Source organism: Adiantum capillus-veneris, chromosome 24 (assembly GCF_014529385.1).
Source record: "Adiantum capillus-veneris isolate H3 chromosome 24, ASM1452938v2, whole genome shotgun sequence".
Classification (NCBI taxonomy): domain Eukaryota; kingdom Viridiplantae; phylum Streptophyta; class Polypodiopsida; order Polypodiales; family Pteridaceae; genus Adiantum; species Adiantum capillus-veneris.
The window spans coordinates 7750568-7894746 of NC_140954.1; the positions used below are offsets into that span (position 1 = coordinate 7750568).

The 144179-nt window shown below is 42.5% G+C and overlaps 1 protein-coding gene and 1 long non-coding RNA gene across 11 annotated transcripts; both read left to right on the forward strand.

The window, feature by feature from the left end:
- The first annotated feature begins 21310 nt into the window (after nt 1–21310).
- LOC147425897 (cyclin-L1-1-like) lies at nt 21311–61679 on the forward strand. Of its 2 annotated transcripts, none has more exons than XM_086497905.1 (8): nt 21311–21659; nt 22289–22370; nt 22447–22587; nt 22699–22868; nt 22948–23215; nt 23288–23729; nt 61079–61117; nt 61206–61679. In XM_086497905.1, exons 1-8 carry the CDS (start codon nt 21508–21510, stop codon nt 61274–61276), a joined length of 1365 nt encoding a protein of 454 aa, XP_086354031.1. In that variant the 5' UTR covers nt 21311–21507; the 3' UTR covers nt 61277–61679. The 2 variants fall into 2 exon arrangements, with proteins under 2 accessions (XP_086354031.1, XP_086354030.1); XM_086497904.1 differs by having other exon boundaries at nt 61210–61679.
- On the forward strand, nt 61370–112180 carry LOC147425898 (uncharacterized). 9 transcript variants are annotated; one of them, XR_015186098.1, is made up of 5 exons: nt 61370–61509; nt 61782–61912; nt 62070–62098; nt 62279–62350; nt 77608–112180. It is a non-coding gene; the product is annotated as an uncharacterized LOC147425898 (long non-coding RNA). The 9 variants fall into 9 exon arrangements; XR_015186101.1 differs by having other exon boundaries at nt 111111–112180; XR_015186105.1 differs by having other exon boundaries at nt 111580–112180.
- The last annotated feature ends 31999 nt before the right edge of the window (nt 112181–144179 follow it).

Below are 144179 nucleotides of genomic sequence, written 5' to 3' on the forward strand. Positions count from 1 at the left end.
TGCAGAACAGAGTAAGTTACTATGAGCAAGAGGAGCAGTACTTAAGGGTGAGCTCGTGATTTTAAGCTCACTTAGTTTCCATTTCAATATTTCCTAACAACAACTTAATATTTGAGCATAGCAAGGGCCTCCTTTACGATAGACCATTGTTAAGTAAGACATCAAGTAATAGTAAATATTTAGCTTTACATCTACTTCTTCTCTAAGCGAGTGGGTAAGTAGGATATACCAACACTAAACGTGGAATTTTGAAGTTTCAAACCACTCTGCCATGGAATTGAACAAAGTGGCTGGACCATCTCAGGTACCATAACATTTAGTTTATGCTTAAACTTCCTCTCTAAGGTTGGAGTAATGACTAAACTCGGTAAATGGGCATGCATGGTAACTATTAGTACAAGGGTACCATGTTAGATGCATAGATTAGCTAGGATGAATGTAGTTTTCAAGAAAATCTGGCGAAGATTAACCTGTCTCAAGAAGGATTAATAGACTCATCCTTGTTAGATTTTTCCGTCTTTTACAACATTCTCCTCTTTTAGTATAGGTTAGGGTAACATGGATGACAACTAGAGTCACCCTAGTTATTTGTAATGCTGTTTGAAAACTAATTTATTGATTGTTTTCTTACTATGGATGCACGTAAGGGTACTCTCTCTCTGGTTTTGCTAAAGGAAGGGCGTGCTGTCACTTTTCCCTTTTCTCTAGCAGAACCCCAAAGAAACTAAGATATGGCTTGCACATTAGAAAGATGGCCTCCCTTCCAAATTTACTTACCCTTTTTATTTGATGGCTTTAGACGGCCTTGGTATCTGATGGACTTGACCTTTCAACCCAGCCTCTCTCACCAGCCTCCTTTCTTGTGATAAAAATGATAGTGCTCTGAATTGAGGCAATTTTGCACTTTGATTATCTTGGATGGCATGTATGCACTAACGATTTGAATATTGTTTCTGACAAGGAGATTAAAGAATTGCTCAGTTGGTGGTTGAACCATATCCCTACCCAACCACTGAATACACACTTGGCTTTTGCCACACTACTTGATTGCTTGGTTGACATAGCCAGTGTCCTAACATTGGATAGTCTAACCCTTAACAAATTGTCTGATGGTTTGTTTTCACACTTTCAGAAGTGCATTGGAATGATTGTCCAGCTTGGTTGAGTAATGAGATTTCATGACTCTCACCCTTTGTTTCACAAATGCTTTTTAACTTGAAACAGAACTGGTTCATTGTCGGATTAGACCAAGCACCACACATCCCTACTATCATTTGCAAACAGCTTGAAAAAAATGCTACTATGGGACAACTCGATGGAAAAGAAATTATTGTGACAGACATGACCACCAATGAGGTAATTGGATTTCTTCAAGGAGCACTACCATGCTTTGAAATAGAGGTAAACAATAACAAAACTCCTATCCCCTTTCCAACTTACAAAAGTCACAAGCACAAGTTTAGATGGATTTCTGATGCATCTAAATGTATCATGTTGCAAGCTACAACTATCATCACATCTTGCTTGAATTGCAGGATGTGACAATTTTCTAGTCTTCTTGGTGGGTCGTTTGGATTGAAACAAAGCTTGGTGAGCCGTGGTGCAAAGTTTGAAGTAGTTATTTTTGCACATGTGAATTTCTAGGGCCAAAAGAATGTAATGCATTATTTAGGGCTTTCTTTTGGTGAATTGGCCTATTTTTAGTCAGAAAGCCTTTGTAATGATCTTCATACCATTTGTAATTTTAGTGACTTGTTGTGATGAATGATGAGCCATGACCTAGCAAAGCTTTGATATCAACTCGGGTCTTTTGGTAAATCTACAAGGATCGTGATCATTGCAGAACTCCCTTTGCACATTTTATTGTACCAGCCTGTAGGTGCTATTAAGTAAACATCTATGTGAAATTTACCGTGCAAATGGACATACCCACTGTGTGCAATAAACTTCTTCTCTAAGGTATGGGAGTAACGACTAAACTTTATAAATCAGCATCCACGGTAACTATCAGTACAAGGGTACCATGTTAGATGCATAGTTTAGCTAGCGTAAATTAGTTATCAAGGAAATCTAGCAAAGATTAACTTGTCTCAAGAAGGATTTTTCCACCTTTTACAACATTCTCCTCTTTTAGTATAGGCAAGGGTGACATGGATGACAACTAAAGTCACTCTAGTTACCTGTAATGCTGTTTGGAAACTAATTTAATGATTATTTTCTTATTGTGGATGCAGGTAAGGGTGCTCTCTCTCTAGCTTTGTTAAAGGAGGGACGTGCTGTCACTTTTCCCTATTCTCTAGAAGGACCCCAAAGAAACTAAGATCTGGCTTGCACATTAGAAAGATGGCCTCCCTTCCAAATTAACTTACCCTGTTTATTTGCTGCCTTCAAATGGCCTTGGTATTCATTGGACTTAACCTTTCAACCTAGCAAGAGAGAGAGAGAGAGAGAGAGAGAGAGAGAGAGAGAGAGAGAGAGAGAAAGAGAGAGAGAGAGAAAGAGATTGGACTTGAACCATATCCCCACCAAACCACTAAATCAACACTTGGTTTTTGCCGCACTACTTGATTGCTTGGCTGACATAGCCAATGTCCTAACATTGGATAGACTAACCCTTTACAAATTGTTGGATGATTGTTTTCACACTTTCAGAAGTGCATTGGAACGATTGTCCAGCTTTGTTGAGTGATGAGATTTCATGACTCTCACCCTCTGTTTCACAAATGCTTTTTAACTTGAAACAGGACTGGTTCATTGTCAGATTAGACAAAGCACCACACATCCCTACTATCATTTGCAAACAGCTTGGAAAAATTGCTACTCTCGGACAACTTGATGAAATAGAATTTATTGTGACAGACGTGACTGCCAATGAGGTAATTGGATTTCTTTAAGGAGCACTACAACACTTTGGACTAGAGGTAAATGGTAAAAAAAATTATATCCCCTTTCCAACTTTCAAAAGTCACAAGCACAAGTTTACATGGATTTATGATGCATCTAACTATATCGTGTTGCAAGCTACATCTATCATAACATCTTGCTCAAAACCTTTACAGGCCTGGAGCTATGGCAAACATTGACACTATCATCTGTTGAACCTCTAACAACTTGGTGTCAAAGTGGGTCACCACTTGGTGGTGCCCTCCCCACCCCCCCAACCAAGTGATTGACCCCCCTAGGGCAGGGTGGGCTTCTCTCTCTCTCTCTCTCTCTCTCTCTCTCTCTCTCTCTCTCTCTCTCTCTCTCTCTCTCTCTCTCTCTCTCTCTCTCTCTCTCTCTCTCTCTCTCTCTCTCTCTCTCTCTCTCTCTCTCTCTCTCTCTCTCTCTCTCTCTCTCTCTCTCTCTAGGCCTAGGGTTTTCTCTTTCTCTCCCTGCTGCTCCCCGCTCGCTCTAGGCCTAGGGTTTTCTCTCGCCCTACCCGCTGCTCCCTACCAAGCTACAAGGCAGCACTTGGTTGGGGGGGTTAATAAAAGTTGTATCTCAAGCCCTTCGTCTTCTCATCGCCATCAGTCATAGCTCAAGCTCGTCGTCAGCTCATTCCCCTTGCTCGATGTTGTTACACGCAGAGGCACTTTATTTGCCCATCACGACTCTCTATTGGCAAGTCTACTCAACGCGACTGAGGCAAGAGCGTGCAGTCGACAGAGAATTCGATAGTGAGGCTTTGTGACCCTAAGGGTGGAGTCACACATGACTGTGTGCTCCCACATTTCTCAAAGAGGAAGCATGTCTTCCCCCAGCACCCCACCAGCCCACATCCGCAAGAGCTTCCTTGCATTTCCAACCACACCAAAGAAAGACCCACTCGCCCATCAAGATGCGTGAATCACAACCCTGGAGACTCAGATCCAAGAACTCATTAAGGAGAACCAATCGCTTAAGCAATGCTTGCATTTGCTCAAAGAAACCAAGGAAAATGAGAGCCAAGCTCGACTCACAAAACCTCACGAAGATGAGGCCTCCCTCAATGAGACCGTTAAGGCTGTACAGAAGGAAATGCATGAGGTAACTCACAAAAAGTTTGACACAAAGATACAAGGGGCACTATAAGAAAGCCAACTACAAGCTTCTCTTGGCTTTAAGGTAAGGATCGAGGGGCTCAACCCCACATGGTGCACCACACTCGACGAAGTCGTCATCAAGCTCAATGATATTCTCCACCCAATTCACATCCCATTGTCTCTTAGTAGAAGCTTGATGTAATGTTTTGTTTTTGGTCCCATAGGTCATATCTGACCTCCGTGGACGATAATTCAATCTATTATATCTCTCTACCTTCACAAGGAAAACTTTCATAACTTGTACTCTCTCTCTCTCTCTCTCTCTCTCTCTCTATATATATATATATATATATATATATATATATATTTGTTTATTTATTTCTCTCTCTCTCTTTCTCTCTCTCTCTCTCTCTCTCTCTCAGAGTTATGGAATGAGTTTCTGTAGTAGCATTTTTTAAGTGAACAGGTTCAAGAAAGTTGACTCTCATCTCTTATTTTATATACAGTGTCTTTCGACACTCGCAAGGGTTCTTCTTCTTCAACAAGGTCCACAATTATTGTGGAAAATAATCCAAAATCTCCTAAGTGTGGAGATAGCAACACAACCACTCAACCAATGACATCGAAAACCATGATCATGGCGTACTTGGTATCATTGCAAGAGATTGTAAACAAACAAGGTGAAGACTTAGGAGCACTTGTAATGAATAATGGCACACTAAGGGTTCTTTTGGTTGACAATGAGAATCTCAAGAGGACAATTGAAATGCAAACAACACGTTTGATTAAACACTCACAAGAACTTTACACTTAGCATGGTAACAAGCATCGCAAGGCATACCAGTTTAAAGAAGGTGATTATGTTATGCTTCGCATTGAAAAACGAAGGATCAAAAGTGTTGATACTAATGTTTTTGTTAAACTTGCTCCTTGTTTTTACGGTTCGTTCAATTATTTTTTTGTGATCAACGATGTTTCATTTCGTTTAGACTTACCTTCACATTGGCACATTCATAATGCTTTACACATTAGTGTTGTAAGACCGTTCAAAGGACCCCTACCTACACATCACATTTATGAGGATCCACCTTCACTTGTGGACTAAGAAAAACAACTCATACCTGCACAAATAGTTGATAACAAGACCACCACCACACACATTGGCATGGTTTATAACGACTCTTTTGACCTTCAAAGGCCACTCTAGAGAGGATGCCAAATGGATGCCTCAAATTTTTTTCCACAACTTTCCAGACCTTCTCCACACTTTCCATCACTCACGATCCAGTTGATTCTTTAGTGAGCAACTGAGGACTCTTATGACCCAAGGAAATCCCACATTGTTGTTGCAAGGGCGCTTTCCAAAAAAAAAAAAAAGGGGACTAGACAACGTGCAGTTGAACATGCCTTTATTACTGCTAAAAAAAAGGTGGTAACAGTATTGCAGCCACTTCTCATGGTTCTTCTGTGAGTGGAAAATCACATGTTCCTAATGCTTCTGCTGGTAGCAATTCTTCTGGAAATTCTGGTGATAAGGGCAAAAAGAAGACGCGTTGTCATTATTGTAAAGCTAATGATCACTTGATAAAGCATAGTCCTAAGTTGAAGGCCAAATAGGCAAAGAATAAAGAGGGTGGTTCCACTACAAATGCAGCTATTGTTGAGTCTTCTGTGAAAGGAGACTGTGTTGCTGATATTGATGCAGAATGGGCTTTTAGCGCAAAGTGCACTTACAATCCTGCTGTCCATGATGCATGCTTGTCAGTTGCTGCAGATTCACATGTGTAGGATTTTGACAATGGTGCTACAAAGCACATTACCTCACATTGTGATTTTGTTCACCTCTCTTGAGTCTATCCCTCATGGGAATTCAATTACTTGTGCCAACGATGCCTCTTATCCGGTTCAAGGAGTTGGAAAGATTGTGTTTATTTCTACAAATGACTATTCTTTCACACTTGTTGATGCACTTTATGTACCTGGGATCAAGAAGAATCTTTTGTTTATATGTGCACTTGCTAGGCTTGGTCTTGTAGTCAAATTTGTGATGAAATTGTTGCATCTGACATTTTATGCCGTGGGCATATAAGCTCACTTTGTATGACAAGTGTGGGCAGAATTTTGCAAATGCAGGTGTGCGTTCAAAGGCTATTTCTCAGATGCAAAACTTTGGCACAACATTTTGGTCATCTGAATTTTACCAGTTTACTGCGTTTGCAAAAATCTGATACGGTTGCTTCTTTGCCGCCTCTTGAAGCACATGTCAAACATGTTTGTAAAGGCTGTATTTTGGTTAAGATGCAGTGTTCAAAGTTTCCAAAGGATGGTTCAGTTAGGGCCACATGCAGGTTGCAGATTGTGCATAGTGATGTTTGTGGGCCCATGCAAACTCCGTCCTTGGGCAATTACCTTTACTTTGTGACTTTCATTGACGATTACTCTAGGCATGCATGGGTGTATCCGCTTAAAGCGAAGTCTAAAGTTTTTATGTGCTTCGAACAATTTTTGGCTATGGCTAAAAATGTCTTGAACTGTACTACGGACACCCTCTGTTCCAATCGAGAGGGGGAGTATATGTCTCATGAATTTAATGCATTTCTGGCTAGTCATGGGATAAAACACCAATGTACAATGCCTTATACGCCTCATCAAAATCGTGTTACTGAGAGGAAAAACATGTCACTTACGGAAATGGCACGATGTATGGTCAAAAGTCAAGCTTTTTCGCATTCGTTTTGGCTTGAGGCCATCATGTGTGCCACTTATGTACTTAACAGGTGTCCTACGAAAGCTTTGTAGTTTATTACTCCATACGAAGCATGGCATGATAGAAAGCCTTCTATTGAGCACATACATGTTTTTGGTTATTTGGCATATGCTTTGGTGCCACAAACACAATGCAAAAAATTGGATGATCCGCAAAGGTTACAGGTTGTATCATCCGCAAACAAAGTGTATCTTGGTCTCACAGGATGTTGTGTTTGTGGAAGATTCTATTCAGCCCTTGCTGTCATGTACTAGAGACAATATTCTCAACTCACAGGAAACTTATGACACTTTGTTGCCTCTTTTCAACAATGAAATTTGGAATGTAAATTCCATCGAGGCAAATGTTTTTGAAAATGTTACATATCAGCCTATTACTGATGCAGATGTACATGATGTACTTGATGAGGAAAGGGTTGAAAATGAGCATGCTAGTGGTATGCCAAAATGGTTGGTGCATACATTACATGATAGTAAATTGATGCACCTTTGTCTAGTCACACTCATTCAGGCTCTCGCCATGCATCTTATGCATCAAATTGTTATGCTTTGGTTGTGTATAGCTTACATGATGTTGAGGAACCTCTATCTTTTGATGAAGCATATAATTTAAAAAATTGGATGGCTTCCATTCATGCAATCAGAATATGATGCACTTATAGAAAATGACACATGAACTTTATGTGATTTTCCTCTTGGCAAAAAGGCCATTGGTACAAAGTGGGTTTACAAGTTGAAACGCAAGCCAAATGGTAAGATTGATCGCTATAAGGCTCAACTTGTTGCAAAGGGTTATGCACAGCAAAAAGGAATAGATTATGAAGAGACTTTTGCTCTCACTTGTCGTATGACTACTGTGCATTTTCTATGTGCATTGGCAGCTCATTTTGGTTGGGATGTACATCAATCAGACATTTTTACTGCTTTCTTGAATGGAGACATATTTGAGGAAGTTTATGTAATGCGACCTCGCAGATTTGTCCAAAAAGGAGAAGAGGATAAGGTGTGCAAAAGTAACAAAGCTTTGTATGGGTTGAAGCAATCTGCTCGTGCTTGGTATGAGAAGGCTAACACTCATTTGGTCAAACAAGGCTTTCTTAACAATCCAACAAAAAGCACATTGTATGTAAAGCATGAGGGTGATGTACTTCTCATTGTGGCTCTTTATGTGGATGATTTGCTAATCACTGGACCAAATGAGAGACATATTGCTAAATTTAAGGCTGATTTGAATGCTACTTTCAAGATGAAAGATTTGGGGATGTTGCATCATTACATGGGTATACAATTTAAGCAATGGTGGTATTGCCTTGTGTCAAAAAAGCTACCTAAAGACATTGCTATGTAAGTTTGGACTTGAGGATTGCAAACCTATTGCCACTCCTATGGAAATAGGTTTGAATTGAGTCTTCATGATGTTGGTGATCTTGTAGATGTCACTTTTTGCAAGCTGTTGTTGGATGCCTCATTTATGTATGCAACACGAGGCCGGATATTCAGTTTGCAGTCTCACATGTCAACAACTTTATGCATAGCCTAGGGTCTAAGCATTGGCAGGATGTCAAAAGGATTTTCTGCTACTTGAGTGGCACTTTACATCTTCGCTTGTTTTATCCCAAGGGGAGATCATTGCCGACAGACTTACATGCTTTTTTGGACTCAGATTGAACTGGTTGTTTTGACACACGAGTGTCCACAAGTGGTTTTTGTTTCATGCTTGGTAGCTCATGCATATCATGGTTGAGCAAGAAACAACCTACTGTCGCCACTTCTAGTTGTGAGGTTTAGTACAAGACAGTCTTCACAGCTATAGTTGAGTGTGTATGGCTCAAACGCCTTATGGCTGATTTGGGTGTTGGAAAGGACACTGCCAACACTATCTACACTGACAGTCAGAGCGCATTGGCAGTTGCGAGGAACCTAATTTTTCATGCTCACACAAAGCACATTGAGGTGCATTACCACTATGTCAGGGAGAGACTCTCAGCAGGAGAGATCTGCTTGGCTTATGTGTCAACATCAGACAACCTTGCAAATTTTTTCACAAATGCATTGTCTCATGAGAAGTTCAAAGCTTTCTGCAAAGATTTGGGCGTACTCCCCTTTATGGGCTGATCACGTCGTCAGGCCATTACACTCCCCTTTACTCTATGTGCCAACTCTTGTTCGCCGCATCACACCAGCGGGATTTGTTACCATATACATGTGGTAGTGATGTGTGAACACGCTTAGGATGGCTGAGGCATTTTTTCCCTCTTTAGGAGGTTTTTCCCCCTGTGCATTGTATATACGTCTATCATTCTAGGGCTATCTTTCTTTCCATTGCACACTAAGTAATACGCTCTTGATTGTGTGCCTTGAGCTTCCTTCATCTTCTCCAAGCTGTGTGTGTTTTTTGGCAACCCTAATTCCAACACCTTTCCTGTGTAGATGCCCTAAATTTTCCCTTCCTCTCTCATATACTATGTTTTCTTACTCTGTGTACTTCATGATCTTGTCTGCATCTCTTACAGTCCCTCTTACACTCTTTCCTTGTCAATCTATTCTTTGTGTACATGTCTGTGTGTGTGTTGTCATAATCTAGGTGTGTGAGTGTACTTGAATTTGGAAGAGAAGGTGACATGTTGATGGTGAAGTCTATGAGTAATTGTAGATTTGTCTAAGCAACCGGTCTCCCCAACTCCCAACATTCATCATGAAATAGAGATGGCAAACCGTGAAGAGCATCAACATATGACATTTCTCCCTTGAAGTAAATTCCTTTCCTTTAAAAGTTTGGGAACTCATTCTGTTGAAGAATCAAAGAAGTAGAAGGTAGCACACAGACAACACAAGCAAATTTTTCAACAGTTGTGAAGAGAGACAAGATGTTAAAGGACAAAAAAGTTCATGCCTACCTTTTTCTCCACTGTCTCCAAGGTTGCTTAAAATGTATGCCAAGTATGGTACGTCAAGTGTGGTGCTCATCTATCTTCTTGTTCAAAATGTTCTCTTAAGGAAATTGGGTGTTTATAATGTCCAGCAGAGGCACTAACACGAACTCTAGGTTGTTTTCAAAGAATACAAAAGTGGTCATGTGGTCAGGATATGCAAAGCAAATTGTGAGATCCTAGAATACTTGGTGATATCTTAATTACCAAGGGGGGAGAGAGAGAAAGAGAGAGAGAGAGAGAGAGAGAGAGAGAGAGAGAGAGAGAGAGAGAGAGTTCTAATTATTAATAATATACATTTACACATGAGATAAAAATACAAAGACCTTTGACTACAATTATAGTACCAAATAATGTATTCATTAGACACATATCTAAAAAATACATCCGCAGTTACATGCCAAAACTAAGTAAAATGGTCTTGTATAGCGAGTAGTTAAATGTACAACACTTCTTCTACCAAGGAGAGAGCACCCTTACTTGCATCCATAGTAAGAAAACAACCAAGAGGTTAGCTTTCAAACAACATTACAAATAATTGGGGTGACTCTAGTTGTCATCCATGTCACCTAGGCACTAGAAAGAAAAAGAAAAAAAATGTTGCTATAAAAACTTGTGATGTGTAAAAACTTTTGGTATTATTTCCCTCCTTGATCATGAGTTTCTCGACAAACCAAGTAAATTGAAACCCTTTGTTAAGTAAGAAAAACCAGCAAGCTATTTGGGCCAGTATTTTTGATGTAACTTCCATAATACCATAATAAAAAACACAGTGTACCAATGCCATCAGTAGCCCAAATTAGTCGGACCTAAGCAATTGCTGTCCCGAGAAATTTCCTCTTTTAGAAGTCATATACAAACCAAAAGGTTATGGTTTTAGAAGCGGTTTAATGTAAGAAGTGTTAGTCGAACACTGTATAAAAGTGTAATAGAAACCAGTAGTCAATAAGAAGCCTTGGAGAAACAGGCTATGCCCAACAATAGGCTATCAAAAGCCAATAAACCAATTGAGTCAGAAGTTTGAACAAGTACGTATATCAATTGTAGACAACATTCCCATCAAACCATTAGCTAGGTGAAATTCCAACCACTCAATCAAAGCCATTAGCAGTAGAGATAAAATGTTAGCACTTTGCATCCTAAGTAACCATGTAATGTTATATAAGGAAGAAAGAAATGTTATATAAATACCAACAATGCACCATGTGGAAAGCAGTCAAGTTTATCAAGAATGAGAGAGGCCATCATCCATCCTGAAGTGGTGAGTTACCCCCCCATCCCATAAATCTCAGGCCAAAGAAGTCATGTCTTGTTAGGATGTAACCATTGTCAAATGTAGCCCTACATGTTCCTTTTATTTCAAAAGGCATTAACATGTTAAGCTTTTAAAATGTGATCATACCCTGTGAACCAATCCTCCATAGGATGGATTTAAAAAAATACATGTTTGACATTCGCCGAAAGAGATTTAAAATACATGTTTGACATTCGCCAAAAACAATGACTGCACGTGATGAAAGCCATTCCAATATCCCAAGACCATTATCTTTATAGAATTGTTTCTTGTTTATGCAAGAAAAAACCATAGCTAGAGTTGAATTTGCTAATCTGCTAATCGAAATCTATCTTAATCACTTGATACAGGTAGTGACAACTGTAGAAATGGATCATAGTCAAGTACCTCATAAGACTCGGCTAGCACCTTCTTGTTGGGGGCCATTGCAAATATATTTGACTCAAAAATTACCCAAATAGAGAGCAAAGATTGATACAATGCAGAGACAACAAATGAAGAGCAAAAAACTGTAGTGCTAGATGAAAGCCAAGTGAACCTTGTGCTCATTTTTTTGTAGTGGTAGCCAGTTGATGTAGACCACAATTGTTAAACTCGTTCTATGGAGCTGGTCGCAGTGAACAGAATGTGGAGCCTGCCTTCATCTCAAGCCAAGCTAGAGCAAGAATCTTGTGGATCCCATACATGGGGTTACGTCAAATTAGCCAGCTGTTTGTCTTGCTGAAGCAGAACCCAAAGCAGAGCACATACGACATTATATGGCGCGATTACAGCAAGTGCCTCAGCACCCAAATGGAGTGCAATAACTATATGATGGTGGTGCCAGAATAATCAAGTGGAATAAAGAGATTACCACCCACCCCATTTAATAGGTGGTTCACATAGGTTGGATCTAGTTATATCAAAAAATATGCAGCTATAGGCCCTAAGGGGTACATATAACACAAGGTTTGAGGCATAGTTATAGTGGAAGAGAGAGAGAGAGAGAGAGAGGGAGAGAGAGAGAGAGAGAGAGAGAGAGAGAGAGAGAGAGAGAGAGAGAGAGAGAGAGAGAGAGAGAGAGAGAGAGAGAGAGAGAGAGAGAGAGAGAGAGAGAGAGAGAGAGGGAGAGAGAGAGAGAGGGAGAGAGAGAGAGAGAGAGGGGAGAGAGAGAGAGAGAGAGAGAGAGAGAGAGAGAGAGAGAGAGAGGGGGAGAGAGAGAGAGAGAGAGAGAGAGAGAGAGAGAGAGAGAGAGAGAGAGAGAGAGAGAGAGAGAGAGAGATGGATAGATTGTATTATCGTCCACGAAGGTCAGATATGACCCTTGGGCCAAAAACAAACATTACAAACAGTTACGACTAAGCAGAAGATGATGATGACGATACGTATCAGTTAAGGACTGAGGGTCCATTGGGAGGGTAAAAAGAAAGGGAAATGGGGAAATCAAAAACCGAGGGAGGGTCAGCTGTGGAGTGAGCTAATTTAGGGTTTCAAAATTCTTGGATGATGGCTTTACCACCTCGATAAATTGCGCATGGCTTTGATTTGGTTTGTGGTTAATTCTTCGGTGATCCAAAATGTTGTTCCCTCGAGGAGACGGGATTGACGTAGTAGCTTTTTTCGTTCTTCTTTGTCCTTGAAGGTGAGAATACAATGCTCGGGTGGCACATGATTGTGTGTGTCATTGATCCAGGAAATGGTTTCATGCTCGATGTTGACAGGCTGAAGAATGTCATTGAGTTTGGCGATTGCCTCTTCGAGAGTATCCTCACTTGTGCACCAAGGTGCGTGAAGTCCTCCAATCATGACCTTGAGACCAAGGGATTCTTGTAGTTTGCATTCTTGTAAAACTGCTTGTATCTTGGTGTCGATCTTCTCGTGTGTCGCTTCATGGGCTTCTCACTGCTTTGGTGGTTTCGGTAATCGACGCTTTAACACTTTGAGCTTTTGCAATTAGATCTTGGCTCTCTATCTTTGTCTCCTCTAGCTTAAGCAGGCATTGTTTGAGTTGAGCATTCTCAGCAATAAGTTCTTGAATCTGAGCTTCAAGAGTAGTAATCCTTGCTTCTTGACTAGTGGCGGGATCCTTCACGTGCAACTACCACCGCAAGGAAACTCTTGCATGTGCTGGTCATTGGTGTGCTGAAGGAGGCCATTTGATCTTTCAAATTTCTAGACTCTATTGTGTGAGCAGGCTCAACTATGGGAACCAATACTTTTCTCGACTCTGTTGTGAGAGCGGGTCTGATTATGGGAACAAAGCTTAAGCTTCGTTAATAGTGCTTAAAGGAGAATAAGCAAGCAAAGAGAGTGCAACCCGCCGAAATGGCTCTACAGCTCGGAGAAACGCCGCTTGGAACTCATGTAACTTGAGAACTCTGCAGCTCAAGAAGAGGATGCTACAGCTCACATTCAATTGGTTGTTGCTGGCGATGAAGACACACAGAGAACTACTGGCTTTTGCTAGCTGTGGCAGGACAGGCCGAGGCGAGTGGATCTTGAGACTGCTGGCGGGGATGGGACATGGCTGAGCTTAGGGATGCAGACCCCCCCCCCCCCCGAGGGCTGCCCCTCACCCTAGGGGAAGGCTTGTAGGCTTAGTCTTAGGTGGTGAGAGAGAGAGAGAGAGAGAGAGAGAGAGAGAGAGAGAGAGAGAGAGAGAGAGAGAGAGAGAGAGAGAGAGAGACACCCTTACCTAGGGGAAGGTCTACCACTTGGTGGGGTCATCACCAAGTGCTGAGACCTTCCTTACACCTAGTGTGCTAATGCATACTATTCAAAAGTTCAATGATGATCTTCTTTTTGGCCGAGCAGAGAAGCCAAGAGTTTTTTGTGAGAAAGAGCTTAATAGTACCTTGCAACTCCTTCAAGGCAAACCATTGACTTTGTATTTCTTAATCCGGTGACACATTGCCTTAAAGGCAATGAAAGAGTCCGAGGATGAATACATAATGAGATACACCATGCCAAGGCAAGTTTTTAGTGCTATCTTATACGGTTGATTACTCTTCCTTTTAATATACTCGATTTGGCCAAGGTTCATAATGTCTCTCTTCCAAGAGAATTCAGTGACAAATCTCCCATTTAGTGGAGAGAGAAGTGAAAGTTCAAAGCTCAGAAAGGTTGTTTTGGTAACAACTCTCTTGTCACCGATATACATGCACTCCATGAAAGTGGGTTCAATCTTAAGACTATCAGGATATATTTGTGCTAAACAATCAACAAAGACAAGATTATTTAAACTAAACACATCATCCATATACCTGTAGGTATGCTGAAAAAGTGTTAGATAAATAGTGTTGCACAATGTTTCTAACTATTTAAGAATCCATCTATATTAAAAAAAAGCTAAGTAAAGATTGCACATGACTGGTGAACAGGAGAATCCCATAGGGATACCATGGATTTTTTAATAGCATTGATCGCCTAGCTGAACAAAGCAATTTTGAAGTAGTCATTAAATAAGATCAATTAGATTACAAAGATCATAATGGGTCGGTGGTCCTTTTTGTTTGTTTTTGACCCATCCAGGCCTGACTTTTGGCTAATGAAATGGCATGATATCCCATTCCATTCCTCCTTCCCAACACCCATTTTCTAATATGTTGGAGGACAAAGAAAATCCGAGAAGGCTCAAAGAGTGAGATGTTTTCGTAGCACTTAGTGATGATATCTACCGGAAACATGGAAAAAATGCATTGTGAAAGACTTATGAACACTTCAGTTGCGTTCTTTAAGAGCCAAAAGTTATTAACCTTAAGGCCAGTGAAAGCCTTCACCGTTGTGAATTTTTCATCACAAATAGTATTGAAGACAATGAGGATCATATTAAGGCAGGAAGTAATAACACTTGTGGCGTGTAACATAGTACAATTAGAGGCATCTGAAATCCACCTGAACTTGTGCTTGTGACTCTATAGGTCGGAAAAAGTATGGGAAGTTTAGAACTCTGAGTTTCTAGTCTAAAATAACCCAGTGAAGAGTCAAGGTATTGAATGACTTCCTCAAGGTTCATTTCCAAGAGCAAGAGTTATGGTCCCTTTATCCTGGTCTCAACTGCCACCTTGGCCAAGTGTTTGCATATGAAAGTGGGTATATGCGGGGCTTTGTCAAGCCCGACCACGAACCAATCTTGTTTTGGTTTATTTAGTAGGGAAGAAAGCATAGGAGAAATCCATGTTGTTTCCTGGCTTAACCATGTAGGTGGGATTGACCCAATGCATGTTTGGAAATGAGAGAAGAGTGAATCAAAAAGTCTAGCATGTTGTAGACTGTCTAGATCCATTAGCTTGGCTCTGTCAACCAAGCAATTAAGTAGTGCAGCATAAGCCAATTGTGGGTTTAGTGGTTGAAGTGGGATATGATTCAGACCCTTCCTGAGTAGGTCTTTGATTTCTTTCGAACTTATTAAAGAAAGATCAGTAGCGCATACCTGTTGTCCAAAATCCTTGAATTCGGTACATTAGTTTTTAAAGAGAGAGCACTTACAAGCTGGTTGCTTTATAAAAGTGAGAAATTCGGTTGAATATACCAAATTCTTCAAAGGAGGGTCAAAAGTCCAACCGAATGTTAGTTCATTCAACCTGTCAATATTACCAAACACTTGTTGAAAGGCATATTGAATCATATATTTTGGTGCAAAGAAATCAAAGATACGATTTGTGAAGTGGCAATGAACAACCTATTTCCTTTGCTTATCATCCTTGAACACAAACAACTTCCCAAAAGCAGTCCAATTGATCTAAAAAGCAATACAATCAAGAGTTAAACATTTTCTTGATAGGGAGAATGGAAATGGGTGCAACAAAGGCTTTATTCTGAAGCTCCAAAGCTGATGGTCAAGCTCGATTCCCTCAATGGCAATCGAAACATTTGGAGACCTTAGGAACCATATCGAGTAGAGAGGTCTCACTCGACAAGCTAAGTCCTTTTTGAAAGCTTTTTACTGCTTCCAAAGCTGCATCATCCCTACAAAAGAGTCCTTTTGGGGCCTTAGCAGGATCAAACAATTTACTGGTAGCAAAACAAGAGGTAAGGCCACATAGCTTCCTGATGAAGTTGGACATATCTGCTCCCTTGGCTGAAAACTGTAGCAGAGCTTATTTATGACTGATTTCTATAGCAAAAAGGTTGGAAGCCATCTTTTGAAGGTGAAGTAGTCCTTCCTTTGCATCAGCATCCAGATTGGCGAGGACAAGTACCCAGTCGTTGAATATTAACAGATTCGTGATAGAATGATGGGTATCTATAACCTTTGAGTATTGGTTTAGGAGTGAAATGGCCATGGGATCCCGGATGAGTCTAATCACGAGGAGGGATGCCGAGGAGAAGGGCAGGGTGGAAAGGTCAAGTTCAACAGAGATAGTGACAATCTAAAGCCAAAAATAAAATTATGAGAATATAAGAAAAATCTAAAAGAGGAGTTGGTAGGTATTCCATCTTAAAACAAACCAAGATAAAGGTCATAATGGTTGTGTGGGATACCCCCTATCCTAGAAGATATGGTTGCAAGCAGGGATATACATATTGTAGACTAGGTCCTGTTGTCCCAGGTCTAAACTGGACCATAGAGCACCCATGTGCTTATGGAGAGAGAGTTCTAATTATGAATGATATACATTAACACATGAGATAAAAATACAAAGACCTTCGACTACAATTATAGTACCAAATCATGTATTCATTAAAAAGATATCTAAAAAATACATCCGCAGTTACAGGCCCAAACTAAATAAAATGGTCATGTATAGTGAGGCAGTTAAATGTACATCACTTCTTCTTTTCAATTAGCAACCAAGGAGAGAGCACCCTTACCTGCATCCACAATAAGAAAACAACCAAGAGGTTAGATTTCAAACAACATTACCGGTAACTGGGGTGACTCTAGTTGTCATCCATGTCACCTAGGCACTAGAAAGATTAATTTAAAAAATGCTACTATAAAAAATTGTGATGGGTAAAAACTTTTGGTATTATTTCCCTCATTGATCATGAGTAGCTCGACAAACCAAGTAAGTTGAAACCCTTTGTTAAGTAAGAAAAACCAACAAGCTATTTGAGCCAGTATTTTGGATGCAACTTCCATAATACCATAACAAAAAACATTGTATACCAATGCCATTAGTAGCCCAAATTAGTCCGACCTAAGCAACATGTCCAATAAATTGCTGTCCTGAGCAATTGCCTCTTTTAGAAGTCATATACAAACCAAAAGGTTATGGTTTAGAAGCGGTCTAATGTAAGAAGTGTTAGTAGAACACTGTATAAAAGTGTAATAGAAACCAGTGGTCAATAAGAAGCCTTGGAGCAGTAGGCTATGCCCAACAGTAGGCTATCAAAAGCCAATAAACCCACTGAGCTAGAAGTTTGAACAAGTACGTATATCAATTGTAGACAACATTCCCATCAAACCATTAGCTAGGTGGAATTCCAACCACTCAATCAAAGCCATTAGCTGTAGAGATAAAATGTTAGCACTTTGCATCCTAAGTAACCATGTAATATTTTATAAGGAAGAAAGAAATGTTATATAAATACCAACAATGCACCATGTGAAAAGCAATCAAGTTTATCAAGAATCAGAGAGGCCAACATCCATCCTGAAGTGGTGAGTTACCCCCCCCATCCCATAAATCTCGGGCCAAAGAAGTCATGTCTTGTTAGGATGTAACCATTGTCAAATGTAGCCCTACATGTGCCTTTTATTCCGAAAAGGCATTAACATGTTAAGCTTTTAAAATGTGATCATACCCTGCGAACCAATCCTCCATAGGCTGGGTTTAAAAAAATACATGTTTGACATTCGATGAAAGAGATTTGAAATACATGTTTGACATTCGCCAAAAACAATGACTGCACGTGATGAAAGCCATTCCAATATCCCAAGAGCATTATCTTTATAGAATTGTTTCTTGTTTATGCAAGAAAAAACCATAGTTAGAGTTGAATTTGCTAATCTGCTAATCTAAATCTTACTTAATCACTTGATACACGTAATGACAACTGTAGAAATGGATCATAGTCAAGCACTAAATCTTACTTAATCACTTGATACACGTAATGACAACTGTAGAAATGGATCATAGTCAAGCACCTCAGAAAACTCGGCTAGCACCTTCTTGTTGGGGGCCATTGCAAATATATTTGACTCAAAAATGACCCAAATAGAGAGTAGAGCTTGATACAATGCAGAAACAACAAATGAAGAGCACAAAAATGTAGTGCTATATGAAAGCCAAGTGAACCTTGTGCTCACCTTTTGTAGTGGTAGCCAGTTGATGTAGACCACAATTATTAAACTCATTCTATGGAGTTGGTCGCAGTGAACCGAATGTGGAGCCTGCCTTCATCTCAAGCCGAGCCAGAGCAAGAATCTTGTGGATCCCATACATGGGGTTAAGTCAAATTAGCCATCTGTTTGTGTTGCTGTAGCATAACCCAAAGCAGAGCACATACGACATTATATGGCGCGATTACAGCAAGTGCCTCGACACCCAAATGGAGTGCAATAACTACATGATGGTGGTGCCAGAATAATCAAGTGGAATAAAGAGGTTACCACCCACCCCGTTTAATAAGTGGTTCACATAGGTTAGATCTAGTTATACCAAAAAATAGGGAGCTATAAGCCCTAAGGGGTACATATACCACAAGGTTTGGGGCATAGTTATAGTGAGAGAGAGAGAGAGAGAGAGAGAGAGAGAGAGAGAGAGAGAGAGAGAGAGAGAGAGAGAGAGAGAGACATCCTAGAGAGGGCTTGTAGTAAGATGTTAAAAAGTTTAGTGGATCAATTGGAAAGAGAGAGGAGCAATTAAGTAGATACTCAAGACGAGGGCAATATTTTGGGCAAACGGTTACAAGGCTTGAGTTTTGTAGCCACTCATACATCTCACCGCTTTGGATTTCCCCACTATTGATGATTTAAAGCTTCGTTTCCTTGCAGCCCATCTCAATGGGAGTCACCAATGCACTACGGCTTGCTATTATGTTATGTCATTCGCTTCTTTCTGCCCTTGTTGACCTACTCGCCTTGTTGTGACCCTTAAGGCTCTTGATAGACTCTTGTCCAAACAAAAACCCACTCTTTCATCCCTCGTGAGGCATGGCAATATATGATTTTGAGGGCATGCCATAAATCATCAACGATTCATGGGTCTTGCCTACATAGTGCAAATTCATTGAATGCCGCCAAGTGCGTTATTTCTTGGGACCCATTGGAACACATTGTGAAATACTGACTCTCCATGTGTAGGGCCAAAGTCACTTACACGTGTACACACACATATCCATTATTACCCATGGGACTTAAAAAGGCATTAAAAAACGTGTCTCCTCTCTCAAAGGGAGAGGGAGAATGGTTGTCACAACTCCCAAGGGGACCCAAAGGTCTACAAGTTGGAAATCTATATGGGAGTATGATGCGGTAACCTTAGGGAAAAGAAACTAAGGATGTGGGGAGAACTAAGGGGGCTAAGAGTCCTTCTGGATGATGGCCCATCCGCAATGGTATACTACCTACATTACCCTTGGAATGTACTCAAATCTAAATAAAACTAACTTTTGAAGATTTACCAATGAGGTATACTAAATATTCCCTCGTGGCATTCTCTACAAAGACAACGCAGTGTAGAGCAGAACCCACAGGCGTAACAAACAGGGTTTCACCTTTAGGTCGGCTTGGCAAACACGGGCAGAGGCAAAGCATATGCAAGCTTGGATAACTGCTGCAAAGGATGGGCAAGCACACATAGAGGGCTACCATGGGAGACTTGAGAGGGCATAGATCCACAAACATGGAGCTAAAGAGAACGCAGAGAGAGAGAGAGAGAGAGAGAGAGAGAGAGAGAGAGAGAGAGAGAGAGAGAGAGAGAGAGAGAGAGAGAGAGAGAGAGAGAGAGAGAGAGAGAGATGAAAAGGGAAAGAGAGAGGTGCGTTTCCACGTGCCTTGCCCCCCTCTTCTTCCCTTTTTCCATCCAGTGTAAACCCTCTTCCAATTCCAACTATTGCGACTTTTTTTTGAATTTCTTCCAGCCGATACTCCCTACTCACTCAAGTCTAAATAAAACTAAACTTTTGAAGATTCACCAATAACTTCTCCCTAGCGTCGCCTCTACTGGAATATAGGTGGGAGCTCCCATCGCCCGCATACATGATGCTTGCTTGGAAGCCGATAGGAGCTCCCATCGCACGCAAACGTGATGCTTGCAAAAAACCACACATGCACAAATTGTGTGTGTGTGTGTGTGTGTGTGTGTGTTTGAGAGAGAGAGAGAGAGAGAGAGAGAGAGAGAGAGAGAGAGAGAGAGAGAGAGAGAGAGAGAGAGAGAGAGAGAGAGAGAGAGAGAGAGAGAAGAAGAAGAAGAAGAAGAAGAAGCAATGCAAAGGGATGGGTACAAGACAACGGCATGTCAAAGATATACACGAAGAAGAAGAAGGCGAAGAAGCAATATGAAAGTTGACTTAGGCCAATCTCAAGTGGAGACACGGGGAGAGAATTAATGTTTTCCAAGGTGTACATAACCGAATTCAACTTATTGTTGTATTTTTTCATTTGAGATGAACTGGGGGGTCCTACTTCTTTTCTTCACTAAGGGTTTATTGGCACTACTTGCTTGCAAGTAGTGGTATAGGGGTGGAGCTTGTCCAATCTTGGTGCAGTTTGTGTCTCTAATTTTAGGGGTTTGTTTGTTTTTTTTTGGTCTATTTTTAAGGTTTTGCTTTTTAGTGTTGCTTGGTTATATTTAGGGCTTTGTGTTCTACTTGCTTGTCTTGTATATGAGAGAGAATGAGAGTGAGAGTGAGAGAGAGAGAGAGAGAGAGAGAGAGAGAGAGAGAGAGAGAGAGAGAGAGAGAGAGAGAGAGAGAGAGAGCATTCTTGCATACATGATCAAGGTATGTGCGCAACCCCTCCCCCTCCCTCCCCTGTCTGTGTTCTCTATCTTGCTCTCTTGGTGCTTGTAACAAGTGTAGCAAGTTCCTTAGCCTGTAGCCTTCAGGCTGTCTATTGACACATTACTGCTCTCTCTCTCTCTCTCTCTCTGTGCAAGTACCGCCGATAGTGATGGCCTTGTTTTTGACAACCAAAAATTGAAAATAAAGTCGTATGATGCCCATAATAAAAGAACCCATTGTAAACCAAAACATGTCTTAGGGGAGAAGGGAGAAAGGCATACAGATTTTTCACCCCAAGACATGTTTTTTGCCAAACAATGTGAAAAAGACCCAACATGATACGAGGCTTTTAAATCAAAGGACCCATTTAAAACCAAAATACAAACAAAACCCGTCTTTATTAAGTGAACCAAGCAAAGAGAAATACTGTGATAGCCTTTGCCAAAAAGAGCGTTATTGCCACCGAGGAACAGAAGAATTGGCCTATTCCTGATTACACACGCCGTAGCCCTAAGCGCAGAGGGAGCCTGCTTCACGCGTCGTATCCCGTGTATGCAGCCTTCCTCGTCTCCAATTATCATCAGTCATCGCTTTCCTCACGGCGTGTGCTCTGCGTGTTATCTTCTTCTTCGTCTTCTCTCTAATGATTTACACCGCCATCGACACCTTCTACTTGACGCAGGAGCAGCTTCAAAATTCCCCTTCTCGCAAGGATGGCATTGACGAGGAAACAGAATCTGTGCTTAGGCTTTATGGATGCGAGCTCATTCAGGAAGGCGGGATACTTCTCAAGCTGTATCCTTCTCAAATGTATTTTTCTACCCCTATCCTTGTTTTCTGCTATTCTTTTAGTGCGTCAGGAAACTGAGTACATCACTCTATTAGGGTTTCAGATAAAGGGGCGCAAGCGTTTCAGTTTAAAGGGCACAACCTGAGTGTGTTGATTAGTTGTATTGCTTGATTTTATCTGGGGAGTTCTCAGAAAGCTATGTTCATGTACTTTACCGTGCAGCACTTGGCATGTCTTGATTACGGTTTTGGACTTTGGGGATCACAGCAGCTAAGGTTTTTTGACTACTTTTGTAGCATTGCAGTCGGGTCAAGTGGTACATCATTACTGCATTTTTACAAGCCTTTGCAGCTTCATACAAATGGTGGCTCGATCTAGTCCTTTATGGAGTGGTCTGACTGAGAATTATGGAGTGGTCTGCCTGCTTGTGAGATTGCCATCCATTTAGTGGGACATCTTTTATCTTGTAACTTACATAATGCTGTAAGTTTTAGGAAATTATTCCTGGGGAGAGTTGTCGGCACGACCATTGGTGTTCAAATTATCTCAATGTGCCTCACTCAATTCTTCTGAAATAGATTTCATTTTTCCTTATGGTTTACAAAGATTGGCCCTTAACTTAACCTGAGCACAGACCTCAAGCAGTCATGGCGACGGGCCAGGTGCTTCTGCAGCGGTTTTTCTGCAAAAAGTCTTTCGCAAGGTTCAATGTGAAGGTTTGCTTCAGGTCTCTTTCCCTTGAAATCATAAGGTTTTGAGGGGTTGATCGTCTCACATTCCTCCTTTTTGTAGAGAGTGGCTGCGAGCTGCCTTTGGGTGGCAGCTAAACTCGAGGAAAGCCCTAAAAAGGCCCAACACGTTTTGAACGTGTTCAATAGAATCGAGTGCCGTCGTGAGAACAAGCCTCTCGAGCTCCTAGACCCTTTCTCTAAGGTTAGTCTTTTGCAGCTCATATCATCGGTGTTTGATATTTTCTTGAAAGTTCGAACTAGCGTATGTCTTGTCACACAATGGGACCTCATGGTGCTACCGATTTTTGTGCAGAGGTATGAAGAGTTGAAAGTTGATTTGGTAAGGACGGAGCGCCATCTTCTGAAAGAAATGGGTTTTATCTGTCACGTAGAACATCCACACAAGTTTATCATAAATTATTTACTGCAGCTTGAATCTCCACCAGAGTTGATGCAAGAAGCGTGGAATCTAGCTAATGACAGGTACCCTTATATAATTGGCTTCTCAAAAGTGTCGAACGTTTATGTAGGTCAAAGGGCCTGACCGTCTTTTCCACACCAGTTTGCGAACAACCCTTTCGGTGCGGTTCAAAAGTGAAGTAGTTGCCTGTGGTGTTGTCTATGCTGCTGCTAGGAGGTTCAGTGTTAGTTTACCTGAAAATCCTCCTTGGTGGAAGGTGTTTGATGCTGAGAAAGATGACATTGAGGAAGTATGCAGAGTTCTGGCTAACCTTTACAAAAAGCCGAAAGCTTCTTATGTCGAAGTCTCGAAGGATTCGAAATCTTTTGTGTTAACTAGTAGGGCTTGGGAACCTTCTGCAAGTGTGAAGGCAAGTCAGCTCATGGTTTTGTGGTGGTTCTGAATAAGAAGACTCTTCTTTATTTTACATGCTTTTTTGCAGGATTCACTCATCGCTGGTGTTATTGCAAATGGAACCAAACTGACCCAGGTGCCTCTACACAATGCAGAAGGACGTGAATCTATTGTTAAAGTAGCACTGGACAAGTTGAAGAGCACAGCTGTGCAGGATTTCCGGAGACCTCTTGATGAAGTGAGGGCCTCTTCTGCCAACGGAGAGCTTTCAGATGAGATCGCCAAGGGAATTGAAGAGCAGGATGAGGTTTCCCCAGACAGAAATAAAGAGGACTCTACAACAGAGATTAAGATGAAAGAAAAGGACAAAGACAGGTCAAAGTCTCGAGAAAAGGGTAGAGATAAAGATCGCCATAGGGATTATGAAAAAGTCAGAGATAGAGATCGAGGAAAGATTCGAGAGATGGAGTATGAGAGAGACAGGGATCGGAAAGACAGGGATCACCGCAAGGAAAAGACGAAGGAATCAGGTTTATTCATCTCTCAGGCTGAATGTAATGGTTGTTTTTCTAGCTTATGGTTTATAAAGAAACTGGAGCCTATCATGGATATTGTATGTTTTAAGGGTTCAAAACATGCCCTTGTATTGAAGAAGTTACACTTTTAGAAATTTACCTGGACAATTGAAGACAAGGAAGATAGCTAAACAAGCAAGGAGCTCAATTTCTTGGTAGCCCTTTGTGGTAGGCAAAGTGAATATAAGAGGCAAGCTTTAAGCAGATCATGCAGCCTAAGAGTCACCGTCATGACTCACAAGGAGGATAGTGCACAATAATATCAATTATGGCAGGATTCTTACGCTTCCGTTTCAAATCCTTACATTGGCACTTATGTGTAGTAGTGTTGGGATAAGCCTTAGGCTATGCCCAGCTTGTTAGAATAAGACGTCCACGGCGTGATAGTGTCAGACATCGGATAGTGATCAAGTGTGCGACTCCGAGAAAACCTCCTTTGGACCATGGTCTGCCACCTGATCTTGGATCTACCGCTACAGAATAGCCTCCGCACTAGGGCAGACCACTGCACGGGCAAGGGGCAGCACACCTGCAAGAGGCTAGAGAGATGTGAGCGATTGCTAGAGAGAAAATGTTGCAGAGAAAAAAGCCAGAGAGAGGGATTTACTGCGATATGGAAATATTAGAGAGAAGGAGAAAACGCTATAGAGAGTTAGTCTTCAAAACATTGGCAATCTGTGCTCTGCTAATAAATAATACAAGGGGGGCATAAAGGAACCCTTAGTAAAAAATCCCATGACCCAAAGGGGGTGCACATATAAAATGCCACGTTATCCTAAACAAGGACAATAAACTCGCCAGGGGGCCAAATCTAGTCCTTGGATGGACATTGGACACAAACTTGAAAAATTGTAGAAAATGGACTCTGACCTTGAGAACCCTAGGGGTAGGGGTCTTGCCTCATGCCAGTAAAGAATGTACCCATGAAGTTTCTATCTGGTCTTAATATTGTGTCCATCATCTATTGAGCTTGGAAGAAGCATTTGTGAGACTGAATGGCATGACAAGAAACTCATAAAGACCAAGTGTTGTCATGAAAGCAGTCTTGTGGACATCTTTTGGCCTAATGTGTATTTGATGGTACCCACTCTTTAAATCTATCGTGCTAAACAATGACGCTTCCTCAAGCCTATCAAGAATGTCATCCATCCTCGGTATGGGGAACTTGTTTTTGATGGTATTCTTCTTCAAAGCGTGCACATGCGCCATGAACCATCCTTCTTCTGCACTAGTAGTGGCAAACATAAAGGGGATGAATTGGGCTGAATCAGCCCCTTATCTAAAAGCTCATTGACCTGACTCATAATTTCTTTCTGTTGGGCTGCGCTAACCTTTTATGGTTGCCTATTCGGCGGATTGGAAACCGACACAAGATCTATGCTATGATTCTAAGGTCTCTTGGGAGGTAACTCTCCTCGCAAAGAGTCCAAAAAAACATCACTGAAACCACTAAAAAAAGTTAGCCTATCTTTATCTAGAGCAGACAAATTAGATACAACTTCATGTACTTTTTTTTGCAAAGATCAAGTACTAGTGTTGTCAGGTCCACATGAAACTTACGTACGAAATGAGGTTTCAAAGGTATGAAACGGGGTTTAAATATCTTTCGAAACGTAAGAAACACGGTATATAAAAAACTCAAAAATATATATCCTTTTTAATTAATCTAGTGAAATTTCCCATAAATATGGTTCAAAACACTCTACCTTTAGAGCAGAAAAAGTTACAAAGAATATGTTATGTATCCATTGGCAACTGCTAGTAATCTAGTAAAATTCAAGCAAACATGAGTTCACAGCTAGAGCATGCCACAAACTACAATCTCCACCATTTTCAAATAATAGTATGATGCAACATAGGAAAAAAGATGTCTAAGCTATCCGCCAATAAGCATTCAAATGCTTAAAATAAGAACGATGTGACTCTCCAGAACAATTGGGCACAAATTTCCACGATAAAAATTTCTTTCAAGTAAAGTAGAGTTAAGGTATATGAAACACGTTTCATATGAAAGAAATGTTTCAAAACGTTTCGTAAGTTTCATATGGGTAAGAAACGCGTTTCTGTGCAACAATGTCAAGTACGTAGAAAGATGATTCTTTATTACAGATGAAACAGCAGAAGTAGAAACAATTGGAACGGACTCGCCTTTAAGCTTTACATCAATGACATGAGTCTTTTCTTTCCTCTATGTACAAGGGTCGGGGGAAAGCAGGAAAAAATGTGTAGGGGGTATTGAAGCCTACATGGCCATGGAAACGAGCCTCAAGCCCAAAGCTAAACATGGCTAGGCACAACCCGACATGAGAAACCTACCTCACACTGGTGGGCATAGCCATTGAATAGCCCTCACTCCCTAGCACCTCTCCCTCGAAGAAACTGGGACTGACTGGACGAACCAAGAGAGATACCTGCCCTGGAAAGGAAGTCGGACCAAGAAGCTGGAGTGAGAAATCTGAAATTGTAGAGAGAGGGTTTTGTGGACGAGGATATCTGCTACAAAACTCTGAGGTCGAATAGTACCTGACCAGTATACTATCCAATCGTTACCCAAGCAAGTGTAACGCTGTTTGTTGAAAGTCAATCCAGCTTTATCAAGAATCTCCTCAAGCCAACCGACTCACAAGTTGCACAACCATCATCTGCAGAAGGTACTGTTGTTGGCCCCTCAAAGAGAATGCATCAAAATTGAGGGTAAAGGCATAAAATACTGGGATGTGGATCATTCCAACTCTAAAGTGCTCCACCCTCGAGGAAAGAGCGGGAAACATGCACCTCTGGTCATATACCTCATGCCAGAATCTCTAAGTTGCTACAGGAAGTCCAAGGAAAGGGACAATCGAGGCTACTAAGGAATTATATGTCCGATGACGAAGAACCAAAGAATTGTACCAACCATCATTCACAATGATGAACTGCAAACTGTATCAGAAGGAACTTCATCGAAAAAGAGAGTGAGACTATAATTGATCTTCAACTATCTTGAACACATCTCGAGGGAGTATCACCCCACTCTCAAAGTGAATCGGGAACAAACATCCAGCAGAAAAGAACACACATCCAGTAGAAAACGGCAAGATCAAGAGACCCTGTGTCCAAGCACTGCAAGAGAGGAACAAGGTGCTATAGAAAGCAACCAAATAGACTGTCAATCTTGTCTGCTGTACATGGAACCATAAGAACTGAAAGGAAGTAGTCTGCGCAAACTGACTCCCAAGCTGGCTCCACATCCCCCTCTGAAGGGAGAACACCAGAACCATGGATAATTGTCATAAGTTCATAACCCTCCCAACAATCTCTTCGTGTGTAACTTGTTTACACGAGGTAGATGAATCGGAAAGGAAAATAATATACTTGTGGAACCTGGAACCAAATCTAGGAGAACAGAGAAGAACATCTCCCTAGCTGCAAGGAATGCCATGGCTAATTGTAACTGGTTCCCAGTCTGAGAAAGACCATTATCCACATGTACAAAACAACATGCGAGTCTAAGGATACTGGAAATAGGCGTGTTTTGAATGGTACAGTCTCCAAGGTCAAATTGGAAGACGGGCATAGGAACCACTGCTTGGATGCACTGGGAAGAGCAACCGTCACACCACAACTCTGAAGACGAGGCAAGCATCGAAATGGCTAAAGAAGAACATCCGCCAAGATACTAATTGTATTGTGGAATAAAGCACACCATCCAAAACTCGCAAGAAATGGGCAAGGGAAACCAAGGACTGAAAGACATCGTGCATGGTACTCTAGTGAATGTAGTGAATGGAGCATCCGAAGTCTAATGAAGATAACAACCTGGAAGCCCCCTCTGAAAGAGAAGTATCCTCAAAAGTATCCTGTGAGGTACCAACTCTCTACCCCACATCGGAACAAAGCAAACACTATCACTGAAAGCTCAAGAGCTGAAGCCAAAGACTCCTCCAAGATAGAAGCCTCCTTTTTTGCTCAATCATGGGAAAGAGAATAAGTACTACCAGAGAGAAATCCGAGATAACGTGGAGTAAATCTGCTTGCTGAATAGAAAAACCTGAATCTCATTGAACTCGAGACTCAAAGAGAATCACACCATCGATAAACTCGGATGCTAAGCAGGAAGACCTGAAAGGTCGTCACCTGAGGATCTTGTTGCCAAAGAATCCGTCAGGGTCCAAAAAGAACCTAGCTGGTTAAGCAAACTCAGTGAGTTCAAACCAAATGTCCGCCACTTCTCTGCATTTGCCAAGATTAACCCTGTAGATATAATCCAATACAATCTGCCAAACTGCAGACAGACTCGGAAGAGCACATAAACTCCCACAATTGTAACTTGCTTCCTTAAAATCTTCAGCAAAACTGTCCTTTGTACTTGTGCTGAAGAGAACATATCCACAATTGAGCTGTGCAATCAATATCCAATACGCAATATGATGCCAATACTCAAAGGGAGAGTAAAAGAACCGGCTCGCGAAAGAAGCCCTCGAAGAATGCTGGGGCTGATCTGTAACATGCCAGAAAGCTGGGCCTAACACTGCAAGGAAAAAGTGACTGCTATACTAGCTAGTCGTGGCCAGTTGCTGTCACGGGGACGTGGCAGCTGTTAACTATGTCACGAGGACGTGGCAACTGCTAACTATGTCACGAGGACGCAACTGCTAACCTTAGTTGTTGGTTTCTTTCCAACGATTTTTGTTTTATTTTTGAGACCCTCTCTTTGAAGTAGCAAACGGTCGGACATTGTATGGCCAATGTTAACGGTAGTTTCAGCCGCAAACGGGAAGTGGTCGGCACTGGAATTCGTATAGTAAGAGGATGTCTAAGCTCAGAGCAAGATCATGTAGGTCCCCCCATCGCACTTAGCAAGTTGTGGGATACTAGGAAGTGAGCTCAATAAAGGCATAAAGTCAAGGTGGGACTACCAATAGAAAGTATACGATAGTTGGGCCACATTGCACTTTTGGATGCGGTCCCAATGAGTATAGATGGTCAGATGACCAGTGGGAGCCCAACGGAATCATTTCCTAAAATTTAGGGAATTGCTATTTTGGGCTGTGAAATGTGTTCGCATCATTACCTCCGGTATTACTAGGGTAACATTTTACAACTCTGCTGTGAAGTCAACTCAGCAACTAGTCGGGAGATTTTTGGGTGGCAAACCTGAAACGGGAAAATGCTTGTAAATGCGCCAATTGGCACATTTTTGTGAACTTGCCTCACAAAGGAAGAGGTAGCGCTGAATTATAAGCTAGGAGGCTTCATTTTTGAAGAATCGTCACAGGTTAAGAGCTACAGAGTGCTTCCTTTCCCTCCATGTACAATGTGGTGCCAGGAGTGATACCCTACAAGCTACACACTGCTCTCTCTCTCTCTCTCTCTCTCTCTCTCTCTCTCTCTCTCTCTCTCCCCCTTACGTGCAGTTATGTGATGCCCCACAAGAGGGATTTTCATTCGATTGATGTATAGTTGTGTGGGTTCATGCGCGATTGCCGAGGCAAGAGCCTCTTGCACAGGTACTGGATTAGCTAGTGGCTAATCCCCAGCAGGTACAAGTGAATTCGGAGAGGTTTCACATGAGAAATCTCGTCCGATTCGAAGGGCAAGTAGCCCTATAGGTGTGGGAGCTTGAGGTCTTGCTACAGATGCGATCGGCACGCGAAACGGAGCCCAAAACAGGGAATTACAGCCTGCTTTGTATTTTTGCAGGTTTAGGGTTTCAGCCCGAAACGGTCCCTAATACCCCCAGGAGGTTCAAGGATGCGAGGGGACCGCTGTAAAGGTGATCTGTCGCATTTCTGGGGCAGAAAACAGAGAATTCAGCGTGCTGCAGATTCTCGCCAGGTTTTTCAAAGTGTCCGTATTGCGCGGGGATACTGACTGTGAAGCGTCCTAGTACAGTTATGCTACTGAAATCGGGCCAGAACAGGTGTTTCTCGGCCTGGATTATGCGGGGCAGCTCGTAGGAGATCACACGTTTTATTCCCTCTGTTATAGAATAAAGAAATACCGAAAGGGGCGCGAATTTTGGGGCCTATAGGTTGTCTGCTCAGAGCATTCTAGCTTCCGAGCCGTGTGTGTGCTTAAGTGTTAATTCCTGCCACAGGTTTCCTTTCCACGTTCTCTCTGTGTGTGTCTAAAGTAAAGAATTTCGGGTGAAAGCTGCCCCACGGGCCGGTTACAAGGTTCCGTTGCGGGACATCAATCACTTTTTCCTCAAAGAGCGAGCCTCGGTTGTTTTGGGTGAAGACACAGAGCGCAGGAATGCGAGATTACACTATGGCCGACAAAGGGAAGGGCATTATGGAAGAGGGTTCCTCTTCAACGGACAGACAGGAAATCCCTATGGGTTTCGAGATTGGCGAGACCTCACGGCCACGTCAGTCTGTACCTCCTATTAATGTGAATGTCCCTTTAGTAGTACCGGGCTTTATGACTGGGCAACTTGAGGATGATACGTTCAGGTTCAGTTAGTTGCCACGGTGAATGTCTTTTTGCAGCTGGTGCAGAATCCATGGTTTATGGAGTTCTTGCAAGCGCCACCAGTGTAACAACAAAATAGGCAACCGACACTGCGTACGGAGCTTGTTGAGGCTCAAGTCCAAGTACTTCATGCGACTTAGCAGGAAACGGAACACTCGCATGTTGCGGAGTGGGGGGCTCCAAAACAGGTTCTTCCCGTGCTTGAACAGGTGGCTGCTCCACAGGTTATGCCAGTTCACCCGTCACATTGCAAAGCCCGCATGGTGTCTTGAATGGACAAGGAACTGGATACCAGGCTATGCAGCCAATTTTTCCACTACCCACGATATTTCAGGGGTGGATCAGTGTTCCAAAGTATGGCTGGTTATGCGCGTGGAAGTCAGCTGTACATGCCAGGAACAATGTTTGAGGGTATGCAAGGCATGATGCCAAACCCCATGTATGGTAGTATCGGCATGCAACAGGGTTTTCAGTGCAACCAGGGCCAGTTTGGGGTGCCACAGGGTTATTTTTGCATGGCTGGTTTTCCTGGACAGCAGCCAAATATCGCACCTGAAACCGGCCTGTTCAATCCAAAAAGGGCGGTAGACTTTACTTTAAACCTTGATTTAGCTTTCACCCATTTAATTTGTCGTCCACTTTACTTGTACTTTCAAGACACAACAAAGGGGAGAGCGATACAGGCTGCTAGAATGCACCTGTATGAGTAGACCGACACCAGATTGGCCCCTAACTTAGGCGCCCCTTTCGGTATTTCTTTATTGCTCAAAAGAGGGAATGAACGCTGTAGATCCCTACAAGCTGCCCCGCACACACTTGGCTGAATTTCAACTGTTCCGGCCCGATTTCGGCAACATAACTGTACTAGGACCCTTCACAGTCAGTATTCCCACGCATTGACTGACTTTCCTGACGCATACGGGCACTTTGCAAAACCTGGCGAGCATCTGCAGCACGCTGAATTCTCTGTTTTCAGCCCTGAAAATGCACCAGATCACCTGTATAGCGGTCCCCTCCCGTCCCCGAACCTCCTGGGGGTATTAGGGTCCGTTTAGGGCCAAAACCCTAAACCTGCAAAAATACACAGCAGGCTGTAATTTACTGTTTCGGGCTCCGTTTCGCGTGCCGGTCGCATCCTTAGCAAGTCCTCGAGCTCCCGCACCTGCAGGGCTACTTGCCCTTTGAATCGGACGAGATTTCAGTCGTGAAACCTCTCCGAATCACCTGTACCTGTGGGGGATTAGCCGCTAGCTAATCCAGTACCTGTGCAAGAGGCTCTTGCCTCGGCAATCGCGCATGAACCCACACAACTGTACATTGGTCAAATGAAAAGCCCACTAGAGGGGCATAACATACTGTCATAGAGGAGAGAGAGGGCAATGCGTAGCGTGCAGGGCATCACTCTTGGCACCGCACTGTACATAGGAGGGAAAGCAAGCACTCCATAGCTCTTAACCTGTGACAAAATCTGAAAATGAGCCTCTCCCAGCTTAAAATTCAGCGCCCCCTTCTCTTGCATGAGGAAAGTGCACAAGAAGGTGCCACTTGGCACATTTATAAGCATTTTCCCGTTTCGGGGTTGCCGCCTTAAAATCTCCCAACCGGTTGCCCAGTTGACTTCACGGTAGAGTAAGAAAATGTTCCCTTTGTCATTCCGGAGGTAATGACGCCAACACATTTTCAGGTCCCAAAATAGCAGTTCCCTAAATTTTAGGAGATACTGCCATTGTATCTTTCTAGGTCATCCGACCCTCTTTGTACACTGCGGCCACATCCAGAACTGAAATGTAGCCTCTGTAGCAAAGGATTCCACTTTGGCTAGTCAAGGATTTGTGCCATTGACAGAGCAGATAGAGAAGTATTGTTTTGGGCTGCTTAAAGGGCTTCGTGATTACTGTACCATGAACAGAGTGGCTACACTTAGCTTACGGAAGTTGCGAACACTGGTCTTGCCTTGTTGAAAGGAGAGGACAGTGGGTTTCCGAGCAACGAGAAAGGAGGGCAGCAAAAGAAAAATTCAGCGAAGAATTCCTTTGTGAAAACGGCTCCTGAAGCGTCACAGGGGTCAGAAAAGGCTACCAAGGACGAGGATTCAGCCCGGACTTCTGGAGCGCAGGCAAAGAAACACAAAAGGAAGCCTTTTGTGCGCAAGTCGCTCGAGGAAAAGAAGGTGCTAATGGCTGAAAACAAATGCTTTATATGCGAGCAGCCTGGTCACTTTGCTACCAATTGTCCACAAAGGAAAAGATTAGCCGACTCAGATGATAAAGAAGACCAGAAAGGCAAGAAGCCTAAACCCACGGTAGGTTTGGTGCCAGACATGGTGGGTGATAGGCCCAATACAGATGCCAATGAGTTATGCAGGACATGGGGTAAAGTTAGGGATCAAAAGACACTCATCTTCTTTGATCCAGGTGCCAAAGCCAACTTTATCTCACCAGAGTTAGCTATGAAGCTGGGCATCAGAGCTGAAGAGATGGGGTACACAACACAGGCAGGGTTGGCATGTTCTGACCACTTAGAGTGTGTTACTCCCATCATTGGAAAGTTGCGTCTGCATACGCAGTCGTATGTGGACAGAGAAGAGTTCTATATCATGCCGTTGGAAGGATGTGATGCCTTGTTGGGGATCCCGTGGATATTCCGAGTGCATGGAGCCTTGGATGCCTACAACAAAAAGATCACTGTACAACATAGGGGCAAAACTCACATCTTGGATGTAAAGCTTAAAGGAGAGTCACACAGGCAGGGTTGGCATGTCCTGACCACTTAGAGTGTGTTACTCCCATCATTGGAAAGTTGCGTCTGCATACGCAGTCGTATGTGGACAGAGAAGAGTTCTACATCATGCCGTTGGAAGGATGTGATGCCTTGTTGGGGATCCCGTGGATATTCCGAGTGCATGGAGCCTTGGATGCCTACAACAAAAAGATCACTGTACAACATAGGGGCAAAACTCACATCTTGGATGTAAAGCTTAAAGGAGAGTCAGTCCCTATTGTATCTGCTTCTGCTATCACTTCTATAATAAAGAATCATCTTTCTGTGTACTTGATTTTTGCACGTGATGTCTCAGATAGTGATCACTCAAATTTATCTGTGTTAGATAAAGAAAGGTCAGTATTTTTGCAAAAGTTTAGTGATTGTTTTTCTGATTCATTACCGTCGCAATTGCCGCCAGAGAGACCTGAGGACCATCGGATAGATTTGGTGCCAGGGTGTAGCCCACCAAATAGACCTCCCTACAAGGCCAATTAGTGCGGCGCAATAGAGAGAGATTATGGGCGAGGTTGAGGAGTTATTAGAGAAGGGGCCTGATTTAGCCTAGTTCTTCAGCCTTTTGCTCCCCAGTGCTCCTAGTGCAGAAGAAGGATGGCTCATGGCGCGCGCATGTGTATTGATTACCGTGCGTTGAATAAGAATACCATCAAGAATAGGTTTCCTATTCCCCGAATTGATGATATTCTCGACTGTTTAGAGGGTGTTGCAATTTTTAGCAGGATAGACCTTAAGAGTGGGTACCATCAGATCCGTATAAGGCTAGGGATGTGCACAAGACTGTGTTTAGAATGACATTTGGTCTTTATGAGTTTCTAGTGATGCCGTTTGGGCTAACAAATGCTCCTGCCACGGTCAAGAGAATGATGGACCGGATTTTCCGCTCGCATCAACAGTTTGTTGGGATGTTTTTCGATGACATGATAGTGTATTCGAAGAATTGCGCAGTCATAGGCTACTTGTCAATTCCAAGAAAAGTGGATTCTTCCTTGAAGAGATCCACTTTCTTGGCCATATAGTCTCAAAGGATGGTGCTAGAATGGATCCCGCAAAGGTCGAAGCCATTAAGACATGGCCAGACTTGAAGACTGTGCACAATGTCAGAAGCTTCTTGGGATTGTGTTCCTACTCTAGAAGGTTTATTAGAAATTTTGCAGAGATAGCATTGCCTCTTCACGCATTGCAAGAAAAAGAGGTCACTTTCAGATTGACCCAAAAAGAGATTTGAGCTTTTAGTCTCTTAAAGGAAAAGTCGACTTCAAAATTAGGAATTGTTTTGCCAAATCTCAGGAAGTCATTTGTGGTCCAGTGTGACTCGTGTGGCAGTAGCATCGGAGCAGTGCTAATGCAAGATATGCATGTGGAAGGCAAGAAGAATGTTGTGGCTGATGCGTTATGAAGGAAGCCACAAATTTCAGTTGTGTCAATTCCTTATCATCATGAGTTAGATGACACGAAGCAACAATATGCTACTGATGAAGAGTTTGCAAGGATGTATGAACAGTTGCAAGAGGGGCAACATCACGAGCACTACCTCCTCAGAGATGGTTTAATAATGATGCATGGCAAACTTTGTGTCACTAGGCCATTGCAATAAGGTCATGGAAGAGAGTCATGTCCCACCATATGCAGGGCATCGTGGTATTGATGCGATAGTTAAAGCGGTAGAGATATTCTTCTATTGGCCTACTTGAGGAGAGATCTGGATGCCTTTGTGCGAGCATGCATAATCTGCCAAAAGGACAAGTGTGACGGGCAAAAGGCACCAGGGTTGTTACCACCATTGCCGTTTCCAGATTAGCCATAGGAAAGCATTGCTATGGACTTTATCTTTGATCTTCCAAGAACGCCAACAGTTAATGATGGTATATGGACCATTATTTGCAGGTTCAACAAGCAAGCCCATTTTATCGCCGCTAGAAAGAAGATAAAATCTGATCAGATGGCACGCTTGTTTATGTACAATGTGTTTACATGGTATGCCACAATCGATTATCACTGATCGTGATCCTCGCATAACCAGTTTGTTCTGGAGAGGATTGTTTGAGAACATGGGCACTACGCTCAAGTTCTCGTCTTCGTTTCATCCACAAACTAATGGACAGTCAGAAGAGGGTAATTCTACTGTCTTAAATTTGTTGAAATGCTACGTGTCAGATAATAAGGGCAAGTGGGAACATTATTTGCCTATTATTGAGTATGCGTACAACAATACGGTGCATTCGTCCACAGGCAAGGCACCTTTTGAGGTTGTTGAAGGCGGCAAAAAAGTTCCTCCCATTTTGCATACAAAGGACAAGATCTTTGAGGCAGATCGATATGTTGAGACATGGATGAAATCTATAAGAAAGTTAAAGTTGCCTTGGAGAAGACTTAGGCAAAAGAGAAAAAGGCTGCTGATCGTCACTGTCGCGAATTGTTGCTATCACCTTGTGGTTGGGTACTGCTGAGGTTCGAAAAGGCAAGGTTAAAGAAGATGAAGGGCAAGGAACGGTTGTTTCCTAAGCTCAACATGTGTTACTATGGGCCTTTTCAAGTGCTTGACAAGATTAGCGATGTGGCTTACAGGCTAAAATTGCCTGATGTGTGGAAGATTCATAATGCGTTTCACATGAGTCTTCGAAGACCCTTCGCGGGTGATGTGCCAGAAGATATGCCAAATGAGGATCAGCCAGAAGTTGAGGAACTTGATGAGATCTTGGTACCTGAGCAAGTTTTGGCACATAAGGACAGAAAAGTTAAAGGACAGGTTGCAAGACGTTATTTGGTGAAGTTCAAGAACTATCGGCCTATGGATGCAAAGTGGATGGAAGAGCATGAACTGTTAGAGCTACCAAATGTATTGCAGCTTTACCTTGAAGCCTTTGGGTTACAACCTACTTATGTCCTAACCCAACGTGTGCAAAGGAGGGGTAATGATAGAGCTAAACATCAAATGTACATATGAATTCAGTGTAATAAATGGAAATGACAAAAGTATGAAGGTCTCATTAAGTCATTTGTATCTATGTGTTATGACCTTTCTTGCGGATACATGCGATGATAAAAGAGTGTTAATAGCACAAGATCTTCAGTGGCGTGTATTTATGGTGTACAATCGAGGACGTTTGCGATTTCAAGAGGGGGGTATGTCACGGGGACGTGGCAGCGTTTAACTATGTCACGAGGACGTGGGAACTGCTAACCTTAGTTGTTGGTTTCTTTGCAATGATTTTTGTTTTATTTTTGAGACCCTCTCTTTGAAGTAGCAAACGGTCAGACATTGTATGGCCAATGTGAACGGTAGTTTCACCCGCAGACGGGAAGTGGTCGGCATTGGAATTCGTATAGTAAGAGGATGTCTAGGCTCAGAGCAAGATCATGTAGGTCCCCCCGTCGCACTTAGCAAGTTGTTGGATACTAGGAAGTGAACTCAATAAAGGCATAAAGTCAAGGTAAGACTACCAACAAAAGGTATCCGAGAGTTGGACCACGTTGCACTTTTGGATGCGGTCCCAATGAGGATAGATGGTCAAATGACCAGTGGGAGCCCAACGGAATCATTTCCTAAAATTTAGGGAACTGCTATTTTGGGCCGTGAAATGTGTTCGCGTCATTACCTCCGGTATGACTAGGGGAGCATTTACAACTCTGTCGCGAAAAAAAGTGAGCAACCAATTTAGGTGGCAAACCGGAAACGGGAAAATGCATGTAAATGCTCCAAGTGGCACATTTTTGTGAACTTGCCTCACAAAGGAAGAGGTAGCGCTGAATTATAAGCTGGGAGGCTTCAGTTTTGAAGAACTGTCACAGGTTAAGAGCTACGGAGTGCTTCCTTTCCCTCTATGTATAGTGTGGTGCCATGAGTGATGCCCTACACGCTACACACTGCTCTCTCTCTCTCTCTCTCTCTCTCTCTCTCTCTCTCTCTCTCTCTCTCTCTCCCCCCTTGCGTGCAGTTATGTGATGCCCTACAAGAGGGCTTTTCATTCGACTGATGTACAGTTGTGTGGGTTCATGCGCGATTGCCGAGGCAAGAGCCTCTTGCACAGGTACTGGATTAGCTAGTGGCTAATCTCCGTAGGTACAGGTGAATTCTGAGAGGTTTCACGTGAGAAAATTCGTCCTATTCAAAGGGCAAGTAGCCCTACAGGTGCGGGAGCTTGAGGTGTTGCTACAGATGCGACCGGCACGCGAAACGGAGCCCAAAACAGGGAAGTACAGCCTGCTTTGTATGTTTACAGGTTTAGGGTTTCGGCCCTAAACAATCCCTAATACCCCAGGAGGTTCGGGGATGGGAGGGGACCGTTGTAGAGGTGATCTGGCGCATGCGTGCTGTAGATTCTTGCCAGGTTTTTCAAAGTGTCCGTATGCGTCAGGAAAGTCATCTATTGCGTGGGGATATTGACTGTGAAGTGTCCTAGTACAATTATACTCCGCCACTTTGTCCCAGATTACCTAGATTGAATAGTCATTGATTTCCCTTTTGATTTTAGGGATACTGTTTGGTTGATTGTATTCTGCTGTATGACTTTATGAAAGAAGTACTTTGAATTGGGAATTCTTGAAATGAATGTGATAAATGTGTGCTCTCTCATGTAAGTAGTGTTTGAGTGCATGTTTGAAAGACGAAATGATTGCAGCATTTCGGTCTTGTTTTTACGGAGAGATGAGATGGACATGATAGTAACAAGATTTAGTCAATCGAGACATTAGTGGAGATCCATGACAGATCTAGATGCGATTGCTAAATACGTTGCCAATTGATCACGATCCAAGATCTCGAGGGAAGTAGTGATGTGAATGTAATCTGAATGTTCAGTGACTGTCGTCTTTGTGCAAGTGCTGGATATGTGTCGTCTAGTGCGTCAGTGTCTACTGAATTGGTTTCTGGCTTATGTTTGATTTTGCAAGCGTAATCAAGGGCGATATTAATTTTTTCAGGGGGGGGTGGTATGCCACTAAGTGATGACATGGCATGTCCACTGTCACAAAGTGTTGACGTATCAAACCACTGAAGAACGGAGCCACTGTACAGATCACTGGCCGAGGGGCTAAACCCTAAGAAGCAGAAGCAGTAGAAGAAGATGACGTGGCTAGACTGTACGGAATTCCGCGTTTCACGTTGACTATTGACATGGCAAACTGTACGGATTTTCGTGATTTGCATTGATAGGTGCTGACGTGGCACTGTCCGGATTTTCGTAATTTTCCTTGGTAGCTTTTGGACAAGATTCTTTTGAGTTTAAGGCTTTTCATGTAAACTGCTTTTGGGCCTAGGGCCTTTAAATATGAGGCCATGGGCTCATTCTTTGGCATGCTTCTGGATGAAGGTGCAGAGGATGGAGTACCGGCTTGTACTCAATTATTGCAAAATAAAGAAAACCGAAAGGGACGCCAAGTTTTGGAGCCAATGCTTTTTGGGGTGGAACTTCGCCACTCCCCTTGTCGTCTATCTCTTTCCGTTGAGTTGTTATTTGAAGTGCTAAAAGTCATATGAGTGTGTTCTCTTCCATTGGTACGTGGTGCTCTTCTTGTGAGAGTGGTATCAGAGCTTCAGGCGTGTGCTTTTTTGAAAGCATACTGGTCCCACCAAAGAGCAGATAGAGCAAACCGGCGCTTCCAAAGTCTATCGGAATTGAATTTGAAGAATCTTCGTGTCGCGACCTCGGACTTATTAGCCACTCCCACCCTTACTTCATCGCGCATCTTACACGCTCTCCTTTTCAGCGCTCATGTCTTACACGGCATAAGCCATAAAGATCACTTGCAAGAGAAGGGTCCTTGATTTGTTTCGAGCTGTTGGCTTTCAAGAAATTTTTTCCTCGAAGCTATATGGTTTCTCACATCTTCCTACGGAGTGCAACTTATGGCAGAGTGCGGTATTCTGAAATGCTTCCCATGGAAACCCTAGCAGATTATAACTTGAATTTTTGGAGGTCTAGTGTGATTGCTATGTCTTGGGACTACCTTCGCTGCCAGAGGAACACTGTTTTTCCAAGAGATGATGGACCATGTTGTGGTCGGCTACGACCTTATGGAAGGAAACCTAACCTTAATTATTGGTGCAGGTTTCAGGATGGAAAGTTAGTCGAATTTTTGAGCTCGATTGAGGTCGAGATTGCTTTTTGTTTGGAACTTGTTTGGTGATTCTGTTTGGAATTTGTTTGAAATGGATGGTATCTGTGTTGAACGTGTCTTGTTACCAATTTGAATTGTTTGACTCTGGTTTTAATATTGGTTTCGTTGATTGGTGATTGTACTCTCGGGTGGAGAAGTAAGAAATAATGTTTCGGTATTGTTTGAACCTTGAAACGACGCAAGCCAATGTCTGGGTAGCGTTCCGTTGTATGTTTGAAAACCTCGAAACGACGCAGGCTGATGTTTGGGGAGCGTTCCGTTGTATGCTAGAAAACCTCCGAACGACGCATGCCGATGTTAGGGAGCGTTTGGTTGTATGCTTGAATCTCCAAGCGACTTAGACTGCGGTTTGGGGAGTGTTTGTTGTATAGTCCTGTGAGCTCATGGCCCGGACCTTTTTAGGTTATTTCCGGGGGGGGGGGGGATGACGAGGTAGTCGTTGAGTAGCTTCATACCCCTCAGTTGTTGCAAATTAAAGAAATATCGAAAGGGGCGCTGAGATTTGGGGCCAATGCTCTCTGGGGTGGAACTTCATTACTCCCCGTGTCCTCTATCTCTTTCCGTTCAATTGTTATTTGAAGTGCTAAAAGTCTGTTCAGTTTGTTCTTTTCCGTTGGCACGTGGTGCCTGTCTTGTGACATCCACTTGCGAACATGACTGATAAAATATAATAAGTTGTTACAACTTATCGGGTCTCGTCCAATGGGGCCCAGGGGACATAAGGGATCTAAAAAAAAGGCAAGGGTCTAAGTGCGTGGAGCTGTTCACGTGGCAGGTTGTACGACAATATGGGAATCACACTGATTGCTGACGTGGAAGCCTGTGTACGGAATTTCCGCGATTTGCGCCTTTGTTTGCGTAGCCAGCTTGTCACAAGCTTGGACTCCCCATTCGAGAATCCGACACGACACATGAGAAAATCTTCACAACTTTAAAACTTGAGTCGACACGGCCCAACCTAGTTTCGTGCCCAATGGTATTGGCCCCAAAATTTGGCGCCCCTTCCGGTATTTCTTTGTGTCACTAAGTGATGACGTGGCATTACCACCAGATAGAAGGAGGGCCAACTCTTGAACAAAAGGGGAGATAAACATTTACCATTTTAAAGAAGCCTATATGAAAGGCCTATTTAAAGATTTTAAAGCTTGCAAGTTGTACAACCTTATGGTACCCTTGCCAAGGGGGCTCATGAGGACATAGAGATGATTTAACGGGTTGATGACGTGGCAATGTACGGACGACTGCGAATCACATTGACAGTTGTACCGACGATCGTAAAACGCACTGACATGCTGACGTGGTAGGCCGTACGGATTTTCGCAATTTGTGCCGGTTGCTCTTGACAGTTTCTAGTGCTAGCTTTTGAGGGTTGGTGCTTTTGGGGGCTTTGCTTTTAGCATCCCTTGTAATGAATAAAAAGGGCCCAAGGGCCTCACTTCTCAGAGCATCTGGATGTAGAGTCTGCGAGCTGAGGACCCCTCGGGAGTTGTACTTTGCTCAAAGATTAATATGAAAAGAAATACTGAAAGGAGAGCCAATCTTTGGGGCCAATCTCTGTTGGCACGAAACTACACGGTGGACCGTGTCGACTCAATATTTTGTGAAGTATTTAAGCGAATCTCTCTTTTGTCGTGACTGAAGGTAGCCTTATTAGTCACTCCCACCCTTTATACATCACGCATCGGGCGCGTGCCCGTCTTCATCGGGCTGTCTTATAGGTCATAAGCCATCAAGAATTCCAAATTACCCATGGGCTCTTTCGGAGAATATGAGAGAGATAACACCTTTCGGTGGATAGGCAAAAGACAAGGTGAAATCTAGCTCGGGAACTGAAGAAAACAATGAAGATTTGGATAGATTCTTGGTGGAAAATTTTGCGAGAGCGGAGTACAAACGTCAATTGCAGGTTGACACTCCAGAGAGACGAGACTTGCGAAACATCTGAAGAATACTTGATTGATAAGATTTACTCGCGATGGTGCGAGGCCATTGCTTCTCCTCTTAGGTCGGGAGGAAAGTTGAAAGGACACGAGTGCAGAAAAGCGGAACCTGCGCTCGTAGGAAGAGCCGGACAGAAATCTTGAACGGAAGACGAACCTGAAGACCACTAGAAGCAGCAAAACCGCGAAACGCGTTTCGGCAAGGGTGAAACGTGAAACGCTTGAAACGCCTGAAACGTTTCGCACGCAGGTGAAACACCTCTACTGAAACGCCTAAAATTTTTGGGGGTTTTTAACATGTGCACACCTATTCTGTGTGTGTGTGTATATATATATATATATGTATATAAAATACTATATACAGCCTAAAAAGGCGTTTCAGTCATACGTTTCACCGAGGCTCCTCTCTTGGGTGAAACGTTTCGGGTGAAACGCCCCCGTTTCGGGGTGAAACGTGTCAGGTCTGAAACGTTTCGCGGTTACGCTGACTAGAAGATAAGCCAGAAAGTTACAGAGCAGTAGTTGAGTGCAGAAAAGGAAGGATGAAAGCAATACTGGTACCGCATTGTGTGGATAGCGACCCGAATCGGATGAATGAAAGCACAAAACTTTGCCGTGCATGAGGCAAAGTGAAAGATTAGGAAGCCCTCATTTTCTTCGATGGAGGAGCCAAGGCCAACTTCATTGGTAGCTCGACTTGGAATTATGCTCGACATTCTAAGGCCATAGGCGGAGGCAATTCCAGCAGCCTCCGGATGGAATGTTGCCATTATACCTATCATTGGCAAACTCCGTTCACATTGCCAGGGGTATTTAGGGCACGAGGACTTTTGTAAATACATGATAGCTTCTCAGAACTGATAGATTCCTTCAACTACATAAGGTGGCATCGAGTGAATGGTCTTAAAATCCTTGCCGAGAGGCCTAAATCCTAAGTGAAGAAGCTGAAGCAGCAGGAAAAGTTTTACTGACTTATAAAAACTTGCCGGGTGGCCTATTTTTGAAGAAGAGTTCTCATCAACTTATGGGACCCAGAAGATGGGACCCAAGTGACATAAAGGCATTAAAATAAGGTTGGACCCTCACACACACAAAAAGAAAAAAAGCGTAAAAACTGATGACGTGGCAGCTAGTACAGACGCCTGCGTTTTACGTTGACGACATGGCAGGCTTGTACGTATTTTTGAAATTTATGCTGACTTGTTGACGTAACAACCTCTACGGATTTCTTACTTTTGCGCTAATAGCTTTTGGACCAAATGCTTTTGAGTTTACTACTTTTATGTAACTGCTTTTGTGGCCAAGGGCTTTTAAATATGTGCATAGGGCTCAGTCTCTTGCACGCTTCGATGAGAAGGTGCAGAGCGTGAGAACCGACATTGTATCGAGTTCAAGTAATATAAAGAAATACCGAAAGAGGCGCCAAGGTTTGGGGCCAGTACTCTCTGGGGTAGAATTCCGCTACTCCGTGTTGCGTGTGCTCTCTCTCTTTCAGTTCACTTGTTATTGAAGTGCTAAAAGTCTGTTCACTCTGTTCTTTTCCATTGGACGTGGTGCCCGTCTTGTGGTAGTGGTATCAGGGCATCAAGCATGTGCTTTTCTGAAAGCATACGGGTCCTACAAAAGAGCAGACAGAGCAAACCGGCGCTTCCAAAGTCTACTGGAATTTTATTTCGAAGAATCTTTATGCTCTGACCTCGGACTTATTAGCCACTCCCACCCTTACTGCAGCCCGCATTGGGCGTGCTTTCGTCTTCACACTCTGTCTCTTACATGGCATAAGCCATAAAGATCACTTATAAGAAGGATCAAGGATTCATTTCAAGTTGTCGTTTTTCTCATAGGCAGTGCCATGCAGTGGTTGATGTTTATAGCTACCAAGCCATACACTCCAAGGACTTGGCAAGCTTTCAAGAAAAATTTTTGCCCGAAGTTACATGCCTTCAAACATCTTCCTTCTGACTGCAGCTTCTGGTAGAGTAGGGTATCCTGAAATGCTTGCCATGGAAACCTTAGCAGATTATAACTTGAAATTTCTCGACATCTCTCAGTAGGTGTCTCTTCTCAAGCTGGTAACCTTTGGAGGTCTAGTGTGATTGCTATGTCTTGGGACTACCATCACTGCCACATGAACATTGTTTGTCCAATAGCTTATGGACGATGGTGCGGTCGGCCACGACCTTATGGAAGGAATCTAACCCTAATTTTTGGTGCAGGTTTCCGGATGGAAAAGTCAGTCGACTTTTTGAACTCGGCTGATATCGAGATTGCTTTTTAAGCTTGAATTTTGAGAATCTGTTTGAGAACTTGTTTGGCGATCCTATTTGGATTTTGTTTGAAATGGATAGTATCTGTTTTGAACCTGTCTTGGTGCCGATTTGAACTGTTTGACTCTGGTTTGAATACTAGTTTCAATGCTTGGTGATTTACTCCCGGGTGGAGTAGTGAAAAATGATGTTTGAGAATGCTTGCACATACTCATGGCGCGGATCCTTGTGGTTATTTGCGGGGGGAGTATTGTATGCTTGAAAAAAGTACTATTGTTACTCCTGGCCCGAACCTGGATGGTTATGTTAGAGGAGTATTAAGAAGTCTGAGCAGTGGTTACTCTCAGCACCTCCAAACAACGCAGATTGTGGTTTGGGGGGCGTTTGGTTGTAAAAGGCCTCTATATCTCTCGGCTCGGACCTTTTTAGGTTATGCGGGAGGAGCGATGAGAGAGTTGTTGAATACCTCTCGGCCCGGACCTTTTTAGGTTATGTTGGAGGAGTGTTTATCGACGCCTTTATGTTTCTATGTCTTGTTACATGCGTATGTGAGCATTTGTGTTGCATTGTGATGTGCCAACCACTGAATATTCCTTATTGGATGAGATACTTCTAGGAAGTCAACTGCCCAAAATATCAAGACTCGAGAGTTCTGAGTTCTAATTTGGAATGAGACTCTTATTCAATGAGATTCTTTTGGAAAGCCAATGACCGAGGAAATTAAGAGCTCTGATTTGGGATGAGAAAACTGATTGTCCCTCGGAACTTTTTGAGCTAACTTGAGTTGTTTTGCAGAACTGCTGTAATCGGGAACGATTGCTTTCTTTCAAGAAGGGGGGATGTCACAAACTGCAGACGTGTCAAACCATTGAAGAACGGAGCCAACTTGTAGATTTCGGCCGAGGGGCCTAAACCCTAATTGAAGGAACTGAAGGAGCAGGAGAAGTTTTACCGACTTACAAAGTCTTGCTGAATGGCCTAGTTTTGAAGATGAGTTCTCGCCAACTTATGGGACCCTGTCCGATGGGGCCAAGTGACATAAAGTTACCAAATAAGGTTGGACCCTCACACACACAAAAAAAAGAGAGCGTAAAAACTGATGACAAAGTACAACACTCGCAGCGGTCCTCTGCTCTTAGTGTCACAAAATGATGACGTGGCAGTAGTGTCGGCTAGAGAGTACAAATAGAAGTGCGGACAGATGACGCGGCATGTACCTGCACAGACGCTTCTGAAATGCGCTGGCAAACCACTGACATGGCAGCTTGTATGGAATCTCGCTTTTTGCACTGACTGTTGACGTGGCAGCTTGTGTCACGAGGACGTGGCAATTGCTAACCTTAGTTGTTGGTTTCTTTCCAATGATTTTTGTTTAATGTCTGAGACCCTCTTTTTGAAGTTACAAATGGTCGGACATTGTATGGCCAATGCGAACGGTAGTTTCATCTGCAGACGGGAAGTTGGTCGGCACTGGACCTCGTAAAGGAAGAGGATGTCTAGGCTCAGTTCAAGATCCTGTAGGTCCCCCCGTCACACTTAACAAGTTGGTGGATACTAGGTAGTGAACTCAATAAAGGCATAAAGTCAAGGTGGGATCACCAACAGAAAGTATCCAACAGTGGCCACATTGCAAATTTGGATGCGGTCCCAATGAGGATAGATGGTCAGAAGACGAGTGGCAGCCCAATGTAAGCATCTCCTCAAAATTAGGGAATTGCTATTTTGGGTCGTGAATTACCTTCGGAATGACGAGGGGAACATTTTACAACTCTGTCGCGAAGTCAACTGATGCACCAGTTAAGAGATTTTTAAGCGGAAAAGCCAATGCGGAGAAATTGCATGTATGAGTGCCAAGTGGCACTTTTTGGCCAATTTACCAAGTTTGGGAGAACAGAACTCGTAATCGACTTTGTGCAGCAGTGTTGGAGGCTGATAATTTTGATTTTCAGCCATTTCTCTCCATTTTTGAGCTTCCCATGACTTATCTAGGACCAAGGAGCTCATTTTCAGCATTGAAAGGCATCAGATGCGTGTTTACAGAGCTGTTCTATTGCATTTTTAGCGATTCGTAGGTTTTGACAGCCATGAAAATCTTCCTCTTTTGCATCTATTTGTTCACAGATGCATTATAGGTAAAGCGCAGAAGAGGGGGCGCTCAATTTATGTTGGGGGGATGCTTCATTGAGAACCCTTCACACAGGTTAAAAGCTATGGAGTGCTTCCTTTCCACTCTATGTACAGTGTGGTGCTAGGAGTGATGACCTGCACACTACACACTGCTCTCTCTCTCTCTCTCACCTACGTGCAATTATGTGATGCCCCACAAGAGGGCTCTTCATTTGACTGATGTACAACTGTGTGGTTTCATGCTTTTGTGCTGAGGCAAGAGCCTCCTTGAGCAGGAACAGGGGTAGCTAACTGCTACTCCAAAGCAGGCACCGGTGAGGGTCTTAACCTCACCGTACAGGTGCGTTTCAGGATTGTGTATGCGCAGTAAATTGACTGTTTTTCCATAGGGATGCCAAAACCATTGGCAATCGTGCCCCATTGGCAGAGGACAGCTAGGGGACTGTTTGGGGCTGAAAAGAGGGCAAAAACCAGTAAATACAGTGTGCTGAATTTACTGCTTTTGGACAGGAATCAGAGGGTTTATGCCAGTGGAAGTGAGTTCCAGCAGGGAGATTGGTTTCGCGCAAGTTTTGGGGCTGTTCTGCTATCGAAATTTGGCCAAAACAATTGGTATCTAACTGGATACAGGTAAAGGATTCCCAAGACTCTACTTTGTAGTTTACCCTCTCAAATATAAAGAAATACCGAAAGGGGCGCCAATTTTGGGGCCTACAGGTTGTCGGCGTCTGCTCGGGGCATTCTAGCTTCCGAGCCGTGTGTGTATTGAAGTGCTAATTCCCGTCGCGGGTTCCCTTTGCAAAGTGCTCTGTGTGTGTGTCTAAAGTAAAGAATTTCGGGTGAAAGCCAAATCCTACCGCCCCACGGGCCGGTTTCAAGGTTTTATGTCACGAGGACGTGGCAATTGCTAACCTTAGTTGTTGGTTTCTTTCCAATGATTGAGACCCTCTTTTTAAGGTTGCTAATGGTCGGACATTGTATGGCCAATGTGAACGGTAGTTTCACCCGCAGACTGGAAGTGGGTCGGCACTGGACCTCGTAAAGTAAGAGGATGTCTAGGCTCATTTCAAGATCATGTTTGTCCCCCTATCGCACTTAACAAGTTGGTGGATACTAGGTAGTGAACTCAATAAAGGCATAAAGTCAAGGTGGGATCACCAACAGAAAGTATCCGACAGTTGGGCCACATTGCACTTTTGGATGCGGTCCCAATGAGGATAGATGGTCAGAAGACTAGTGGGAGCCCAATGGAAGCATCTCCTCAAAATTTGGGAACTGCTATTTTGGGTCGTGAAATGTATTCGCGTCATCGCCTTCGAAATGACAAGGGGAACATTTTACAACTCTGTTGCGAAGTCAACTGCTGCACCGGTTAAGAGATTTTTGAGCGGGAAGCCCAATGCGGGAAAATTGCATGTATGAGTGCCAAGTGGCACTTTTTGGCCAATTTACCAAGTTTGGGAGAAGTGAACTCGTAACTGACTTTGTGGAGCAGTTTTGGAGGCTGATAACTCTGATTATCAGCCATTTCTCTCCATTTTTTAGCTTTCCATGACTTCATCTAGGACCAAGGAGCTCATTTTTAGCATTGGAAGGCATCAGATGCGTATTAACAGGGTTGTTCTGCTGCGTTTTTAGCGATACGCAGGTTTTGACAGCCATTATAATCTTCTTCTTTTGCATCTATTTGTTCACAAATGCATTACAGGCAAAGCGCAGAAGAGGGGCTCAATTTATGTTGGGGGGATGCTTCATTGAGAACCATTCACAGGTTAAAAGCTATGGAGTGCTTCCTTTCCACTCTATGTACAGTGTGGTGCTAGGAGTGATGATTTGCACACTACACACTGCTCTCTCTCCTCCCTATGTGCAGTTATGTGATGCCCCACAAGAGGGCTTTTTATTTGACCGATGTACAGCTGTGTGATTTCATGCTTTTGTGCTGAGGCAAGAGCCTCCTTGAGCAGGAACAGGGGTAGCTAACTGCTACTCCAAAGCAGGCACCGGTGAGGGTCTTAACCTCACCGTACAGGTGCGTTTTCAGCATTGTGTATGCGCTGTAAATTGACTGTTTTTCAGCCATACGAATGCCAAAACCATTGGGAATCGTGGCCCACTGGCAGAGGACAGCTAGGGGACTGTTCGGCGCTGAAAACATGGCAAAAACAAGTAAATATTGTGTGCTGAATTTACTGCTTTTGGGCAGGAATCAGAGGGTTTATGCCAGTGGAAGTGAGTTCCAGCAGGGGAATTGGTTTCGCGCAAGTTTTGGGATTGTTCTCCTGCCGAAATTTGGCCAAAACATTTGGTATCTAACTGGATACAGGTAAAGGATTCCCAGGACTCTACTTTGTAATTTATCCTCTCAAATATAAAGAAATACCGAAAGGGGCGCCAATTTTGGGGCCTACAGGTTGTCGGCGTCTGCTCGGGGCATTCTAGCTTCCGAGCCGTGTGTGTATTGAAGTGTTAATTCCCGTCGCAGGTTCCCATTGCAAAGTGCTTTGTGTGTGTGCGTGTCTAAAGTAAAGGATTTCGGGTGAAAGCCAAAGTCTAACGCCCCACGGGCTGGTTTCAGCCAGTACGGATTTTCGCAATTTGCGCTGTGCTTTTGGCTGTCAGATTTTGGGAACATAAGCTTTTGGGACTCGTTGCTTTTGGGTTTAACTGGTTTTGGGGCTCTGCTTTTGGCATCCCTTGTAAGAATAAAAAGGGCCCTTGGGCCTCACTGTTTAGAACATCTGGACGCAGATTTTGAGAGCCGAGGACCCGTGGGAGTTGTACTATGATCAAGCATTAATATAAAAGAAGTACCGAAAGGGGCCCCAATCTGTGGGGCCATTCTCTCTTTGGGCATGGAACTACGCCGGGCCGTGTTGACCAAGTTGAACCGTGATTTTAAGGTTGTGAAGTATTTGTAGTGAATCTCTCTTGTGTCGCGACAGAATCTGGACACGGGGTGTCCAAGTTTAGACTCTGCATCCAGATGCTTTGCAGAGTGAGGTCCCTTGGGTCCCCTATATTCTTACAAGGGATGCCAAAAGCAATGCCCCAAAAGCAATCTAACTGAAAAGTAAAGTATGCCAGAAGCAACTAGCTCCAAAAGCTGCCAGAAAAAGCATTAGCCCAAAAAGCGGCATTCGGGACAATCTGCCACGGAAGCAGCTGTCAGTGCTAATGGCGGATTTCTGTATAGCCATGTTAGTAGTCTGTCAGTGCGATATGGGAAGATCTGTACTGCTGTCTATACATTTTCTGCCACGTCATTATCTATTCGACCGGAGAGTACTGCCACGTCATCATTTTGTGACATACCCCTCTTTTGAAAGAATTGTAATAGCCTTCGATTACGCCTACAAAATCAGACATAAGCCATAAACCAGTTCAGTAGACACTGACTCTAAGTATTGACGCACTAGACGACACAAATCCAACACTTGTACAAAGACGACGGTCACATTCAGATCATATTCAAATCACATCACATAGAATCTAGAACCGTGATTCTTGATGACATATTTAGCAATCGCATCTAGAACCGGTTACTGCATCGGACCTCAGTGATGTCGATTTAACCAATTCCATATCGCGATCACATCCATGGATTCTATTCTTATCTAGGAGCATGATTCCTTGCAACGTATATAGCAACCGCAGCTAGATCTATCCGAGATATCACTGATGTTGGATTGACTAATCCCATATTGCGATCATGCCCATAGATTTCTGAGGTTGAAATGCTGCAGCATTTGGTCAATCATTCCATCGAAACTCTAGCACTGTTGTGTGCAAGTAATCATTTTCGGGGATCCCATCCATCAATCACACACTGAGTTTATATTGAACAGAGTGGTTCAATCATTCAGTGCCAAGTGTGTGGCCATCTCATCCGGCTGGAACTTTTGATGTGCTCATGAGAGCTCCATTGAATCATTCGTGATTCAAAATTCATGATTCGTTATCAGGTTCATTTGAGAGCTGTCATTGCTCCAAAATCATCATCATCTTATTCTCAATCCTGTTGGCCGTTCACAAGTAGGAGGTTCTTCCCTAGAACATTAGTTTCATGCTTAAATAAAAACCATCTAGAAAAAGTCCTATTTCATTCATGAGACGAAATAGTGCTAGTTCATCCATAATTTTCTATCTAATATTTGTTTTGAAACGAGTATCTCGTCGTCCGAATGTACTTTCAGTCAGTCATCCTTATTCTTGTGCCTTTATGGGACACCGTGCAGAGTAATGTTCTTGTTCTCTCCACATTCAAAACACTTTCCCGCTTTGAAATATTCAACTCTTTGGTCTTCTGTCAGTTGAGATCGTGTCTCTCTCTTTTGTCTGCTTCTGTTTTTACTCGTTGAAGGTTCATCTAGTGGCTAAGTCTAGCTACCTGAATGCATAGCGAATCTCCGTGTAGCATGTCCCATTAATTGCTGTATGGACTCTGACTTCTTCTCAAAATAGTAGTCTCAAATTTCTTTGGGAAGTCCACAACAAAACCGCTCAATGTGCTCCTTAAAACTGATCTTTTTAAAGGATGAAGCTGGCAGAAAAGTATCCCAAAATCTTTCAAATAAATATCCAAGGATTTGGCCTTGACCATCCGAATATGATTCCAGTCAGTAATCATGTCTCGTTCGTATCTTGAGTGAGCCATGAAGTAAAGAGTTTCTTCATTTCAATTGTTTCTTTCATGCTTGCAATTACGTTATTCTCAATAATTGAAATGTTGAATTGATTTTACTTTTCAATATCTAAATTGTATTGGGAATTCTTGCAAAGAACCAAGAGGCTACCATTATGCACCTTAGAAATAGATGTGTGCTAGATTATGTTTCCAACTTCACCACCATCTTTATCTTGAATGTAGAACAATGATAAAAGGCATAGCCCAATTTGGGCACCACTCAGTAGATTTCAACTTTTCATTAGATGGAATCTTATGTGATGCTAATATTTTTCATGATTCCCTACCACACCAGACCCCGGGGAGTTCACTAAAGTATATGTAAAATAGCACATGTGTTCAACAGTAGGGATTTCAATTTCTTTTACTTTTATAAAACTTTATTGCTTGTCCTCCCTCGTTGAATTCTTTTGCCTTTTTGCCTTTGGCGTTGAGAAAATCATACTGATTGGCTCTGTAAAAGTGCCTCCTTTTTTAATAAAATGTATGGTCCTTTCATCGTTTCTTGCCCTTTTTGTCCTCATCACTCGAGTCAGAAGAGGATGAGCTGTCCGAGCTGTCAGAAGAAGATGAGGACGAAATGGTCAATTCTTTTTGTCCTTTTTGTCCTCATCACTCGAGTCAGAAGAGGATGAGCTGTCCGAGCAGTCAGAAGAAGATGAGGACGAAATGGTCAATTCTTCGAAGCGTACGTGCTTCTTCTGTTTTCTTGCATTCTCAAAAGAGGATTTTCCACCCAAGTAACCAGGGAAGTTAGTTCCCTTGTTACATTTCTTCAGTTGCTTCTGCTTTGACCTCAATAGTTGGTTGACCCGTTTTTTAACAAAAATCCTCGAGTTTATCTTCAATAAACATTCGTGGAACAGGAGGTTGCTTGAGATTGGTGTATTAATGGCTTGCTGCGAACTCTTATGCATATCGTCAATCGAGTGCTGAGTCAAATTTTTTTCATATTGTGGATCCTTTGCAAACTTGAGCATCTGCTTTGTGCACTCATCAACCTTCTGTTGACGTTGCATCTTCGTTAGTTGATAGTGCGGCGAGGTGGCCCGTATTCGTGATTTGCTGATCCATTCGAATTTTCCGTACCGCCTTCGTCTCAAAAGTGTCAAGAGGGTTCGCTTGATTCTTACGGGATTCGTTGTTTGAATCCATGTGTCTCGCGGTAAGAGGATCGGATTTCTGGGTAGAAGAGAAATCGACGGTGCTCTGATACCACTATCACAAGCTTGGACACCCCAAGTCGAGAATTCGACATACACACGAGAAAATCACGTAAAATACTTCACAACTTTAAAACTTGAGCCGACACGGCCCGGCATAGTTCCGTGCCTAGAGGTATTGCCCCAAAACTTGGCGCCCCTTTCGTTATTTCTTTATTATATTAATGCTTGAGCAAAGTACAACACTCAAAGTGTTGCTAATTGGACTATTTTCTTATTTTTAATGATTAATTTCTTTTTTAGGATATTTTATTATGTGCACTAAGAATTGTTAAAAGATTGTAGCTACATGAATTGCCATCAGGAATTGACAACTCTGATGTGTCATTTGATGGGTGACGGTAAACATCGCGAAGGAGTTTCCGTACGTTCGGTGGAAAGGGCCGGGTTACGAGTGCCCCTGATGCGTCACATGATGGGTGACGGGTGCATCAGTAAGGGGGCATCCCGTAGGCTAAGGAGGAAATCCGAATTGAGTAAGAAAATACGCGTAAGAACGCAAGCACAAGAAGAAAGATGGGTTCAATGAAGCTTTTTACGAAAAGCAGGAACAATCGCGGGAAGGCAGACGCTTTCCCGCGAGGAATCTATGTTTGCATTGCATTCGTGCATGTGGTTGCATCCAAGGACGCCTTGGAAGTGTTGTGAAATGCATTGGTTTTAACTTATAAGGTTTTATTGAGTTTTTGGGCAGGTTCAGACCAATTTTAAAATATGCCGGCCGCCCACTTAATAAGTGGGCAGCCACTTAGAAGATAAAGCAACAAAACCAGCCAGCGAAGTCTCTCTCCTTATTTCGAGTAGAACAGCGCCAAAAAAAAAAAGAAAAGAAAAGAAAAGAAAAAAAACGGCCGCGATCTCTACGCGAGCAGCTATTCGTGCCGTGGGCAGGGAGCTATAAAAGCACCACATGTCCTCACTCAAAGGGGGTACCAACGTCAGGAAGAGAAGTCTCTGCCGCCGCAAGAGATCGCGAGACTACGAAGCACGGAAGTCGCTTTTTCCCGCGCAAGAGCGACAGGTATCTATTGTGGATTCGCCATACGAATTGTTGTCGTGTGTTTGTGTGGTTTGTTTTGGAGGAATCTCCCGTCTTACGGGAAGGCCCTTCACGGGAAGTACGGCTTCACGCCTAAGTCCCTTACAGGAAGGAACGGCCTTGTGCCCAAGCCCTTTACGGGGAAGCACGACCTTCGGGTCTAAGATTACAGAACGGAGGGGTTTCCTCGGGTTCTCGTGCTTGTATAAGAATTCTCCCTGAATAAAAGAATACTCTTAACGGGGGGGGGGACCAGCCCATCTTCTGGTCCCCAATATTGTGTCGATCTTCTCCCTTCTCTCATGTTTTCAAAGAAATATAATTTTTAGATTTTCTAAGTGCTCGTGTACGCTCCCGTTTTGTGACAGTGGTATCAGAGCTCGGACTCGTCTCTTTCTCTGCAAAGAAGGACGATTTCGGGAAGAACGGGAAGAACCATGTCGAGCCAAGGGAGAAGCGTTGAAGAGGAGCTTCAACAAGTGCAAGCTCAGCTTGCGGAGTTGCAACAAATTTTACTGTTGCCAGACGTCCAAAAGCTTTTGGGCGGAATGAAGAAAATGAATGGAACTGATGCAGTCAAGCATCCAGACAACACTGTTGGCTTGAGACCACAGGAGGCAAGATAAGAAGAACGTGCCGAGGTGCACAAAGGATCTTCGGATCGTAATGAACGGCCCACTCCAAGGAAAGGCCAGGAAAAAGCGCTCTCTTTGCTAGACGAGAGCAAGGACATCTCTATCTCATCTCCATCTTACTCTCCTGATTATACTTCTACTTCTCGATTATTTCGTCAGAAGGAGGAAGCCGCTACTACTACTACTCTTCATCAACCTAAAGATAAGCCTTGATTCAAGAAGCATGGTCGCAAGTCTCAACATCGCATGAGAGTCTTCAAATCGGGCGACAAGGACATCAAGTTCGAAACCTACAATGGACGGAGAGACATCTCCAAGGCATTGTTCTTCATCAGACAGTTTGAAGTCGCCTTTACCAATGGGCACTTCACAGAAAGATCCAAATTACGCCATGTGGGGATGCACCTCAAGGAAACGGCAAGTAATTGGTGGCTAGCCAAGATTCTGGAAGGTTCTCAGGTCAGAACTAGGGATAGCTTCAAATCTGAATTTTATGAACAATTTCTTCAACCTGACTTCGAGCAGGACATACGGAAGGAATGGGACTGGCTTGCCCAGAAGGAACATGAAAAAGTAACGACCTATGTGGACAAGTATTGGTCGGTTCTTCTGAAGGTCACTCCCTTCATGAAGATTGCCGACGAGGAAAAGAAAAGAAAGTTCAAAGCGGGTCTCCAACCGCAGCTTCGAAAGAGTATGAAGGTGTATCCGCATGATACTCTTCAAAGGATGATGGAGTCAGCAATCATTGCTGAGGATTTGCACTCAACTGGGACGCCCAGAAAGATGGAGCATAGCACTTACCGTGCAAGACAAAGAGGGGTCTACGATGACCAAGGGGGCCAGGAAAGAAAACGTCCTCCATCTAGAGACGATGGTCATTCTAAGAAGCCAGAGGGCATTGGCAAGCGAACTAAGTATCTTTCTCCTACTCAACTTGAAACTTTCAGAGAGGAAGGAAGATGCTTCTATTGTGGCAAGAAAGAACATATGAAACCGGATTGCCCGCTAAAGCAGCAACGACAAGAATAAGCCTCTACGAGGCAAGAGAAAGCAAGGAAGGAACCCGCACCACCAAGCTCGAACTCAATTCGAGATGTTCAAGGAAACACAGAAACAGAGAAAGGGAAGCGTCAACTTCTGAAGGGCTGGGGGTCTTTGAACAACCAGCGAGTACTGATTCTTTATGATCCAGGATCCACGGATAACTTCATCTCCGTGGATACTGCAGAACGTTTGTGCCTTACACCGGCTCAGCTTGGCACACCGGTTACATCCTGATCGGCATTCGAGGGGTTGACAACTAATGCAACTCCCGTGCAAGGATAGCTCAATCTTCGGATTGGCGAGTACAAGGACCGCGAATCATTTTTGATGGCACCCATCGAGGGATGTGATATCATCTTGGGTATGCCATGCAACTATCACATGACACTTATTCCCGATTATGTGGAAAAGACCCTCACTTTTGATCATGGGGGTAAGAAAATAAAGATTCAAGCTGATGCAGGAGATTGGTAGTTCCCAATTGTAAGTCATATCTCCATCAAGAAAGAAATGAAGAAGTGTGTTTCTGCTTACTTGTTTTTTGCAAAGGATAAAACTAGTAGAGACTCTCTCTCTAGTCTGGAAATCAAGCATCTTCAATTTATTGAAAAGTACAAGGATTGTTTGAAACACTTTCTGATGAACTCCCTCCGGTTCGCCCGGAAGATCACCGCATAGATCTCATACCGGGTAGCTCGCCTCCCAATCAACCCCCTTATCGGGTAAGTCTTGCTCAGCAAGAGGAAATTTTGAAGCAAGTCAACGAGCTTCTAGAGGAAGGGTTAGTACGGCCAAGTGCTTCACCCTACTGCTCTCCAGTTCTACTGGTGCAGAAGAAAGATGGCACGTTTCGAATGTGCATAGACTATAGGTCTTTAAACAAGATCACAGTCAAGAATCGCTTTACGATCCCTCGGATTGATGATATACTTGATAAGTTGAAGGGTGCAAGTGTCTTTAGTCTCATAGACTTAAAGAGTGGGTATCATCAGATACGGATCGCCCCTGAGGATGTCCATAAGACTGCTTTCCGCACAACCTTTGGACTATATGAATTCTTGGTAATGTCTTTCGGTTTGACCATTGCTCCTGCGATGTTCAATCGCATGATGGACCGCATTTTCAACCTGTATCGAGCTTTTACGGGAGTATTTTTTGACGACATACTCATCTTCTCTAAGTCAGAAGAGGAACATCGGAAGCACTTGGACTTAGTGTTTCAAGAATTACGAAAGCATGAGTTGCATGTGAATGCAAAGAAGAGCGAGTTCTTTCTCTCTGAGATACACTATCTCGGCCATATAGTCTCTCACAATCGAGTGAGTATGGATCTTGCCAAGATCCGAGTGGTGGAAGATTGGCCTATTCCCACTACGGTACACGATGTACGTAGCTTTCTGGGATTATGTTCATATTATCGAAGGTTTGTCCGAGGATTTTCTCATGTAGCAGGACTACTTTATGATTTGACAAAGAAGAAGATTCCCTTCAGATGGGGATCGAGACAACAAGGAGCTTTTGATCGGCTCAAGTACTTGCTAAGCCATGGACCTATTTTGATAGTGTTCGACTTAAGGAAACCATTTGAGGTTCACTGCGATGCTTCAGGCGATTGCATCGGAGCAGTGTTAAACCAAGAAGGCCATGCAGTAGCATATGAAAGTAGACGACTTAAGGATGCAGAGTTGCATGCATCAATCTTCGAAAAGCAACTCTCGGCTGTGATTCACGCCTTGTCCATCTGGAAGCCATATCTTCTAGGAGCAGATTTTGTGATCAAGAATGATCACCAGAGTTTGCGGTATTTTTTACGCAAAGGAAACTATCTGAGAAGCAGATGAGATGGGCAAACTTTTTGTCTATGTTTCACTTCCAGATCCTTCACACGGCTGGGAGTAAGAATGTGGTCGCGGACGCCTTGCCTAGGCGGCCAAGGGTGAACGCTATCACTTCGGTGTATCACCAAGAATTAGAAGCACTAGCGGATTTGTATCCGAATGATCCAGACTTCTCCACCGTTTGGGGAAAGCTACATCGTGGAGAGAATGAGTTTCCCTATTCCATTTGGGACGGTTATCTCTATCACCATCAAGCCATATGTGTGGCGGAACCATTAAGAAAGAAGATCATGGATGAAGCACACGCTTCGCCTTATGCGGGTCATCGGGGTATTCTCTCTACGACCTTAGCAATGGAAAGATATTTCTTTTGGCCTAGGCTTAAAGCAGACATTGATAAGTATGTCTGGGAATACTTGGTTTGCCAAAAAGTGAAGTATGATCGGCGTAAGACGCCTGGGTTGCTACAACCATTGCCTGTGCCTAATGAACCCTGGGAAAGTATTGCCATGGACTTCATCATGGACCTCCCTAGAACTCAGACTGGAAATGACGCGATCTGGACCATGACAAGTTTAGCAAGCAAGCACACTTTATACCAGTCAAGAAAACGATCAAAGCAGATCATATGGCTAGGGTCTTTCTGGCACAGATTTCTGGCACAGATCTTTAAGCATCATGGAATGCCTAAGTCTATTGTGAGTGATCGAGATCCTCACATGACAGGAAATTTTTGGCGTGCCTTGATGGATAATCTTGGTACAATGTTGAAGTTTTCATCTGCCTACCATCGTCAAATGGACGGGCAAAGTGAGATAGCCAATTCCACAGTATTGGATATGTTAAAAGCTTATGTGTCAGACCGGCAATCTAACTAGGAGAAATATTTGCCTCTTGTCGAGTATGCGTATAACAATACCATACACTCATCGACGGGGAAAGTACCTTTTGAGATTCTCTATGGTAAGCCTTTGCTTCCACCCATCCTTTTAACTAAGGATAAGATCTTTGCAGCAGATGAGTTTGTTCGGGATTTGGACACCGCCTACGGGCAAGCTAGGAGAGCTATTCTACGCTCTCAGGAAAAGCATAAGAAAGCTGCAGACAAGCACAGAAGGAATCTAAACTTAATAGTCGGACAGTTAGTCTTACTCAAGTTTAAGAAGGCAAGACTTAAGAAACAAGCATCTCATAAGGGGAAGGTGGTAAAACTTTCTACCCGTTACTATGGGCTGTTTAAGATCACTGAGCGAGTGAATGATGTCACCTTCCGAATAGAGCTACCGCTTAATTGGAAGATCCATAATGCTTTCCATGTCAGTTTACTCCGGCCGTATGTAGGACCGCCTTCAAGCCAGCCTAGTGCTGAGGAACCTCTTGAGGTTGAGGAAACAGAAGAAATACTCCAACCGGAGCAGATAGTAAGTCATCAGTAGCGGCCTCTCAAATCCGGAAAGATAACACGGAAGTATTTGGTTAAGTTTTAAGAACTACTCGAATCTAGATGCTCAGTGGATGACGCAGGACGAATTAGCAGCTTATCCCGAGTTATTGGGGGTATATGTCCAAGCACTACAGTTGAGGTCAACTGTTTAGAAGCCAGAGGGATGTTGCTAATTGGACTATTTTCTTATTTTTAGTGATTAATTTCTTTTTTTAGGATATTTTATTATGTGCACTAAGAACTGTTAAAAGATTGTAGCTACAAGAACTGCCATCAGGAACGGACAACTCTGATGTGTCATTTGATGGGTGACGGTAAACATCGCGAAGGAGTTTCCGTACGTTCGGTGGAAAGAGCCGGGTTAAGAGTGCCCCTGATATGTCACATGATGGGTGACGGGTGCATCAGTAAGGGGGCATCCCGTAGGCTAAGGAGGAAATCCGAAGTGAGTAAGAAATGTGTAAGAACGCAAGCACAAGAATAAAGATGGGTTCAATGAAGCTTTTTACGAAAAGCAGGAACAATCGCGGGAAGGCAGACGCTTTCCCGCGAGGAATCTATGTTTGCATTGCATTCGTGCATGTGGTTGCATCCAGGGACGCCTGGGAAGTGTTGTGAAATGCATTGGTTTTAACTTAAAAGGTTTTATTGAGTTTTTGGGCAGGTTCATACCAATTTTAAAATATGCCGGCCGCCCACTTAATAACTGGGCAGCCACTTAGAAGATAAAGCAACAAAACCAGCCAGCGAATTCTCTCTCCCTATTTCGGGTAGAACAGCGCCAAAAAAAAAAAAAAAGAAACGAAAAAAAATCAGTCTCGATCTCTACGCGAGCAGCTATTCGTGCCGTGGCCAGCGAGCTATAAAAGCACCACATGCCCTCACTCAAAGGGGGTACCAACGTCAGCAAGAGAAGTCTTTGCCGCCGCAAGAGATCGCGAGACTACGAAGCACGGAAGTCGCTTTTTCCCGCGCAAGAGCGACAGGTATCTATTGTGGATTCGCTATACGAATTGTTGTCGCGTGTTTGTGTGGTTTGTTTTGCAAGAATCTCCCTTCTTACGAGAAGGCCCTTCACGGGAAGTACGGCTTCACGCCTAAGTCCCTTACGGGAAAGTACGGCTTCACGCCTAAGTCCCTTACGAGAAAGTACGGCTTCGCGCCCAAGTGCTTTACGGGGAAGCACGACCTTCGGGTCTAAGATTACAGAATGGAGGGGTTTCCTTGGGTTCTCGTGCTTGTATAAGAATTCTCCCTGAATAAAAGAATACTCTTTAGGGGGGGGGACCAGACCATCTTCTGGTCCCCAATATTGTGTCGATCTTCTCCCTTCTCTCATGTTTTCAAAGAATTATAATTTTCAGATTTTCTAAGTGCTCGTGTACGCTCCCGTTTTGTGACACAAAGGGGTCCTCTGCTCTCAGACTCTGCGTCGAGATGCTGTACAGAGTGAGGTCCCTTGTGCCTTGGGTCCTTTTAATTCTTACAAGGGATGCCAAAAGCAAAGCCCCAATCGATCTCAAACTTAAAGTGTTTCAAAAGCTTTAAGTATAAAAGCATCTGGGCCCCAAAAATTGGTGCTAGGGCAGCCAACGCAAATCGTGTGAACCCGTATGGTGCCACGTTAGCAGCTAACGCAAATCGCGGAACGTTTGTACAGCGTTGCCTTGTCAGCATCTTCACGTAATTTTGGTCCAGCTTTATTTAAAAATAGGTTTTAGGCCCCTCGACTGGAGTACCATAAGATGGTACAACTTATAAGCTTCAATATGTTTAATTTATGCCTCTCGGATAGGCTCCATAAGTTGTAAAACTTTATTTGCATCTTTCACTAGGATTTGGACCTCTCTCTGACTGTATGTCCAATCGGTCATCCCACGTCATCACTTGACTCCATCGGGAAAGAAACCTAAGCAATCCAGCATTGTTACACATCGTGAAGCCTCCATCCGGTTCCCGGTAATCAAGGGTAAAGACTGGGAAGTCGTAGACGAGGATTCAAGGCCTCCACATACCCAAATCTGCTCCAACTTGGAGAAAACCAGAAAAAAACAGCAAGCTTCTTCTCTCTCAATCATGTCCAAAATGGTACCGGATCAGCCAAATCTGAGCCTCCAAGGTGGTCGTGACACCTAAGGCTCTGTCACCATGTCAAAGGTGACGACGGAAGATGCAATGAGGAATATAACTCGCTTGTGATCTGGTGGGTACCTCGACTCCGATCTAGAACACCTGCAATGCCAAACACATGAACAAGGCATATTTGCGGTGAAGAGAGATCACTGAGGTAGAAAGGGACGGGACATCACAGAATGAGAGAGAGAGAGAGAGAGAGAGAGAGAGAGAGAGAGAGAGAGAGAGAGAGAGAGAGAGAGAGAGATCTGGGAAAGGCTTTGCATGTTGATAACAATTTGCTCATACAGGTGAACAAGGGTGGTCCGGCATAGAACTGACATGCCGAGTAGATAGAACCAAGGTGCACACAACTGTGACTGCTACTGACACTACCAACTGCTCCTGCACATGAGATGGGTATCACCTCTGAACTGATCCTCCTCTTGGCATCAACAGAGAAATGGAGAAAGAAAGGGACATGCCTCAAGGCTGCTAGTATAGCTGCTCTGAAGAGGACATGAAGGTTTCTATTCTCCTAGGCCTACACCAAGAGAGTAGAGTGCCTCTGCTCTGTGTGCCCATTGAATGGGCTGCCTTGAGGAGAGAAGAATGGAGGAATGACCTGCTGCGCATCGCCTGCATGCTGCCCTCATCGCATGCTAAAAATGCTAGTAGATCTGCCTCCACCTAGCTGGCTGCTCATGCGAAGGGGCTGCCCTCAAGGGCTCCCACCTGGGCTGCTCACATGCATCTGGAAGTGACTTCTGGTGCCTATATATAGGCACCAGCCAGATCTACCCGACCAAGCCCTACCGGTAAATATCCCATAAATAGGGGAAGTGTCCCATAGGGTCCTAGGAAAGCAAGAAAAAATGCATAGGGGGTATTGAAGCCTACATGGCCTTGGAATCGAGCCTAAAACCCAAAGCTAAACATGGCTAGACACAACCCGACATGAGTTACCTACTGACACTGGCCGGACACAGCCTCAAAACAGGTCTCACTCCCTAACATTTGTCCCTGGGAGAAACAAGGACCAACTGGACGAACCGAGAGAGATGCCTCAACTCTTAACAAACTGTAACACCATGGGATACCCGATAACCCATCACAACCCTCGAGTGGCATTATATATATATATGTATGTATGTATGTATATATATGTAGAGGTATATGTGTATACGTACATATGTATACGTGTATATGTGTGGGAGAAACTGGGACCGATTGGACGAACCAAGAGAGATGCCTGAACTGTTAACAAACTGTTACACCATGGGATACCCAATAACACATCACAACCCTCGAGTGGCATGATATATTTATATATATATATATGTGTGTGTGTGTGTGTACATACATACATACATACATATGTACATATGTACACACACATATATATATATATATATATATATATATATATATATATATATATATATATATATATATATATGTAGAGAGAGAGAGAGAGAGAGAGAGAGAGAGAGAGAGAGAGAGAGAGAGAGAGAGAGAGAGAGAGAGAGAGAGAGAGAGAGAGAGAGAGAGAGAGAGAGAGAGAGAGACTCATCTGATGTTATACTTGAAGGCTATTTGGACAAGAGTCGACATCATGGATCTAGTAGAGGTGAGTTATTTTGGGGATGCATTACGCCAAGTGCATGATTTTTTTGTATTATTTGTATTTATGATGAGATTTGGTTCCATGTTTGTAGACAGGGACTACCAGAGTTCATATAAAGTGGTGCGGGAAAAGGACCGACATCGACATCATCCTTATACATGAGAAAGGCCCCAAGGATGATGGATCAGAAGTTAACTTTTTTAAATCTCAAAACTATCATCCAGTACGGTTGAGATTCGAGTCATATTTAACCTGTGGTGCTGATAAGATTGTTTGGGCGGTAGCTGTAATGGATTTGTCTTACAGTTAGTCTCTGGTGAGCTCTGCTGGATGATAAAGAAGTGGAGAGCCGCTGTTCCCAAGTTGGCTTGAGGAGCTTCTTCTTATGCCTCACGGTCGGTTTCTGGACCCATGTAGTTTTGGAGCAATAGCTTTGAAGTAATCATGTTGGAATGTAATTTTAATCATTTGTGAACATTGGGCAACTGGGTTTGCTATTGTATTAATCTGATAAATATCCATACAGCAAAGTGGTGTTTCCACGCATTTGCTGTGCTTTTATACTGATCGTGCTGCATAAAGAAGAGTTTACTGAACTGTTAAACATTTTTGGATTTCATTACATCTGTACTAACGTGTAGTGTGCATGCATGTTTGCCTTATGTAGCAGCCCCTCGTAACTACACAGCACAGTGTGCTCAATGCTCATTAGGGGACAGTTTCACAGGCCTCTCTAACTCTGATCTGGTGGTAAGTGCGGAAGGGACCGCCTTGTGCTGCAATCGAAGAATGCAGCAGGTACTTTTAACAAATGTTTTAGTCCATGTCTGAGAGCTTGCCAAAGCTTGAGATACACATATGTGCTTTTTTCTGCATGTAGAGTCGATTTTTAATGCATGTGCATGGTTTTAATTGGCGGAAACTAGTCTTCACTGAATATTTTCTATTTTTGTAGGATGTAAGATCACATCAGACGGGTTTCCAGTAAGTGGAACTACATGTTTCTATTTAAATGCTTTCTGGGTTTTGGAACATTCTGGAACATGCATGCACATATGCACAATATTAAATTTTAGTGCAAGTTTGGTGTTTCCACAGTTGTTACATTTATGATTAAGATTTTTTTGGATCCAAACTTTTGAAGTTTTTAAATGTGGTTGGAAGAAACAGGAATTGCAGGAATTTTTTGTTACTGGATGATGATAGTTGCCTTGGCAACTATTTCAGGCATGTCTGGTATAATTCTTGATCTTGTTGGTGCTTACAAGATGATGTATCAAAGCAGTTATACATGCATCAAGAAAACACTTACACACTAATTTCTTTGCATAGTATGTTTTACATTTTACTTGCATCATATGCTAGTCTTAGACTTTCAGGATGGCTTATACATTATAAAAGTCAAGACAACCAAAAACTCAAAGAAGATTAGCACATGGGGAAACACATTACTTTTGTTTGGGAAAAGCCATATGGTGCATACCCTCCTTCCGGCAAAATATTTTCTTGTCTCTTTATGTAGTTGAGGTCCTACCAGTTTTAACTTTGTTTCCCATAGGATGATTATGGGAGTTTGGCTAATGTGCTTCCCAAAACCACAATGAAAACTTGTGCGGGTATTTCTTTAGTTTAGAAGGGAGTGTAACGGCAATGTTATACTTCTTTAGACTTGTTTTTATGGCTTATACAGTGTGTACAAATATGAAGCCATTATCAGATACAATATGCCCCTCTCTCACCCCTCGGAACAGTTTGTGGCCGCCCTTGTGCCCTGCCCTGGTATAAAAGAGACGAGTCTCCACACGAGTGAGAAAGGCATCAAAACTGAGCCTGGAGCCTTGTATTAACGAAGAAAAATGTGGTCGAATGCAATTGGACAAGATGTTCCATCTATCCCACTAAGCGCATCATGCATCACCTCCTAAGTGAAAGTAGTCAAGAGAACGGGACACATATGAGGGGTAACAACTCTACGAGTAAAAGACCAGATCCTCCACTGTGGCAATAGCTACATCCATAGTGAGAGGCTCTACTATATATAAATGTTAATATTCCGTCCCAACAATACATTTTTTATTTTGGTTTTGAGGCGGTGATCCACAGATAGAGGATTCTCGATGTCCGTGTCAGATGGTGAACGATATCTCTCGTTGGTCAGTAGTATGTGTATGATACTATGATTTTCACAGTACTTAGTATCAGTGCTGGATGCCTTGAGGGGGTCCGAGGTGGTGGGGCTTTGGTCCTTTGGGTTGCCAGTTTGCTGTTTTGCTTTTGCTATGCTGTGCTTTCACTCTCTGCTTGCTCTACCAGTGAAAGATGCGGAAGAAGTTTTACCAATTTCAAAGTCTTGCCGAGTGGCCCAATTTTAAAAGTTCAGTTCCTACCAACTTATGGGACCCTGTTCAATGGAATAAGTAGATTTTGTGTGGAAGGCTGATGGCGTGGCTCCTGTACGGACACCCACAAATCGAGTTGATGATGTGGCAATTGTACAAATGTTTGCGTTTGACGCTGCTGACGTAGCATGTTGTACGGATTTCCGCAAATTACGTTGGCAGCTTCTAGCACTAGCTTTTGGGCCAAGATGCTTTTAGACTTGAAGCTTTTCATGTGTACTGCTTTTGGAAGGCCCTGGGCCTATAAATTGATTTCTAGGGCCTTAGTCTGGGGCAGATTAGCTTGGGAGCGTTGCCGAGACGAGGACTCTCGGACATTGTACTTTGTGAAGCATTAATAATAAAGAAATACCGAAATGGACGCGGTCTCTCTAGGCACGAAACTACGCCGTGCCTTGTCGTGTCTCTTAGTTTTGTTCAGTTCTTTTAGTTTTTGGATATGTGTTGTGGTAGATTCTCAGCTTGGAGTATCCAAGTTTGTTTACAGTGGTAATAGAACTCAAAAAGATTCTTCTACTACGGAGGATCCGATCTCTTCTGCAACACAGGTTCGCGAAGAGAACTTGACAGAGCAGGCAGTTGTTCGTGTCCTTGCCCTGGACTTCTTAGCCACTCCCACCCTTAGTCCATCACGCATTGGACGTGCTTTCGTCTTCGTCATTGTGTCTTAAGGGGCATAAGCCATAACGAACCCGAGACCACACATGGGTTCTTGCGGAAAATCTGACAGAGATCGCATCTCTCAGAGGGGAGGCGAAGAAAAGTTGAAACCCGACGTAGAAATCGAAGAAAAGAATGAAGAATTGGGCAAAGTTTGCTAGAGCAGAGTACAAACGTCAACTGTAGTTTGACACGTGTGTGAAAAGATTGATGAAGTACTCTAGAGACCCAAAATATGTGCAGCATCTGAAGACTCACCCGATGGATGAGATTCATACAGGGTGGCGAGAGGCCATTGATTCTCGTCTCACGTTGGGAAGAAAGCTGAAAGGACAGACGAATGGAGAAAAGCAAAAATTGTACTCGGAGAAAAAGCCGGACAAAGCTCTTGACAAGAAGATGAACTAGATAATGAAAGGCTTGAAACACTCTCAGAAGAAGAGGAAATCGAGGGATTTCCCTGGTTATTTGGGCCGGGGGTCGACTTTCGAGGGGGCAAGCAGATCCAAGAAGCTTATTCGTTTTGAGGATGACTCAGATTTTTCTTTGTCTTCAGAAGGTTCCGACAGTTCTTCGTCCTCTAGTTCTAGTGAGAAAAGGTGGAAGAAGCGGAGAAAAGGCAGGAAAAGCAAGAAAAGCAGATTTTTGAAAAGGTCTAGACGGCATGGAAGGCCCTCTAGCAGTTTGTGTGAAGAGAGCTCATCCTCTTCTAACAGTGAGCAGATGAAGATGAAGGAGTTCAAGGAAGGGGGTCAGGCCATCATGTTTGAGATGTTTTCATGCTACCAGGACACCCGTCAAGCCCTTGAGTTCAAACAACAGTTTGATGTTGCCTTCTCAGGAGGCGGTTTAACCTATGACGTGGGTAAAATTCAAGAAAATTGACACGTCAACTTGGATATTAGACGAATATGAAGAAGATATCATGGCGGCTTGGCATCATTTGAGGATGATCAAGAAAAAAACGTTGGATGACTATGGCGAGAGGTTTTGGGATACTTACTTGCCAGTGGCCTCGCTACTTTTGAGGGACCAAATTGAGCGGTTTTGTTGTTTTTGCCAAAAGAGATTGGACAGTATTGTTTCTCTGAAGGCTTACTTGGAGAATTACCTCCTCAACGTCCTAAAGATCATACCGTTAATTTGAGTTTTCAGCAACACGCCACTGAATTGGCCACCTAACAGAGTAAACAGAGCCCAAAACAAGGATATTATGAACCAAGCGAAGGAACTGTTAGAGGAGGGTCTCATTCAACCCAGTACATCACCTTGCCAGTGGCCTCGCTACCTATGAGGGACCAAATTGAGCGGTTTTGTTGTTTTTGCCAAAAGAGATTGGACAGTACTGTTACTTTGAAGGCTTACTTGGAGAATTACCTCCTCAACGTCCTAAAGATCATACCGTTAATTTGATTTCCAGCAACACGCCACTGAACTGGCCACCTTACAGTGTAGCAGAGCCCAAAACAAGGATATTATGAACCAAGCGAAGGAACTGTTAGAGGAGGGTCTCATTCAACCCAGTACATCACCTTATTGTTCGCTAGTGTTGTTGTTTTCAAAGAAAGATAGATCTTGGAAAATGTGCATTGATTACAAGGCTCTCAACAAAATCACCATCAAGAATAGGATTCCAATACCCATGATCGATGATATATTGGACAGTTTACAGATATATTGGACAGGCTACAGGGTTCTACATGTTTCAGTAGAATTGACGTGAAAAGTGGGTATGGTTAGATCATGATCGCTCCTGGAGATATATACAAGACTGCATTCAGACGTGCTTTGGATTGTAAGAGTATTTGGTGATGCCTTTTGGTTTCACTAATGCTGATGGATAGGATTTTTCAAGAGTATAGGTCATTTGTGGACACTTTTTTGACGACATCATCGTATTCTCTAAGAATGAGGCAGAGCATCGACACCATCTGTACAATGTTTTCAAGCACTAGGGCGACATCGGTTGGTGGTTAATGGGAAGAAGAGCGGGTTTTCCTTACTCGAGATCCACTTCTTGGGACACATCGTCTGTGCAGGCGGTGTCAAAATGGACCCGGCCAAGGTTGAGACTATTTGAGATTGGCCTTATTTAAAGAATGTTCACGAGGTTTGTAGCGTTTTGGGTTTGCGTTCTTACTTTCAGCGGTTCATTCGAAAATTTGCGGAGAGTGCATCTCCCTTTCATGTTTTGAGGCAAAAGGGGTTATTTGATGCGGAAAAATTTGTTGTGTGTGACATTAGTGTTGCGGAATAAGGTTTAGACAAAGTGCCACTATCCACCTTTTTCGGGTCATCGCGGCATATAGACCACCTTGAAAGGTGTAGAATGGTTCTTCTATTGGTTGAGGCTCAAAAAGGATGTGGATGAGTTTGTTTGCAATTAATTACTATGCCAAAAGGTCAAATTTGACAAGCATAAGGCACGAGGTCTTCTGCAACCTTTACCTATACCAAGGCGACCATGGGAAAGTACAACAATGGATTTCATTTTTGATCTTCCCAAGACTCGGAGTGGGCATGATGGAGACTCAGAGTGGGCATGATGGCATGTGGACAGTCATCGACAAGTTTAGCAAACAGGCTCATTTTGTTCATGTCAAGAAGACAATTAAGCCTGATCATTTGGCTGAACTATTTGTCTTATAGATATTTCGACTACATGGTATGCCCGAGTCTATAGTTTCAGATAGAGATCTCCGTTTTACTAGTTTGTTTTCGAGGGCAATCTGGGAGAATATTGGTACACGGTTACAATTCTCCACAGATTGGCATTCGGAGGTAGTGAACTCAGTGGTTTTGGACTTGTTAAAGTCCTATTTTTGTGATCTGAAGTATTTGCTTAGTGGGAGAAGTACGCCTACGAAAACCAAAAGGGTTAGGAGCGACTTTTTCCAATGTGAAGTATGCGATACTATGGCCCTTTCCAGATTCAGGAGAAGATAAATAATGTATTCAGCGTAACCGCGAAACGTTTCAGACCTGAAACGTTTCACCCCGAAACCAAGGCGTTTCACCCGAAACGTTTCACCCAAGAGAGGAGCCTCGGTGAAACGTATGACTGAAACGCCCTTTTAGGGTGTATATAGTATTATATATATACAGAATAGGTGTGCACATGTTAAAAACCCCCAAAAATTTTAGGCGTTTTAGGCGTATCACGTTTCACCCTTGCCGAAACGAGTTTCGCTGCTTCAGACTGAAGGTATTAGATACTTGAAAGATTTATTGTCACAAAGTGATGACATGGAATGCCCGCCTTGAAGAGAAATGGCCGAGTGGACAAGAGAAACTGGACCGAGAAGATGGGCCGTGGGCCTATTGACTTAAAGAACTGAAATGCGTTGACATGCTTACGTGGCGTTGCTGTACGAAATTTCCGTGCTTTGCGTTGCTGGTGCCATGTGGCAGGCTGTACAGATTTTCGCAAACTACGCTGGCTTTTTTGGAGTTTCCAGCGCTAGCTTTTTGGAGGCAGATGCTTTTGGGATTTAGTGCTTTTGAATTGAAGCTTTTCGGGCATCCCTTGTAAGTTTATAAGAGCCCTTGGGGCCTCACTCTGCAGAGTATCTGGACACAGAGTGTGAGAGCGGCGGACCCTTGGGAGTTGTACTTTGCTGTGAGCAAGAATAAAGAAATACCGAAAGGGGTGCCGGACTTTGGGGCTCGTGCTTGTGGGCGCGAAACTCCACGGTGCCGTCTCTCTGTGTGTGTCTCTCTCCCCTCTCTCTCTATCTATCTATCTATCTATATATATATACACACACGCAATGATTTTGACGTTTTTGTTCGTGTGTTGCTATCGATTTCTCACTTGAAGTGTCCACGCCTGTAGCAGTGGTATCAGAGCTGAGAAAGATTCTTCTGCTATAGAGGATCCGATTCCTTCTGTAGCACACATAGGTTCTCTAGGAGAATCTGACAGAGCAGTCAAAATTTTGTTTGTGAAAGAATTTACTTGTCGATGCCCCAGACTTATTAGCCACTCCCACTCTTAGTCCATCGTACATTGGGCGCGCTGCTGTCTTCATCGCTTTGTCTTAATGGGCAGAAGCCATAAAGAATTCAAGAGCACACATGGGTTCTTGCGGAGAATTTGATAGAGATAACGTCTCTCAGTGGGGAGGCGAAGAAAAGTTGAAACCGAGTACAAACATGGATTGCAGGTTGACACGTGAGTGAAAAGATTGATGAAGTACCCCAGACTCGCCTAGAGACCCGAGATTTGCGGATTGATGAGATTGACTCGAGATGGCTTGAGGCCATTGATTCTCCTCACAGGTTGAGAAGAGAGATGAAAAGACAGACGAGCGCAGAAAAGTGGAAGCTGAACTTGCAGAAAGAGCTGGCAAGAGCTCTTGAGAAGAAGATGAACCTTATAACGAGAGGCTTGAAGCACTTTAGGAACAAGAGAAAAACGGCAGATTTCCTGGGCGGGAAGTTGAGGTTCGAGGTGGCAAGCAGATCCAAGAAGCGTGCTTGTTTCAAGGATGACTTAGATTTTTCTTCGTATTAAGAGACTTCCGATAGTTTGTCGTCCTCTAGTTCCAGAGAGGATAAGAAAAGATGGAAGAAGCAGAGGAAAAGCAAAAAAAGTAGATTTGTGAAAAAGTCTAGGAGGCATGCAAGGCCATCTAGCAGTTTAGAGGAGGAGTGCATGCCTGTTCTCATAGTGAAGTTTGAACAAATGAGCAAGAAAATTAAGGAGTTCAACGAAGGGGGTCATGCCGTTACGTTTGAGACATTTTCAAGCTACAAGGACACCAATTGAGCCCTTGAGTTAGTACAGTATTTTGATGTCGCCTTCTGTGGAGGTTGGTTCACGGAACACTCCAAGCTCTGAAGGGCGACATCCTACTTGAAAGGAATTGCACAGACATGGTTTACTTAGTTGTTACGTAGAGAATCACCTGCGACGTGGGTAAAATTCAAGAAAATTTTCACGTTGACTTGGATATGTGACGAATATGAAAGAGATGTCATCACGGCTTGGCATCATTTGAGAATAAGAGAGATACATTAGATGACTATTGCGAGAGGTTTTGGGAATACTTATTTGGAACGGAATTCGGAAATTGTTTGCGGAGCCTCGACTCCGAGTACAGACGGAAAAGGATTGAGAGCTCGTCTCTCGGATTCCCCTTACGGGAAGGAACGACCATTGAGTCTGAGGATTGGTTTTCTTTGGTTCTTGTGCTTGTAAAAAGATTCTCGCTTATAAAGGATTCTCCTAAGGGGGAGGACCATGCCATCTTCTGGTCCCAAATATTGTGTCGGACTTCTCCCTCAACTCTGTTTAGTTGAAAGATTATTTATTTTTATCTTGTTGATTATTCGTGTGCGCTCTTGTTTGTGACAGATTTGGCAGTGTCTTCGTTTCGGAAGATTACTTTGAGGAACGGTTTTAGCTGTGGTTTGCCAAAAGAGATTTAAGAGTATTGTCCAGCACAGAAGTCTAGTGGGACATGCTAAGCAAGGATTTGAAATGCATCCGGCTCATTGTCTTATTGTCACAAATTGGTGACGTGGCAGGCCCTCTGCAATTAACACACACACACACACACACACACACACACACACCCTGCGGAAATCTTTGAAATGCGCCGACAAGCTGACGTGGGAGTGTGTACAAAATTCCGCCAAATGCGTTGACAGTTGACGTGGCAGCGTACGGACTGTACGGACCCGCAAAATCGTTGACATGCTGACGTGGCAGCATAGGGTTATTTCCGCAAATTACGATGGCTGTTTGTAGTAGCTCTTGAAGACCATCAACTTTTAGGACATTTGCTTTTGCTTTTGAGTTAAAACTTTTGGGGCTTTGCTTTTGGGGCCTCACTTCTCAAGGCATCTGGACGCAGAATCGGAGAGTGAGTACTTGCGGGCTCTCTTTGTACTTTGCACACAGATTTATATAAAAACAAATACCGAAAGGGGCGCCAAACTTTGGGGCCAATACCTCTTGGCACGGAACTACTCCGGGCCGTGTATTGTTTTGTGAACAGTTTTAAAGTGAATGTCTGCTGTGCTGTAGTCAGTAGAATCTTGACTTGGGGTGTCCAAGTTTGTTATGGTGGTATCAGAGCACAGAAAGATTCTTCTTCTACGGAGGATCCGATCCTTTTTACAGCACACGCAGAGTTTTGCGAAAGAAGTTTCGTGTCTCGACCCCGGACTTATTAGCCACTCCCACCCTTCGAAGATATATCGTGCATCTGGCGCGCTCCCGTCTTCATTGCTTTGTCTTATAGGGCATAAAGCCATAAAGAGTCCTAGATTACACATGGGTTCTTGTGAAGAATCTGACAAAGATGACACCTCTCTGTGGAAAGGCAAAGAAAGTTGAAAATCCGGCGCGGAAACTGAAGAAAAGAATGAAGATTTGGGCAAATTTTTTTTCCGGCAGACAAGATTGCCAGAACAGAATACAAACGTCAACTGCAGATTGGCAGATGTGTGAACAGATTGATTAGGTACTCCAAGGACCTGAGATTGGGGAAACACATGAAGAATTACCCAAATGATACGATTTACTCGAGATGGCGTGTGGCCATTGCTTCTCCTCTCAGGTTAGAAGGAAAGCCGACAGGACAGACGAGCGTAGAAAAGCGGAACATGTACTCGCTGAAAGAGATGGACAAGAACTCTTGAAAAGAAGATAAACTAAAGGACCACCAGAAGATAAACTTGGAGTTACAGAGTAGCAGCTGAGTGCGGAAGAAAAGGAAATATGAATGAGAATTGGTACCACATTGCGTGGGGCCCGACCCGAATGAGATGTACGAAAGTACAAAACTTTGCTGCACTTGGGGCAAAGTGAAAGATTTGGAAGCCCTCATTTTCTTTGATGGAGGAGCCAAGGCCAACTTCTTTTCACCTGAATAGGCGGCTCGATTTGGAATTATGCCTGACAGGCTGAGGCCAGAGATAGAGGCAGTTCTAGCTGCACCCAAACGAGATGTTGCGATCGCACGGATCATTGGCAAACTTCGTTTGCAATGTCAGGGGTGTTCAGGGCATGTTAGATTTTTCAAATTCTATAAAAACTTGGTACTAGGGAGACGGGAACAGCTACTACCAACTCGTGGCTCGTAGTTAGAGCGACAGAGTGGGAGGGAGACGGTTTTCAGTGCTGGTGATCCAGTCGCAGAAGCGACCCCACGAGGACTGTTACATCGTGCCTTTGGACGGGTGTAATGTTCTTTAAGGAATCCTTTGGTACCACAAGCACAACGTCGTGGTTGACTATTGGGCTAAGAAAGCGACTTTGACAAATGAAGGGCAAAGAGATTGGACCTGATGAAATTTAGTTTCTTTACTCGATTTTCTTGAGAGAACTGAATGATGATTGAAGGTTGAATATGTTTGACCTTGAAAAAGAACGACAAGGTTTTCTGCAATAGAGGTTGATTGTTTCTTTGAAGGCGTACAAAGCGAGTTACCTCATTTACGTCGTGAAGATCACATGATTGATTCGTGGTAGTACACCACCGAACCGGCCACCTTACAGCGTTAGCCGAGGCCAAGATAAAGAAACAATGAACTAGAACAGATTTCCACATTACGAGGGTCGATGATATACTCGACAGACTTTAGAATTCTACTTACCGAATTGATATGAAGAGTGATTATCATCAGATCTGTATTGCTCTTGGAGATGTCTACAAGACTGCTTTCAGGACGCCTTTTTTGGATTTTTAGAGAATACTGAAGATTTGTGGGTTTCCCAGACACTGAGGAAGCATAAATTGCTTATAAATGTTCCAAAGAGCGTGTTTTTCTTGCCCGAGCTACATTTCTTGGGACACATCGTCTTAAGAGAAAGGGTATAGATGGATCTGGCCAAAAGTGACACTATCCGCGATGGGCCTGACTTGAAGAATGTTCATGAAGTTAGAAGCTTCTTTGGCTTATGTTCTTACTATTGGTGGTTCATTCGAAAGCTTGCAGAGGTAGCTTCCCCTTTGCACATTTTGACTCAGAAAGGAGTCTTTTTCTCGTAGGGATCGACAGAGTTGAGTGCCTTTCAGACACTTAGATCCATGTTGACTTTGCCGGTCTTGCAAAAGTCATTTGAAGTATATTGTGATGCTTGTAGTCGTAGTGTGGGAGTGGTCTTAATGCAAGAAGGCCATGCGATTACCTATGAAAGCCTATTGTTTCAAGGCCATAATTGACAGCACAGATTTATGAGAAAGAGCTTTTGGGAGTGATCCATGCTCTTACTTAGCGGCGGCATTACCTACTCGAAGCCGATTTTATGGTCTTAACTGATTATGAGATTTTACGCTACTTCTTGTCACAGAAGCAGTTTTCAGAAAAGAAGATGCGGTGGGCTAACGTCTTGTCACAGTTTCATTTCCAGATTATCCATGTTCAGGGATATAAAAACTTGGTGGTAGATGCTTTGTCTCGGGGGCATTAGTCTTGGCTATTTCCGCGATTCATCATAGAAGCTTCGAGGGCATGGTCGATCAGTACGCCACAGATCCGGATTTTTCCGATGTATTCACTCGAATACAGAATGGGGAGTAAGTAGCGGGATATTCCATATGGGATGGCTACTTGATGAAGAGAACGATGTTGTGCGTCACGCAGCCGTTAAGGGAAAAGGTTTTGATTGAGTGCCATTGTCCATCTTTTACGGGTCACCGCGGCATCGACACCACCTTCAAAGGTGTCGAGGGTTACTTCTTTTGGCTCAGACTCAAGAAAGATGTGGACGAATTTGTTCGCAGTTGTTTAGTATGCCAGAAGGTCAAGTTTGACAGGCATAAGGCACAGGGATTACTGCAGCCTTTACCCATTCCCACTCGCCCCTAGGAAAGTATTGCAATGGATTTCATTTTTTATCTCCCGAAGACATAGAGTGGGCTTGATGGCATTTGGATTGTCATAGGCAGATTTAGCAAGCAAGCTCGCTTCATTCCAGTGAAGATAACAGTCAAGCTGCATCATTTAGCAAGACTGTTCATTGCACATATTTTTTTTCGCCTACATGGCATGCCTAAGACAATAGTCTTCGACAGAGATCCTTGATTCACGAGTTTGTTTTGGAGGGCTATTTGGGAGAATATTGGCACATGGTTGTAGTTCTCGTCATCATTCCACCCGCAGACAGATGGTTAATCTGAGATTGCAAGTTTAGTTGTTGTGGATTCAATGAAGTCTTACATCTCTGATCAGAAGACTCAATGGGAAAAGTATTTGCCCGTGGTGGAGTTTCTCTATAACGACACACGGGGAAGACACCATTTGAAGTGTTCGAGGGTCCTAAGAAGCTTCTTCTATTTCTAAGCTCCTAAGACGAGATTCGTTTCAAGCAGGTTCGTGAAAAAGTCTAAAAGGCATTGAAGGCCACCTATCATTTTAGAGGAGGAGTGCTCGTCCTCTTTTGACAATGACTAGATCAACACGAAAACCAAGGATTTCAAGGAAGGGAGTCAAGCCGTCAGGTTTCATACATTTTTTTTCCAGGCTACCAGGACACCCATTGAGCCCTTGAGTTTGTACAACAGCTTGACATCTCCTTCATTGGAGAGCAGTTCTCAGAACATTGCAGGTAGCGACATATAGCATCTTATTTGAAAGAAGGTGTAGGCATAGTGATCTACTTTGTTGTTATTCAGAGAATCCTATGCGACGTTATTTTTTTTTTTTCACATGAACTTGGATATTGGATGTATATATAAGAGATGTCATCACGCCTTGGCATCATTGAAAATGAATGAGAAAGATACATCGAATGACTACTGCGAGAGATTTTGGGATACTTGTCGAAGATTCTTTTGAAAGACCAGATTGAGCGGTTTTGCTACGATCTGCTAAAGAGATTCAATTCTATGCTTTAAACCAGAAGTCTAACTCCGTTTAGAGACCTTTAGGACATGACTAAGCAACGATTTGGAATGCATGCTGACTCATTGACTTATGCGACAAACAGGATAATATCCACCTCAAAAAGGCAAGAGTCTGCCACAGCGAAGAGAATGAATTAAAGAAATCAGATGATAGCTCATCATCAGAGGATTCTGGCGAATCAGAGGGTTCTGACGAATGAAGGAAACTAGATGCAAGTTCATCCAAGGGCTCCAAAGAAAGAGTAATCTTTAGGTCCCAGGGCACAAGGAAAGAAAGGAAAAAGGGAATCAGCTGGTAGATCAGAACATTCCCCAGACCCATGATAAGATTTTTGAAGTCGATCTGTACACGAGGTACTTGGACACTGCTTTTGCCAAGGTCCGGGAGGCTGTAGAGAAATCTTAAGAACGACATAAAAAGGCAGCAGATCGACATTGTTGCGATTTGAAATTAAAGGAAGACGATTGGGTGCTCTTATGTTTTGAGAAGGCACGCCTAAGAATGAAAAAGGGAAAGGAGAAGCTTTTGCCAAAGCTTAGCATGAGGTATTATGGCCCTTTCCAAACAAAAGAAAAGATAAATGATGTCTCCTTTAGACTGAGCTGCCGGATACTTGGAAGATTCACAATGCTTTTCATGTGAGTTTATTGAAGCTTGTAAAGTGATGTGCTCAAAGACGGGAAGCCTGATGAGCAACCCAAAGTGGAGAAAAGCAAGGAGATACTCGTTCTAGAACCGATCTCGGTACACAAGGACAAAAAGATAAAAGGTAAAGCGATTAGGCGGTTCTTGGTTAAATTCAAGAACTATCCTGCATTGGATGCGAAGTGGATAGAGGAGGAGGATTCAACAGATACTCCTCAGAGTTTGGAACTTTACCTTGAAGCATTGGGTTTAGCATAGCCTACTCCGATAGAACCCCGAATTCAGCGAGGGTGAATCTAGCGTAGCGGGTTTGCACAAGAGGGGAGCCACTCGCTTCTTTGTCAACGAATTACTCAGATTTTCGAATAAGGTCACTAATGTCCCCTTTGGGTTTCAAGGATACTAATGGGTTGAGTAGTATTCTTCTGAATGACTTTATGACAAGAATTCCCGAAAATGAATATAATGGATTTGTACTTGATTTGTTTGAGTGCAGGAAGTGAAAAACGAAATGACTACAGCATTTCGGTCTCATAAATCTCTATAGACATGATTGCAATAAGGATTAGTTAATTGGGCATTCGTGAGGTTCGGAATGAATCTAGATGCGATTACTAAATACGTTGTCGATTGATCATGGTCTGAGATTTGGAATGAATTTGTCTTTGATTTATCATGTGATGTCTTGTGATGTTCGGTGATGTGGTTGTTGTATAGTGCAAGTGCTAGATGTGTTGTGTCTAGTGCACGGGTACTAAGAGTCAGTGTGTACTAAGATAGTTTATGGCCTCTGATTATTTTGCAGGCGTAATTGAGGGCGATTACAATTCTTTCAAGAGGGGGGTATGTCACAAATTGGTGACATGGCAGGGCCCCGGACATAAACACACACACACACACACCCCCTGCGGAAATCCTCGGAAATGCGTCGATAGGTTGACGTGGCATTGTGTACGGAATTCCGCCAAATGCGCTGATTGTTGACGTTGCAGCGTATAGACTGTACGGACCTGCAAGAAGCGCTGTCATGCTGATGTGGCATTGTACGTATATTGTCGCAAATTACACTAGCTGTTTTTCGCAGCTTTGAAGACCATCAGTTTTTGGGACAACTGCTTTTGATTTTGAGTTAAAACTTTTGGGGCTCTGCTTTTGGGCATCCCTTGTAAGAATAAATAAGCCCAAGGGCCTCACTTCTCAGGGCATTTGGACGTAGAGTTTGAGAGTGAGTACTCGCGGGCTCTCTTTGTACTTTGCACACAGATTAATATAAAAAGAAATACCGAAGGGGCACTAGTCTTTGGGCCAATGCCTCTTGGCACGGAACTACGTCGGGCCATGTCTTCTTTTGTGAAATGTTTATAGTGAATCTCTGCTGTGTCGCGGTAGAATCTTGACTTGGGGTGTCCAAGTTTGTTACATTTATCCTTCAGACATGATAGTATCTACCTCAACATGGCAAGAGTCTTTCATTGAAGAGAATGAATCTGGGGAATCGGATGACAGCTCATCACAAGATTCTGGAGCAGTAAGAGAATTAGATGGTAGTGCATCCGAGCGTTGTGACGAACTAAGGAAACCGGATGCAAGTTCATCAGAGGATTCTGGGGAAGAACAAGGATCGAATGATAGTGCATCTCAGTGTTCTTAGGATTGAGATTGGTGTGCCAATAGAGAGGGGAGGCTAGCGAGGCTACCCACAAGTCCCTGGGCACAAGGAAAGAATGTAAAGTGAATCAGCTGGTAGATCAAAGAATTCGATAGCAGATTCAGATTGAGGTGCCAAGGAAAGGGAGGCCCGCAAGCTACCATCATGTCAAAGGGCACAAGAAAAAAACAGGAAGGTAAGCTAGGTCTACTGGATAATTTGGTCAAGGGTACTTTTGACCCTCGATGCAATGTGGATGGAGGAAGAGAACCTCAGACATGTACCTTGAAGCTTTTGGGCTATTAGCAGTGTCTATGCCAATAGTTACCGATGAATCATCAAGTTGAATCTGGCGCGGTGCAAACTGCAGAAGATGGGAGCCACTCCACTTCTATGTCACATATTTGCCTAGATTGAAGAAAGTCAATAATTTCTCTTTGAGATTTTAGGGTATTGACGAGCTGACAGTATTTTGCGGAACGACTTTATGATTTGTGTGCACTAAATTGGAAATTTCCTTGATTGAACTGAAAACATGTTCTCTTTAATGTGTGTATTGTTAGAGACATGTAGATAGAGAGAAAATATCTACAACATTTTGTTTGATGAACGATTAGAACTTAGTGTCTCTAAACATTCGTGGGAGATCAGTAAGATCTGGATGTGATGGCTAAGTGAATGAAGAATGATTGTGATTTGAAGTGAGTGCATATAGACATTTGTTAGAGATTAGTGAGATCTTGATGTGATGCCTAAGTGAATGTGAACTGAATGAGATTCTAGTGCATCAAGATGTCTATCTGGATGAGATGACTGGATACTGGTGCGAGTGCATCAAGAGTTTCGGAATGATGAGATGGTTGCACAGTGATCTATGTGCATCAAGAATTCTAGACGGAATGAGATGGCTAGATGATTGAAACATGACGTTCAATGTGAACTAAGTGTCTGATTTGGTGAATTGCATGCTATGTGGATGTACTGTCTTGTGAGGATGGTCATGGGCATGGTTTGCTTGATTGAAATGTGAAATGAAAGATATGAATCTGATTGTACCAAGATTTAGTAGATCAAGACATTCGTGAAAAGGTCAAGGTGGTCTGGATGTGATTGCTAAATAGTTACAATGATCAGAATTGGTATCTGAGACCCTTGACAGAAATGTGATTGATCAGTGATTGATGTCTTTGTAGAAGTGGTGGATTGGTGGAGTCTGGTGCATGAGTACATAGAGTCAATGTCTACTGAAGAAAGTTTGTGTCCTTTGGTTGTTTTTGTAGGCGTAATCGATGGCGATTACAATTCTTTCAAGAGGGGGGAATGTGACAAAGTGATGACGTGCCACACTCGAATGGAAGACAAATTGTCGAGTGGACAAGAGGAACTGGACCCAGAAGATGGGCCGTGGGTCAATTGACTTAAAGACCCGATGAGCACCGATCATGGGGCTTAAAACCTTCAAAACCTAAAGCTTGATATATGACAAGGTTTCTCGTAATACCTTGCTTGTCCTGCCTCAATTCTTGTTTTTGCACATTGCCCCCATCTATGATTCGAAGGTATAATGATGCCCAGGTATTTAAAGTTGTCAACTGCTTGAATCTCTTGCCCATCATACATAAGGGCGGGCTGATCCTTTGATTTGTGTGTACAAGTCGCCATACATTTTGTTTTTTTGACATTCACTGAGAATCTTGTAGCTTCGCAGAAAGCATGTACCGCATCCAAAAGTTTTTGCAAAAGACATATGCTAGGCGCTAAAAGAACCACATCATCAGCATAATTGAGGAGTAGCAAGGTAATGAGGCCTATGTTTGGTGCATCTTCATTATCTTGCGTCGTTTGGCATATAAAGTCCTCAAGCTCATCTATGCATAGCCCAAATAATGTTGGGGACAAAGGACACCCTTGTTTGTTGTGCTAAAAAACTCTTTGGAGAAGCCTGTTTGCATTTTTAGTTTACATCGAACCGCATGGTATAGGCGTGCCACCGCAACCCTCAAATGCATGGGAACCCCAATGGTCTCCATGCGGGAGCATAACCCATGATGAGATACCGTATCAAATGCTTTCTTAAAGTCCACAAAACAGCAGTACATAGTTTCCTTTTGAGTCGCGCCTCTTCCATCATAATCCGGATTGTAATCAAGTGGTCTATGGTACTATGTTTTGCTCTAAAACCTGCTTGACTGATAGCCCTCTTTCCACTGTTTTCAGCCCATGTGCTAATATCATTTTCTATCAGACTTCCAAAAAGTTTTGCCATGCAAGAGCCCACCATAATGGTGCAGTAGTTCGTGAGTAGGTTACGGTCTCCTCCTATAAACAAAGCTTTGACCCAATTCTCTTGCCAATCTTCATGCATACCTTGGTGAATAGCTTGATTTATCATGCAGTGTATCCATTTCTTAGCTTCATTACCCGACCATTTCAGCATTTCGGAGTTGAAGTGCAAAATGTAAGAGGCTTTGCCAGTGGCTATTTTTTTCAAACCTCTCAAAACTGCTGCAAAAGTTATAAGTTCCTTAGTGTCAACCTGAATTTCAGCATTCATCATTATTTGAGCATCGGTGGGAGCATAGAGTGTTTGTGTATATACATACATTTCGTCCATGCTGAAATTTCCCAATCTATCCTCCTTTTTTCCCTTCATGTTGTGCCATGCTTTCTTGGGTTCTTTCTTAAATCGAATCACCTCTTGCTCCTCCTTCAAAAGTTCATGCATCCTTCTCTTTTTCCTTTTCAGCATTCTGTATTCCTTGGCTGCATTTCCCACTCCTTCATGGACTTATCGAAGCACTTTAGCTTGCGTTTGGCTGTTTTACACTCTTCATTAAACCATGGGTTATGAGGGAGACCCTTTACTTGTTGTTGGTCTCTTTTAGATCGCCCCATAGTGACCTCTGCTGCCTATTCTATTGCTTGACGAAAGGTAGCCCAATTTTTTGAAATGTTCTGGGATATGCATTGTCTACTCAATAGGCTGTCTAGAAAAGTGGCATAATCAAATTTCTTAGTAACTTGCCTAACTTGCATTCAATACGCCCAACTTGTCGCCTTTTGGAGGCGTTGTGTAGGCATGTGTGGGAGGTCTAAATAGTAAACATACATGAATTGGAGTATGGTCTGAGTTCGGTGACCGAGCACCAATTTTAGAGTGTCCAATTAAATCCAATGCATTGTGGCTGACTAACGCATAATCATTAGTGCTTCTTCCATGGTTTGATGTATAGCATGTGTATGTTTCGGAGCTTGCAAATTTCTTGGTGCCATTCATGACTACAAGTTGCATAGAAGTCATCATAGATATCAAAGCCGAACCTTGTTCATTCATGAGGTGATCGCATGAGTATCTATCCCACATTGCATCTAATACGAGATCGCCATCTTTGTCTGCGGGATGGATTGAGTAGTCAACCAATTGAACCTGTATGTTGGCTATGCGAGCATTAAGATCCTCGAGTATCACCACTGCCCCCTTTGGTGTGTAGGTTGCAATATCTGCATATAAGTCGACAAAAGGGTCATTCTTGGAGAGATTATGCAAATCATAGAACGGGGATTCGGGATGTGGGATGTAGCATCCCGCAATGAACAACGATCTCCCAGATGTACATATCTGAGCCCATATGTATCGTTTGTATTCATCTATCTTGCATATCTTAACCCGATTTTGCATTTCCTCCTTGTACAGTATAGCTACATTCCCTTGCCCGCGCATCTTGGTACGGGGCCACCAAACCGAGTGTGTAATATATCCTTGAATACTTGGCAGTCTACATGTGTCCTGTTCCTCGTTTCAAGTAGAAAAAATATGTCTTCTTGTGGTAGAACCTCTGTCAATCCTTCCCTTTTGTGCCAAGGGAAACCTCGGCACTTCCAACTTGTGACGTGTATATTCCATGGGTTTCCCCCTGAGAGAGAGAGAGAGAGAGAGAGAGAGAGAGAGAGAGAGAGAGAGAGAGAGAGAGAGAGATCCTAGATAGAACATGTAGATCTATGTGTCCTTTGGGTATTGAGACAAAAGGAAAAAAGTGCAAAAAACAAACATTGTAGAAAATAAAATAGACTGACATGGGGGTGTGGATACATGTTTTTGAAGGATAAGGGAGATGAAGCTCTAACTACATTAAATGTGAAATTAAATGCGCAAGCTAGAATAACCATGATATGCAAAAGAGTAGCTAGCTCAAGTTGCTACGAAAGTGTGTGTAGTATGGCATGCATAGGTTAGTAGGGTGTGGAGACTCGCCTAACAACATGGGGTGAGCCTTTTCCTTTTGTTCATGGCGTAGTCAAATCTCTTGGATGGCAGTGTGATGTACTCTTCATGCCTATTTTTTTGGGTGCTCTCGTGTGTGTACGAGCTCAAAAAGTTTATTCGCGTTGTAGTGCAACTCCTCTCTAAATGTAAGTGGATAGCAATAGAGCAGCTTGATAGAAGAAATTTGTGAGCAAGTCTGTGAATTTTGACGTTGACTCCCTTGGCGTGTGCGGCGATTGAAGGAGAGTCATTGTCAGAAACTGATGAAGTGGCGTACCCAATTGGAAAGAACTGGCCAAGGGGACAAGAGGAACTGAACCTAGAAGATGGACGAGAAATTTCTCTAACTCAACCTGTACCCTCTTTGGATTAGCAGTTAGCTAATCCGGTACCTTTGCAAGAGGCTCTTGCTTTGGCAGTCGAGCATATATTGCTCGAGGACTGTTCATACAGATGAAAAGCCCTCGAGTTGGGCATTATGATTCTCTATCCAAAAGGCGTTTAAATTCCTAGTACCCACCAACTTATTAATCATGCCGAGGGGCCTAAATGACTCTAAATGAGCCTAAGTACTCCTTTACTAGTTAGATTTTAGTGCTAATCGGCTCAACCATCTGATGGCTGCTTAGCCTTTACTGCCGCGTGTGAAACTCTCGGCCAGTAGCCGTGTTACACCGGCCATGCAATGTTCTAGCATTTGTGATTTCAAAAGAGGGTCCCAAAATTAAATAAAAATCAAGGGAAGGAAACCAACAATTAAGGTTAGTGTTTGTCACAGTCTCGTGGCATACTCTTCTCTTGAAATCACAAACATCCTCGTTTGCATGCCTGATATACATGCCAAAGATGATTTAGTGTGATCAACAGTCTTTTATTATCCTATGTATCGGCAAGAAAGATTATGAAACATAGATAGAAATGACTTAATGAAACCTTTGTACTTTTGTCATTTCTATCTATCATAGAAATGAGCATTATATCTCTAGCACTTGTCAAGCAATGTACACTTCTATTGCACTGTGTCACAAACAGATGATGTGGCATGACTACTCGGATATAGGGTACAAACAACATATTGACGTGGCGTGCTGACGTGGCAGCTTGTACGGCCATCCATACTTCACGATGACAGTTGATGACGTAGCAACTTGTACTGCCCTTTGCAATTCGTGTTGACAGTTGTACGGACTATACAGGTTTTTCCTCATATTGGGTTGAGTGCTTTTTCTCGTAGTGTTTGTTTTTGGAACAAGTGCTTTTGGGATTTTTTGCTTTCAACTTTGGAAGCTTTTGGGTATCCCTTGTAAGAATAAAAAGGACCCAAGGGGCCTCAGTGTTGAGAGCATCTGGACGCAGAGTCTGAGAGCAGAGTACCCCCTTGGGTGTTGTACTTTGCTCAAGCATTAATAAAGTAAAGAAATTGTAAGGCGCGCAAGTTTTGGGGCCAATACCTCTGGGCACGGAACTACACCAGGCCATGTCGACTGAGGTGTGAATTATTTTAAGTGATTGTCTTGTGTGGCGTGCCAGATTCTCGATTGGGGGTGCCCAACTCTGTGACAGTGGTATCAGAGCTTCAAGCGTGTGCTTTTCTCAAAGCAAAGACTTAAGCAAGTTCAAAACCACTGAATTGGTTATTTTTGATTGCCCATCGGTTTGTGAAAGAAATGATGATGAGAATGTGAGCGTAGTGCCCACATTCTCACACACTTTTGTCCAAAATAAATCGATGAACCGGAAGTATTTTTCTGGACCAATAGATGTATGCATACCATGGAATAGAGAGATTTGCCAAATGGTTAGCCTTTGCTGTTCCCTTCATTTGTACAAAATGAGTCCGCTTGCTCAATCTATCCACTATAGTCCATATGCCATCATGGCCACTTTGAGTCTCGAGAAGATTAAAAAAAAATTCCATTGCAAATCTCTCCCAAGGGCGATTTGGAGTTGGTAGAGGTTTGAGAAGTTGTCATTTTGTGCATGCCATACTTTACTTTATGACATAACATACAAGTACGCACAAAGTCGTCCACATCCTTGTTGAGCTACAACCAATAAAAGTATCTCTTGACATGTAACAAACTTGGGACTGGAATCTGGCACGACACACGAGAGAGAATCTCTGTAAACACTTGACACTTAAATCGTAGTTCAATTTAGTCGATGTGGCGCGACGGAGTTCCATGCCAATAGAGATTGGCCATTACGAGTGGCGCCACTTTCGGTATGTCTTTTTGTATTAATAATTGAGCAAAGTACAATTGCCCTGGGGTTGCCTATGCTCACCGACTCGTCAGCACAAAGTGAGCCAGAGAGAGCCCAAGGGGCTTATTTAAAGGCCCTTGGCCTAGGTGAAAAGGAGTAATGAAATTCTTTCAACTCAAAAGCTCTAGGCTCTCCAAAAGCAACTAGCGCACAAAGCGGAAATCCGTATAGCCTGCCACATCACCATAGTAGCCCGTTTTTCGTACGGCCAGCCATGTCAGCAGTTCAACGCAATAATCGGAAATCGATATAGCGAGCCCTGTCACCAATTTTTTTTTATCCTAGAGTCCTTAGGGTCCTGTCCGCAGGTCCCCTATAAGTTGGGTTACTTGTCAGCATGCCAGGTCTTCTGTTTGTGACACGACACCCGTAAGCGTTTACGGCCAGCCATGTCAGCAGTTCAAGGCAATAATCGAAAATCGATATAGCGAGCCCGGCCGCCGCTTTTTATTTATCCTAGAGCCCCCAGTGTCCTGTCGGCATGTGCCCTACAAGTTGGGACACTTGTCAGCATGCAAGGTCTTCGGTTTGTGATATGACACCCGTAATCGTTTCCTCTATGTCCATGTGCCCAACAAAAGGATTGTGACGGGCCGTCAATACCTATGGTCTTAGACTATGAGTAACACTTAACTTAGTCTTTGGTAAGAAAAACCCTATGTCCTGTCGGCATGTGCCCTACAAGTTGGGACACTTGTCAGCATGCAAGGTCTTCGGTTTGTGACATGACACCCGTAAGCGTTTCCTCTATGTCCATGTGCCCAACAAAAGGATCGTGACGGGCCGTCAATACCTATGGTCTTAGACTATGAGTAACACGTAACTTAGTCTTTGGTAAGAAAAACCCTTCTTTGAGTCTCGAGAGAATATTTTGACATTGTCTCCCCATTTTGTATCCTGCTTAAGATCTCACAGAAATCCAGGTCTATAGCATATTTTTACCGCATTCATCAAAGTCATGATGATGAACTAAAGTAACTACGGATGTCTGTGGCATCCGCCACTACATTCTTCTTACTATACTATTTGAAAATGAAGCTTCTCATATGCTTCTCAAAAAGCTTGTTTTGGGACGAGAAGTATCTCAAACTCTGATCCATGTACATTGTTGCAGCAAGGGAGTAATGCCTCCACTGAGTCAAAGCATGTCCCACTACTAAGAGCTCCTAATCAAAAATCTGTGCAACCCTCTCTAGTTTAGGCTATGTGATGGCCATAAGACAACTCCTAGACTACTTCTGTCGCAAAGTGATGACATGGCTACCCGAGAGCAGAAACCCCAACCCTAATTCTGGAAACCCTATCCCGAAAACCTGCAAACCCTAAAATCTGCCAGAACCCCCAAAAGCAGCAAAAACCCTAACCCTAACCCTAGGGCAGCAAGGAAAACTCCTGGAAATTGCGGGGAGCATGATGACGTGGCATCGTGCGGCTGAGCCCTCTTCTTGCAACACGTTTAACGACAGCCAAAAATTGTTCTATTTCCTACGCAATTGAAGATATATATATATATATAGATAGAGAGAGAGAGAGAGAGAGAGAGAGAGAGAGAGAGAGAGAGAGAGAGAGAGAGAGAGAGAGAGAGAGAGAGAGAGAGAGAGAGAGAGAGAGAGAGAATACTGTTGCTTACAAAAGCTCAAGAGAGCTTGTGAGAGAGAGAGAGATTTTGCTTTTAATCTGAAGCTTTTGGGCACTGCTTTTGGCATCCCTTGTAAACAATAAATAAGTGGTGATGGCTCACACTCTGCAGAGCATCTGGACTCAGAGTCTCAGAGTGAGACCCAAACCACTCTTGTACTTTATACACTGATTAATACATAAAGAAATACCGAAAGGGCGCCAGCTTTTGGGGCCAATATCTTTAGGCACGGAACTGCGCCGGGCCAATGCAAATCTATTGTGAAATGTGAACTGTTTTGAAGTGGTTATTTGGTGCTGTTGTTATTGATTCTTGACTTGGAGTGTCCAAGTCTATTACATTGGTATTAGAGCACGACCGATTTCTCTTCTACGGGAAATCCGATCCCAATTTTTCTTCCGCGGCACCTATGGCTTCACTGAAGGATCAGTCGACTCCCTCAACATCCGGAGATGCAAACAGGGATCACATTGAAGATTCCGACAGAGTGTGGACCGCCTTGGCCTACTCAGGCGAGCAACGAGAGGTGAAGCGTCGTCAATTGATCTACGATGCAACAAAGATGATGCTGAGTTTTGCAAAGGACCCAAAATTGGCAAAATATACGAGCGAGACTTTTTTTCAGAAAGTGCACGAGCAATGACAGAAAACCACAACACCACCCCCGAAACCCGCTCTCAAAAAACGTTTTGCTCACAAGAAATATTCAAAGAAGGATTTAGAAGAGGTGGTTGATGCACGGATTGCTCAGCTCTTTGATGCGCAAAGCAAAGCGAAAAAGCACGGCAAAAAGCAAAAGAAAGGCACTAACTTCCCTGGTTATTTAGGTTGTCAGTCGACATTTGACAAAGCAAAGAAACAGAAGAAGCATGTTCGGTTTGAAGGAGTACCCAGTTCTTCTTCTTCTTCTTCTTCTGACAGTTCTTCTAGCTCTTCAGATTCGAGCGAAGAAGACAGAAAAGGCAAAAAGCGAAGCAAGAAACAACGCTTCGAAAAGGGCAAGAAAAAGGCAAAGAAGTCTAAATTTCGCCCAGTGAGTCACAGTTCTACAGAGAACTCGTCTAGGGATAGTTCAGAGTCTCATGACGGCAACTTTTATGCGAACAAGAAATATTTTTAAGCCAACCAGTATGACTTTCTCTAAGGAAGGTGGATAGTCGATCAAATTTGACACATTTTCAAGATACAAAGATGCTTCGAAGGCTTTCATATTTGTACAGTAGTTTGACATCGCTTTCGTTGGAGGACGCTACTCCGAGCACTCCAAGATTCGGAGAGCTGCCTCTTATTTTAAGAGGAATGCACGAACTTGGTGGTTCACACCTTCTTTTAAACAAGATTGCGCGAGTGAAGTGGCTGAAATTTAAGAAGCTTTTTATTTCTTCTTTGTTGACTCAAGAGTATGAACGCGATATACGAGCTGCTTGGAACCATCTTTGGATGACCAAGAGAGATACAATGGATGCTTACTGTGAGAGATCTGGAGCTCTTTTCTACCTGCCTCTTCATTCAATAAGATCTCGTTCAGAGAACAGATTGAGCGATGCAGCTTGGGTCTATCTACAGAGATCCGAGATCACTGCTTGGAAGAGAAGTCAGCTTCTATTCAGGAGTTGATGAGTCATGCGAAGCGGGGCTTTGCCATTCACTCTGGCAGTCGGACCTACCCTACCGATGAGGTCATGACACAACGAGCCGAATAGACTTCAGGGAACGAAAGTAGAAAGAGAAAGAGCAACCTAGAGAAGAAGGATGCACGAACCAAGCTTACTCCTCAGGAGAGAGCTCGCTTCATCAGGGAGGAGAAGTGCTTTGGATGCGAGGAACATGGACATATCTCTGCGAAGTGCCCTAAAAAGGCACAGAAAGAACAGAATGACAAGGACGACAGGGAGCGTGGAAGAAAAGGCAAGATGAAAATAGGACTGGTTCCAAATTGTGTGGGTACCAATCCCAATAGCGTGGACGAGAGTACAAAATTTTGGCGAGCTTGGGGCAAAGTGAAAGACGAAGAGGCCCTGATCTTCTTTTATGGAGAAGCCAAGGCCAACTTCATTACACTGGAATTGGCGGCGCGGCTCGAGATCACTCCCAATCGGATGGGACCACTTGCGGAGGCTGTTCTAGCGGCACCCGGCAGAGACGTAGCCATTGCACCTGTCATTGGCAAACTTCAGTTGCATTGTCAGGGGTATTTGGGACATGAGGACTTTTTCATAATGCCTTTGGAGTGTTGTGATGTTCTCTTAGGGATTCCCTGGTACCACAAGAACAACGCCGTGGTCGATTATCGAGCGAGGAAAGCGACATTGACTACAGCGAATGCAGAACCATTGTACTTGATATTAAACTGAAGGGCGAGTCTGTCCCTATTGTATCGGCTTTTGCCATATCTAAATTAATGAAATCCAGTCTATTTCTTTACTTGATCTTTATGAAAGAATTGAGCGATAATGATAGGACAAATATGTCTAAACTTGGTAAAGAACGCCAAGATTTTCTCCACTCTCATGCCTATTGCTTCTCAGAGGGCCTACCAGTCAAGTTACCACCTGCTCGTCCTGAAGATCATACCATTGATCTGATACCTGGAAGCACACCACCGAACCGGCCACCTTACCGTGTGAGCCGAGCATAGCAGGAAGAGATTATGAACTAAGTGAAAGACCTCTTGGAAAAGGGTCTTGTCCAGCCTAGTACTTCATTGTATTGCTCTCCAATGTTGTTGGTTTTGAAGAAAGACGGATCTTGGAGAATGTGCATCGATTATACAACTCTCAACAAAATCACTATCAAGAACAATTTTCCGATTCCAAGGATCGATGATGTACTCGAAAAATTACAGGGATCCTCGTGCTTTAGCAGAATAGATTTGAAGAGTGGATATCATCAGATCAGAATCGTGCGGGAGACGTCTACAAGATAGCTTTTTGGACGACTTTCGGGTTATTTGAGTTTTTGGTGATGCGTTTTGGCTTAACCAATGCTCCTGCGACATTTAACCGGACGATGGACATGATTTTTCGAGAGTACAGGCTATTTGTTGGCACTTTCTTTGATGACATCATTGTTTTCTCCAAGAATGAGGGAGAACACAGAGATCATCTGTTTCACGTCTTTCAAGCATAAAGAGACCACAAGTTAGTGTTTAATGCAAAGAAAAGTGAATTTTTCCTACCACAGATACACTTTTTGGGACACATTGTCTCAGCAGCAGCAGGAGTGCAAATGGATCCGGCCAAGATAGAGACTATACGTGATTGGCCCGATTTGAAGAATGTCCATGAAGTTAGAAGCTTCTTGGGACTGTGTTCGTACTACAGGCGGTTCGTTTGAAAGTTTGTAGAGGTTGCTTCCCTTTGCATATCTTGACACAGAAAGGAGTCTCTTTCTCATGGGGACCCACAGAGGTGACTGCCTTTGAGACATTGAAAGAGAAATTGACTACGGGACCAGTTTTGACTTTGTCGGACTTGTAGAGGTCATTTGAAGTATATTGTGATGCTTGTGGTCGTAGTCTGGGTGCGGCCTTAATGCAAGAAGGCCATGTCATTGTTCACGAGAGGCGATTGTTCTCAAGGTCGGAGATGACAACACAGATTTATGAGAAAGAGGTTTTGGCGGTTATCCATGCTCTTACTCAGTGGCGGCATTACCTACCCGGAGTTGATTTTACTGTCTTTACAAACCATCAAAGTTTGTGCTACTTCTTGTCACAGAAGCAGCTTTCGGAAAAGCAGATGCGGTGGGTGAACATCTTGTCACAGTTTTACTTCCAGATTGTTCATGTGCAGGGACAGAAGAATGTGGTGGTAGGTGCTTTCTCTCGGAAGCCGTTGGTTATGGCTATTTCTGCGATACATCATAGGAGCTTCAAGGATATGGTTGATGAGTATGCCACAGATACAAATTTTGCAAACGTTTTCACACGGATACTGGATGGGGACTCAATAGCGGGATATTCCATTCGGGATGGGTACTTGATGAGAAAAACCATGTTGTGCGTTACACAGCTGTTGAGGAAAAAGGTTATGACTTAATGCCAATGTCCACCTCTTACGGGTCACCGTGGCATTGCTACCACCATGAAAGGGGTAGAGAGATACTTCTTTTGGCCGAGACTCATAAAGGAGGTGGAAGAGTTTGTGCGCAGTTTCTTAGTATGCCAAAAGGTCAAGTTTGACAGGCATAAAGCACAGGGATTGTTACAACCTCTTTATCCATACCCACCCGCCCCGAGAAAAGTATTGCAATGTATTTCATTTGTGATCTCCCGAGAACACAGAGTGGTCACGATGGTATCTAGACTGTTATTGACAGATTTAGCAAAAAGGCTCATTGCATTCCCGTGAAGAAAACAGTCAAGCGGATCACTTAGCGAGACTGTTTTTGGCCCAGATCTTCATATTACATGGCATGCGTGAGACGATTGTCTGCGACAGAGACCCCAGACTGACAATCGTCATCGTTGCACCCGCAGACTCACGGGCAATCTGATATTGTCAGTTCAGTGGTTCTAGATTTATTGAAGTCCTATATCTCGGATCAGAAGACTCAATGGGAAAAGTACCTACCTTTGGTGGAATTTGCCTGCAATAACACGATACACTCTTTCACGGGGAAGGTGCCATTTGAGATGGTTGAAGGTGCTGTGAAGGTTCCACCGTCCTTGAGCACGAAAGATAAGATTTTTGAAGCAGATGAATATACGCGAGACTTAGATAAGGCTTTTGCCAAGGTTCGCGAGACTTTGCAAAGATCTCAAGAACGACAGCAGATCGCCATCATCGCGACTTGAAATTGAAGGAGGATGATTGGGTGCTCTTACGTTTTGAGAAGGCACGCCTGAGAAAGAAAAAACGAAAGGAGAGGCTTTTTCGAGAGCTTAGTATGCGATACTACGGACCTTTCCAGATCACTGCAAAGATAAATGATGTCTCCTTCCGACTAAAACTGCTTGATATTTGGAGGATTCACACTGCATTTCATGTGAGTCTCTTGAAACCTTTTAAAGGTGATGTGCCTGATGATGGGTAGCCTGATGAGCAACCCGAAGTGGAAGAAAACGAGATGATTCTTATTCCTGAAGAGATTTTGGCACATAAGGATACGAAGAATAAAGGTAAAGTCCGAAGGCGGTTTTTGGTTAAGTTCAAGAACTATCCTGCATTGGATGCGAAGTGGATAGAGGAGGTTGTGAATCTTTACCTCGAGGCTTTTGGTTTAGCATAGTCTACTCCAAATGGAACCCAGAATTCAGCTTGGCCAGAGATATAGTGCAGTGGGATGCACAAGAGGGGAGTCACTCCGCTCCTTTGTCAACAGATGCCTTGATTTAGATACTACAGTCTCTGATGTCTCTCGAGCTTCAGGGACACTGAAAGCTGACAGCATTCTGTTGTATGACTTTATGAAATGGAATTCTTGACTATGATATTGGTTTGTTTTCGACTTCTTTTAAGTGCAGGAACTGATAGACGAAATGACTCCAGCATTTTGGTCTGATTGATCTCGAACAGACATGGTGGCAATAGGAATTAGTCAATCGGACATCGTTGAGGTCCCGATTGGATCTAGATGCGATTGCTAGCTACATTGCCGATAAATCATGGTCTAAGATCCGAATGAATGTTGAATGTCGTGTGATGTCGTGTGATGTGAGTGTCGATTGGTACATGTGCTAGATGTGTGTTCCTAGTACGTAGGTACTAACAGTCAGTGTCTGCTAAGACGGTTTATGGCCTTTGTCTGTTTTGTAGGTGTAATCGAGGGCGATTACAATGCTTTCAAGAGGGGGGCATATCACAAAATGAAGACGAGGTTACCCGAGAGTAGAAACGCTAACCCTAATTTTTGGAAACCCTAAGCGTAAAATTTGCAACTCCTAAAATGTGCCAAAAACCCTAAAAGTAGCAAAAACCCTAATCCTAACTCTAGGGCAGAGGGAAAACTCCCGGAAATTGTGGGGAACATGATGACGTGGCACCGTACGGCTAAGCCCGCTTCTTGCGGCGCGTTTTACGGTAGCCAGAAATTGCTTTATTTTCTATGCAATTAGAGAGAGAGAGAGAGAGAGAGAGAGAGAGAGAGAGAGAGAGAGAGAGAGAGAGAGAGAGAGAGAGAGAGAGAGAGAGAGAGAGAGAGAGAGAGAGAGAGAGAGAGAATACTGTTGCTTTATTGACAAAAGTTCAAGAGAGCTTGTGAGAGAGAGAGAGATTTTTCTTTTAATCTGAAGCTTTTGGGCTCTGCTTTTGGCATATCTTGTGAACAATAAATAAGTGGTGAGGGCTCACACTCTGCAGAGCATCTGGACTCAGTGTCTGAGAGTGAGACCCGAACCACTCTTGTACTTTAAACACTGATTAATACATAAAGAAATACCGAAAGAGGCGCTAGTCTTTGGGGCCAATATCTCTAGGCACGGAACTCCGCCGGGCGAGTGCAAATCTATTATGAAGTGTGAACCGTTTTGAAGTGGTTATTTGGTGCTGTTGTGATTGATTCTTGACTTGGATTGTCCAAGTCTGTTACAACTTCACAAGCATATCACAACATACCTCAAAAGACTTTTGCGAACCTATTAACTTCAACAGTGGTCGTGTAGTCAACTTGTGCTTTAATCTCTCTAAAGCCGTAATTTGTGTAGGTCCCCACGTGAAAGGAACTCCTTATGGAGTCAGGGTGTGCAACGGCAAAGCAATCTCTGCAACGATTGATGAACCATCTGTAATAAGAGCATAATCCGAGAAAGTTTCTTACATCATGCATATTCCGAAGAGCTGGCCAATCCGTACTACAACTACCTATGCTTGATCGAGACTAACACCTGTTTGCTGAGACAATGTGTCCCAGGATGTGTATCTCTAAAAGGAAGAACTCACTTTTCTTGTCATTTATAACCATTATAAGCGTCAAAAACTTTCAGCAAATGCTCTCTGTGTTTGATTTGGATTGCTAAGGAAACAATGATTTCATGAAAGAAAGGCCCCACAAATTGGCAATACTCTCTAAAAATCAGATCCAGCATCTTGTTGAACGTTGCTGGAGCATTCGTGAAGTCGAAAGGATTAACAATTACTCTACTATTGAAGGGAACACGGTTTTATAAACGTCTCGAGGAGCAATCCTGATCTAATGATAGCCGCTTTTAAAATCGATCCTGCGAAAACAAATAGACTGTTTATCTCTGATGTAAATCATGGAGCATGGGTTTTGAAAACTTGTTGAGAGCCTTGTAATTGATGCATATCCTCTAGGATCCTTCTTTCTTCAGCGCTAGGAAAACTGGGGAACGAAAAGGTGATGCCTCATACTGGATCAATCCTTTTTCCAAAAGGTCTTGTTCTTGGCTCTCTCTCTCTGTCTCACCCAAGTGTGGTAGATTGGTTATGCCATTTCCCTCTTGAATAACAAGTCTTGAATTCAACTCTCCTCGTTGGCTAGATCTTTAAGGTCTCTTGGAATAGTTTCCTACGACGTTAAAACTGTCTTCTTCTCAGGTGTGTGTGTGCGCGCGCTAATAAGAAGAGGATATCCCCCAAGTGTGGTGGTAGGTTGGTTATGCCATTTCCCTCTTGAATAACAGGTCTTTAGATCTTTAAGATCTCTTGGGATAGTTTCCTACGATGTTAAAACTCTCTTCTTCTCTCTCTCTCTCTCTCTCTCTCTCTCTCTCTCTCTCTCTCTCTCTCTCTGGGCCCAATCTATAAGCGGGTCTATTCAAAGGAGTCCTTAAGGAGCAGATCTATGGTGTGGACCTTAGGTCTCTCAGGTGGTAACTCGCAAGGAAAACCCTTAAAAAAAACAATTGCATTGAGCTTGCAGGAAATTTTGTCGCTCTGACTCTTAACTATGACAAATTTGAATCCTTACTGTCATCCATATAAGTGAGAAAGATCGAATAAACGATTTGGATAATTTTGAAATGGCGAAAGTTGATACAAGGGGTAGAGTGCCTTTCATTTTACATCGATCACTATTCCAGACCCTTGCTATTCTTCAACTAGATATTCTTTGCCCCTTAGTCTCTAACCACTTTGTTGTGAGTGTGCCACGACATCTCTAATAGAACACTTCTCTGTTCCAAAGGCATGATTTTGAAGTCCTTGTGCCCCAAGTAACCTTGACAATGTAGCTCTAGCTTCCCAACGACAAACGCTACACCCTTGCCATCAGAATTACATCTATTTGTGGCCTCTTGTCTGCTAGCTTAATCCCTAGTCGAGCCCCTTAGTCTCTCACCACTTAGTCTCTAACCACTTTTTTGCTTAGATATTCTTTGCCCCTTAGTCTCTAACCACTTTGTTGTGAGTGTGCCACGACATCTCTAATAGAACACTGCTCTGTTCCAAAGGCATGATTTTGAAGTCCTCGTGCCCCAAGTAACCTTGACAATGTAGCTCTAGCTTCCCAACGACAAACGCTACACCCTTGCCATCAGAATTACATCTATTTGTGGCCTCTTGTCTGCTAGCTTAATCCCTAGTTGAGCGGCCATCTCAGTTAAACTTGGCTCGATTGTCAAAGAAGATAAGGGCTTTTTGCTCCTGCACCTCATACGGATGAAAGAAGAAGCCACTATCTCTACTTACAATCATGGGTATTGCGACACTTTTTTACGAGTGGCTCCTTTCAAAAAAGTCACCTTGAAGGAGGAGATGGAACGCTATTGTTGTGGACTACGCAAGGAGATCCTAAGAAGTGATCTTCTCATAATTAATAACTTTGGAACATGCGATGGATGGTTTCTCGTTACCGCAAGGGTCACTGACTTATCCAGCAAATGAGCCACTGACCAAGGTTGCAGAAATGGAGGCCTCAAAGGATAGAAAGAAATCCAAGAAGACTCAAAAGAAGAATCCTCCACCGCTCGAATATTTGTGGAGCAAAAGGCAAAGTATTATAAGCAAGGCAAGTACTTTGGGTGTGGAGAGACAAGGCGCATCTTGGCAAAGAAAGGAGGGAGCAAAGAAAGGGAAAACAAAGGCCAAGCTTGGTTCAGATTTCATTGGGACCCCTTGGCTGGCCACTCTTCACATCTGTAACTGGAATCAATAAGGAGAGAGGATCATAGATACAAAGATGTGACAATCGTGTAAAAGTAAAGTCAGCCGCGTGTGCAAAGAAGTCTTGAAATAGGTTGGGGTATTGCTGCAAGTAGAATATCCACTTGACAAGAAATTCAGTGTGATTTTTCTTCTTGTTTCTTTCTGACCAGAACGTTTAGAATCTTTTGTGGATCAAGAAGGAAGTGTTCATCTTCAATTTCTGGCACATAAGGACATAAGTCTGCAACAAGTGAATCTCCTTGAATGTAATGTTTGAGCCATTAAATGTGAAAAGCTGGATGAATATCTCCCTCATGAAGGTGGAAATTCCAACTTGTAAATGACAACTGAATTCTTCTTCATGATCTTGAAGGTCCATAGAAGCGAGGTCGCAACTTTGGAAAAATTGACTTTACAATTTTGTAGTCATGAGGTGCCATATATAAGAGAAGCAAATCACCTTCTTGAAATTCTGCATGACGATGATGCTTGCTGTCTTGCTTTCGATATTTCTATTGAACATGAATCAATTTATCTGGAACTTGTACAAAAACATCTTGCATGTCCTAAACTAGTTGATTTGCTAATGCCATTTTGTGTTGAAGAACAAAGTTCCTACGCACAAGAGGAGTATGTCCATATGATGCTTGAAACGGAGTCATGTGCCGTTTAGTGATGAGGAGAATTGTTGTAAGCAAACTCCACAAGTGGCAAATAATCTTTTCAAGACGCCAATTGAATTTGAATGTAATGTCGAAGCATCTCTGCCAAAATTTGATTGAAATGACAACAAATTTCATAACTAGAGACTTGAACAGGGACGTGAAAAAATGTTAAGTGAATTTTGGATCTCTATCCAAAAACAATGTCGCAACTTGTTGGAAAGAAGCAACGTTCTTGCAAGGATTAAAATGTGGCATTTTGGAAAATTGATTAATTGCCACAAGAATTTGAGTATTGCCTTTGGGTGATCGTGGCAAAGTGGTGATAAAATGCTTTCCCTCTTTTCTTCAGGTACAGACAAAAGTTTAAGTAAACCTTGAGGAAGGAGAAGCTTTCATTATTTGACATGAGTGACGAGCCTTATTAAACTTCATAGCATCCTACCACATTTGAGGCCAAAAATCTGTGGTTGATAAAAGACCTTGTCTTGTTGATTCTAGGGTCCGTATCAAAATCTTCCTCAATGGTGCATTTGACAGACACAAATTTGATGAACATAATACAACTTATCCACAATTGCACGAGTTGGAAACATGTTCATCTTTGTAGGAGGTGGGTCAGAGGACTTTGAGAGTTTAAAATTCCTCTCCAAAGTCTCGATTTGTGAAGTATTCATTCTTGAAACACGTTGGAATATCCATCTGCACATCAATTATGGCAATATTTGTGGCTCAAGGCATGCGGCTCAAAGCATCTGCAACCACATTCGGAACACGAGGCACACATGCCAAAATTTTACCTATTTGCCTTTTAGAAGGATTCATTACTGGTCGAGTGAAAATAGTCAGAGATGGATGATCGAACCCCACCCAATCATCACATTGAAGGGTTCCCCACAACTCCAGAGAAGGGAGAGGGTGAAGAAATAGCGGCAAGGATCAGAGGCTCGCATGCCCGTGTAAAATTTGCTATGACACGACAATAATCTTTGTGATTAAGACTATATGTTGAGATTAGACTTGAGAGGCTTGGAACATTGTTGCTTGATTGAATGAATGAAACTGAGTACAATAGGCTCCCTTTATAGGAGATCAAGCGACATGAATGAACAATCCTGACCAATCACAAATAGACACGTCCTTTGGAGGAATAGACATGTCTTAAGGTGAAGAGTTGCAACCATTGGGTGAAGAGACATAGCTAGTCGTCGAAAGGGTGTGGCTTTTCATGAAGAGGTGTGTCTCTAGCACGACGAGTCGCAACCAGTCAAGGGAAAGGGTCAAGAGCTGGCCACTTATCATGTCAGCAACTGGAATCAACAAGGAAAGAGGATCTTACTTACAAACATGTCACAATAGTGATATAACGGTTTTTGGCTTTGCTTTGATTTTCATGGAGGATTTGAGAGGCTGTTTGGTAGGCTTCTGCCATATGTCAAAATATGTTTAGACAATTCTCACCTTATGAAGGTATATTTCACCTTATTTTAGAAGCGATTGATTCGTCATATGCTAAGCATAGGCCAGATCTCGTGTTGACTTCATCTACCTCTGTGTACAAGTGCTCACTTGCAATTAGCGGTGTAGATCTGTAGACTTTCGATCCTCCTTCAGAGAATCGTGAAGTAGGTAATGAGACTCTTCTTTCGTTGTTTGATTGTTGTTGGAATCGTTATTGTGATTGCAATCTTCCTTACGCAAAATCATGCTCGTGTGCCTACTCGGAATCTCTGTCAAAGTCTATCGCATGTGCCGTAAAAATGTCACCGGATACCCAAGCAAGTTCAGAGGATGTTCAAAGCATCCTGCTACGAGGCATGAGGGGGGTGCCGAGCATGTGTCAGGATATTACAAAGGCTATATCAACTGAGTGATATAGCATGTGCCGTAAAAATAAGACTTGATACCCGTGGAGGTTGAGAGCATCCAACTACGAGGCATGAGGGGGTTGCAAAGTATGTGTCCGGATATTACAGAGGCTATACGAGCTGAGTGGTATAGCCTTATTGAGGTAGCAGCTCCCAGATAGATGGGGGGCCTCAAGGTCCTCATTGCTGCTAGGGCTTGCTCGAAGATAATGCCCCACATGCTTTTTGAGATTCAAGGGGAGGGTCAGCCTCACAGAGTCTCAGTAGAGGCACCATAGGTTGCAGAGTGCTGTTTTGAGAGGATTATAGTTGTGGGCATTTGTGGGGGAACTTGTGTCATCGATCCCGACCCAACAGATCTTGAGTCATGACACTAGCGGCTTTGGGCTTGGGAGAGCTGCCCTCTGGTACGAGTGCAATGGGACCCGAGAGTGGTTCTGGCAAGATTCTTTCTCTATAGCCGATCACCCAGGGACCCCCTTTTTCGAGTACACAACTCGTTTGAGGTGACACATACTCAATAGCACAGAGAGAGGCTCACCCTTTCAACAATTCACTGGCAGGAGAAGGGTCTCACAATAGAGTTCTTGTTAGGCTTCTTGGAGCGGTTGTGGGACAACAGGCAGTCAAGGAGAGTTACTCTATTACAGTGGCTTGTAGCGCACATGGCTACATCGATTGGGAGTTGGTTGGTACACAACGGCTTCTTGGCAGCTTGTGCTGCTTGTTGCCATCCTTTGGAGAGTCAGCGTCATTGTTTGTGGGATCGTCCCATGGCAAAGCAGGTTTGGTTTCGAGTTCTTCGGCTGATGCCAGCCCTCATAACAACCCTACAGTACCCTTGGGGCATTGCAGCTTGGTCCACTCTCACTGGCCCTGGGCTCCACTTTGAGTTGTCTTCCACCATTAGGATGGTAGTGATCAAGGAGGGTCGACCTACACTTCAGCTTGCCACAGCTCATCCCTCAAGAAGTGGAACTTCTACTGTGTGGATCTTCTCTCTTTTTATCTGTTGAGTAGTTTTGAAGTGCTAAAGGTATGTTCCTGTCTGATCTTTTCAGTTGGCACGCGGTGGGATGGTCCAATGACCATCCCACCATCCCTCTTACAGTGAGGCATCGCAATGGACTACATTCTTGGATCTAGGGAGGCAACACATATGATCACATCATGCACTATCCTCCCCACCATTGGTGCTGACCGCACTTACATCTCACATTTAATTTTCTATGCCAGATCTTTCAACAGCAGTTGGAGCGCTCACCACATTGCTCTTTTTTGTTTTCCACACATAAGCCTCAATAAGTTCCCACACAACTCAGAAAGGAAGCATGTAGGGGAGCGCTACGCGCTCTGGTTTATGCCTTAGAAACTTGTAATGGGCAAGTCATGTGATGTAATCGACAAATCAGTTAATGAGATGCTAACACAGAGAACACCACCATGAATTGAATTGAAAAAGAGCAACTACTTGAACTTCGTGGAGACGAACATAGTGGTACAGATTTCCCTCAGATACGATTGCCCCTAAGGTAGGCGTCACTTGCGGGTAGAACTGTTACAGTTTACAAATGTCGCAGAGAAAAATGTGCAATTGCACCTAAGCTTGTACTCTGCCGAACGCTCCATAATCAATGGCGCTCGGCTTGCTTCTTTTACTTGCTATCAAAATGTAGCGCTGAAAAGCTTAGAATAGCAACACTTTCCATAACTAAGCCCAAAAGCTTTCTTAGGTCCACTCACCATGTCAGCATCGTCTGTGCTGTCGCGTTTTGTGCGTGCTCAGACTCAAGTCTGTTTGGGTCGGTCTACCTTGGCTTCTCTTCTTCCTTGGCTTGTTAGTTTAGGTCTTGCCACGTCATCACTATGTGACACCCATCAAGGTCGTAAGATAGAACACCACTATCATAATTGAACTGAAAACATCAAATACTTTAAAAGTTTACAAGGATGAACACTTGAGATGAGACGTGGAGTTAGGTGACCGTTGCACTTATTATTGATCTCTTGGTCGCTATACAATTGTCGGGGAGAACCCAATCTCAAACAAGATGTTTCCCCAGGCCTATATTCAAAGGCCGTTGGCCTCTTGCTTTCATAGATGTCCAAAAGCATGTGCTATAAAATATTGGCGCCCCAAAAGCTTTGCAAGTTAATGCTTTCAATAACAGACGTCAAAAAGTACGAGCTGCCATGTGATCAGTGCCGTACGATACCATGCTAACATATGTAATGTGCTTGAGTATCATTGCCATATAATGCCGAGAATTGTGGCACGATTGTGTGCACTAGATGAGATCATCGAGAGAGGCTTGCAGAGAGAGAAGGACCCTCACTCGCCGTAAAAAGCGGGCATTTGAGAGAGAGATTCCTTGCGTTAATGCAACTTTGCGTTATTGATGGTTCCTTTTAGTTACTTGAGAGAGAGTTAGAGAGATACTCTATGAATTCTCCTTTCTTAATAAGCTCTCTTTTTCCAGTTTGAGATGCGAGTACCCTTTTGACATGTTATATCTTTTGTTTTCTGGTTGTGCATTTTGGTGTGTGAAGATAGTCTTGTGATGCATATATTTATATTGTTTGGTAAGAGTCAACTTGTCTGTGGTTCTTTTATTCTTTCCGGTTATTACTATTGAGGTTGTGAGTTACATAGTCATACTGTAATAGTAGACTTTGTGATTTTAGTCGACCAAAAGATTCCCTATGTTGTTGTATGATGTGAAAAATAAAAAGAGTGAAATGTTATAGTTCTTTAAGGTTTGCTTGTATCTTACCTTATATATTATCCATCTTAAAGTGATGGTGCCCGAAGCAAGTGGATTGAAGAGCTTGTAATTTTAAATTTTTTGTTACTGTTGTGAAAAGCTTATTTCACTCATCTCGAAATCACCTCGTGTTGATGATATATATGTGTTCTTGTGCCACATCATTTTTGATAAGGTACTTTCACGAGGCTGTGGCTACCCCTAACCTTAGTTATGGTTTCTTTCCCTTGATTTTCATTTAATTTTTTGGACCTTCTTATTGAAGTCACAAACGGTCGGACATTTTGTGGCCAGTGTGAAATGGCTGATGATCTAGAGTTTCACCCATAGTCAGGAAGGGCAGGTCACCACGAGATGGTCGGGCGAGTCAGCCTGAAATCCAAGCAGTAGAAGGGTGTTTAGGCCCCTCGCTACACTTTATAAGTCGGTGGGTACTAGGAAATTAACCCAAAAGAGGCAAAGTGGACACTTGGCGGTCTGTGAGTGATTTGCTTGTTTTGCATCAAGAGGGGGCGGCCCAACTGAGAGAGGAGGCTGAATTTTATTCAAAGCGTCCTACTGTGTGTGTGAGTAGTGGGTGCAACTGATCACAACTTTAATGGAAAGCTTGTCTTCTCCCTTGTATTATGTAGCACGATGATTTCGCTCTCGTGCATCTCTCTCCCCCTTTGCATACGGAATCGTAATGCCCAGCTCAAGGGCTTTCCATCTATATGTACAGTTGTGTGGGTTATGAGCGTATGCCGAGGCAAGAGCCGCTTGTCCAGGTACAAGATTAGCTAATTGCTAATCCCCTGCAGGTATAGGTGAACTTGGAGAGATTTCACGCAAGGAATTTCGTTCTATTCAAAGGGCAAGTAGCCCTACAGGTGCGGGGGTAATAGGGCTTGCAATGGATGCGACGGGCACGCAAAACGGAGCCCGAAACAGTGAATTACAGCCTGCTGTGTATTTTTGCAGGTTGAGGGTTTTGATCCTAATCGATCCCTCATACCGTCAGGAGCATTGGGGAAGCAAGGGGATCACTGTACAAGTGATCTGGTGCATTTTCGGGGCAGAAAACAGAGAATTCAGCGTGCTGCAGATTCTCGCTAGGATGGAAAAGTGCTCGTATGCGCCGGGAAAGTCACATTTGGCATGGGGATTTTATCTGTGAAGCCTCCATCTGCGGTTATGCTACCGAAATTGGGCTAGAGTGGGCCATTTTCAGCCCGGTAAAAGCAGGACAGCTCGTACCTACTGCACGGTTCGAGCATGGCGAGAGTTCATGGTCACCCTTGTCTGTATCTTTTGTTGATTTGAATGCTCCACATGGTCAAGGCTATATGACTGGGCAACTAGAAGAGAATGCGTTCAAGACACAGCTGGTTGCTGCTGTGAATGTGTTTTCTTGGTTCGTGCAAAACTCTACGTTGATGAAATTTCTGCAAGTGCCGCCAATGTCACAGTAGACAAGGCAACTGTCTCATGCAGTAGAGTTTGTTGAGGCTCAAACCCAGGTCCCTTGTGCGTCTCAGCAGGGAAAGGAGCACTCACACGTTGTGGAGTCAGTTGGGGCTCCAAGACAAGCTCCTTCTGTCGAAGAACATGTGGCTAAGACGCTTATTCCTCTTGCTTTGCTAGTTGAGCCAGCCACCTTTAAAAGTGCTAGGTATTTCGGGGGTGGATCAGTGTTTCAGAGCATGGTTGGTTATGCGCGTGGAAAGCAACAATATATGCCAGGAACAATGTTTTGGGGGTGTGCAAGGCATGATGCTAAACCCCATGTATAGTAACACTGGTATGCAACAAGGGTTTCATTGCTATTTGGGCTAGCTAGGGTGTCGCATGGCAATTTTGGCATGGGTAGTTTTTTCGATCAGCAGGCACATATGGCACTAGTGATGCAAAATGTCAATGGCCAAGGGGCGCCGATGATCCCTATCACATTGCCCATGGTGCAGACAATTCCCTATGATAATTTGGCAGCACTGGAAAAGCCAAAAGCATACAAAGAAGGTACTGCAGCTGTGAGCTTTGATACTTTCAGTGGCTTTGAAGATAAGCCAAAGGCTCTTACTTTCCTCCAGTAGTTTGATACAGCTTATGCAGAGGGAATTTTTTAGATGCCTCCAAGGTTAGGAAAATAGCCACTTTCTTGAAAGGCAATACACTTACATGGTGGACGACACTGTTGATGCAAGGGAAATCACCTCCCACATGGGGATACTTCAAGCAAATGTTTGCATCTGGATGGCTGTCAAATGAATTTGAAGCCGATGTCATGATGGATTGGCACCAACTCACTGCGGCTACTTGCGAGAACTTACCGGAGTTCAATCAGAGGTTTTGAGATTAGTGTACCAAGAATAGAGTGGCTACCCTCAGTCAGCTTATGGAAGTTGCCAACAATTGTCATGCCTTGTTGAAGGGAGAGGACAATGAATGGGTTTTAGGGCAACGTGAAAGAAGGGTTAGCAAAAGAAAAATTCAACAAAGAAGACCGTTGTGAAAGTGACTCTTAAGCGTCCTAGGGGTCAGAAACGACAGGGAAAGCTTAAGACTTAGTCGAGACCATAGTCACAGGGGCACCCATTTTTGGGCTTCCCATCCCCACTTGCCGTCTCGCCCTCTTTTTTTACACTAAAAATCCATTTGAGCCCTGTCCACCGTCCCACCCCTCGGGACGCGTCCCTTGTGACTGGGGCCGAGACGTCTGAAGGAGGGGCCAAGAAAATGAGAATGAAGCCGTTTAGATAATTGTCGGTTAAATTTATATGTGTTAGATAAAGAAAGGTCAGCAGTTTTGCGAGAGTTTAATGACTGTTTTTCTGATTGTGCATTCAGGATATAGCTAGATTTGAAGACTGTGCATTCTGTCCGTAGCTTCTTGGGCTTATGCTCTTACTACAAAAGGTTTTTAAGGAACTTTGTTGAGATTGCCTCCCCCTTCATGCTCTACAATAGAAAGAGGTCACGTTCAAGTGGACACATAAAGAGATTTCAGCTTTTAGTCTCTTGGAAGGAAAAGATGACTTCCGATCCAGTAATTGTCTTACCAGATCTCAGGTTGTCATTTGTGGTCCAGTGCGATGCGTGTGGCAATAGTATTGGCGCAATGTTAATGCAAGATGGTCGGGTAGTAGCTTATGAGAGCAAAATCTTGCAAGAGCCAAAAAAGACCATGCAAATCAATGAGAGAGAGCTATTGGTTGTGATTCATGCGCTTTCTAGTGGGAAGCACTGTTGCTAGGTGCTGATTTTGTTGTTCAAACAGATCATTAGACCTTGCAATACTTTTTGACGCAGTGAAAGTTATCAGAAAAGCATATGCGTTGGGTAAACATTCTCTCAATGTTCCACTTTCAGATTTTCCATGTGGAAGGCAAGAGTAATGTTGTGGTTGATGAGTTATCCAGAAAGCCACAAATTTCAGTTGTGTCAATTCCTTATCATCACGAGCTTGATGACATGAATGAACAATATGCTATGGATAAAGATTTTCCAAGGATCTTTGAACAGTTGCAAGATGAGCAACGCCATGAGCACTGTCTCCTCAAGGACAGTTTTATGATGATGCATGGTAGACTATGTGTGACTAGGCCATTGCGACATAAAGTTAAGGTAGAAAGCCATGTCCCACCGTATGCAAGGTATCGTGATATAGATGCAACAGTGAAAGCAGTCGAGACATTCTTTTATTGGCCTACTTTGAGGAGAGAAGTGGATGCCCTTGTGCGAGCATTTGTGATTTGCCAAAAGGTCTACTTTGACAGGCAAAAGACACTAGGATTGTTACAACCACTGCCTATTCGAGATAAGCAATGGAAAAGTATTGCTATGGATTTTATCTTTGCTCTTCCATAAACGCCAACAAGGATAGTATATGGATCTTTATTTGATGTTCAGCAAGCAGGCCCATTTCATTCTCGTCAAGAAGAAGATAATATTTGATCAGATTGCCCGATTGTTTATGTACAATTGGCTCAAGTACCATGGTTTTTCACAATCTATTGTCAGTGATCCTTGTAGACCAGCCTATTTTGGAGAGGCTTGTTTGAAAATATGGGCACTACGCTCAAGTTTTCCTGCTCATTTTATCCACAAACTAGTGGTGTAACAAACTTTGACAACCCCAGTCTAGAATCTGTCCCGACACGAGAGAGAGATTCACTTTAAACATTTCAAGACTTTAAATCACAGTTCAATTCAAGACGACATGGCCCGACATAGTTTTGTGCCAAGAGAGATTGGCGTTGAACACTGGCGCCCCTTTTGGTATTTCTTTTTGTATTATAATAATCGAGCAAGTGCACGTGCCCTGGGCTCTCCTCTGCTCACCGGCTCGTCAACAATGAATGAGCTAGAGAGAGCAGATTACATGAAAAACTTTAGCTCAAAACCATCTGGCGTCAAAAAAGCTAGTGCAATTCTCGTATGCCGTACGGCCTGCCATGTCCTCGACGCGATCTGCGTGCGTCTGTACAACAGCCACGTTAGTAGTCTACACAATTTTTTATTGCTAGTGTCACTCTAGGCTTCGTCGGCAAAAGTCCATAAGTTGGAACAACTTTATTAATCTGAAAAATCTTTAATTTATGTCCCGGGCTCATGCCACGTCATCAGTGTTGACATACCCTCCTCTGGAAGGATGGTAATCGCCCTCAATTACGTCTGCAAAACAGATAGAGGCTATAAACCAGCTCAACACTAGACCCACACAAATCTAGCACTTGCATATAGATGACAATCACATCACATGAACTCAAATCAATCACATAAAAGTTCATTCTCAATCTCACACCATGACTGCCAGCAATGTCTTTAGTAATCACATGTGGATCCATCCCAGAACTCACTGATGTCAGATTAACTAATCCTTATTGCGATCATGTCTATAGGGATTGTCAAGACGGAAATGCTACAATCATTTTGTCTTTCAGTTCACTCAAACAAGCCACATGAGAGAGCACAAATAATTCATATTCAATTTCAATAATTCCAGTTAATAAAGTCATACAACAGATTATTGTCAGCATAGCAGTATACCAGAAATCCAAAGGGATATCAATGACTCTATTCAATGGAGGAGCGGAGTGACTCCCCTCTTGTGCAATCCGTGTGCACTAGATTGAACCCTAGTGATCTGTTGGATCTCTCAGAGTAGACGGAGCTAAACCGAATGCCTCAAGGTAAGTTCCAAAATCTGAGGAGTATGTGCTAGGTCCTCTTGCTCCAAAATCTGAGGAGTATGTGCTAGGTCCTCTTGCTCCATCCAATGCCGGATAGTTCTTGAATTTAACTAAGAATCGCCGAATCACTTTACCTTTCACTTTTCTTTCCTTGTGTGCGAAAATCTATTCAAGAACGAGTATCTCGTCACTCGGGTTGCTCATCGGGCTCCCCATCGATTGGCACCTCACCTTTGAAAGGTTTTAAGAGACTCACATGGAATGCATTGTGAGATCTTTTAAGTATCTGGCAACTTGAGGGGAAAGGAGACGTCATTTTTCTTTTCTTTAATCTGGAAATGGCCATAATATCTCATGCTAAGCTTTGGTGGAAAAACCGCTCCTTTCCCTTTCGTTTCCTTAGGCGTGCCTTTTAGAAAGGTAAGAGCACCCTGTCGTCTTCGTTTAATTTCAAGTCGCATCGATGTCGATCTATTGCCTTCTTGTGTCGTTCTTGAGACTTCTCTAGAGCCTCACAGTCCTTGGCAAGAGCAGTGTCCAAGTCCCTCGTCTACTAGTCAGCTTCAAAAATCTTGTCTTTAGTGCTGAGCAAGGGAGGAACCTTCTTAGCACCACCGATTATCTGAAATGGCGCTTTCCTTGTCGAAGAGTGAACCATTTTATTGTAGGCAAATACCACCAAAGGCAAATATTTTTCCCATTGAGTCTTCTGATCAGAGATGTAGGACTTCAACGAATCTAAAACAACTGAATTTGCAATCTCAGATTGCCCATCTGGTTACGGATGGAAACATGATGAGAATTGCAACCGTGTGCCAATGTTATTCCAAATACCCCTCCAAAACAAACTCGTGAATTGGGGATCTCTGCCTGAGACGATTATCTCAGGCATCCCATGTAACTGAATTATTTGTGCAATGAACAGAGTCGCTAAATGGTGTGGCTTGACTATGTTCTTCACTAGAATGAAGTGAGCTTGCTTGCTAAATGTGTCAATGACAGTCGAAATGCCATCGTGCCGACTCCTGAGTCTTCGAGAAATCAAAGATGAAATCCATTGCAATACTTTCCCAGGGGCAGGCGGGAATGGGTAAAGGCTCTAATAATCCCTATGCCGTATGCCTGTCAAACTTGACCTGTGGGCATAGTAAACAACTGCGAAGAAAGTCGTCCACATTCTTCTTGAGTCTCGACCAAAAGAAATAATGCTTCACCCCCTTCAAGGTGGTATCGATGCCGCGGTGACTCGTAATCGGTGGAAAGTGGCACTCTGTCAAGACCTTTTCTCTCAAAGGGTGTGTGACACAACATCGTTTTCTTCATCAAGTAGCCATCCCGTTTGGAATACCTTGGAATTGTCTCCCTATTCTATATTTGAGTAAAAACGTCAGTCAAGTCAAAATCTCAAAGGTACTCGTGAACCATACCCCGAAGCTTCTGTGATGAATCGCGGCAATAGCCAAAATTAGGGGCTTTCGAGACAATGCATCTGCCACTAAATTGTCATGTCCCTGAACATTGACACTCTGGAAATGAAACTGTGACAAGATGTTAGCCCCCCACATCTACTTTTCCGAAAGTTGCTTCTGGGACAAGAAGTAGCGTAGACTCTGATGATCTGTAAAAACAGTGAAATTGGCTTCGAGTAGATAATGCGCCACTGTGTAAGAGCATGGATCACTGCCAATAGCTATTTCTCATAAATTTGGGCTACCAATTCTGGCCTTGAAAACACTTTGCGCTTTCATAAGCAATCACATGGCCTTGTTGCATCAAGATTGCTCCTTGACTACGACCACAAGCGTGGCAATAAACTTTGAATGGCTTTTGCACATCTGGCAAAGCCAACATTGGTCTTGAAGTCAGTTTTTTCTTAAGTGTCTGAAAAGCAATCACCTCTGTCGGTCCCCATGAGAAAGGGGCTCCTTTCTGAGTCAATAAGTGCAAAGGTGAAGCTATGTGTGCAAACTTCCGAAAGAACCGCCGATAGTAAGAGCACAAGTCGAGAAAGCTTCGAACTTCATGAACATTTTTCAAGTCAGGCTAATTGTGGAAAGTCTTAATTTTGGCTGGGTCCATTTGTACTCCTATTGCTGAGACGATGTGTCCCAAGCAAGAAAAACTCGCTGTTTTTGGCATTAATAACCAATCGATGATCGTGCAATGTCTCAAAAACCTGTAGTAGCAGATGGTCTCGGTGCTCTGCTTCATTCTTGGAGAAAACAGTAATGTCGTTATAAAAAGTGCCCACAAAAGATCGATGCTCTCGGAGAATCCTATCCATCATTCGGTTGAAAGTTGCTGGAGCATTTGTAAGTCTAAAAGGCATCACCAAAAATTCGTATAAACCAAAGCTAGTCTAAAAGGCTGCCTTATAGACATCTCCCGGAACGATGCAGATTTGATGATATCCGCTTTTCAAATCAATCCTGCAGTTTGAGAGGTTGGGCGGGATGGTGCTAATCCTAATTTCTCGGTTTCTATTAAAGAATGTTGCTTCTGAAACAAGAGGATCCCTGCAGTCTGTCAAGAATAATATCGATCCTTGGAATCGGGAATCTGTTCTTGATGGTGGTTTTATTGAGAGCTCTATAATCAATCCACATTCTCGAAGATCCGTCTTTCTATATTGTCAATTAAAGCGGAGAAAAATAAGGTGATGTACTAGGTTGGATAAGACGCTTTTCTAATAGTCCTTTCACTTGGTTCATGATGTGTTCATTCTGGGCTCGAGGAATGAAATCAATGGTATGCTCCTCAGGACGAGGTGGAGGTAATGCATTTGGTAGGCTTTCTGAGAAACGATCAGCATGGGTGTGCAAAAAGTCTTGTCATTCTTAATCCAATTCAGACTTGTTGGTTTTTGTTCATCACTCAATTCATTGAAATAGATGGAGTAAACAAAAAGTCTAGATTTCATAAATTTCGAAATGGCCGAAGGCAATTCAATAGGGATGGACTCTCCTTTAACTTTACATAAGTACAATGTTCTTGCCTTCTCATTGGTCAAAGTTGCTTTCTTGGCCCGATAGTCGACCATGGCGTCGTTCTTGTGGTACGAAGGGATTTGTAGGAGGATGTCACACGCTTCCAAAGGCATGATGTAAAAGTCATGTTGCCCTAAATACCGCTAACATTTCGAACGAAGTTTGCCAATGACAAGTGTAATGGCAACATCCTGTCCGGGCGCCACTAGAATTGCCTTCGCTGGTGGCCCCATTCTGTCGGACGTAATCTTAAGTCCAACCACGAATTCAGGTGAAATGAAGTTTGCCTTGGCTCCTCCATCAAAGAAAATGAGGGCTTCCTAATCCTCTACTTTACCCATGTGTAGCAAAGTTCTGTACTTTTTTCCATTTGACTCCGGTCGGTCTCCATGCGTTCTGGTACTAGTCCTGCTTTCATCTTGCCTTTTCTTCCACGTTCTTCTGCTGTTCTAGAACTTTCAGGCCTTTCTTGAGTTTGTCCTTGTTGTGCATTTTTTGGGGCACTTTTGAGGAGATGTGTCCTTGTTCCCCACAACCAAAACACTTCCCCTCCTTGAGTAGTGAGCTCTTTGTTCCACAGTCAATGTCGGTCGTGCATCCTTCTTTTTGTGGGAGTTCTTGTTTCTATTGTCGTTGGTCGAGTTCTGTCCGGTCCTTTGTGTGAAAGCTTCATTAGTTGGGTAGGTCAAGTTACCTGAATGTATCGAGATTCCCTGCGTAGTATGTCCCATCAGTTGTTGTATGGACTCCGACTTCTGCTCAAGGCAATATTCTCGGATTTCTTTAGGGAGTCCGTAGCAAAACTGTTCAATTTGTTCTTTGAAAGTGACCTTCTTAAACAAAGAGGTCTGTAGAAAAGAATCCCAGACAATATGGGTCCAAAGTGTCAGCCTTGGTCATCTGAAGATGGTTCCAAGCGGTTGTGACCTCTCGTTCATACTCCTGGGTCAACCAACAAGAAATAAAGAGCCGTTTGAGCTTCAACCACTTGGTTAGGGCTTCTCTCCTCAGAAGAAGAGTGGACCACTATGTTCGTGCGTTTCCCTTCAAAAACGATGCTGCCCCCTGATCTTGGAGTCCTCTGAGTGGTGTCCTCTAGAGAAGGCTATATCAAACTGTTGAATGAAAGCCAAAGCCTTTGGAGCATCTTGGAATCCAGAAAAGGATTCAAAATCACGGACTGTCCACCTTCTTTAAATATCTGTCTTTTTGTTCTTATCTTTGAGGAAATCATACTGGTTTCTTTTTTGCATAAAACATGTGGTCGTCGGAGTCCGAACTGTCTGAAAGTGGTCGGAATCTGATCTTCTTTGCCTTTTTCTTGTTCTTTTCAAAACTTTGTTTCTTGCTTCGCTTCTTGCCTTTACTGTCCTCCTCGCTTGAGTCGGAAGAGAAAAAGCTAGAAGAACCGTCAGAAGAAACACAAAGTACCGGATAGTCCTCTAAAACGCAGATGCTTCTTCTGTTTTCGTGTAGTTACAAAAGAAGATTGTTGGCCCGAGTAACCGAGGTAGTGAGTCTCCTTGTTGCGCTTCTTCAATTGTTTCTTCGATGGCTTCTTCGTGTCTATGAGCTGATTGATTCGGGTCTCGGCAACATCATTGAGTTTTGCTTCAGTGAACATCCTTTGAGTAGGAGGTTTCTTGATTGCATATTGGGGATCCTTGGCAAAGTGAAGCATGTGCTTTGCGCACTCATCAACCTGTTGTTGACGTTGCATCTCCATGAGTTCATATTGCGAGGGCCAAGGTGGCCCATACTTTTTCTCCGCTAATCTGCTTGAATTTTCCGTACTGCGTGCCGCAAGAGCCTTTTGTCGAGGTATTGGATTAGCTAATTGCTAATCCCCCGCAAGTACAGGTGAATTCGGAGAGATTTCATGCGAGAAATTTCGTCCGATTGAAAAGCCAAGTAGCCCTAGAGGTGCAGGAGTACGAGGCTTACTACGGATGTGACCGACACGCGAATTGGAGCCCAAAACAGTGAATTACAACCTGCTGTGCTTTTTGCAGGTTTAGGCTTTGACCGTAATTGATCCCTGATACCCCCACGAGCTTCGGGGAAGCGAGGGGATCATTGTACAGGTGATCTGGTGCATTTTCAGGGCAGAAAATACAGATTTCAGCGTGCTGCAGATTCTCGCCAGGTTTGGAAAAGTGCTCGTATTTGCTGGGAAAGTCCATTTTGCATGGGGATTTTATCTGGGAAGCCTCCTATTGCAGCGAAATCGGGCTAGAGTAGGCCATTTTCATCCCGGTAAAAGCGGGACAGAGCTTGCAGTTTTATCTTAAGTTTTATAAAAGAAAAGAAATACCAATGGGCGCCAGTCTTTGGGGCCTACAGGGTGTCACTGTCTACTTGGTGGTACTCTAGTGCCAAGCTGTGGTTTGGTTTGAAGTGTTAATTCCAGTCACATGTTTATTTACGAAGTGTCTCTGTGTCATAAAGTTTTTCAAGCAAAAGGTATACCGCCCTATGGGCCGGTTTCAGGGACTACCATGCATATTGCTGTGGTAGTGTCATGGTAATGTTTTTTGTTATGCTGCTGCTCCCGCATGTTGTTGGATGCACTTTTCTCATCCATTTCTGGACTGATTTCACAGAATTAAATGTTTGAGATGTAGTCTTTTGTGGAAGGAATCTGTAACAGTTTTATGAGGAATTCAGCCTTCTGCATTTTATACAATCCTAGTTTCATTTTGGCATTATATGCATGCTTGAGACACTCTGAAGAAGGGGCGGTGTAAATTAAAGGTAGAATGGGTGGAAACTCAATAACACCGTCTAAGCAAGAAGCCTTCCTTGGGCAAAGACTTATCACTATATCTCATTAATTAGAATCAACTCTGTGACTTTAAGAGTGCTTCTACAAGTCACCCAAAGAGTCCTCTCTTTTCTTTCGAAGATACTTATTGAGTAGTCCAATGTCGTAATGTATCGATTATACTTACGTGACTTCACCGTGCTGTTACAAGCCGTGGGAGGTTAGGAATAACATTGGGCATAGGCTAAATGAAGTCCTATCTTGTTGATATTCTACCAATATTGAGCATTGTACCAGTGTTCACTGCTTACTACATTAAACAATCTTAGTGTAGAGATTATGAGGGGGATTATTGTTCGTTAATGTAATCGAGTATACTTACGTGACTTCACCGTGCTGTTACAAGCCGTGGGAGGTTAGGAATAACATTGGGCATAGGCTAAATGGATTATGGAAGTCCTATCTTGTTGATATTCTACCAATATTGAGCATTGTACCAGTGTTCACTGCTTACTACATTAAACAATCATAGGTGTAGAGATTATGAGGGGGATTATTGTTCGTTTATGTAATGTATTATACTTACTTGACTTCACTGTGCTGTTACAAGCCGTGGGAGGTTAGGAATAACATTGGGCATAGGCTAAATGGATTATGGAAGACTATCTTGTTGATATTCTACCAATATTGAGCATTGTACCAGTGTTCACTGCTTACTACATTAGACAATCATAGGTGTAGGGATTATGAGGGGGATTATTGTTCGTTAATATGGCATGCTCTGTACTTTTTTTCTCTTGCTAACTTTCGAAGCCAATGAGGTACACTCTTGTAACTGTCAGATCGTATGACTCTCTCTCTCTCTCTCTCTCTCTCTCTCTCTCTCTCTCTCTCTCTCTCTCTCTCTCTCTCTCTGGCGTGTGCAAATGCGTCTTGTGAACTTGTGAACTTTTTAAAAAGTGTGCATGTGTTCTTTTGTTCCATGGAGGTGGAACAAAAACCCCAGAATGTTTGAATGTATGGTGACCTGCAGTAAGTTCGATTTGTTGCCTTGGACATTTTGAAAATTTAAAGCTGCAATGTCATGTGGATGAACGAATTAGAGAATTCATCCTTCCAGTAGGTCGTATAGACTTGAACAATTGAAGGGTTTCTTGTGTTCAATGAAAAATAGAAGAAGAAAGGAGGTTTTCTCAAGTAAGCTATTGGAAGGAAGAAAAGTAGGAAAGTTTTGTTGATATAGCTATCGAAAATTCCTTTGCGAGGATTGATTAGCTTGTTCTAAACTTTTAGGTCTAGGAAGGTATCGTAAGGTTGCTCTGGTATTTTGCCATTAATACAAAGGTTTCAGCACTGTTAGGAAAAAAGAGATCTAAATGTGGGGGCAGATTGTATTGGTGAGGATTTTGACTGTCCATTTGTTGTCATATATGTCGTATGACACAAAAATTAGTATCATTTTGGAAGGTCAGTTTTTTTTTTTTCTTGTTGAAATAATGTTTTTGTTTCATAATGCCATTTGTTGCATCCGACAGAGTAATGATATTGGTCCAAGTTATAGAAAACAGTGTCTTCTAGTCTCTTGTTTGAAGTGGCATTTCCAACAAATGGCAATTGTGGACGTTGTGAGTATGCAGTTTGCGAGGATAGGCCACAATAGGGTTTGTGGTTCAAGGAAATTAGTGGACCCCCCAAATTTTTCATGTCATTGTGACCCAATTGTGTTTGACATGTATTGTTAAATTGGCAATGCTGTTTGAATGAATGAAGGAAAGCTGAATGGAATTGTGATTTGAAATGGTTCTTTAATCAATGTTAAGGACTAAAGAGTAAGCAGATTGGGAGATTAATGTCTTGGAAAGTGAGAGATGTTCCTCTTCATGCAGCTATCAAGGTATTGCAACTTAAATCACGAGCTTGGGCAGGATAAGGGGAAGCGAGTAGGAGATATGAGTGATTTGGGAAATGAAACTCTAGTGGATAACTACCATTAGCCACTTTCGTGTAATTTTTTGCATAATTATCGCTTTCAATTAGTCTTGCCACTCGAGCACTCAACCATTTTGTAAGATCCTGATTGGACAACAATTTTCCATCTCCCAACACACACCAACATATTACACTGATAGACATTCTTGAATGCATATAACGGATTTATCCACTAACTTAACACAGAATCACAAAACCAATCCACACCACAGACATGCATGCACAATTGCGAAAATAATGAGAAATGCACTGCTAGCCACTTCAAAAGTTGGCTTGAAGATTTTAGCAAGCAGAGCTTGATTACTAGCTTTCAGCAATGCGTCACTCCAGATCAATAAAAAGAGCTTGTTTTGGTCCCTGTCCTTATGTTGTATGCTTAAAGTGTGTCGGAGAATGAGTACTCAATGCCCTATTGTCTCCCCATTCTTATCATATCATTTTATCATATCTTTTCTCTCCTCATTCAATTTTGGTATGTTCAATAAGCATTTGAAGTCAAGATTGAAGAATATTGGACTAGCTGTAATGCACATGGTCTGTCAAGTAGCTTTATGTGACACTTTGTCCGCATGGTGACTTCTGCGAAAGAGCAATTGCCCCCTTGAGCTTGAGAAAGGGACCAGCTCGGCATGACAACTACCTAGCTTGGGGTTATCGCAATGTGTCATCATGCGTTTGGGATATTTTGGCTCTTCTGAAGATAATTCCGGATTTGGATCTTTCCTTATATGGGCTTTCTCCTGATTGGGGCTTTGATTACTTTCCTTGTTACAAGCTCACACCGATGGACTGCTCCAATTTTGTAAGATCCTTATTGGAAAAAAAATTTCCATGTCCACGTTGATGCATTTGCTTATGCTATATAGGATACACTCTAGCACAGCTTGGAGAGAACAAGATGGATTTTCCTATAAGTTACTCCAACAGATAGTTGAATATTGCGGAGAAGAATTACACAACCATGGAGAGAGAAAGGTTAGGAATGATTTATGTAGTGAAGAAGTTTAGATGCTACATTCTTGCAAACAAGTTTCTATTCTTTGTGGATAATCAAGCTGTTTATACATGGTGAGCAAACCTTGTTATATTGGACGTATTGTTAGATGGTTCATTATATTGCTTGAGTTTGGTTTCACAGTTGTGGTGAAGAAAGGAATGATGCATCAAAGGGCTAACCATTTGTCAAGATTGACTCATGGGGAAGCACACATTGGGTTTGGTGATGACTTTTTGAATTCATATCTTTTTAATATTCAAATGGTGCAAAGGTTGAGTAAACATGTTATAATTAGCATCCCTTTTGCGTAGAGCAAGCACATATCAAGAGCTTTTCGACTGCTGTTTATTTGCTTTGATTGAATTCATTAGTATTCTTGTTTCTCTATAGCAGTTCAAAACCATTGTGTGTTTGTGTGTGTGTGTGTGGAGGCTTAATATAGTAAGGCACAAAACAAGGAGAATCTTATGAGTAATCCGGCTTCGCAATCTTGTAGTGTCAAGAGCCATCCGCTCTCGTCATTCGACTTGCAACCAAAGCCACTTGCGTCACTCCTTAACCACTCGTTGCTTGAAACCTTAACCAACTATTGGTTGGTGTCACTTGCCTAGCCTTTGCGACCACACTTGCCCTGTAGCCATCAACAACTCGACAACCTATTAGCTACAGGCTTGTTGCCACATCTATTTTCAACTTTGAAGGAGACACTTGCCCTTCCTATGTGCTAAGACACAACTACGTGGTGAGAACATACTTTTCTATGGTGCTTCGAAATTCTGTTTTCAACACTTTTTGACCTTCTTAGCCCAAATTTTGCAAATGAAGGTTTTTGGAGTTTGAGTGGCCTTTTTCATGATCTATTTTCTCGTCCACATTGTTAGGATTAGTTTTTTTATTTGCTCTTGGTGTATGGTTTTGTGTGCGCAGAGTGAAGAGGAAGTATTGAATGTAAGTCTCCCACTAAATATTGGAAACTATTCTCCCACTAAATGTGCCAACTATATAGTATCCATGCTTACATTTGACATTCCCACCTACTCGGCCTCTATAGTTGCAGCATACGTACAATCCTAGAGGGACAGCCTCCAAAAGATGCGACTTCAATGAATATAAATCTGCAACTCCTAGAATCCACATCCGTGTAACCAACAATAGATATATGGTTCTTATCAAAGTGTAAGTACTTACTTGTTCCATTCTTTAGGATATGTTCCATTGATATCCAATGCTACTTGTGACTCTTTTTAAACCCTCTTGGTACATCATAAAAGCATTAAACTTTAGATACCATTGTGTGTGTGCGTGTACACTACGAGTAGGTTGAATGTAGCAGGCACAATACTATCTAGCTAGCGTGGCCAATATCAAAGCATCCAAATCCAAATATGTAAGTAGTTTAGAGTAAGGCTTGAAAGGGGGGATTCCCAACAAACTACATCCAGCATGCAAAGATACCAATGTTCCCAATGAAAGTCCTCACCACAATCCTCACAAATGCTTAAAAATATTTAAACCCACTAATAAGGGTCGGCAATGTACACATATGCGTCGCAAGTAAAGCAAGAAAGTCATTGGCAAAGTGATCTCTAGGTGGATGAATAGTAAGCTCCCACCACACCTAGAGATGCAACATTTATGCCCAACTAAGTAGCTTACAAGATAGCATTGAGAGAGCATAAAATGTCAAAAAGCACATTAGACTCGATGTCTAAATCCACTATCTTCTCATAGCCAAAAACAACATAGGTTATTTAAGCATTTGCAACATTGGAACTGAAAGGATCGCATCTTTTGGTAGAATGGCCAATGTACTATGAGCAACCATGTGTCATCCAAGGATCATGTTGAGATTTGTATTTGCTATAGAAACACCACACCCGCACAAATTTGGAAGTGTTTGTATAGAGCCTATTTATGTCTAGAAATATCTAGAAATTGGTGGTCTTAATGAAAGTTGTTTTTAGAGATTTATGTACAATGTCTAAAAATTGATATAGAATTATTGAGAGTTGTCATGAGAAGAAGTAGATCTGAGTCTTGAGATATGTTTACATAGTCTGAGCCATGTATCACATTTGAGCTCCATTGAAAAAGGTATTACTCAAAGAGTTCCTCTCTCCCATAATGCAAAAAATTTGCTTATTTTTTAGCTTCCTTTTGGACATTGCGAAGTCCATAGTTGGCAAAGCTACAAGTCAAAGATGGAAAATCTTTAGCTTTGATACCATTGATCACCTATATTGTTGAAACGTAGGCTTACAAACATATTTAGTCCCTTGGGTGCCAATGGCAAGAGAAAGAGCAGCTATCGTACAAAACAAGAGAAATATATGCTCGAATAAGCACCAAATGTAATCCAACAACTCAATGCTCTCACTTTGGAATAACTTCTCACACACAAGGAGAAGCACCAAAAGAGTATAAAATTGTGACAACCCACAATAGCTCTAGGATGAATATTTGTCTTTGATTATCTAGCCATAAGACTGCACCATCAATTAATGTAAAGGCATATTATGATGTAGACCTTGTGTTGCTCACATTCCTTGCATAATCTTTATCCATGTAGCCAACCACACATACCTATTTGCCTTAAAAGTAAATGCTTTACTCATAGCATTCATATATTTGATCACTTGATGAGCTCCCTTCTTCTTCATAGGATAATGAACGATGAATGGTTAGTTTGTGAGATTAGTAGGGTGGAAAGCCAACTACAAGCATGTGGCCAATTAGCATATGGGCTTATTTTACCTAACATGTTTCTAAGGAGGGATAGTCACTTTGCCACCTGCCCACTTTTGGCTTTATGTTTGAAAAAAAATACAGTCTAGCAACCTAAAATCTGCCAAATGTTGTGGGTTGAGTACCCTTTGTTACCTTAATAGTCCATCAATAAGAAGGGTTGGACATTGTAGAGGCAAGGTAGCTATGGTAATCCAATACTTCGATGAATTTATGCCATTAAAAAAAGTCATGAATTTTTGCTTGGAAGTCTGCTAGTTTTTTAGGAAAAGAATTAACACCATCCTAGTCCTTGAGGAGGGGAGTTAAAAGTAGAATATGTTTCTTTGATGCCTACTTGTCCCTCCACAATCCTTTCTTCATTTGGCCTGTATTGAGAACTCGGGAGGAACAATAGATTTTTCCAACACTATCAATCCTTGAGGGGGGTTAAGATATAATAATTTTCTTTGAAACTTGCTTGTTCCTCCACAAGCCTTCCCCCATTTGGCCTATATAGAGGACTTTGGAGGAACAATAGAGTGTTCAATCGCTATTGATCTTGTTTTTTCTCATTATGCAGAGAATCTTCTGCCATGTATAGGGAGCATAACTTCTAGTCTTATGAGGTTTTGAGGCACCTCTTTGGTAGTATGATCATCTTCTTCTATGATTTCCTCCAAGGCTCTCACAGTTCTGTTGTAGGATTGCCTTGCAAGGGAGCGGAGACTCTTTGTCTTGCATAAACCATCATACACTCCTAAGCAAGTACTCTTAAAATTATGAAAGGTATCCTAAAGAAAAAGCAAAAAAAACATGCAATTTGTCCTCAGCGATTCCTTCTTGCATCTTTGTTAGTCAAATTAAAGTCTTTTTCATGTGTGGGACATAGTATTAATTGCTTTAAGAATTATGCAAGAAAAAATTAGTATTCACAATCGTCAGCTTGTATAAAATGGAGGAGAGCATTGTAACATCAGAGTTAGTCCTCCAAAAGGTTTGTCCTTGCACCCTTGCCTTGTGTTGAAAAAGAGAAAACCTCCAAAGAGGTGTATCGATAAATCACGGGCTCCCACAGTGTCCGTTAGGTGATAGACCAATAAAACCCCTTCTCTCTTATTTAACAAGTGGACTCCTCTTTCATAGCCTACTCTTTGATTCTTGTGCTCTTTAGAATAGTATAGTATGCTCTGATACCAATAAAATGTAATTAGCCAAAATATTAAAGACATGCATTTTAACCCCGTTAGACATGGAAGAGATGGTGGAAAAGGGGCAAATTTTATGAGGTTTGGCATGCACATTTTGAAGCGATTAGCCCAAAAACAAAATTTGAATTTCTTTATTAGATTTCGCACCTCAAAATGAAATGAAACTTCTTAATGCTTTTGGTTGGTTGGAGGGTCACTCGAGCCATACAAATACCACAATGTTGGTCTTTTCACAGAATTTTGTTTTGGTAAAATTTTGCAAAGCTGTACGATAAACCCTAGTGATTTTATAATGTTGTCATTCTCATTTAGCATCTGTAGATCTTGCATAGCCTTTCCCGCTATTTCCATACATGTATAGGGTAGTGAGTGATACTTTATTCTTTGTGGCTAGTAAAAAAGAGAATCAATCTTGATCAATTATCATCTATTTAGTCATGTTTGTAATGGCTTTTGAATGATCGAGAAACTTATAGCTTCAGTACAGTCTAGCTTGAGCACTCTTATCACATTTGTCATTGCACATGTAGACATTACATAACATTTTTTCTTTCTACCCCTCCTAGATAGAGGAAATTATGTTTAACGCCTTAGCTTTAGTGTAACTCCTTAAAACAATTTTGGATGCTAAGAATGAATTTAAAGACATGTATAATATTTGGCCCTTACCAAAAAATGATTTTGGTGACACCATTGGACTCAAGGTAGTAATGGTTCTCTTCCTCTCCAACAATATTGACTTTGTTTTTGAAGCCATCTGGCTTTATCTCTGAGAAAATCCTTTAACGAGTACTTTGCTTTATTTTTGTTTTTTTGGTGACTCTATAAGCTACAACCTTTCATAGCCTCCATGCACTAATGGTGTTGAATTCCTTCCACGTTATGACATTTATGTTCGTGGTTCTCACTATCACTACCATAAGATGGCAAGGTTGGCAATTGGGGAGCCCCACATTTTGACACCGTTGCAGAAGACGAGGTGACCTAAATTAGAGAAAGCCTCAGTGCTCAATAGCGTTGTCCGAAACTTTCTCTAGGTTCAACAACTTTTAGAAACCGCATGGTCAAGGTATGTCTACTTCGGTTGTGTAGAGGTGTCTTGGGAGCAGTCGTACTCTATTTTCAAAAAGAAAAACAAAGAAAAACCAGTGTGGGTGGACACTTTTCGTTGCCTTTTTTGGGAGTAGGGTAAGTAGGCATCGAGGAAGGTTTCTGGTCTATCTCACTCTCTAAATTGTCATCATTGAAGTTGTTTGCATTTCAGATTTTTTAAGGTACGGTACTCTGAAGGTTAGTTCGGAGGATCAAAACAATCTTTTCGGTCACCATGGATCATGGAAAAACTGTAGCAACTTGTTGGTAAGTCAACAATTAGCTTTCAAGAAAAATTTTCAAAGTTTGGCTAAAAATCGGCTTATTATCTCCCCTATGATAGATCCATGCAAGTGTGAAATTTTTAGGCCAAAAGTACTTGGACTAGACTGTATAAAAATTGAATGCCATCAAGATTCCACAAAAAAACGATTTTGGCTTATAGATAATAAACGCTATTTTTTTAGGTCTAAAATTGATTTTTTTTCATGTGGACATCTTGCTTGGGTGATATGATAACACCTTTGTAAAGGTTCAAAAGATTGTGAGTCCATTTGAGTCCAAAACTGAGCCAAAACAATTGTCACTCTGAACAAACAGGTAATTGAAGGTAAGAACACTCAAAACTGAGCAAAATATGATGAGATCTCTTGACAGGTCTTAAAATACATTTTTTTAAGTGTGTGAATTGAAGAAGTTTCATTATTTGGGAACACCATAAGTTAGAGCATAGTATAATTAGACCTTGATTCAAGTTTGGTATTCTTTGGAGTTGTAAGTTGTCAGTTAGGCCTAGATTTCATTGAAGATGACTGCATACACAAAATTTTGGCCTACAAACTTGGAAACTAAACCAAACTCCATGAAACTTGATGAGTGACTTGTCTATATTGTGATTATCCAATACAAGTCAAAATGTAAACAAATAAATCATTTTGACGTGAGAGATATAATAAGCGGGCTTGTTACCTCCTGTCCTAAAAATTCAACTTTTAAAAAGAAAATCAAAGGGGATTGGATCTATGGTAGTAATAGAGTGCTTGTGTGAAATTTCAAGCAATTTGGAAAAGTTTTGAGTTTGATAGCCGGTAGAATTGTATTTGAAACTGCCAGACTTGGAAACTACTGGGAGATTGAGCTAGACTTGCCCAAAAATTGTTCACAACTTATTGAACATACACTTCACTAGTGGAAACCATCAAAATTTGAAAATTCTGCAAATTTGGGCATGGAGATGATAAGCGCAATTATTATCTTAGTCTTCAAAATTGTAAAATTTTCATCAATTGAGCATAACACATGCTAGATCATTGTGTATTGACCTTATGTTTCAAATTTGCTATCATTTGGAGCTATAGAGAGCCAGGGTGCCAAATTTTTCTAAAATCCAACAATAGTCACAAAAAGAGAGCTAAAAACTTGAAAATTGTTCCAAACTTTGTGAAACTTGTCAAATGATCCATTCATAGTGTGATGGTGTGTAAAACTAGTGTGGGTCAACAAACTTCGAAAAAAATCTTCATTTTGGGTCAAAAGATAATAAGCCCTTTTTTTGGCAAGATAATAAACGTGATTTTTTCAAGTGCTCCAAACCTCATGAAACTTGTCAAGTAAGTTGAAAACCCTCCATTTTAGGTCAAGTGATAATATTATCTCCTGCTTCAAAACACAAAAAATTGAACTTTTCTTGAAGGGATTTTGTTCTATGATAGTAATAGAGTGCATGTACCAAATGTCAAGTGATTTGGAGTAGTTTTGATTGAAAATGACATTTGTTTTGTATCAGAGTTTGCAAATCACTAAACCTGCTGAAAATTTATGCAGTACTTGTCCAAATTTGTTGAAAATTGATTCAAAACTCTTTTGATCATATGCTTAATGAGTGTGCATTGTCAAAAGTGCAAAAATGTCTATTACTGAGCCAGTAGATAGTTAGTGCGCTTATTATCTCCTACTAGCCTAAGAGCTCATTTTTGACATTTTTTGGTTGCCAAGGTTAGTAGACCTATCATATTGCTTGAAAAATTTGGAGTTATTTGGACACCATTTGCTACTAGTAATTGGTTTTTAGGAATTGAAGCTTGCAGATTGGTCCTTTGCTACTTTTGCAAAAGTGATGGTGAAAATTTTGACCTAAAAAGTGCGGAACCTTCAAAACTGGGTTGTAATGTCTTCAAAATAGCAAGAATATCCTTGTTCTAGTCCCATTCAGAAAGTTGTGCCACAATTCAGATAAAGAACACCATACGAGCTAAGAGTGATCGTGTAAGCTACAACTTTGCAAGTATAATCATTGCATGTTGGAGCTTAGTGCATTGTAATTTGGACCTAGGATCAAAAGATCAAGGGCACATGTGATTGCAGATCAAGCTATTTAGACCCCTAGTTTTTCATTGTTTCAAAGGATTGCAATCAATCCTAACGTATTCAAGCTAGAATTTCCCAACTTTTGTGTGTCTTGAAAGCATTCAACTGCCAAAATTGCTTTGGCACAAGCAATCTTTTTAACCCGAATAAGAGGAATTTGACCATGCAACAATAGAATCTACTAGGAGATAGTGTCAAAGCTTGAACACAGCATGGACTCAAGTCGAGCCAAAGATTCAAGTGAACCAAAGTCAATCAGTAGTAAAATCAGCACAAGCACAAGTGGAGAAAATCTCACTATATGGCTAGAGTGGAGACAAAGTTTTGTATGTTGATTTCGAAGGCCCAAATGTCCCAAACGTATGATTTGTGGCTCTTGAGTTACGTGGTTGACTCTACAATCAAGAGCCACAAATGGAAAATCCAATAGATCAACCAATAGAAGCAAGTCTAATAAAAGAACCAGACAAATCGAAGTCAATATAAAGGTCAAGATGGACTATACTACAGTCTGTTGATGCTAAATGTTCTTAATTGGAAATTTGGCAAGCACATAAGCAGAAAGTTCTCAACAAATTGTGGAACAAAAAATGGATATCTTCTAGAGAATTGTCCTAGAAACCTGGACAACAAGGACACAACAATTGCAAAACAAAGCACGGAGCGAATTGGAAAAACAAATTTTGACGTAAGTGCATCTACCTCATCATTCTTGAGGCAATCAAATGCTTCTACATTGCCATTAGAAACACCAATAAAAGCACTGCAAGTTCAAAATCTGCACGAAGAAGCACAGGTATGTGAAAAGCTTAAATTGAAACCTCTAAATAACAAATTCATGCATGAATTTAGTCAGAGAGTATCCATCTATTAGAGAGAAATTTACAGCTTGACTTGCGAAAATATATGTCATGCTTCACAGAGGTACATAGGAAACTATGCAGAAGGTTGGTAGATGTCAACCATTGACAATGCAACACACAATATACCTTCACATTCCCAAATGGTGACATCAAACTAGAGTCAAACAATCTTGAGCCCAACTCTTGGAGAAAGCTTTAGTGACCACCCCAAGAAGGGGGGAGTTACGAATCCATCAAACTTAGCTCTTGTACTAGGATAATAACATCAGTTAGAAGCCACAGAACTTCTAGCCAGCTCTCTTCAAAGCAGAAGCCATTAAAGGATCATGTGGTTGTTGGAATTCCTCTATGAAGATCATCAAGGACAAAAGTTTTAGTTGACTTTTAAAAGTCAAATTCAAAAGCCAACCAACTCAATAATGCTCAAGCAATTGCATGTGACCAAGCTCACATATGCATATCAAGGTACATATGGTAATGAATACCAACAAGTGCATGACCTTGTACAAATCCCTAAGGATGGATATTGTAAAATCAAAGATTTCCTGAAGATGGTGCAAAACCTCAAGTTGCCAAAACAGTTGGCAGATAACTTAAAGTTGACGGAAGCTAAAGTTGAAAAAGCTACACAAAGGTTAACACCAAAATCTCCTCCAAAGAGACAAATTTTGTGAGATAGTACATTGGATCTATTAATATCAAGCCAGGTGATCAAAACAAAGAATTTGCAGAAAAGTTCAACCCAAAGACACCATCACAACAAGAGCACTCAATACAAATCCAGAGAGTAGATTAAGTGTGACATCCTTTGTCAAAATGGAGAAAAGCTATCAAGAGAAGTGATTCTAGATTTTCAGCTAGACAAAAACCTCATGTCTTTTTGCACGTGGCAAAATGTGGCCAACTGCAAAACTGGAAGATGCTCCAGAATTCAATAACAAATCTGGGAACAAACGAGTAGAATGCTTGGAAATGATCGCCACCATCATTCAAATTGATTCACAGATCCTCGAAGCTCAATTTTATGTAATGTCAATTAGAGACGTACCAGATGACATTATATTGGGATTTCCATCGGCCCAAATACTTCTAGAGATAGAGAGTTCAAATAAGATGCAATCTTTAGGGACAACCAACAACGAAGAGATGCAAAAATGGTCAACAATGGAAGGCAACACAAATTCCACAAGTGAAGTTCAAATGGAGACTAATCCCAAAGCAGAGCATATTTAAGATGATTCATCTCCAACCACCAAAAACTTAAATGACCTTGAAACATATCAGGCTACAACAAATGTGTTCAAAACACAGCAAAGAGCAACCATGAAAGCACTGAGATGGAAGCAACATCTAGACAAGAAGAAAAGAAGATCAAGGTTGCAGACAACCAGGAAGCAATGGGAAACTCAACAGTTGTCAGTCCAATGGCACACAGTCTTGAACCACCTTCCATTGAGACCCAGCTAGATCATGATGATACTATGATAAAAGAAGGGTAAGAATCTTCAGGAAAACCACCTATGAGGATAGCTATAGTCCTCAGTAGTGCAGATGTAGCAAGTGTCAGATGCAATGCTCTACTGGATATAGAAGCAAAGTGCAATATGCTTTTAGAGAACATCCAAAGAATACTCAAGATTACTCTAGGCATGCAGGATAGCAAAGCAATGTTAGGTATGGCTATAAATCAAGGAGAAATGGTTGCTATTCTTCGCATCCAAAAGTATGAAGAGTAGGTAAAGTTTCAAGTAAAGACTTCAAAAGATATGCTTGTAGATGTCATCCTTGGTCATCGATGGTTAGACCAACATAAGGCCTACAAACAAGATAGAATGCTATTACTCTTTCCCAAGTGGTAGTAAGAAACTATTACAAATACCGTTATTGCTGGATTTAGAGTTCCAAAAATCACAATTGATACATCTTATAGACAAAGGTAAAGCTAAAGTGGACCTCCCACCGACTAGCACAGTTGACACCAATCATTATTGAAGAACCATCACAAAGAGCGGCCAAGCTAGAGTGCAAAAAAGAAGCTTTTGAAAGGGAACAAGGTCTGCAAGGGGATTTTGAGGAAGTTTGGCAACCTAACCCTCGTACCAAGCTCCGAAGTAAGAACCCACTTTATGACAAGGATTCCCTTGCCGAGCTCAAGAAGATATATCAAGACGAAGAGATGGCTAGAGCTCAAGCGAAAGTCGGAACCTTTAACTTGTCCACAATGCTAGGTTGCAGGCCTAAGGAGGCATGGCGAGAAGCTATGGTGCAGCAGACGAGGAAGAGAGAGAGAGAGAGAGAGAGAGAGAGAGAGAGAGAGAGAGAGAGAGAGAGATTTTCGATAGAGCAAAGACAGGCTATGCTTGATATCAATTTATGTAAAAAGCCTTACAATATATGAAGCCAAAATTGTCATGCACACTCAAACTCTAATTGAACTCTAACTAAAGCTAACATGCATGCTATAGGGGACAGTGCCCACGGGTTGACAACTGCTCACCAAACTCGGGCTTGCATACCCAACAACCCCCCCTCAAGTCCAAACCACTGACAATGGACTCGAGACAGAGAGACCATGGTAGTGTCCAATCACCTGAAACCATGAGTAGAAATCCCCCCCTTGACTATAACATAGGGGTGTGTGTGTGTGTGTACTTCCCTCAAACAACTATCAGTGTGAGACATACCATAACTCAACCAAACAACAAAGGTGGTCTTACCATTATATTTTTATGGCAGTGTCTATAACCCATACAATATGACTGACATAAAGGAAACATAGAGACAAACTAAAAAAAGAAACTACAGGACATCACTTGGTGCTGCATCATCTTCATCACCTTCAACCATATTGATCTGTCGCTTATTCTTTTTAAAGCATTTGTCCAAAGGATGATTAGTCTTTCCACAATGAGTGCAAGGGTTTTTGTTGAAACAATCCTTGGTTTGATGATTGTTGCGTCCACATATCGCACAAGGTCTAGTGCTGGTAGTAGGCGTGGTTGAATTGGTAGTTGAAGTGCAACCACGAGCTACATATGCAGTTGGTACGAAAGAGTTGATTTGTGGTACTCATTTCTCTTCTTCCTGTTGTGAGTTAACAATACCATCCAAAGAAGGCAAGGGATCCTTCTCCTTTAAAATAGTGACAATTTGACGAAATTCTATTGGTAGACTATTCAAAAAAACAGCTATCAGATCTTCATCTGGCACAGGGGCTTCAACATAAACGAGCCGTGTTGTGATGCTCTTTAGTCTATTAGCTAAAGCTGCAATGTTTTCATCTTCATGCATGCGAAGAGAATACAATTCCATTTTTAAACTCATTTTGGAATACTTAGCTTTGGCACCAAAAAGCTTCTCTAATTCTATCTAGGCAGCACTTGAAGAATCAACATCATCCAAATAATGAATAAAGTCGTTTTCTTAGGAAGTTAGAATGATACGAAAAGCTTGTTTGTCTTTCCTTTGTTGCTCGGCAGAGAGGGCTCGAGTTACTGCAGCTGTAGTGCCTGCTTCGTCGGTTGCGAGAGGCTTGACCACGTTCCATAGGTTATTCTGCATCAGATAGCCTTTGACTTTAATTTGCCAGGTGTGGAAGCCGGATCCATTAAACTTATCCACCTTCGATCCCATCCTTGATATGCTTTGTGATACGCCACAAAAACCCCTTGCTGATCAACCTCTCAAGCGGTGTTTTGAAGGGCTTTGGGAATGCCACTAATTAATGCGCAAATGCCGATAAAAAACTATTGACAAGTTGCTCTTCAGTCCGTCCATACCTTCTTTGTCGTCTTGGTAGACTTTGAAAAATCGCCTAGAATTCCCTGCATTTTGAGATGCTTGTCGAAAACAATAGCTAAAATATGCCAGCTTCAAAAGCTTAACCGACATGCTGCAAATCGAGTATGGAGCATTGAACGGTGGGGTGTGAAGACCCTCTTGCTTAAAGCCCCTTGTGGCAAATAATATGGACACTTGAAATTAAGTGTGAAATCAAGCAAAAAAAGATTGTGAGTTTTGAAGCAGAGCACTGCCGATGGTGTGGATGACAGAGTTGCTTGCAACGGGCTATATGAGCAAAGGTAGGAGCACTTGATGTGTCGAAAGTTGTTGCTTAGGCCAGGGCGAATCCTCTGATGCCGATTATGGGCAAAATTATGCAGTTCAATTTCCTCCCTTCGCTCTGAATAGGCAGCTGCTCCCGCGTTGCTGAGTCGAGATCCGAGGCAGGGTAGGGCTCTGATACCAGGTGCTAGGTTGGAGGCCTAAGGAGGCATGGCGAGAAGCTGTGGTGTGGCAGACGAGGAAGAGAGAGAGAGAGAGAGAGAGAGAGAGAGAGAGAGAGAGAGAGAGAGAGAGAGAGAGAGAGAGAGAGAGAGAGAGAGAGAGAGAGAGAGAGAGAGAGAGAGAGAGAGAAGAAAGACACGCTATGCTTGATATCAATTTGTGTAAAAAGCCTTACAATATATGAAGCCAAAATTGCCATGCAGACTCAAACCCTAATTGAACTCCATTTGAAGCTAACTTTCATGCTATAGGGGACAGTGCCCACGAGTTGACAACTGCTCACCAAACTCGGGCTTGCATACCCAACACACAACACAACGAGAGGATTTACCACCATGACTAGCCACTACTAAAGTGTCTACTCCATCTCGCGCTGAAGAAGTTAAGAGTCGAAAGCACCGAGAAATCTAAAGAAGATCAAGTGCCATCAATTGCAGGCGGTGCTAGTGGACCAAAAGTTGATATAGATCTACACATGGATGAGCAGAAGGATCAAAAAAAGGATGGGGGCCCAATCAAGGCCTACATCTTAAGAGGGCACTCAAAAAAATGAAAGCAAAAAGGTGCCTATGGAAGACACACCTCCGACTGAAGAGCAAGGAGAGCCAAAAAGTGCAAAAGATGCAGCAGGGTTCACTAGAGAAAGAGAAATCGGAAGCGGGGGGGTATCTCACAACCATCCACATCTCAGCCGCTCATCCACATCATATTGTTGAGAAAATGAAGGCTACAATATATGTTGAGGAAGATAAAGTCAAGTAGATTGAGACAACCAACAAACAGCTCAATGCATGCATTGAGGTGGTAGATGCTTTTGTAGAAGAGTACAGCTCCCTACACAAGCAATCCTAGGCGGAGATAACTACTATGAAGGAGACCAACAATCTGCAACTAGAGGAATTGAGAACCATGACCGGGCTAGTGAAGCAATTGACCACTGCCATTGAAGATCATGAGAAGTAGTTTTAAGAGGCCCAAGCCACCATACTAGATACAAACAAACGCACGTGCTTACTAGCTGCAGACTCAACTAGAAGTCGCCAATCTTCAAGCCACCCAAGTCAAGGCGAAGGACCATAATGAACTTTTGGAAAAGCTTAAAGCTAATCCGCAAGTTGTGACATTGCAAGGATCCAAGCTTACCTACCAAGCACTTGAGAAGCAGACAAAGGACATGGAAATAGAGCTAAAAATTTAGAGCAGATGTAGCAGAGAGAATTAGCTCTCTCATTATGACTAAGAAAGAGCAATACCAGGCATCATATGCCTCTACATCAAAGAACCCTCATGGATCAGCTCCTTCAAGCAGATCAAGCGTTAGAAAGTCATAATCATTTGATAACTCAAAGAAAACCTCCAGGGAGCCACCCAGAAAAGAAAAGGTATATCAACCCACGTACTCATTGAAGCAAAAGAAAGTCAAGCAAGTGTGTTCCGAGTAGTCTAGTAAAATTCAATGATGTAGTGTGGATTGAAGACGGAAGATAAATACACAGTACCAAGTCTGACTTTTCAATATATAATACAATGGTCCTCACAGTACCAAAGATCTTCGTATAGTACCAAATTTGCTAGTCTGCTATTCGAGAATGGGTGTGTACAGTACCTTACAAAGGTTATATACATTACCAATGCATGCCTAGTAGTTTCAAAGCTATTTGGCAAAGAACCAAAGCCCCTATGAAATTTTGGTGTTCAATTGTATACTAGCAATTCCAAAGCCTATCTATACAGTACCAAAGCCTCAATCTATTTTACCAAAGCCTTATTGTGTGGTACCAAAGTCTTTGTGTAGTACGAAACCTACTCCTTTTATAGTACCAAAGCGTTCTTGTTTATCACCAAAACATTTGCAAAGTACCCATATGAACTCTTTTGAATGGAGTTCTACTATGAGTCAAAAGCAGATAGACATTACCAAATCTGAATTTTTGTTATATGGCAATGATCCTTCACAGTACCAAAGGTCTTTGTATAGTACCCAAGACTCTGTAAACTACCCAATTTAGTACTCTACTACATGCCAATGATGGTACATAGTACCAAAAGCCTAAAGATAGTACCAAATATGAAATTAGTTTGTTATAGTATCAAAGGTTGCATGAATAGTACCCAAGCATCTTAGAACTACCCAATTCCAATTTGGTACTCCCTTGCATTGCAAGAGTTCCACATAGCACCAAATGCCTCAAGATACTGCCCAGTTCTAGCCTCTCATTAAATGCAAATTTTTGTTAATAGTACCAAAAGCCACTTGTATTGGACCAAAGTGTAAATGGAGGAAAAGTTTTGGTACTCTGCATGGCAATGGACTTGTGTAACAATAGTCTCAAATTTGACTAATTTTGGTGTTGTCCAGCTCTTATGGGGCAATGGTTGTATAGTACCAAAGCCTCTCAAAAGAACCCACTTCATTGTGTATTGTTGTAAATTGGTTCTATATTGTACCAAATAAGGTAGAAATGGATCATTTTGGCTACCCAACAAGACATTTTGGTACTTTGGATATTTAAAGTTTGGTACACTACCAAAGCTGGTTCTATAGTACCATATTTAGTACTATCTACGACCAGTTTTGGCTCTACTACACGAGTGGCATTTTACCATAAGCATGAAGTTGAAATTTTCTAACCCTTTTTGTTTTGGTGCCATAGGTTGAGCTATACCAAAGATTCAAGAAGGCTCACCCTACAGTGGTCGTGTCTTTAGATGCTTTGAGGCATTAAAGCCATACTTTGTTCAGAAGTTGAAAGAGCATTATCCTTGCTGCTTTGTATCCCATGTGCAAATGCTCTATTTGAAAGAGTCTTTGATCGAATGCGAAAAAACAAGTTTGGGCATCATAGGAAAGGTCACCTTTGCACTTGCTCCATATGTTGTAGAAGTGATGATATAGGAGAGTGTTTTGCAAACCAAGAAATATGCCAGCACATCACTAGTATGTGGGAATCCATCATGTGGCCAAAGCCTCCAAATAGTGAATATCATGCCAAGAAATTCTAGATGAGGAAATTCTTCCAATGTGGTCTATGAAAGTTGACATTTTGTCCCGATGAGATAGCAGAGGATAGCACGGAGGTGCCTATGAAGATTTTCATGGATGTTGGAACGAGATAGGTTGATGCAGATGGGAGTGAGAAGAAGAGAAAGAACTTGATTGTGCAACAAATGAAAAGTGCGGCTTTGCTTAGCCTACTTTCAGTCCACCTCACAAGCTTCATCAAGCACAACTTTGTCTTCCACTGGCAAGCCCAACAATTTAAGGATTGTTTGGTCAAGTTTCCTAGCAATGTTGTTGTATCAATTATTGACTTTGTAGAGAATTATTCTTTTAAAAACCATATTGAGATTCAATTAATGCAATGGTGGTCTACTTAAGTCACAATACTTGTGCACATCACTTATGTAAGAAATGTAGAAGGTGGTGTTCAAAAGATGCTACACTTTTACATATCAGATGACAAGCTTCATGATACATTGTTTCATGATTCATGACATGTGACTGAAACAGCATGGACATTGTTTTCAACACCATTGGGTGTGGCCAGATGGTGCTACTTCACAATTCAAACCTTGTAGACCTTACTATTTTGTGGCCATGTACTATCATATGGCATGCTTGCACATGATGCAAGCATCATCCAACTATGGAAAAGGAGAGCATAATTTCTCATCATCCAACTATGGAAAAGGAGAGCATGATGGGATAGGGGTAGTCATCAAGAGAACCGTGGTGCATGAGGAATTAAAACCAGATGAATGGCCTATAAAGTGTGCGGTTGATGTGGTCAACTTTTTGAATGCATCTTTTAAGCCAAGAGAACAGTCTCACAAGTGTAATACACATAGAGTCTTCTGGCTTATTGACACAGATGATGTGCAACACAATCTCCAGTGGAACTGTGAGTGCATCATGGGCTCCCGCTTGTTTCATTGTGTTGATGGGTATTCAAAGGACAACCGGTGCGCCATACTCTTTCGAACACTTTCATGATTTTGTATGAGTGGGCTATGGAGAAGATGCAAAAATAGAATGCACATAGAAGAATGAAAATATGTTTCCAACAAACTATTATCAGAGTCTCTAAATACAGGAAGGGACGACGAAGAGGATGATGAGGAGGATGACGGATATTCAAACTCTATGCCCATGAGCTAAGTTTCTATCCTGGCAATGTATGAAGGATTCCCTAAAATGCTATGTGGAATATTTTGCATTGGGGATAATTTTGCATTCAAATCAGTTGAGGCTAAAGAGGAATTCTACCTTATGAAATGCACAAAAGTGTTGTACCAGACGGTGAGAACACAAAAGGATAAGTGGCATAACAAGATTTTTGGAGGCGGGGAGGTTGTTTAAGGCTTCTCATATGGCCAAGTTGAAGAAAATCCTGATAAATATGGCCTATTGAATCAAACATCTCCAATCATGATCTAGTCACATCTTGTAAGGGCCATATGTTTCCCGATGGAGCCTATTGTAGGAGTCCTTAATCAATTCAAGTTATCTACTGAAGTATATGAGAACATATACAATAGCATGACATATGATGATGATGAGAGCGATGATGGTGCATCCATGTTACTTGAAACACAAGTCTAGAACCCCTAAGTGGGCAAGTGAATGCTTTTTCTCCTAGATATAATCCATCTTTTTCTCCTCATGATATAATTTTTTTCTTGTTATTCTTCACTTCCTATGTTTATTATTTGAGATTGCTACACATTAACTATCAAGCTTTTTACCAACTTGCCCCTAACTAGTACCAAAATAATACTAACCAGTACTAAAAGGGAGCTAACTAGCACCAAAGTGATGACAAAGCAATACCAAGACTTTTACTGTAAAATTATTTGCATAAGCTCGTGTACCAAAAGGGAGCTAACCACTACCAAAAGGAAGCTAATCAATACCAAAGTGATAACAAGCAGTACCAAAATTTGGTACTGTAGAATTCTTTGCATAACCTCATGTATTGTGAGAATTTGGTGCAAGACAATGATCCAAGCTGCAACGTTCTATTTGCAGCTTCAGGCTACCAGATAAAAATGATACACATTAGGGTCTCCAAAACCTGATTATTGTAAAAACAACATGGCTCACTACCAGCATGGAGTGAACAGTGCCAACTTCTCAAGAAAATTTAGTATTGGATAGCACCAATTTTGGTACTATTCCAACACCAAATTGATACATTTTCACCATTGTAAATACACCAATGTCAAGGATTTCAAAAAATATGCTTTTAGAATAAAAGCTACTAGACAACACAAGAAAGGATACTAGAGATCAAGTTCCAAAGACAGTGTACAGAAAAAGTGGTTTTCCATTATATATTATGTGACATGATACAAAATTTCACCAAGTACAACAGTTCAAGAATCTCCTAGATCAGGGGGATCAAATTTCTACGAGTAACCCTCCATCTGTATGAAGTAATCAACAACATACCTAGAAATATCATCTTCTATGTCAAAGATTGGGTTCTAGGGAGTGAACGTTGTTGGGTACCGATCGCTTATCCATCCGAGCAACCATGACAAAATGAGGCCCACCAAGTATTTAAGGTAATATTTTTCTACCACCAGAGGTTCGTATGATCTGCATCAAAAGACGGGTACCTTGCCCACATTGTCTGTAGGTTCTTCGAGAAAGCAAGCTTGTTGCAGGCATCTTTGGGCACATACGGCACCTTCGCCATACTCTATTGCCAGGTCTCACAGTCTTCTTGGGAGATTACATATGCCATGCCAAAAAGGAGGTTAGAAGTATGTGTAACTTAACCTCTAAAACACTCAAGGCTCACATGAGTTACGTGCAAATTACTTCTGCCTCACATGTTGGGGGGAAGCAAGTTTAACATATCTATCAATTTTTGCCTTCTAGAGCAGGACCACAAAATTATCTTTGCTTTCGTTTCAAGAGTTAGTATGAACTCATAGCATCTAGCCTTACAAGACAACTTAGTGAGTTGTTGACATGGGCAATCCGTGGTTGGAGCTCCTTGTCCAAAACCCAAAGGCCTTCTAGAAGCTTGTTGCAGCTTGTCAATAAAACCCCATTAAGATCAAGCACAATCAATCATCTAGGTTTAGCAGCCACATCAGTTTCGCAAGAATTGTGTTTGTCAGTGGCTCACTTAGCCACCAAGATTTTACTACAATATTAACAATCCAAATGAGTGGAGGCAAACAGACAATGCAATCATCTATCAAAAAAAGAGAACTGGTATGACACCAGAAAGTACCAAATTGGGTATTCAATAGTACCACTTTGGTATTGTATTGTGCAGTACTTAGTTTGGAAATGAATAGTAACATTCTGACATCGTTACAAGCTGAAAGTACCATAGAGAGAACAAGAGATGAAAGACAAAGACCAAAAGTTGAATTGATTCAGTGAAATAAAAAGCACATTGTGCTAAATACATAAGCATGTCAGAAGGTCCACAGTTTGCAAGCATGAGACAACTAGTCATGGGCGCGGTTGCGCTTTTTCCTTTGCACACAAAAAAGATCCGATAGGATTGCCAAATCAATAGAATAACTTGTCAAATTTTGTACGACATCACCAGTCGTTGGATCCACACCCCCATCAGTGTTGTCCACTTTTGCATCCTCTGTTGCCACTTCATCCTTGGCATCCTCGTCCCTGTCTCTTCCCCTTTCTGCCTCTTCCCCCTTCTTGGCTTGTGCCCCTTTCCCTTTCTCGGCATCATCTACCCCTGGCATCCACCCCCATCTTTGGCCTCCCCCTGATCACCCTTCTTGGCTTCCAGCCCCTTCTTGGCCTCCCCCTCATCCCCCTTCTTAGCTTCCACCCCCTGCTTGGCCTCTTCCCCTGCTCCTTTAGGTTCTTCCACTCCCTTCTTGGCTGTTGCACCTTCCCCTCACTTGTTCTCATCCTTGCTAATCATTTGATCTTCAGGATTTGCGCCAGCAACATTTGGTCTGGTAGCATCCAGCTCCACTGTGTGAGGGACTTTACCTCCCACACTGTTTGTATTCTTTTTAGAATCTTTGTCCTTGTAGTCATTGTTTCCTTCACTGTCCCCCGTGGTATCACAATGTTGTCCCTTCTTAGTCTCTTTTCCTCCCATGCTACCATACTTTAAATCATGGAGAACATCCCTTGTCTCTTTAGTAACCTCACCCTCCTCTCATGAACGACTTGCAACAAACTTTGTAGCACCCTTCCCATCCTTGACCACCTCTCCATTTTTTCCATTGGGCCTAGCCACTGCAACATCCTCTTCCTCTGCATAAACAGGGAAAGACAGCACGTACTTACAAACAATCTTGCAATCAATGCAAGTAAGCATATGATTTGCAAAACACGCACATACTTACTCTTCGCAACATGATGTCCACTGATGCAGGACTTTTCCACCTCGGGGATCACCATAGTACACCCAGCATATGATTTGCAAAACACGCACGCACTTACTCTTTATAACATGATGGCCACTAATGCAGAACTTTTCCACCTCGGGGATCACCATAGTATACCCAAGTTTGTCACAATGATCCCTGCTTTGTAACAAAGCACTGAAGCAAAGGGGGTGATATTGATGTCGACACTCAACCCTGCAGACTCCAACAACTCACCACATACAATACACACACCAAACACGTGGATCATACCCACCAAATCAACAACTTGGGGCCTAGAATATAACATGAATCTCATCCCAAGCCTAACATCAGCAATCATGTGCTTCACAAAGAGTGTGTGGACTTGTGATTCCTTCCATGTTGCCTCCAGCATATCATACTTAGCCTATTGCCAACCAGCAACAATACAAGCAGTGCCAAATTAGTACCCAAAATCTAGCAGGCAGTCGTGAAGGCATCATACTACCAAGTAGTACCAAAAACTACCAAGTCATCAATGATAGAAGACAACCATGAACTACAAAAAATAGAACCAAATTAGAACCATGAGCTACCAATTACTAGCGAAAACATAAGAAGAGAAACCAAAACCCTAACAGCAGCCACCAAAATAGCATTGTCAAAAGTGAATGTTGATATTGCTCAAGAGGAGTGCTCCAAACTATGCTCGAGGGTTTCTTTTACTTACGAAAGGGAGAGCCTTTGCCTCCTTTAGTGAGAGAGTGCAATGATCACAAACAAAGTGAATGCTACTGTGAATGAAGGTGCTAAGATTGAGAGAGAGAGAGAGAGAGAGAGAGAGAAAAAAGAATACGACATCAGATAGTACTCGAACCCTCCTCCAAGGGGTCCCCTCTCTATGGCGAGAGAGGTTTATGCTATAGATTGCACAAATCTGGTACAATGGTCTAGATGCTATGGACTTGCGACGATGTCGACAACAATGATGACGACAACGAGGACGGGCTGAAAACTGAAAACGCTAGGGCTGAATTGCTAAAATCTACAAAACGCTGACTTTCTGCTTATCTCTGACACTGTGTTGGCAAGGATGGCGATGATGATGACTCAACAACGATGCACTAAAAACGCAGATGCTGAAAACTAAAAACAGCAGGCTAAAATTGTAAACGCTGGCTAACTCGATGGTACGGCGAGGATCTGCTGCTGCAGGTAGGTGAGATCTACAAGGATAAGGGTTGAATTGTTGTGGCTAAGAGCTGAAAATTGAAAACGCTGATATGCTAGGCTAATTTAACGTCGAAATTCGCAAACGCTAGGCTAGGTCTGCAAAACTAAAAAACGTCAGGCGGGAATTTCAAAAACGCTATCTACTTTTGTTGGCTGAAAACGCTAGGGCCTTCTGCCGGTCTTGCTGAGAAGGTGCACTGCAAGTTGCTGGAACTTCTTCTGTCTCTTCTGCTAAAAACTGCTAGTGCTAGGTTTCTTTTATAGTGCCTTAGCAAATTTGCCCTACTCACTTTTCCAACAAAAGTCACTTATTAAGAGATAAGTGAAAAATGTGTATTTTGGAAAAAAGGGTTTATGCTCTATAAAGTGCCCATGATGTGTACTGAATATCATGTTGATGATCATGTTGTGTGCAACCAGAGGATATGAAACTAATCTAAGTGCCTGGACATGCACGACCTGCGAACAGGCTCACAAAGGTGCCAAAAAACTTTCTAAGCTGACTTGAACCCTAGACCTAAGATAGCTTGTCCACATGCACATAGGATTAGATGTGCATGTGACATCCCCTCCTTTTCAATGTGAAGTACTAGTACCGAGCTGTATGGCGTCGAGGGAGTGCACCAACAACTCTTGGAATCCTACGAAGAATGCTTCGTCGGGTCACTCTGATGCGTGGGTTGTGCGATACTTGAACTTCATGAAGGTCTGCAATGCTTGCTTCTTTGGGCAGGTCTGTAATGCTTGCTTCTTTGGGCCGCGCCGAAAGCGACACAGAGTGATTTGTGGCGGCTTCAATGCTCCAATTGCGTCTATGGTCATGGATTCACCTTCTTGAAGAAACTCCGAGGAGGAAAATGCTTGAAACCACTTCCAACACAAAATCATGAACATACCCATTCCATGTAGAGTGACTAGTAAAATACTATTCTTTCAAAAAGACTATGCATGCAATGCAGATGAACAAAGTGGTGAAGTGCCAAACCGTTCACCAAACATACACAAAAAGTGGGATCAAATCTTGACCTTTTGACCTAAACCTATCAACTATGGCAAAAATCGCAACGGAAATGCCGATGCTTGGTGGACAATCTTTCTCGTGCTCTTTCTAAGTTCTCTAACCATTTACTCAGTTCTGCAAGCCCCACTATTTACAAAGGTGAAATGACGGTTTCTTCTCAATTAAGGAATGATTACAAAGGAAATTAGTATTCCACCGGGGAATTCTCCGTTGAGTGTGTCCAGCCGCTAACACTCCCCCCCCCCCCCCCCCCCCCCAGATCATGTCGTCCCCGACATGACAGTAGAGCTGTTGCTTCAGTGGAGGCTTTCGTGCATCTTCAGAACAGACTCATACCGTGCATGCGGGGCCAGTAATGTAGGGCCGAATATATCTATATCAATGGTGAAGAAACCGATGTAGAAGGCTTCTTCAAAGGCCTGGAGATGGTACGAGGGCAAAAACATTATTCACTGATAGAGGGCATGTATCACCTCATGGGAAGGTTGAGCAGACAGTTCATACGCACATCTATACGTGTCTTGGAAGAAAAATATATTGTTTGTTGCCTGTCCAGGTTTAAAGATCTCAAAAACTACCAGAAGGGTTTTACATATTTTCCTGAGCATGATGCAAGATAGGTCAGGCGAGCCAGTGAACAATTTAATGGCGCCCGTTAGGGTTTTCACCATGTATTGCTCACTCATTCTCTCACCTGCCTTCAAGCCTGGCAGCTTTGGGTAGTTGAGCCATGTGGGGTGGCTTTTCTTTAGCAGCTCTTGTTCTTTCCAGGTCCGCATCCTTGTTAGAGGGCAAAAGCTAAGGTTGTCTCTGATTGTTTTAGGCGCCTCTACCAGATGTACTAAATACTGTGGGTATTTAGTTAGCTATGCCTTTCTCCTTTTGGCTGAGAGTCCACAATAAGCTTAACACCTTTTGGTTTGGTGATATCTTCTTCGTATAGTGGCACTATCGGCTCCTCTTTAATCCTCTTGTTTATGGTAGCAGCTTCATACTTGAGAAGAGGATATGGGAGAAAGGGTTGTAGCCATTCATGTCGAACGACATTTGCATCCAATGTTTGAATGTTCATAGACTTCAATACCCTCTGCTCCCACTCCATTGCTTCTTTGGCGGTGTCTTTTATTGCCGCTTCTATTGTCTTTTGTAGATTTTCTTCTTCTTCTTGTACTAGATCCCGGCGCTCTTGGGATGGTCCCACAAGGATGTCCTCTTGCATTGTTGTGTCCACTGGATCTGACACATTGTCTATGTCAATTCCTTCCATTGTTGATGGCCCTGTGCTCAAGTGTGGCTCTTCAGTCTGTTGTTGGCCTTTTAGCTCATCAATCTGCTTTTGATATGCTTTCTTTTCATGTTCAGCTTGATCCCCCATGGTCACTAACATGTCATTTAATTCAGCATTGGTTTTCTCAGCCTCTTCTAGCTTCTTCTTGGTGTCTTCATTTTCAGTTTGCATCTTCTTGAGATCCTCGTCCATCTTTTTTTTCAAGGCTGCTAGCTCATCTTTCATGGCCTTGTTCTCATCCTCCAAATGGCTTTGCATCACTAGGGAGCCCTCGGCCAGCAACTATCTTTGTCTCTTCTCTAGTGTCAACTCCTTTTGGAGTTCCTTCATCTGTTCTTCATATATATCCTTCTCTCAAGCAGTGCTAGTTCACGTAGCGGCTCTGACTCTGCCCGGAGATGCCCTTAGCCTCTAGATGGTCTGATCTTTCACTTTCATTTGATCTTTCAGCTCTATAACTTCGTCCTGGCTAGCCTCATGTTCTAGCTCAACTTTTTCCTTAGCATTCCTCAAAGTCTCCACTTCTTTGGACTCATGGGCAAGCTGGAGTGTCAAGTTGTCTCTTTCTTTCTCCGCATCCATCAGTGATTTGCTTATTTTCTTGTACTCCTTCTCTGCTCTTTGAAGCTTTTGGTCTTCTACCTGACTCTGACTTTCCAGGTCTTGGCATCTTTTTAGTGCCGCGTCCAGATCCGCTTGCAGCTTGGCTTGCTTCTGTGTGTTCTCTTGGTCCTGCTTTTGCAGCGAGTTCACCTCGGCTTTGATTTGAACTATATTTACTTTGAGATTATCAATTTCAATCTCAGTGTCCATAGACCTTGCCCCGAGCCCAGTGAGTCTTTGCATCACTTCATCCCAATCATTGGCTTGTAGCTATAAATCCATTGTATCTGTGGCCATTTCCTTCAACTCCACCAATCTAGGTCTTAGCATATATTCTTTGGGTCTAGTGCTCGACAACTTAAAAGCTGCATTAGCTGCCTCTTCTCGAGAGTATCCAGCAGCTAGTAAATCAAGAAATATTCTATAGTTTTTTTCTTCTGGATTTGGCTTCTCATCTTTTGGTTCAACTTTTGCCTTCTGATCTTCCTCTTTGTTCTTCTCTTCCTTGGAGTCTTGTTGCCCATCAGATTTGTTCAACTCCTGAGTTTGTCGGGTTTGAGGAGGACTAGGAGGAGGTGGTGATGGTGGAGGGCTAGATTCTTGGCTTGATGATGGAGTTGGTTGCTTCTTCTTGAAGTCCCGATGAGCCTTTGTTTTCCTCTCTCTTTCTTGCCCTTCCTGCTCTTCTAGCAGCTGCCGTCTCACATCATCAACTTCTTCTTTGGTAAAAGGTATGTTTGGGATATTCTGAGATGTAGCATCTAAGATCTCAAAATTCTTTATATAATCTTCAAAGCGATCCCTTTGAGTTCTTCGAGAAGATCCAGTCATAGCCTCAAATGAGGGCTTCCATAATTCACTCAGATCCCCTTTTAGCATCCTCTCAGCTCTGAAACTCTCCATTTGTCTTTCTAGCCTTGCTGCTTTCTGTGACTTTGTTTCCTTTACTGGCACCTGTAGAGTTTCTTTCTTCCTCTTCTTGGGCTGTGGCAGCTCTTCTGGCACTGTCTCTAAACGGCGCTTCAACCTTGTGGCTACCCTTGGAGCCTTAGGAGGGCTCTTCTTCTTTGTCTTCCTTCAGCTTGAGCCAATCATTTTGGGAGGGAGGTAGAGGCCAATTTCCCTTGGCATGCAATGCTCGATAGATGACTTTGGTTATCAACTCACCAGGCACAATATAAGTGGGATTTTTGGTCCCCATTTTCACAAGGTTGTCGTGAATGTAAGCGGCATAGTTTATCTCCCTAGGGCGGCTCTTCTGCATCACCCAAGTGAAAGTGGTGGCAATAGCTCCAGGTGGCATCCTATATTTCTGTGGCCGCTTTGTACACATGTGGAAGTATTGATTGTATAATTGGCACATGATGGCCACCTTCGGGTTTTCTATATCTTCAAATGTATAGTCATTCTTCTTCTCTGAGTAGACCTTAATGTCATCCCGCCTCTTAGTCACACTGTCTCCTTTGTTAGAGAGGTCAAGTGCTGCTGCCACCACCTTCTCTATGATGACAATCATTGTATTAGGCTTGCCTTGCATATCAGTAACTCTGGCTATGCCGTCTTCTTTGATTGTGGTGACAAATTCCCACACTCTTTTAACATCAATCCTTGCTGGCAAGGCTTCAAAGTAATTGTGTAGATCCAGTTTCTCCAAGTAGTCCCCCATCTTGCTCCTGACAAATTCATTGAGCTCTTGAGGGATCATGGGTAGCTCCACTGCATTTCCCTCCGGATCTTTAAACACTCCTTGGTAGACATGCTTGTGGCCCTTGACCTGTGCAACATGGCTATGTACTTGGAATTTGGTTTGGACATCAAAAAGTGCAATTTTGAGCAGATTTAGGCTTTTGGCTCACAAAATGGGTAGGATGTCCTATATGGATGGGCAAATGATATCAATTGGATTGAAATTTGATATCTAGGCTTCTTATATCATGTAAAAGACTCCCATGATGTCAATTCCTGCACAGAAGGTCAATATGACCCTGGAGACATCCTACGCGTAGGATGTCTCTTTTCTCAGAATGACTTGATTTTGGTTCTGTGGGTAGCCCTTAGCATGTAGAACATGGCCCTGTTCTTAGATTTTGATTTGGATAAGTATTGGTGTTGTTAGGAGCATGTGTAGTGTTTTTAGGCTCAGAAAAGTGCATCTTTGAGGTTTTGGGGGCCAAATGTGATGCGTCTGGCTTGAAATTTGATACATGATCTTGTGAAGATGTTATAAAGATATTTGGAACTCAAAAACACTAGCTGGAGGTCAAATAGACATCCTACGCGTAGGATGTCTATTTCACTATTTTTCATATCTGGAACTCAAAAACGCTAGTTGGAGGTCAAATAGACATCCTACGCGTAGGATGTCTATTTCACTATTTTTCATATCTGACTCCACACTTACCTTGGCAATGTGATAATGAGTATATTGTGCAAGTTTCATGTAATTTGGACTAGTAGTGATAGGTCTATAACCCTTTATTGCCTCTATGCTCTGACTTTTCGTTTTTTGATGCATATGAGGTCAACTCTTGTCCAAATGTGATGAAACTTGATGGCTAGCATGTATAAGCTATGTAGATGTTGTGTATGAGGTGAGATATTGAGTTGGGTGCCCAAACATGGCCTTGAGACATCCTATGCGTAGGATGTCTCCTGATGAATTCTTTTGCAGAAGTGCTACTAGTGTATGCCCTTAGCCCCCCTGAGTCCCCTTCAAGCCTTATTTCAATAAAAAAGTCAAAAAGATAGATAGAAACTCCCTGTTTGTCTTTTAGAGCCTCTGAGTCGTTTTCTGACTCTTGGACTGCTTTTCGGCGATGAAATTCCTTGATGTTAGTCTCCATAGCTTCATGGTTCCTTGGGAAACCTTTCCATATGGTTTTTGTTGGCTTTGGTTTCACCGGAGCTCCGTTTGGCAATTTGTCGCTCTGAAAGCGCCCATGATTGTGTTTGCATGCCGTCGATGACTTGTGGTGGTCCACCACCATGGACTTGGTTGTTGATGGTCTAGGCAAGACGCTCATGAAGTTTGGTGGTAAACGGACATCCAATTTGGTCGTGAGAGCCAGTTGATGCTTTGTGTGTCCGATGCCGTTTCTGAAGCTTAGTCTCGCTTCAGGTCGCCTTATGGCCATGGGGCTATATAGCTTTGTAGAGCATGTCGAGATGCTCCTACCCATGAGTTTTGGTAGTATTTGGGTGACTTTCCACCGATTTACCACTTGCTGGCCTCTTGCAGGGCTCTAGAAGTTAGGGTTTTTTCCAATGGTTTTTTGCCGCCTTTGTGCATTCAAGAGTGGTCTCCTATGCTAGGGTAAACCCCCTATGAAGCCTTATTGCTATTGGGTTAGCCGTTAGGTGGCTACCTCTACCTGTAGGTCTCTACTGTCCGTTCCCCGTGTGATAAAACCATCAAACATACGCGAAAAGTGTAGACATGTAGTAGTGTTAGTGTGTATACGCACTTCACCAGGGGCACTTTTCTCCCACTGACTTTTTCCCCCTGGACATCCGGTGTGAAAGGACACCTTATCTCTTAGGGTTTCATATAAGCTTTGTAGCTCTGAGTTTATATACACTATTATTCTAATACAGAGAGAGAGACTACAGAGATCTCGTACACAAGCTCTGTGTCTTCTCCTTCTCCATCTTCTTCCTACTCAGAGTTGCTGTCTTCCTTCTGTTTCCTGTTTCATCATCTTCAACAATTGGTATCAGAGCGAGGTGATTTCCAGAGCCTCTACTTGCGTTTTCGCATCCGCGCGCGCAACCACGGTTTTCAGGCAGTTTTCGGAAAATTTGCTCGTGGGAGCATCCTCGACGTTCCGGGAGTATTCTGAACAGGTGACCTTAGGTGACCTAAGATTTTACCCCCCTTTCAAAGCCGTTCGAGCCCTCAGAATTTTGTTCTGAGCAGCGTAGCAGAAGTTACTTTTCGGAGGCGTTTAGATCAAGAGGGTGTGCTTTTTGACAGATTTTCTTCAGGTAAACAGTTCTTTTGGGAAGCAGCTTGTCTTAACTTTGTGCTGAGATTTTGTGTAGAGTTTTGCTTGGATTGGAGAGGAGATTTGTGAATCTCTTGGAGGTTCTTTTGCTCTCTTGTGTGCATCTACAATATGGCTCAATCTACGGAGAAAGAGATTTTTGGTGCGTTTACATCCGAAGACAAATTGGATGGTACCAACTATTCTCTTTGGTCTTTTATGGCCAAAAATGTTTTGGTTGGTAAAGCATTGTGGGATTATGTATCTGGAGATGAAGTTCGTCCAGGTAGCATTGTACCTGCCACGCCTGGTCGTGGTGCAGTTGTTGGTGCAGGACCCTCACAAGTCACTCCAGAGCAAAAGAGATGGGATACTAAAGATGCACAAGCTATGGCTGTGATTGCCTTAACCATAAAGAGAAAAATCACACCACATATCAGATCTTGCAGAACTTCTGAGGATGCTTGGAACACTCTGCAAGCTATGTTTGGAGGAAGAAACGCTGCCAGAATAGAGTTTTTGAAGAAACAACTTGACAAAATACAGATGGACGAAGGTGACGATATTGTCGAGCATCTTACAAAAATCAGGGATCTTAAAGAGCAATTGCTTAGCATTGATGAAGTGATTCCAGAGAAGGACTTGGTTTCCAAAACACTCAATTCACTACCACCATCTTATTTGACTTTTCAGACTTCTTTGACTCTGTCTTTGCGAGCTAATCCTGAGCCTCCTCATTTTGAAGAGTTAGTGGCTTTGCTATTGCAGGAGGATCAATCACGTAAGAACAAGTCTTTACAGGTGGATGGTATGGATCATGCTCTTGTTGTACAGAACAAAAACAAGGGTAAAGAGAGTGCTCATTACTCCAAGTCTAGTGCAGGACAATCTTCAGAGAAGTCTAAAGGTGATTCCGACAAGTCCAAGAAGAAAGGTAAATGTCACTACTGCAAAAAACTTGGTCACTACATTAGTGAGTGTAAAAAGCGAATTGCTAAAGAAAAGAAGAAAGAGTCAAGTTTGGTTGTTTCAGCTTCTGGTGATTCTTCTACACCTAAAGAAGAGTCTGCAAACTTTGTGCAGGATTCTTATGCTTTCGTAGTATGTTCAGATTTTTTTGCTTACAGTGTTGACAAGACACAAATGATTTGGTACTTTGATAGCATCCAGGCATATTACTTCAAGGAAGGATTTGTTTTGTTCATTGGATGCAGCTCCAGCAGGAAAGAAGGTGACATGTGCAAATAATGCTTCTTATCCAATCAAAGGCGTTGGTAAGATTTTGATTACCATTTCAGATGGTTCAGATTTATGCTTGCCAGATGTCTTATATGTTCCAGGGATCAAGAAGAATTTGTTGTCTGTATCCTCTCTTGCAAAAAATGGTCTTCGGGTCATTTTTTAGGATGACACATGTGTTGTACGAGATCGAGAGAATGGTTATTCTCTTATCACTACAGGTACGCTGGAAAATGGACTATTTTTACTAGATCGTTATGAAAAGCAGATTCAGGTATGTATTGCAGAAACAAAGACTCAGGCCATGCAAGATGCTGAGTTGTGGCATGCTAGATTTGGGCATGTTAGTTATGGCAGTTTGATGACTTTACAACGTCATAATATGGTGCATGATTTGTCTTTATTGGAGATGCCACCAAGACATGTATGTGAAGGTTGCGTTCTTGGAAAGATGCACAGATTTGCATTTTCGCAAGATGGTTCAGTTGGAGCGACACGAAAGTTGCAGCTTGTACACAGTGATGTATGTGGTCCTATGAGGACGCCATCTATAGGAAACAGCCTTTATTTTGTGACCTTCATTGATGACTTTTCCAGGTTCTGTTGGGTGCATCCACTCAAAGCAAAGTCAGATGTATTTGCAGTTTTTCAACATTATGTCGCCATGGTTGAAAATGAAACAGGTTGCAAAGTACAGACTCTTCGTACCGATCGAGGAGGTGAATACATGTCAGGTGCATTTAAGGATTTTTTGGGAAAGAAAGGCATTAAACACCAATGCACTATGCCATACACACCACAACAGAATGGTGTTGCAGAAAGGAAGAACAGGTCTTTAATGGAGACGGCTAGATGTATGCTTAAGGCTAAGAGTTTGCCTCATAAGCTATGGATGGAGGCAGTTGCTTGTGCAGCACATGTTTTGAACAGGTGTCCTACTCGTGCCTTGAAGACCATTACTCCATATGAAGCTTGGTATGACAGAAAACCTTCAGTCAGTTATCTTCGTGTTTTTGGTTGTCTTGCTTATGCTCACATCCCTCAGCAGTTACGTGGGAAGCTTGATGATAAGGCAATCAAATGTATATTTGTGGGTACAGTAGTGGAAGTAAAGGTTATAGACTTTACAATCCTGCTACAAACAAGATTTTTGAAAGTCGTGATGTAATTTTTACAGAAACTACTGCTCAACCTATGGTTGCTTTTGATGTACCGCATATGCAAACACATGATGTATTTGAAGATTTGCTTCCTTCTTTTGTGGAGAATCAAGAATCACAACAGGTTGATAATCTTGATCAATCTTTTGATCAGCATGTGACACCTCATGATGTAGAGGAAATTGTGCGTGAAGAGCAAGAAGTTCTCAGGGAAGAAAGAACCTTGCCTAAATGGGTTCAAAAAACTTTGCAGGATAGCAAGTTGGATGCACTGTTGCCACGAAAAACACGTGCTGGTACTACTTTTGGCAGAGAGCAAGTAGATTTGGCTTGCTTTAGCACTCTTTGTGATGCAGATGAGCCTGATTCATTTGAACAAGCTTTAGAGTGTGTTCAGTGGAAAGATGCTATGCAGCAAGAAATTGATTCTATTCATAAGAATCATACATGGGATCTAGTGGACTTGCCTACAGGTAAAAAACCTATTGGTACAAAGTGGGTTTTTAAGGTAAAAAGGAAACAAGATGGTACTGTTGACAGGTACAAAGCAAGGCTTGTGGCAAAAGGCTATGCGCAACAGAAAGGCATAGATTATGATGAAACCTTTGCTCCCACTTCTCGTCCATCCACAGTTAGATCACTAGTTGCAATTGCTGCTCATCATGGTTGGAAAGTGCATCAGTTGGATATCAAAACTGCTTTTTTGAATGGTGATTTGCAGGAAGAAGTTTATGTAATTCAACCAAGTGGTTTTGTTGTAAAAGGTCAAGAGCAAAAGGTATGTAGATTGCATAAAGCTTTGTATGGTCTCAAACAGGCTCCAAGAGCATGGTATGAGAAGATACATACTTATTTGATTGGCCAGGGATTTCAGAATAGTCCAACAGAAAGTACTTTGTATGTCAAAAAGAGAGATGGAGTTCTCATTATGCTAACACTTTATGTGGATGATACGCTTCTTACAGGCAATAATGCAAATGAAATTGAAGCGTTTAAAGATGCTTTGAGAA

Bases quoted from the DNA above. Each gene is read 5' to 3' on its own strand.
- LOC147425897 (XM_086497904.1), top strand. From the start codon at position 21,508: ATGATTTACACCGCCATCGACACCTTCTACTTGACGCAGGAGCAGCTT. The intron at 22,588-22,698 runs GTTAGTCTTTTG...ATTTTTGTGCAG, and splicing joins TCCTAGACCCTTTCTCTAAG to AGGTATGAAGAGTTGAAAGT. The intron at 23,730-61,078 runs GTTTATTCATCT...TTATACTTGAAG, and splicing joins GGAAAAGACGAAGGAATCAG to GCTATTTGGACAAGAGTCGA.